This window comes from Jaculus jaculus, chromosome 7 (assembly GCF_020740685.1).
Source record: "Jaculus jaculus isolate mJacJac1 chromosome 7, mJacJac1.mat.Y.cur, whole genome shotgun sequence".
Classification (NCBI taxonomy): Eukaryota; Metazoa; Chordata; class Mammalia; order Rodentia; family Dipodidae; genus Jaculus; species Jaculus jaculus.
The window spans coordinates 156742570-156878761 of record NC_059108.1 but is presented as its reverse complement, the minus strand read 5'-3'; the positions used below and the strand labels follow the sequence as shown (position 1 = coordinate 156878761).

The window sequence follows — 136192 nt, the reverse complement described above, 5'->3', positions numbered from 1 at the left end:
TATTCTCTATTTGCCTCTTCCTCTTTCTTTCTCTCTCTCATTCTCTCTAAGATAAATGGATAAACTATTTAATAAAATAATCTAGGCGTGGTGGTGTATGCCTTTAATCCCAGCACTGAAGAGGAAGAGGTAGGAGGATTGCTGTGAGTTTGAGGCCAGCCTGTAGCAACAGAGTGAGTTGCAGGTCAGCCTGAGCTAAAGTGAAACCCTGCCTCAACAGACCAGAAATCTTAACCTCTTTGTTGATAGAGGATCTGGTCATTATAATAACTACTCTTGCATACATACTTGGGGCTGTTTCTGATTGAATGTGTACAGTGTTTATTTAAATTTTAGAATCTACCTGTATTTTATTCCACTCAGCCTACTTGAATAATCCCATAGCAGGGAAACTCAACCCCTAGGAACACCTTTGTAGATACTCTGAGAATCTTAAGAGCCACACCTAACACCTTAAGCTCCTACCCTGAAAATATATAACATCAAATCAATTGATACAGCTAAGAATACTCAGCTAGCTAGAAAATCCAAGCATAAACTTAATCCAAGATGCAAAAATTTATACATTATAACACAAGAAACACTAAAAAGCAAGATGATATAAATCCATCTAAAAGTATTAATGCATCAGAAATGACCTCCAGTAAGAATGAGTTAGAGGAAATGCCTGAGAAAGATTTCAAAAGAATATAAATATGTTCAAAGAGGTCAAAGAACAAATCAAAAGAATCAAAGAAGAAATCAAAAAGGAAATCAAAGGAATCAAAGAGGAAATCAAAGAAGATGCAGGACACCAATTTAATGAAATAAAGAAGGCAATACAAGACATAAATAAGGAAATAGAAATAATAAAGAAAAGCCAGTCAGAATTACTAGCAATGAAGAACACAGTTAAGGAAATAAAAAACTCTATACAAAATCTCACCAGTAGGATGGATGAAGGAGAGGACATAATATCTAAGCTAGAAGACCAGGTGACAGATGTAATACAGTCCAACAAAGAGAAAGACAAACTTATAGAAAAGTATGAGTGGGAATTTCAAGATATTCAGGACACTATGAAAAGACCAAATATAAGAATTCAGGGCATAGTAGAAGGAGAAGAATTCCACTCCAAAGGCATAGTAGGCGTTTTCAACAAAATCAAAGAAGAAAATTTCCCCCAAATTGGGAAAGAGGTGCCAATGCAGATACAGGAAGCCTTTAGAACCCCAGCCAGACAAAACCTGGAAAGAAACTCTCCTCGCCATATTATAATCAAACTTCCAAACACACACACCAAAGAAAAAATATTGAAAGCAGTTAGAGAGAAAAATCAAGTTACCTACAAAGGCAAACCCATCAGGATTACAACAGATTATTCAACACAAACTTTAAAAGCCAGAAGGGCCTGGAGTGATATATTGCAAGTTCTGAAAGATAACAACTGTCAACCAAGGTTACTTTATCCTGCAAAGTTATCCATTCAAATAGATGGAGAAATAAGGACATGCCATGACAAAAGCAGGTTAAAGGAGTATTTGAAGACAAAACCAGCTCTACAGAAAATACTTGATAGAATCCTCCATGCTGAAGAAAAGGAAAAGCATGCATATAAGGAACCTAGAAAAAACAAGCAATACTCAAATACTAGTTAACACAAGAGAGCAAAGGTAGAACCGGAACCACAAAAGAAAATGGCAAACATAAATACACACCTTTCAATAATATCTCTTAATATCAATGACCTCAATGCCCCAACAAGAAGACATAGGTTTGCAGACTGAGTTAAAAAGTAGGATCCTACAATTTGTTGTCTCCAAGAAACTCACCTTTCTACAAAGACATTATCTCAGGGTGAAAGGTTGGAAGACAGTGTTTCAAGCAAATGGGCCTAGAAAACAAGCAGGGGTTGTTATCCTAATATCTGATAAGGTAGACTTTAGTCCAACGTTGGTCAAGAAAGATAAGGAAGGTCACTTTATATTGATTAAGGGCACACTCCAACAGGAGGACATTACAATCTTAAACATATATGCACCTAACATGGGGCTCCCAAATTCATCAAACAAACACTATTAGAATGAAGGTCACAGATAACACCAAACACAGTGGTGATGGGTGACTTCAACATCCCACTCTCATCAATTGACAGGTCATCCCAGGAAAAAATAAACAGAGAGGCATCTGGACTAAATGAGGTCACAGAAGGAATGGACCTAACAGATATATACAGGACATTTCATCCAAAGGCTGCAGAATATACATTCTTTTCAGCAGCACATGGAACATTCTCTAAAATAAACATAGATGATGGAGATGAGCAAAAACAATTATCAAAATAGAAAAGGGACTAGTCAGAAGGAGTTCAATGAGAAGATGGGGAGGGAGACCAAGGAAGGTATTGGGAAGGGTCTATGATCAAATTGCATTATGCTCAAGCATGTAATTTGCAAAATAAATCTTAAAAAATGGGTCATATAAGCTTGATATAAGGTTTATTGTCTTGGTGGAGGAAACCAAGCAATACATTAGTTGGAGTGGAGATTAAATAAGGGAGATTAAAATTATTCAACTGTGCCCACTGATTCATTGCTAGAAAAATCTTCATAATTCCCTAGGTAAGTAAAGATCCAAAGCCTTGGTGAATTACTCATGTAATTTAACCTCATCACTTAATAGATGAGAACCTGAGTGTCCAAAGTACATCATGTGTCTGAAATTGGTATATTATTAATCAAAACTCATTCATTAGGACCTAGTTACTTGTAGCACAATCTTGGGTTTATTCTCTGGAAGTACATGAAGGAAAAAAAAGACTAATTCTCTTTATATACATCAGTTCTTTAAATATTTGATGACAGAGCTCCTGGGGGGGCTGAGAGTCCTTTAAGCTAAGCATCATTTCATCGTCTCAACCTTCCCACTGTGGCAGTTTCTAGACACTTTATCATGTTGTATGTTTTGAATAAATGCATCACATTGCCTGTTTCTCTCAACTTTGGTGCCTTGAAATAAATGCATCCCTCAAGTAAAAAAAAAAACATAAATAATAAATTTAAAAATTAAAAAATAAGGCAGTCAGTTCCACCCCACACACACCTAATGAGACTGACCACTGAACACATCTTGCCAACAGCAAAGATATCTGCACCCTAGTGAGGCCCTGTTCCCTGCTGGGGAGAAGATAGCTTTCAGAGCAAGTAGAAGGAAGACACTGGACTCTGTTTATGCCAACCCACAGGAGTCAAGGTCACAGACATGGCCTGCTGACTGCTGCACCCGCCAGCACCACTGCCAGTCTTACCATCTCAGGGTTGCATTGACCACGTCTGCACCAGGGGTCACTTTAGAGGGAAAGAGGTGGCAATAGTTTTGGCCAGAGTCTCACCCTGCACACAGAAGCAAGTGGGTTGGGAGAAGGGCCTTCAGAGGCTCATCAGGGCCCTGCTGGGAAGTCACACTATTACACTGACACATGTCCTGCCAGAGGGACCAACAGAAGACTCTGTCCTCTCAGCAGAACAAAAGGAGGAGGGGCAGCCTCCATCTCACGGAGGGAGGGGGGCATTGGAGCATCACCAAGGGGCTGCACCTTCTTCCAGCCTGATCATGAAGTATCCCAGGAGGGCAGTCCTGGTTCTCAGGCTTCCTGGGACTGTTTCCTTGTGTTGGAGCAGAAACAACCCTCAGCTGCCCCGGGCCTCCTCCTCTTTGCAAAGTGACAGTTGGAGAAGGAGCTTCTGTGCCAACTAGGGAAATGACTGCAGTGTCACAGATGGAAAAGCACTACTTGAGTGGGGAGGGAACACTACATCAAGACTCAGGAAGTCTGAGGTGCAGCTTGATGTCCCCAAGTAGGAACTTCCATGCCAAGAAAACTCCTCCCATTTTCCTTCTTCTGGCCTAGACACAGTGGTCTGGGCTACTTGCTGATCTTGGTGTCCTCAGGCTTCTACAACCAAAGCTTGAGGGCTGAGTGTATTTGAGCAACAGGAAGACACCCTACAGTTCTGGAAACTGGAAGGATCAAGTCAAGGTGACCACACCTCTCTTCAGAGGGCCCAGGGAGAAACCCTTCTTCTGCCTCTCTCAGCCAACCCTGTTGTCTTTGGCTATCCATAGCACCAGCTCTCTGCTTCATTTGTCACATGTCCACCTGGCAGGGTTGGTGATGCCTGGTGGCTGGTAGAATATGAAGTCACAGTGTAACTGTGAGAAGTCAGCACTGAATTAGGAGACAGGAGAGAGACTGCCCTGACCAGTATGGGCTGACATCATTCATTTCAGAAGGACAGGAACACAGCAAGCAGTAAAGGAAGACCCACTGGCTTCTGTGTGAGATGGGACATCTATTGTGTCTGCCTTAGGACATAACACCCCTGCTCCCTACACCAAGGCTTTCAGAGTGAGAAAGAGAGTTGGGTGAGGTGACACATGACTTTAATTCCAGCACTTGGGAGGCAGAGGTAGGAGAATCCCTGTGAGTTTGAGGCTGCCTGGGGCTACAGAGTGAGTTCCAGCTCAGTCTGGACTACAATGAGACCCTACCCGAAAAAAAAAACAACAGCAAAAAAAAAAAAAAAAACATAAAAAAGAAGGGCTGGAGAGATGGCTTAGTAGTTAAGGCACTTGCCTGCAAAGCCAAAGGACCCAGGTATGATTCCCCAGGACCCATGTAAAGCCAGATGTACAAGGTGGCACATGCATCTGGAGTTGATTTGCAGGTGCTAGAGTTCCTGGCATACCCATTCTCTCCCTCTCCCTCCCCCCCTCAAATAAAAATAAAATATTAAAAAGAAAAGAAAAAGACAAAATTGAAATCTATAGTAGAAAAACTTCCCCACTTTGTTGTAACAAGTCTACTTGATGTCCCCACCAATGCATCTGAGAAAGACCTTAATTTGTGACTTTTCTTTTTTAACTATAAAAGCTTCATGAAACTGCCACCATGTTGGAACATGGTATTTAGGGTAACCTGAATGGTGTTCCCAGGCCATGGTCACTCACACTTGGCTGTAAAGTTAACTTAGTCCCTTTGAGGTGAGAGCTGTGTTTCTGCATAGACAGTCTGTCCTCGACATTCACCAAGGACGGAGTTGGTCTGCAGCTCCCGCAGGTCCTCTCCGCCTCAGTTCCTGCTGTCACACTGGGTGACCTCAGGGTCAAGAGAACCTTAAAGGACAGTGTCCTTCCTTTCATTCACTCAACAATCATTCCTACAGCTCCACATAAGAGGTGTCCATGGACGCTTTGGGACGTCCCTGCGGAAACGTTGCTGGACAGCGCACAAGTTACCACGTGATCAATCCAAAGCTGAAAGACGAGGGTCGTGAAAGAACCCACTAAACGGAACCTGGGTCTCTGGAGCTCAGGATTCCGCGGGGCGCTGTTGGTGCAACTCCGCCCTGCGCTCCCACGTGATCAGAAAGCTGCGGGAGGGGCAGAGTGCGCCTGCGCAGGGGCTGCGTTTTCATGGCTTGGCCAGGCCGTGGGGAGACTGGAGGAGTCCCACCCTGTAGGTGCCACCGTGTTTTCCCAAAGTGGCACCCTGCTGTCCCTGCGCCTTTCTTGGCCTGGGAGTACCTATCAGAGCACAATGCTCCGATGCAGCCGGGGCGAGTGAGCCGGGTGGAATATCTGCCTGCTGCGAACCTTCCCAAATGGTGGGAGAGACTGTGGGGAGTGTCTGGAAGAGGAGCCGCCTCTGCTTTTCAATTGCCCTAGGTTTCCACACTCTCAAGTCTCTATCCCTCAGTTTCTGAGCCTGGCTGTGAGGATCTGGGAGAGGACCCTTTTTTCCCTCCTTAGACTAAGCAAGTGCAAAGGCCCTAGGGAGGGAAGGCTCCCTGCCCGCCCTGGATTGGTGGGAGGACCATTTAAGAGGGCCTAGCAAGATGGAGTTTGTCGCACTGGGAAAGGTTGAGTGTCCCTAAGGAAGACTAAGAACAGACCCTAAGAGAGCCAGGGGTGAGGCTCAGGGATGGTTGCAAGTATGAGGACTAGGTAGAGGCAAAAGAGCCAGGAGAAGCCAGACGAAGAGCAGCTGGCGAATGGAAAGAAACCAGGCTACTAAGAGTAGAGGAGACAGAAAGGGCCCCTGCCACGTGCCACTGAGAATCCAGTGTGAAGCCTTTGCTTCACTGGGAAACCTGGTGGGTGGTTCTGGAGCCAGCTCACCCAGAAGATAAGCACACAATAGTAGTCAAGAAAACCCAGAGCAAGCCGGGCATGGTGGTGCACGCCTTTAATCCCAGCACTCGGGAGGCAGAGGTAGGAGGATCGCCGTGAGTTCGAGGCCACCTGAGACTACATAGGTCAGCCTGAGCCAGAGTGAGACCCTACCTTGCAAAACAAAACAAACAAACAAAAAAAAAACAAACAGAGCAAAAGGAAATGAAAGCAACCAGTCCTGTGTGAGCACAAACTGGTCACAGTCACTCCCTGGCCCCAAGTGACCTGACTGCAGGAGGGTACAGACAGCAGTAGAAAGGGACCCAACACCTCCACCTGAGGATGTGCACAGAAGGAGCATAAACCAAGGTTTGCATTATAACACGATGGCGCTCATCTGAGCGCTGCCATAGATGGAACCATGCTTTGACCCTCTTTTCACACCAAGGGGTCAGGAAATGGAAAAGAAGGGAAGGAAAATCCATTAAAATGCTGAAAACAAAAGTTGGTGAGGGGCTGGAGAGATGGGTTAGAGGTTAAGGCACATGCCTGAGCAGCCTAAAGACCCAGGTTCAATTCTCTAGGTCCCACGTAAGCCAGATGCATATGGTGGTGCATACATGTGGAGTTTAGTTTGCAGTGACTAGAGGCCCTGGCATGCCCAGTCTCACTCTTTTTGTCTCTCTCTCTCTGTCTTTCTCTGTCTCTAATAACTAAATCAAAAGATCATTTTTTAAAAGTTGGCGAGGGGCTGGAGAGATGGCTTGGTGGTTAAGGTGCTTGCCTGCATAGCCTAATGACCTGGGCTTGATTCCCCAGTATCCATGAGAATCCAGATGCACAAAGTGGTGCATGCATCTGGAGTTCATTTGCAGTGGCTAAAGGCCCTGGCACACCCGTTCTCATTCTTTCCTCTCTTTCTTTCTTTCTTTCTTTCTTTCTTTCTTTCTTTCTTTCTTTCTTTCTCTCTCTCTCTCTCTCTCTCTCCCTCTCTCTCCCTCCCTGTCTCTGTCTCTCTCTCTCTCTCTCTCTCTCTCCTCCCTCTCCCCTCAGCTTGCAAATAAATCAAAAGGTCATCCCAGCAAAAAATAAGCAGGGAGACATCTTGATTAAATGATGTCATGGAACAAATGGACCTAACAGATATCTATAGATCATTCCATGCAAATACTGCAGAATATACATTTTTCTCAGCAGTGCATGGAAAGAATCCTACCAAATTCCTTCTATAAAGCCAGCATCAACCTGATAACAAAACCAGACAAAGACAGAACAAAAAAAGAAAATTACAAACTGGACATGATGGCACATGCTTTTAATCCTAGCACTCGGGAGGTAGAGGTAGGAGGATTGCAATGAGTTCAAGACCACCCTGAGTATACATAGTGAATTCCAGGTCAGCCTGGGCTAGAATGAGACAATACCTAGAAAAACAAAACAAAGAAAGGAAGGAAGGAAGGAAGGAAAGAAAATTACGGACCAATCTCCCTCATGAACATAGATTCAAAAATTCTCAACAAAATATTGGCAAACAGCATGCAAGAATATATAAGAAACATTATTTATCCCAACCAAGTAGGCTTTATCTCAGAGATGCAGGGATGGTTCAAAATACACAAATTGATAAATGTAATCCACTATGTATATTGACTGGAGGACAAAAATCTCACGATCATCCAATAGATGCAGAAAAGGCATTCAACAAAATCCAACATCCCTTCATGGTAAAAGTCTTACAGAGACTGGGAATAAAAGGAACATATCTCAACATAATAAAAGCTATTTATGACAAACCTCCAGCTAACATAATACTAAATGGGGGAAAACTTGAAGCTTTTCTACTAAATTCAGTAACAAGACAAGGGTGTTCATTATCCCCATTTTTATTTAATATAGTACTGGAAGTCTTAGCTATAGCAATAAGGCAAGAGACATTCATAAAAGGGATACAAATTGGAAAATAGATCAAATTGCCATTATTTGCAGATGATATGATTCTATACATAAAGGACCCTAAAGACTATCAGCAAACTGTTAGAGCTAATAAACACCTTTAGCAATATATCATGATACAAAATAAACACACAGAAATCAGTAGCCTTCCCATATGCTAATAACAAACATGTGGAGGATGAAATCAGGGAATCTCTCTCATTCACAATTGCTTCAAATAAATAAATAAATAAAGTACCTTGGAATAAACCTAACCAAGAAGTAAAGGATCTGTACAATAAGAACTTTAAAATACTCAAGCAAGAAATTGCAGAAGATTCTAGGAAATGAAAAGACATCCCATGTTCTTGGATTAGAAGAATCAATATTGTCAAAATGTCAATCTTAGCAAAAGCAATCTACACAATTAATGCAATCCCCATTAAAATTTCAATGGCATTCTTCATAGAAATAGAAAAAAAGTCCTAAAATTCATTTGGAAGCACAAAAAACCTTGAATAGCCAAAACAATTTTGAGCTATGAAAGGCTGAGTAACAAAAGTAAGGCTGGTGGTATCACCATACCTGATTTTAAGCTATATTACAAAGCCATAGTAACAAAACAGCATGGTACTGGCACAAAGACAGACACACAGGTCAATAGGACAGAATAGAGGACCCAGATGTTAATCCAGACACTATAGCCATCTGATTTTTGACAAAAATGCCAAATATATTCACTGGAGAAAAGACAGCCAGGTGTGGTGATGCACGCCTTTAATCCCAGCACTAGGGAGGCAGAGGTAGGAGATTCACCATGAATTTGAGGCCACCCTGAGACTACGTAGTGAATTTCAGGTCAGCCTGAGCTAGAGTAAGACCCTACCTCAAAACCACACACCCCCCCAAAAAGAAAAGACAGTCTCTTCAACAAGTGGTGCTGGGAAAACCGGATATCTATATGTAGAAGGATGAAAATAGATCCTTTTCTTTCTCCATGTGCAAGAATCAAGTCCAAATCAGGGACCTTAATATCAGACCTGAAACTCTGAAATTACTAGAGGAAAAAGTAGGGGAAACCCTTCAACATATTGACATAGGTAGTGACATGCCAAACATCGCATGTTCTCTCTCATATGTGGATCCTAGCTACAAATGTTCAGATGTGTGTGAGCTAGAACCAAAAATCAGTAACAGAAGCTGGTAAGGTAGAAAAAGGCTATAAGGGAGGGAGGAGAGGGAAGGACTTAAGGGGATGGTATTGTAAATATGTAAGTAGAGGAACAGATTACAGGGAGTGGAAAGGCCTAAGTGAGGCCAGGGCAAGAGATTGAATAAAAGAAGGGCGGGGGGGGAAAGGGTCAATCAAAATTCAATATATTCCGAATAAGACATGAAAACCTACTTTTTGGATAATGACACATCCAGAATCCATAGATTGTTACTAGAAAATTTTCAATGCCAGGGATGGGATACCTTCCAGTGACTTGTCAGCCAGGGAGGCCCTGTTGCCTCCAAAACATTACAGGGCTATTGCCAAGGCCCTTGGTTTCCCATGAGAAACAGATGGAAGTCCCTATTGCTGAAGACTTCACATGCCTGGGCAGCACAGTCACTGAGAAATCAAGCTAGTACTGAGCTGAAAACCTCCTTCCTGTAGGCCAGCTGACTGAAAGCTGGAAAAAGTTGTCTGCATGCAGCCCTGTGGGAAACAGAATTCATCAGCAGTGAAAACAGTGGACACTGAAAGCCTCAAGTTTGGCCAGCCAGGCCAAATGACCCAATGGGTGCAACAGAGGCATGTCTGTTACGGGGAAAACCAACTGCTCTCTAACTGGACCGGAGGCCACTCTGTGGGAGAGAATACATGCCTGATACTGAAAATCTAATCAAAGGCCTCTGGCAGGGGAGGTCATGCACCTTAGGGATATAAAGCCTGCTCTTGTCTGGTTAAATGCATATATTATGCTCACCAAACTGCTCGGTAAGCACTGCATTTAATGTTCATATATTAATGCTACTCTCACTTCTGGTTAAAGAAGCTTCTCTTTTTAGATGTTGGTGACCACTGGGATGACCCAAAAGACAGCATAGTGCTGAGAAGTGATGGAGGACTGCCCAACACTGAAACATTTCTATCACACCTTCCAAGACTCAGGTTCCATTGCGGAAGAGGTGGTGGAAAGAATGTAAGAGCCAAAGGAAGGGTATGACTCCTTACAATGCAACTGTCCAGACAGAAATTGGCCTCAATATCCATGACCACCTCGCAGTGCCTAGCAATACCTTCACAAGACCCTCATAATAGGAAAAAAAGATATCAAAATTAAAAAGAGACTAATGGAGAGAGGGAGGGGATATGATAGAGAGTGAAATTGTGAAGGGGAAAGTGGAGGAGGGGAGGGAATTATCATGGTATTGTCTGTAAGTATAGAAGTTGTCAATAATAAAATTATACATTAAAAAATTTTAAGGGAGGGAATTACCATGGGATATATTTTATAATCATGGAAAATGTTAATAAAAATTAAAAAAAAATTAAGTTGGTGAGTTAACATCAAGGTGCACTAGCCCAATAGGAAAATGGACCAGGGTGATGAGCAGAGTTCAGCCACATAAGAGCCAACAACCCATGAACCTAGGAAACATCCTCATGAGAGCTGCTAACTGCATGCACTGTCAGATTTGGAACATTCCCACAAAGTTTGGCAGCACAGGTAGGACTGTAGGGAACTGTTTGCCAGGGAAGCAGGGGTAGGGTACCTCTTGTGCAGGTAGTTTGGGGCAATTCTGAGGGGACCAAAAGTTCCTTCCCCATGGTCCAACAGTCCTACTTCTTAGAGCTGATGCTGGAAGGTGTGCCATTCAGTGATGTTCAAGGCTATTTGCCAAGCCTGCTCACAGTCACAAAACTGGGAGTGACTCAGGTACTCATCTCAGGTGTAAGCCCACTGAAATGCTGCATAGGAGTGGAGAAACATGAAGAAAGCAGTGTTCACACAGCCTACCTGATCTTTGTGGGGTGGCAGTGAGGGGTTTATATTTGCAAAGCGAGGATGTAGAAGAAATATAACGTGGGTTCCTGAAGGCAAGAACCACGGGGTGGGGTTGGTGGTACAAGGTACACAGTGAGCAGAGGGAGAATTACCAATATCTATTTTTCTTAACCTTTAAAAAAAATTTTTTATTAGAGAGACAGAGAGGCAGATATAGAGAAAATAGGCATGCCAGGGCCTTCAGCTGCTGCAAACAAACTACAGATGCATGTACCACCTTGTGCATCTGGCTTATGTGGGTCCTGGGAAATCGAACCTGGGTCCTTTGGCTTCACAGGCAAACACTTTAGTCACTAAACCATCTCTCCAGCCCCCAATGTCTATTTAAAAATTTGTTTTGTTTATTTTTACTTATTTATTTGAGAGCGACAGACAGAGAAAGAAAGAGGCAGATAGAGAGACAGAATGGGTGCGCCAGGGCCTACAGCCACTACAAATGAACTCTAGACGTGTGCGCCCCTTGTGCATCTGGCTAATGTGGGTCCTGGGGAAACAAGCCTCAAACTGGGGTCCTTAGGCTTCACAGGCAAATGCTTAACTGCTAAGCCATCTCTCCAGCCCTCCAATGTCTATTTTTATTTTTACTTATTTGAAAGAGAGAGAGAGAGAGAGAGAGAGAGAGAGAGAGAGAGAGAGAGAGAGGGAGGGAGAGGAAGGGAGGGAGGGAGGGAGGGAGGGAGGGAGGGAGGGAGGGAGGGAGGGAGGGAAGGAAGGAAGGAAGGAGAAAGAGGCAGATGGAGAGAGAGAATGCACGTGCCAGGACCTCTATCCATTATAAATGAACTCCAGATGCATGTGCTACCATGTCCATCTGGTTTATGTGGGTTCTGGGGAATCAAACCCAGGTCCTTAGGTTTTACAGGCAAAGGCCTTAACCATTATGTCATCTTTCCAGCCCCCTAATATCTATTTTTAAAATATTTTATCTATTAATTTGAGAGAGAGAGAGAAAGAGGGAGAGAGAGAGAATGGGTACTCCAGGGCCTCTAGCCACTGCAAACAAAGTCTAGATGTATGCCCCACTTTGTGCATCTGGCTTCTATGGGTACTGGGAAATAGAACCTGGGTCCTTAGGACTCACAAGCAAGCACCTTATCCACTAAGCCATCTGTCCAGCCCAGAGAGAGAGAGGGAGGGGGAGAGAGAGAGAGAGAGGAAGAATTGTGCACCAGGGCTTCAGCCACTGCAATCAAACTCCAGACGCTTCCACCACCTAGTGGACATGTGCAACCTTGCATGGCCTCACTTTTGTGTATCTGCCTTACATGTGATTGGAGAGTTGAACATGAGTCCTTAGGCTTCACAGGCAAGTGCCTTAACCACTAAGCCATCTCTCCAGCCCCTAATGTCTATTTTATTTTCAGTTTCTGGAAATAAAGTCATGGGCTTTGAGCATGAAAAGCACACCCTACCATTGAGCAGATCATCTCCCCAAATACCTATTGTCTAGTAACAGAAAAGAGTGTGATAGGGAAAAGGGAAACACAGAGCACATATTTGTCCAGTCATGGGAGAAATGTTGCTGCAATAGCAGAAAAATGGAGGCAGAGTTAAGAAAGTTGAATTTTTTTTCAAAGTAGGGTCTTGCTCTAGCCTAGGCTGACCTGGAATTCACTATGTAGTCTCAGGGTGGCCTTGAACTCACAGTGATCCTCCTACCTCTGCCTCCCGAGTGCTGGGATTAAATGTGTGTGCCACCATGCCCAGTGAAAGTTTAACTTTTTTTTAAAATTTTTTTAAATTTATTTATTTGAGAGCGACAGACACAGAGAGAAAGACAGATAGAGGGAGAGAGAGAGAATGGGCACGCCAGGGCTTCCAGCCTCTGCAAACGAACTCCAGACGCGTGCGCCCCCTTGTGCATCTGGCTAACGTGGGACCTGGGGAACCGAGCCTTGAACCGGGGCCCTTAGGCTTCACAGGCAAGCGCTTAACCGCTAAGCCATCTCTCCAGCCCGAAAGTTTAACTTTTTAAAAAGATTTTTATTATTATTTATTTGAGAGAGAAAGTGAGAATGGGCATGCCAGGGCCTCTAGTCATTGTAAATGAACTTCAGACTTATGTGCCACCTTGTGCATCTGGCTGATGTAGGTCCTGGGGAATTGAACCTGGGTCCTTTGGCATTGCAGACAAGTGCTTTAATCACTAAGCAATCTCTCCTGCCCAGAAAGTTTCATTTTAATCTTGACAGTCATAGCAGGTGGAGCAGCAAAAGGCTACTTCTCTGTCTTGTCTTCCAACTGCCAAGCTCCCTCTTCATATACACCCCAAATTTCTTTAATACCTGTCCAGAAACATTTCATACATGTGTCCATGCATATTCATGAGCACATATTCATTCCCCTTATTTTCACATCAAGGGAGGATAGCTTTTCTTCTGCACTTTATGATTTTCACTTAGTGATAGCCAAGATCATTGTGGGGTACTTGATTTTTCTTTGTTTGTTTGTTTTGTCTTTTCTTGGCCATATTTTTATGGGAGAGAGAGGGGGGGATTGACATGCCAGGGCCTCTAGCCACTGAAATTGAACCCCATATGCATGCACCACCTTGTGTGCATGTGCGACTTATGTGCTTGCGTCATCTTGTGCATCTGGCTTACATGGGACCTGGGGATTAAACATGGGTCCTTAGGCTTTGCAGGCAAGTGCCTTAACCACTAAGCAATCTCTCTAGCCCTGTATTTGGGTTTTGATATGATGGTGTTGTATTCCATTCAGTGGACAGACAGACTTGTGTAGTAGGTTTCCTGCCAATGGATGATTGTCAGTGTTTTCCTGTAATGAGTAATGTCCTGATACCTTAGTTATTTTCTTTTATAAAACATTAATTTTCTTGGCTGGAGAGATGGCTTAGCAGTTAAAGCACTTGCCTGCAAAGCCTAAGAAAGCATGTTCAAATCTCCAGGCCCCACATAGCCAATCATACAATGACACAAGTGTGCAATGTCACACTTGCGCACAAAGGGCCACATGCATCTGGAGTTCGTTCACAGCAGCTGAAAGGCCACAGCACACTCATTCTCCTCCCCGCCCCACCTCTTCCTCTCTCTCTTTCAAAAATAAAAAAAATTAAAAAAATTTTCCTTGCAAATGTATATGTATGGACATGTTGGGACCTCTGTCCTCTCCAAATGAATGTTGATGCTTGCATTGCTTTTTACATCTGGCTTTATGGTAGTGGATGGAGAATTAAGCTAACCTGGAAGTCACTATGTAGTCTCAGGCTGGCCTTGAACTAACAGTGATCTTCTTACCTCTATGCTACTGAGTGCTGGGATTAAAGGCATGCACCACCATGTCTAGCTCTTTTATTTTTAAAAAATTTTAGCCAGGCGTGGTGGTGCATGCCTTTAATACCAGCACTTGGAAGGCAGAGGTAGGAGGAGCACTGTGAGTTCAAGGCCACCTTGAGATTACATAGTGATTTCCAGGTCAGCCTGAGCTAGAGTGAGACCCTACCTCGAAAAAAATATTTTTTTAATTTTTTAATTTTTTGTTGTTGTTGAGGCAGGGTCTCACTCTAGCCCATGCTGACCTGGAATTTACTATGTAGTCTCAGGGTGTCTTGGAACTCATGGCAATTCTCCTACCTCTGCCTCTCAAGTGCTGAGATTAAAGGCATGTGCCACCACGCCTGGCTCTAAAATATTATTTATTATCTATTTGAGAAAGACAAAATGAAAGAGGTAGACCTAGTGAGTGAGGATGATCAAGACAGGGCCTTCTAGAAAGAGATACGACCAATGAAGATACTCAACAGTGGACACTGCAAGCCTTATAATTGGCCAGCCAGCCCAAATGAGCCAACAGGTACAATAGTGGCATGTCTGTCATGGTGGAAACCAACTGCCCTCCAGTTGGACTGAAGGCCTGCTCCGTGGGGGGAAACACATCCCTGATACTGAAAACTTAAAACAGGGGTAGTCATGAGCCCTAGGGGTTTAACATCTGCTGATGTCTGGAAAAATGTATATAGTATGCTTATCAAACTACCCAGTAAGCACTTCTCTTAATATTTATGCCCTTATATTAATGCTACTCTCACTTTGGGTAGAGAATCTTTTCTTTTCAGATGGCAGTGACTTTGGGATGACTCAGAAGGTATCATAGGGCTGAAAAGAAGTGGCTGGAGTACTGAATAACATCTCGATCACACCTTCCAAGGCTCAGGGTCTAATGCAGAAGAGGTGGTGGAAAGAATGTAAGAGCCAAAGGAAGGGTAGGACTCTGTACAACGTGCTCCCTCCAGACATAAAATGGCCTGGATATCCATGACCTCATAGTGCCTGACACTACCTACACAAGACCATCATAACAGGGGAAAAAGACCATGACATCAAAACAAAAGAGAGACTGATTGAGATGGGGAGGGGATATGATGGAGAATGGAATTTCAAAGGGGAAAGTGGGGGGGAGGGTATTACCATGGGATACTTTTTATAATCATGGAAAATGTTAATAAAAATTGAGAAAAAAAAAAGACAGGGCCTTCTGCCACTGCAAACTCCAGATGCATTTGCCATTCTGCATCTGGCTTTACATGGGATTTAGGGAATTGAACTCTGGCTGTCAGACTTTGCAAGCAAGTGCCTTTAACCACTGAACCACCTCTCCAGATCTTTCTTAGTCATTTCCTACCTGTGTGCACCCACTCACAATCAAGAACCCTAGGACTATAGTGTGGAAGCATCCAGAAAGTGTTACCATGACTTGGATTATCCTCCACATGACTTTTAGGAACAAATGAGTGCTGTTGCCCCAAAACTTCACCAGTGAATCACATATCAGAGTGAGGGACAGTGTGCGTGTGTGTGTGTGTGTGTGTGTGTGTGTGTGTGTGTGTGTGTGTGTGTTCCTGCGCTTGCGCGTGCTCCAAGTTCAAATGAAATCCTCATCCACAAGGTAATGGTGTTTGGAGACAGGTTTTGGGAGGTGGGTAAACTTAGATGTGGTCATGAGGGTGAGGCCCCTGTGATGGGATTGTTCTTTTTTTAAAAAAAAATATTTCATTTATTTGCAAGCAGGGAGAGAGAGAGAGACAGAAAGAGAATGAGAATGAATGGGCATGCCTGGGCCTCCATCCACTGCAAATAAACTCCAGATGCATGGGCTACTTTGTGCATCTGGCTTTACATGGGTACAGGGGAATCAAATGCTGGTTGTTAGGTTTTATAGGCAAGGGCCTTAACCACTGAACCATCTCTCCAGCCCTGTTTGTTTGTTTGTTTATAAAATAGTTTTTAAAAATACCTTACATATATATGTTCTAAACACTGTTTCTCTCCCTTATCCTTTCCTGGTTATTTGTTTGCTTCATTTATTTATTTTTTTCATATATTTTATTTTTATTTATTTATTTGACAGACGAGGGGGGAGTGAAAAGGCATGCCAGGACCTCCAGCCACTGCAAATGAACTCCAGATGCATCCATCACCTTCTGCATTGGTTTATGTGGGTCCTGGGGAATCGAACCTGGATCCTTTGGCTTTGCAGGCAAATGCCTTAACTGCTAAGCCATCCCTCCAGCCCTGTTTATGTGTTTTTCAAATATTTCATTTATTTGCAAGAAGAAAGAAAGAGAGAGAATGAATGGGCGCACCAAGGCCTCTTGCCACTGAAAATGAACTCTAGATACATAAACCACTTTGTGCATCTGGCTTTACATGGGAATGGAATCCAGGCTGTCAGGCTTTATGAGCAAATGCCTTTAATTACTGAGCCATCTCTCCAGCCCTGGGATTGAAGATAAGCAAGCTTTCTGTGCATGTAAGATCACCAGAAGTCTGTTGACTTTCTGATCTTGGCCTTCCCAATCTGGTATTTTGTAATATCTTTGCTAATCTGTGGCAAAATGTCATCTTCGTGTGTGTGTGTGTGTGTGTTGCATGTGGTGTGGTACATGCACATGTATGTGCCCATGCAGCTTGCAAGTGATGCCCATGGGCTTACTTGCAGCAGCTGGAGGATAACATAGGGCCACCCCCTCCATCACTCACCCACATGTTTTTCTTTGAGATAGAGTCTCTTATTGATTCTAGAGTTTGTGGTTTATATGCCCCAGCATTTTTCCAGTTTCTGCTCCCCACAGGATTACTGACATGTGTGGCCATGTGCAGGTGTTTACATGGGTTGTGGAAATTTTAACTCGGTCTCAGGCCCCTTCAGGGCCTCATGCTTGACAGGAAGTGCACTTAACTGCTGAGCCATCTCTCCAGCCACTTTATGTTTTTGTTTTGTTTTGTTTTTCTGAGTAGGGTCTTGATCTAGCCCGGGCTGACCTGGAATTCACTATGAAGTCTCAGGATGGCCTCAAACTCACAGCTATCCTCCCACCTCTGCCTCCCAAGTGCTAGGATTAAATGCATGTGCCACATGCCAAGCTCACTTTATATATTTTTATCTAGGTATTTTCTTTTGAGAGCATGTGTATGCAGGCATGTGCATGCCATGCTACACGTGTGGCATTGAGAGGCCTTGCCCTCTACTATGTCTGAGGCAGGCAGGGTCTTTTGTTATTCGCACTGCTGCTTTCAAACCAGGTCAGCTGACCCCTGAGCTCTGTATCTGCCTTCCTTTGTGCCATAGTCGTGCTGGGATTATAGATGATCACACTACAGCCTCCGGCTTCCCATGGGTCTTAGGGATTCGAACTCAGGTCTTCATGCTTGCACAGCACATGCTTTATCCACTGAGCCCCTCTCCAGCCCCTAAGTCTTTCACTATAAAAAGTTTCAAAATATTCCAAATCTTAGGCACAGCGAATTCCCAACATCCACCACAGACTACAGCACCCCAGTCCTGCTATTCTCACTGCCCTTGGACCTGCCACAATCTGCCTTTTGCCAATGGTCAGTTTTGTGGTTGTGGTGGTGTGAACTAGGTGTTCCACATAAAACTCATGAGTTCTGAATGTTAGGTCCCCAGCTGGTGGCAATCGGGAATTGGAGCCTCCTGGAAAAGCGCTGTTGTTGGGGGCCAGCTTATGGTGTTGTAGCTAGGCTCCCCTTGCCAAATGTTTCACATAGGCTCCTGCTGCTGTTGTCTACCTGATGTTGGCCAGGAGGTGATGTCCACCCTCTGATCATGCCACATTTTCTCCTGCCATCATGGAGCTTCCCCTCAACTCTGTACCAAAATAAACCCTTGTCTCTCATCATCTGTGTTTAGTCCGGTGCTTTTGTACCAGCAACGTAAAGCTAGCTGCAACAGTAAGGGGTAATGGCTAGAGCTACTATGTATTTCAGTGAAAGACCCATTGAGGGTGCACATCTCTTTTCACTCCAGAGCAACAGCATGATAGGATTGTTGAGTCAATGACAAGTGTATGATTAACTTCTTCAGAAACTGCAAATCCCAGCTGGACATAGTGGCACACACCTGTAATTCCAGCACTTGGGAAGCTGAGGCAAGAGACCCAGAAATTTGAGGCCAACCTGAGCTGCATAGCTAGTGAGAGACTACCTTTTTCTTTTCTTCTTCTTCTTCTTCTTCTCCTTCTTCTTCTTCTTCTCCTTCTCCTTCTCCTTCTCCTTCTCCTTCTCCTTCTCCTTCTTCCTCCTCTTCTTCTTCTTCTCCCCTCCTCCTCCTCTTCCTCCTCCTCCTCTTCCTCCTCCTCCTTCTTCTCCTTCTCCTCCTCCTCCTCCTTCTCCTCCTCCTCCTCCTCCTCCTCCTCCTCCTCCTCCTCCTCCTCCTCCTTCTTCTTTTTTTTTAAGCCAGTCCCTTTTGCAACGTGGTGGCGCCGTATTTGAAATTTCCACCAGCAGCGATGAGCAATTTCAGTGCCTCTGCACCCTGCTGCTGTCTGTTGTCCTGCTTCATTTCTGACATTGTGTGGGTGTGTGATGGGATCTTGGTGTGCTTCTAGTTTGCATTTCCCAGTGATTGAAGATACTGAGCACTTCTCTTAACAGCCTTATTTACCATTTTGTCTGTTTGCCCCCGAAGAGCCAATGGGAAGGAAATTAGCTTCATTCAAGGGCCAGTCCTGAGATGACAGAGGGCTCTGTCTTCAAAGCCCTACCTTGGTGCCCAGTACACAAAGCGCTGGCTTTTCTAGGGCAGAGGAGGGGTGTCGATGGCAGAGAGGTGATGTGTCCAGAAGGGGCTTTCCATCCATGTCCCTTTCAGAAGTTTGTATGCTTGGTACTGCAGGGCAAAAGTCAAGTAGGGCTTCATACCCGACGCCATCAGAAGGTCACCAGATGTTCTGGCTTCTGTGACTGAACAAGGTTATTTGCAGTTAACATCTTGATCATTTAGCTGTGGCTTTTGGCTTTTCTTGAGCTGAGAATGCTGTGGGGGGGCGGGCAGAAGAAACCACACTGGGTTTGCATGTCTACCAAACCCATGGCTCTGGCACACAGCCCACTGGCTGCAGTTTCTCTCCAGTTCCCACCTATCCTCGGTCATTTTTTGGGTCTCAGAGTCACTTTTTTTTAAAAAATATTTTATTTATTTATTTGAGAGAGAGAAAGGGTGGTGGGGGGAGAGAATGGGCGTGCCAGGGCCTCTAGCCATTGCAAACAAGCTCCAGATGTGTGCACCTCCTTGTGCATCTGGCTTATGTGGGACCTGGAGAATCGAACCGGGATCCTTTGACTTTGCAGGCAAATGCCTTAACTGCTAAGCCATCTCTCCAGGCCCATGGATAACTTTCTTATGGAGCACATGTGCCGCTGCTCTCACTGCTGGATGGTGTGCACTGTACTGTGTGGTGGCAGATAGCTTTGAGTCTCAGAGTCACTTTTTAAAAAATGTGTTTGTATGGCTGGAGAGACAGCTCAGCCATTAATGGCACTTGCTTACAAAGCCTAATGGCATGGGTTCAAGTCCCCAGTACCCAAGTAAAGACAGATGTACAAAGTAGCACATGCATCTGGAATTTGTTTACAGTGACAAGAGGCCCTGGTGTGCTCATTCTCTCTCTTCCTCTGCTAGCAGATAAATGAATAAAAATATTTTAAAAATGTGTTTGTAGACTTTTTTACTGTGTGTGTGCATGTGCATGTGTGTGTGGTGCATGTACTTGTATGTACTCTTGAGGCACCTTGTAGGAGCATCATGGGGTGCTCTTCTGTAGTGGCCAGAGCGGACTGTCTGGTGAACTGTTCTATTGCTCCCCTGCCTGGTCTTGTTTTGAGCAGGAGTATCATTTTACAAATTCTGGAGCTTGTGGGGCCCCATGGATTCTTGGGTCTCTGCTCCCTTGCAGGACTCGGGTTACAGGTACATGAGGCCACACCCAGCTCTATTTTATGTGGGATCTGTAGTTTGAACATGGGGAGGCCTAGGTCCCTTCAGGTCCTCATGCTTGAACAGGACTCCCCCGCCCCCAATGGCACATAACTGCTGAGTCCTCTCTCCAGTCTTCAAGTCACTTGTTTTGTGGCTTTTCGAGGTAGGGTCTTGCTCTAGCCCAGGCTGACTGACCTGGAATTCACTAGGTAGTTTCAGGGTGGCCTTGAACTTACACCTTAAGTCACTTGCTAAAAATATTTTATTTATTTACTTATTTGAGAAAGAGAAAAAGAATGGATGTGCCAGGGCCTTTAGCCACTGCAAACAAGTTCCAGACACATGTGCCACTTTGTGCATTTGGCTTACGAGGGTACTGGGCAACTGAACTTGGGTCCTTAGGTTTTGTAGGCAAGTGCCTTAACCACTGAGCCATCTCTCCAGTCACCCCTACCCCCTTTTTGAGGTAGGGTCTCACTCTAGCCCAGGCTGACCTGGAACTCACTCTGTCATCCCACAATGTCCTTGAACTCTTCCTACCTCTGCCTCACAACAGCTGAGATTAAAGCATGCATCACCACACCTGGCTTCAAGTCACTTTTTATCATGTGTTTTTATCCAGAAGTCATCATTTAAAAAATATTTATTTTATGTATTTAGTTATGAGAGAGAGAGAGAGAAAGAGAGAGAGAGAGGAAGAAGCAGATAGAAAGAGAGAATGGGCACACCAGGGCCCCAGCCACTGCAAACGAACTCCAGATGCTCGTGCCCCCTTGTGTATCTGGCTTACGTGGATCCTGGGGCATCCATCTGGGGTCCTTAGGCTTCACAGGCAAATTTCTTAACCGCTAAGCCATTTCCCCAGCCTCCAGAAGTCATCATTTTATCTAGGGTTCCAACATTCCAACAACACACTCCAGCAATGCTAATTTTCTGGGTGGACTTATCTTACTATATTTAGTATGACTGAGGCAGAGTGCCTGCCATGTGTCCAGGAGACATTTGTCCTTCCCCTGCTTAAGCTGCACCAAGAAGAGGATGTTTGGAATTGCTCAATGCTTTGGTTTGGCCAAGATGCTTGGGGGTGAGGGAGGCCTGAAGGCAACATGGGGCAGGGGAGTGGTACCCCACGTGAGAGGAGGGATAGGTGGCAGAAGATGACAGTCAACATATTTGCACTTGTGACCAGGCCACAGAAGCTTCTAGGGCAGTAGTACTCGGGAGGAGGTGCTGTTCTAGGCCAACAGATCTATATGCACACAGGAATGGGGGCCTGAGGCAGGTTGGGAGATGGGGGAGAGAGAGGGAATGCTTGGTGCCAGGCCCTTCATCACATGAAGGGGAGACATGAGGTTGGGAGCCTGGGGGGTGGGGGGTGTAGAACAAGGTGGTCAACCCAGAAGGTGTGTACTTCAAGAAGTACAAGAGAGGGCTTGTGTTTGGGTATGGTTCTGACTTGTTTCCCAGCTCCAGCTAAGGGTCTAGTACCACTGAGTGGATCAGTTAGCCAAATCAAGAGCAATTGATTCCTCACCATGGCTGTGTACCACTATTGCACTTGTGTGGGTATCACATCCGGTTAATTGTTGCTACTTAGGTTAAACAATGTGTTGCTTGGACAGATCTTGGTCACTTCCCCCAGTCGCCTATGTAGCGCCTTCTGGCACTAGACACGTTGACTGTCTGGGGACTGACTCTCTCCTGGCTTCCAGCCATGTCATTCCATTTTACGTGTCAGCTGCGTATGGAGTCTTCAGCAATAGGGTCTTACCACTGGCCTTTGGTGGGTCATCAATTACTCTGACAGAAGTCTGTCATTGTTTTGGGAAACCTTGTAGGTTTCTCTGATCAAAAGCTCATTGTGGATGGTAGGCCCAAGCTGGAAGTGGGGGTTACAGGTCAGTGTCCACTAAGAAATTGAGGAAAAAGATAACTAATATACAAGAGAAGAGGTAAGAAACAGACTGAGAGGACTAGGGAGGTGGTTTAGTTGTTAAAAGAGCTTGGTTTCAAGCCGGGCATGGTGGTGCACGCCTTTAATCCCAGCACTTGGAAGGCAGAGGTAAGAGGATTGCTGTGAGTTCGAGGCCACCCTGAGACTCCTTAGTGAATTCCAGGTCAGCCTGGGCTAGAGTGAAACCCTACCTCGAAAAATCAAAAAAAAGAAAGAAAGAAAGAAAAATAAAAAAAGAGCTTGGTTTCAAAGCCTGCAGGGCCTGGTTCAAGTCCCTAGTACCCACGTAAAGCCAGATGCACAAATTGGTGCATGCATCTGTAGTATGTTTGCAGTGGCAGGAAGCCTTAGTGTGCCCATTCATTCTCTCTCTCAAATAAATATTTTTATAAAGCCAGGCATGGTGGCACCTGCCTTTAATCCCAGCACTTGGGAGATAGAGGTAGAAAGAGCACTGTGAGTTTGAGGCCACCCTGAGACTACATATTGAATTCCATGCCTGCTTGGAATATAGCAAGACCCTACCTCAAAAAAACAAAACACCTTGGGATGACTCAGAAGGCACCATGGTGCTGAGAAGTGACAAAGGAGTGCTCAGCACTGAAACATCTCTATTACCCCTTCCAAGGCTCAGCATCCATTGAAGAAGAGGTGGTGGAAAGAATGTAAGAGCCAAAGGAAAGGTAGGACTCCTTACAACATGCTCCTCCAGACACAAAATGGCCTGGAGATTCATGACCTCACAGTGCCTGACACTACCTACACAAGACCATTATAATAGGAGGAAATGATCATGACATCAAAATAAAAGAGAGACTGATTGAGAAGGGGAGGGGATATGATGGACAGTGGAGTTTCAAAGGGGAATGTGGGGGGAGGGAGGGAATTACCATGGTTTATTGTCTATAATTATGGAAGTTTTCAATAAAAAACAAATTTTAAAAAACACAAAAAAACCTACAGCCAGAGATGTTTCCACTCCACCTCTGCTTACTGACCTGGATGGTGGACACGGCACAGGAGGCTGAGCCTGTGAAGACAGTCAGTAAGTCCCACAGTGCAGGGTCAGTTTGGAAGGAGGAGGCCTGCAGGCCTGTCCTGAGGTGCAGAGCAGGGTGTGATGAGTGCGTGGGATGGGGAGAAAACCTGGACCTGGTCCCTTGGGAGTAGTCCCCTTGGTCAGCCAACTGCCTATGGGTGTGTCTGGTACTTTGTAGGGCAAATGGGAATATCAGCAACTACTACTGGGCTGAGCAGATGGGCAGAGCTAGAAGGGGGTCTGGGCTTCTGGCTTCTTAGCTTACCAAATCCTCCTGAACACAAGTTGTGGGCTGAGTTGTATCTCTGCCCCCCACATTCAGGCTTCAGTTCTAACCCCATGATCTCACATGCCTAAATTGGAGATACAACCATTAAAAATGTGAGTAAAGTAAAATGAGGTCACTAGAATGGGTTATGCCAATGAGACTATGTCCTTACAACAAAGCACATGCATGGAGGGCTGAGTCTGTGGGGACACTCAGAGAGCTTGTAGTTTACACGGGAAGAAAGGCTTCAGGAGTCAACCTTCTGTCCTGGCCACACCAGAACTTCATGCCCCGTGTCTGTGGAACATGCATGTCTATTGTTCAGCATCCTATCTTGCAGTGTCATGTCAACTTGAGCCTGGGAATACAGCCCGTGCAAGAACACAGAACAACCTCCCCAGCACCTGGCTAAGCAGGCAGACATGGCCAGGCTTCCCCTTCCATTGGATCCTGCTCAGGGAGATGACTTCCCGGATCCCTAGCTCTACTGGCTTCTCCACGCTGACACTACTCAGACCTGCAGGTGGATGGGTGAGTGTGTATACCTTAATGCCATAGCATCCTGGCCTGGTTTCCTTGGTGAACAGAGCCTATGCCACTGCCAGCCTAGAGAACTGCTTAGCCTTCCAGTCTTGAACAGTGTTGCAGCCCTGAACCCCCAGCTGTATCCACAGGGCACCCATCATCCTTTGAGGAGGAGGAGGGAGTCTGGCTTCTGAGGAGCTGGACATAGCCAGGTTATCAGCAGAGACCACGCTGCAGTCACCACAGGTCCTGGTACACCCTCATGCTAGAAGGCCTTGTATGTCCTGGAAAACCTTGTTGTCCATCTCCTCAGCCTGGTCCTATTCTGACCCCCAGTGACCCCAGAGGGAGGCAGGGCAGCAACCCTTGGCAGCCCCTTACTCTGCTCACTGGCATTCCACACCCACCTCACACAGGATTGCATATGTTGCATCTTATAAGCTAGACCAGTGAGGCAGAAAAGAGGAAGTGGCATGGAGCTAAGACAGAACAGGTGGGACAGAACCAGGAGGTCCCAAGTGGCACAGTAGTCACCATGAATAACAGAGGCCTCTTGGCACACTGTGCGCCAGGAGGTGCTAGTGAGCAGGAGTGCACAGGCTGCACCACAGGGGTAACATACTGATGGTTGGCGTCAGGTGGGTCAGGGTAGGAGCACAGAAGGTTAGGGAAGTAGAAGACATTGGCCAAGGAGACAGGGAGGCATTAAGACCCCATATGGAGAGGAGGATGGAGGTTACCCCTTCCTCCAGCCTTTTTAGCTTGAAGATAACAGCATTTCTTCAGCTTGGAAGCTGGCCTAGAGTCGGGGGACCCTCCATAAAGGTGATGTTGATGGTGGTGAGGGAAGTGGTTAGTGATAGTGGTGAGGGCTAGTAGTGAAACTTCAGGGATGGAGGTGATGGTAGACCTGTTAGCGGTGGTGGTAGTGATGGTGCTGGAGGTGAAGATGATGGTAGAAGTAGTGATGAAGGTCCTGGTGATGGTGATAATGGTGGTATTGGCATGGAGGTGCCAGGAGGAGGTGGAGTGGAGATGGAGGTAGAGGGAATGACAGAAGGGCAGTGGAAGTGATGGAGGTGATGGTGGGGGAGATGATGGTTGTAGAGGTTGTAGCAATGAGGTAAGAGAGATGGTGGTGCAGACAGTAATGGAGGTGACAGAGGTGACCGTAGTGGAAGTAGTGAAGGTAGACATGATGGCATTAGTGGAGGTGGTAGAGAAAGCAATGAAAACAACAGAGGTGATTGTGACAATGGAAGTGGAGGTGGAGATGGTGGTGAGGAGCTAATAGTGGAGGCAGTGGTGAAGGTAGGGGAGGTTATGGAGGTGGAAGCAGTGTTGGCATGACATGATGGAGATGATGGTAGTGGAGATGATGAAGGTTTTGGAGGCAGAGACAGCAATGCAAGTGGGGCCAGTGTGGAGGTGATGGTGGTAGTGGGTGAAGTGGGGGTGGGGTAATCATGACCATTACTGTGTAGTTAGTCTGGACTGTCTGGGGAGATGGGCTTGGCATCCACCCCTTTCTCTTGTGCGGGTCAAGTGTAGAGCCATACTCCTCTCCTATGTGTTTGCCTGAGGCTCCTGGGGGTGGGGTGTATAGACATATCCGTGCTATCTGCAAATTTTGGACAGGGGCCTCTTGGCACACTGTGCAGACACTGGAGTGGGCAGCTCAGAGCGCCCAAGACGGCAGCTGCCCCTGCTTCACACCTGTTCCTTAGGCCTCACCTGTGCCCTGTACTGTGGGCTGCTTTGGCCTGTCCCACACCCACATCTGCTCACATGACCTCTCACCCCCATGCACCTTTGCTATGTCAGCCTGGCTGGATGTCTGGATCTGTGGTCCACTGGGGTTTCAGGAATATGTCTGCTCTCCCTTTTGCTTTGTCCTGTCCTACAGAGCAGCAGTCCCCAGGAAGTCCTGGGCCTCTGGTAGCTGGGGCCTGTGCCCAGCACCACAGCACACCGCTGAGGTTCCTCATGCTTTGTGAGAGGCAGGCACATCCTGGATTTGCCACCATTGGCTGAAACTGTGGGCTGCTGTCAGGCCCTTTCCATATTCCTCAGTTTACCAGTCAGGCTGGATGGTCTTCAGAGGGTGGGCTTGTGCTGCCCATGATGGGGTTGGAAGCTTACTGAGAGCTCCAGCAAAGTTGAGTGCCAGCTCAACTTGGTATAGTTGAGCAGTTTGGAGGAGCCCCAGGAAGCCCCCTCTCCCAGGAGAGAAGATGCCTGCCTGTTGGCATGGCAATATCTCCCTCCTCCTCTTCCCAGCTAAGACTTGGGCTGAGTCATGGGCCCAACTGGGAACATGACAGGGCCTCTGGCTGGACAGTGGCTCCTGTCCAGGCTTACTGGGAGGCAGGGTGGGGTGCAGGCCAGTGAAGGGCTAGGCACCACCTCCCAGGAGAAAGACTTGTGTCTGGGTCCAGAACTGGGAAAACTATAGGAGATAGCCCAGGAAGTGGCAGGCCCTTCCGGTATCAGCTCAGCCTGACATCAGGGCCCCTGTGGCAAGTACAGCTCCCACCCTCTCTGGGCAGGACAAAGCTGATGGCATGCCAAGGCCATTCTGCTTCACCTGCCCTAGGATCTGCTAAGAAGGATGCTGGAGACCCTGAAGAGGACATAGGGTACACATACACACTTGCTTAATGCCTAGCATGGGGAGAGCTGGTAGATTCCCCAAGCCATTAGCCCCAGAACCCATCCCCCTACTTGGAAGGGCCCAGAAAGGCTCAGTCCAGTTCCACTCCAAAGGAAGTGTGAAGAGAGGAGGGGAAGAGAGCAAAGGAGAGGGTACGTCTGCAGAAGTCCTAGAGGACCAGGACCACAGAATCAGACAGCTCAGACCCTGTCTTTCCCCAAACTTCAGTGGGGGAAAACCTAGAGAGTAGGTACCATCTGTCAAACAACTCTGCCCCAGGCCATCCACCCATGGGGCATGAACACTTGGTGGTATCTGGGAGAGAACCCCAGACTATCCCCAACCCCACTCCACAGCCTGGCAATGCCCACCCTTCTGGCCTCTCCCATCATTAGCAATAACCACAGCCATTTTCCACATATGGTAACTTTATTATAACCATCATTATGACCAAGAAAGGGACAAAGGTATGTGAAATAGGAAGACAACACTCACTACTAGGAGCAGCATAGAGGTGTGCAAAGAAACATCCTAGCCAAACCTAAGTGGGAAGAACTGTCCCCTGGGGTTAACTACTGGCTGCCCCTATAGTGGCAGAGCACTGGTAAGACCACAGGCAGTGCCTGAGTTGGCCCACACAGCAGGCTGCACCTGGCCCCCATTCACCTCTCCCATGCTCTCCACACAAGTAGTGTGTCAGACATGTATGCACGCACATGTTTTATCTGAACCATGCCAATTATAACTTAAAATGGGTCACTTCCCTTCAATGTTAACTTCACAGTAACTGCACCAAAGACAATGAGTCCAGTGTTGACAAGGCAGGGCAGGCTCCCTGCCCCAGGAAAGCACTCGGGGAAAACCAGTGACACACTGCCCTCTGCCTGGGTGGTGCTGTGCTGCTCACCTGCAGCCTTCTGCATGCGTGCACAGGCAGAAACCCCAGGCCATGGAGCGCACAGCACAATCCCGAGGTCCTGCTAGCCTTTCCAGAGGTGGGGGTTGGGAGCCAGGATGCCAGAAGCAAGGGTTCCCCTGTTCTCTAGCTCCCTGGCTGCAGCTGGCCAAGGGCTCAGAGCCCTGGAGCATTACTGAGTCAATGTCCTCCCATGGACACAGCAGGAAAGCCCAGAGCTCACAGGGAGTAAATGATGGGTCTTGTCCACCTCAGGGAAGACCAACTGTCACTTTGCTCTAGACCAGGTGGACAAATAAATATATCAAGTGTTATCAAAGACACAACAACTTAAGACTCAGTTCAACTGTCCTTCAGGCCACTTGCAATCAGCAGAGACAGGCCTGGTATGTGTGTGAGTGGGCTGAGGAGATAGCCAAGTGTCCAGGCAGCTCTACCACCTGTTGACCCGAACCTGAGGCTACTCCCACTCCACTCCCTTCCTGAAATGATCCAGGTTCTGGTAGCCACAAGCCAGTGGACACAGTCCTCCACACCCTCAAGTCTGTATAGAGGTGCCTGCCTCCTCCTTGCCCATGCGACGGTGTGGGGAAACCTTGTATGCAGCTCTCCTGATAAGCAGGAAAGCCTTTGGCCTGGTGCTCAGGACTGTTGGGATGACCATAGCCTCTGGGGAGACCTCCAGCAGGCAGGAGAGTGAGCCTGAAGGGCAGGCCTGCTGGGGACCAGCAGCAGTCTCTAACAGGGGCACAGCCTTTACCCACTAGCAGATGTATGGCATCCCTGGGAGGCTACCTGGATCTGATGAGAATCCATTTCCAAATCTCCACTTCCTTTGCCTAAAGTTACAATTAGTGCAGCAGGATGGTATGCTCTGCAGGGCCCATGTTCCACTGACAGAACTCCAGAGCCAGCTAGCTTTAGCTACCCTCCTTCCTACTGCCCCAGGGTCTTCACTGGGGCTATGTTCCCTACCAGGCCAGCTGCGTCTCCATGGCCCCTGCTGGTACTTGCTGTGCTCAAGGCCTTCCCAACAGGGGTTCCTGCTGCCATTCACCAGGAGTGGCCTCTTCCCTTGGAGCACCCTGTTCAGCACTCCTGCTAAGACTTTCTTGACAAGTGAGTCATTCTATCATGGCACCAGGCTTACAAGGGCACCCTCAAGCATCCCAGCAGGGTGGTCAAGGAAGTTCTGGATCAGAGAACAGCCATGTCAGCTCACATCACTGAGCCCAAGCCCAGTGAACAGCACCATCAGACACCCCCAGAGCCTAGCTGGAGGGAACACTGAGGAAGACCCCATTCTGGCCTGGGCAGGGTGCAACCTGTGCTCAGGAGTGAAGAGTGGGGCGCAGAGGGAGGGCAAATCCCGAGGAAGGTTGTGAGTCACCATGGGCCCTATCCAGGGAGCAGCAGCATTAACTGTTCAATGGGCAGGTAGAACCTTCTAGCTTGGGGTGAGGGGAGGGTGTACACCTGCTTGAGCTTCCTCAGGCCCCAGAGTTTCATCTGAGAAGCCCTGTCCCTTCTCTGGCCCCCACCCTGGCTATGCAGAGCAGCCCATCACACCAGCAAGGACTTGACCAAGCCATAATGAAACTTGCGGACATGACGATACAGGTCCCCAGACTGTGTGAACCGGCGCTCACACCAGCGGCAGGCGTGGGGCTTCTCCCGAGTGTGGACCACAGCATGTCGGCTCAGGTTGTGGGAGTACTGGAAGCTTTTGCCGCACTGCACGCACGTGTAGGGCTTCTCCCCAGAATGTGTCCGCTCGTGCCTCTTCAGCGTGTATGTGCACGAGAAGGTCTTGCTGCAAAGTGGGCATGTGGGCACAGTGCCATCTGGGGACATCCGGGCCCTGGTGACATCCCGATCTCGGAAGTGGGCGCTCAGATGTAGCTGCAGGGCATGGGCGCTAGGGAACAGCTTGCAGCACAATGGGCAGATGCAGAGGTGCCTGCTGGCACCCAGCTCCTCGGTGCCTGCTACCAGTCCTGCATCCAGCCCCAGCTGTTGGCTGTCTGACCCTCGGATGGGCCTTGGCTCCAGGTCCGCAGCCAGGGCCCGGCCTGCAGAAGCACAGGCTGTGGGCTGGGGGCTGGAGGGGCTCTGAGGGCTGCTGGCCTCCTGTTCAGACAGTGAGTCCCGCTCACCCTTCACCAGTGGCTGGGGCCCTTGTACCCAGCTGCAAAGGGGTGTCTGGAGGATGTAGGGTGGGTGGACTGGCTCTTGTCTTGCGCTAGGCTTCAGTGACAGGTCAAGGGCTCCGCCTGACTCTGGTGGATCCTGCCAAGGAGGCCTAGATGCTGGCACAGAAAGGACAGCCTTGACCCCTAGGGGCGGGGGCTTAACCTTCTTTGTAGCTGGCCTGAAGTCAGGGGTCCAGGAAGGCAGGGGGCGTGGTGGCTGGCCACATACTGCCTCAGAGGCATGCATCTCTAGGTCCGGGTCCTTCTCCCTGAGCCTGCCCTTGCAGACTTTGACGATGTCATACATGTGCAGGTAGCTGGCCGCAGCCAGGACGTCCTCGACAGGCAGGCTGCGCAGGTCCAGGCGGCCCTCGTACATGAAGTCCAGCAGACGGCCAAAGGCGGGCGCCGTGACGATGTCGCCGTTGAGCCGCACCGTGTCGCGGCTGCCGGCGGGCCGGTCCCTGTAGAAGAGATGGAAGTAGACGCTGCACGCGGCCAGCACCGCGCGGTGCGCGGGGAAGCGCGCGTCGCCCACCAGCACGGTGCAGTCGCACAGGAAGCCCAGCTCGCGCTGCTGCCTCAGGCGGCCCAGCAGCCGCCCGCCGTGCTCAGGGAACTCCATGTCGCCACCGTCATCACCTGAGCACAAACGGGACGCCGGTCAGTCCGCCGGGAGAAGCCGCCACCAGCAGTCGTCCCCGGGGCAACTCGACGCGCCCTTCCCGGGTGCAGGCAGCGTGGAAAGAGCGGAGCGGGAGCGACGCCCGCCCGCGCGCCCGCCCGGAGCCGCTCTGGGCACCTGCCCCGAGCAGGAAAAACTCGATCGAAAGTAAACAGAAGCCCCTCCGCCGCCGGGGCGGGGCTCGGGCGCGGCGGAGGGGCCCGGCCGCGCCGACCCGTGCCGGCCTGGCGCGCGCCCCGGCTTTACTGGGGGGCGGCCGCCGGTCCGCCGCGCCCCCCGACGCCAGAGTCGCCGCGTCGCCGCCTGCCCGGGCTGCCTCCAGCTGCCGCCGTCGCCGGCCCCATTTAAGGCAGCACGGCGGCGGGGAGCGGGCGGCGCGGCGGGAGGAGCCGGGCGCCCGCCCCCTGCGCTCACCTCCGCGGCGCCAGCCGCCCGCCGGTAGCCGCCCCCCTCCCTCCCGGTGCGGCCCAGCGCGCACGGAGCTGCGGGCTGCGCGCCCCGGCGGGGAGGGCGCGGGGACCCGAAAGATGCCGGGCGCGGCGCGCTCCAACTTGGCCGGCCAGGCACCGCCCGCCTCTTGCCCCGCCCCGGAGAGCGAAACTCCGGGCGGGGGCTGGAGGGGGCGGGCCGAGGCGACTTCCCGGAGCGGCGGAACCTCTGAGGTCACTTCACCACCTCTTCCCCGTTCGCCCTACCGGGTCGGCCCCGCGCGCACCCAGACGGCGCACTGGGTCCCGACGCGGTGCGGGACGCGGCTTGCGGGGTAGCGGGGCTCTCTCGCGATACTTGCCGCCCGGGTCTCCGTGCGCTCCCCGCGGTCTGTCCGCCTTGGACCACCTCCCAGGCGCCTACCTCTCCTCGGGCCGGTGCTCGGGCAGTCATCGGGGTCGCAGGCCGGATCACGCGTGGAGCCCCTTGTTGAGGCCACGCCGAGGGGCCGGGGGCGCTGTCCTCTGGACTTTCCGTTAACTTAGTAGACCCGCGGTCAGACCTAGAGCGGAGTCTGCACTCGGGAGTTGGGCACAGGAGATTTCCGCCCTCTTGGACCCAGGGCTGGCGGCCAGGCGCACAGGACAGGGCACGTGGGGCCGATGTGAAGGGAGCAACGACAGGGGCAAGAGACCTCTAGACTTGGCAGGACTGTGTCAGAAAGGAGACATGGAGAGGGGCCAGGACAGGCACCCTGGGCTAGGTGTTTCAGGGAAGGTGAGAGAGGAGTCACATGGCTCTTCTGGGGGCTGGAAGGAAATGGCCGGGAACAATAGAGGCCTGAGTTTGGAGGGGTAGGGTCCCTCTAGCTGGGCTGCGTTGCTGGCCGGGGAGCCTTCTCGCTAGGGTACAGGTGAAGTCGCTCTGGACAGTTCTCAGATCAGCTTCACAAGCCCGCTAATTAGATGCTCTTTCTTACACCTCTTGGGCGAGGGCTAGGTCAGGCGACCGACTTGACCCGCTGGGCCCCACATTCCCATGGGGCTAGCTAGGACCATCCTGAATTCCAGCCTTGTGCTCCCCAGAGGCCTGGGATGGAGGATGTGGGGGTTCAGCAGCACAACCAAGGATGGTGGAAGGCAGGTGGGAAGGTAGACTTACATAGGTTGGAGTGGCTGTGCTGTGTGGCTGGCTGGAGTAAAGCGGCCACGCTGTTGTCACTTGTGTAGATAGATTTCCCAGAAGACATCTGTGGACAGGTGAGTGGGGGAGTTCCCATCTTTGCTTTTCACTCAGAACAGAGCACCCAGTTATGAGGAAGGGTACTCCTGGCTGCTGGAGAGAGTTCCCAGGAACACTGTTCTAAGCTGGCAGGTTGGCAGCCTAAGGTGAAGCCAGGGGCCCTGGAGCCCATAGAAATTATGATCTAGGGCTGGAGAGAGGGCTTAGCAGTTAAGGCGCTTGCCTACAAAGCCAAAGGACCAAGGTTCAATTCCTCAGGACGTACGTAAACCAGCTGCACAGGGTGGCACATGTGTCTGCAGTGCCTCTTTCACCTCTCTCTCAATAAATAAAAATCAGAAATTTAAAAAAAAAGAAATTATGATCTAGGATTCTATAGGAAGGAAAGTAACATTGCTATACTAAATTATTACAACCAGGCATGATGTAATCCCAGGAGGCTGAGATGGGAAGATTTCAAGTTCAAGGTCAGCTTGTGCTATGTGGTTAAGAACTTGTCTCACCCCACCTCCCAGTTATTCATTTAGGGGCTGCCAAAGATGGCTCAGAGTGGACAGTACCTGAGTTTGGATCCCAAGACTCTACATAGAAGCTGGGTACTGTGGCAGGCTTTAATCCCAGCGTGCCTACTGTGAGAAGGTTGACAGGAGAAAGAATCCACTGGAAGCTCATAAACCAGCCAGCCTAGTAAACACAACAGTGAAAAATGAGAGCAAGGGAGAGACCCTGCTTCAAATAAAGTTAAAGGAAAGGACTGAGGCCTAGTTATCCCCTGACCTCCACACGTACCATGGCACAAGCATGCCTATACTCACACATGTGAACATACACACCTCAAGTTTTTATTCATCTATCTGAAATTAAATTTTTTTCAAGGTAGGGTCTTGCTGTAGCCTCAGCTGGCCTGGAATGGACTATGTAGTCCCAGGCTGACCTTGAACCCATGGCAGTCCTTCTACCTCTGCCTCTTGAGTGCTGGAATTAAAGGCATGCGCCACCATGTCTGGCCTGAAATTCAAATTTGACTGGATGTCTGTGTTATTTTCTAAATCTGACAACTTCAGCAGGGAACCTGGAGTTAATACTACACTTACCTGGTCACTAGAACAGTGGAGGGGCAGCAGAGGGCTGGCATCCGGTTCCCTCCCTATTTGAACAGGAATGGCCCAGTTTGTACTTACGGGTGAACACAGATCTGACTGTACCTCTCTTGGTGTGCCTGGTTCTGAGCTTCTATAACTTTAATAATTCCAGTCTGCAAAACTGTAATCAGAGCATATCCTGGAGATACTGCAAAGTGCAGGTTCTGGAATGTTCTTTCCTAAAGACCCTGTCACTTGCTCCTCTTCATTCTTGGCTTTGCTCAAATATTATCTCCTTAGCTGCTGTGGTCTTTCTTGACCTCTTCTGCAACCCCCTCTCCACTCCTGCTTGGCCCTTTGCAGGGGTCTCTGGTAAGCAGGGTGCATATCTGCTCCTTTATGAGGGCCAAGACCACTGATTGGTCCTTGGCCTAACATAAAGTAATGGGTGGCTGTAAGATGGCACCTATTGACCCTATACCTTCATTCCCATTTCTCCATTATTATCACCCAACACTGCTTCCCTAGCTCAGCCCTGTTGAGTTGGGAATGGGCTAAAGGAGGAGGAAATAATAATAGGAGAGAGGTGCCCTGTACTGCCCAGGGCTGAAGATTGGAGTTTAAGTTCCTCTTATGGCCCACTGGGGGAGGCAGGGCTGGAACTTCTGCTGGTAGCACTGCCACCTGCCACCCCAGGATTTCTTTCCACTGGCAGTGTGCTCTGAAGAGCAGGAATGACAGGAGGCACTCATAGAACCCTGGTTGGGGTGCCACAGGCAGAGCATCTCCAGGCGCAGAGGGAGCTGCCCCATGGCCCCACCCTACAGCTGTTGTCCAGACCTGGAAGCCTGGAAGCAGAGTCCAGGCACTGCAGAAGGTGACAGGAGAAGGTCCTTGTGCCTAGGGAGGAGGGACAGCAGTTTTGGTTGAAGAAATTTGGCTTCAGAGCATGTCAGCTGTCCTTGAACTTCCTAGGGGGCTCAAGAGGGGCAATGCTGAAGAGGAGTTCCAGAAGGGGGAGTGGCTCTGCCCAAGGAAGAGCAGACCCACACAGAGGGAAGGCAGAACTGGGCACTGCATGGGAGCAGGGTTCATGGCATGTCTGCTGCAACAGTGGGTTCCATTAGGAGCATGAAGGGAAGCCTGCAGAGTAGTCAGTAATTGATATCTCTTCCACGAGAGGGCGTCCCGCTGATTCCCAGTGGCCACTCCTTGCTGCTTTGCTTGGCTCAGCCCTGGGTGGTGGTGGTAGGGGTGGAGGGTGGGGGTGGGTGGGTGGAGGAGGAGTGTCCTGCAGTGAAGGTTTGCAGGGTGAGTTATGGAAAGATGTGTGAAGTGCAGGCTCTGAGGACAAACCCAAGTCAGAGGCACTCAGAGCTGGGAGAGCTGTTGTTGACCAAGGAGTGGGTGTTGCTCCTGTAGGAGGAGAGGGTCTCACTTTAGCTCAGGCTGACCTGGAATTCACTCTCAGGCTGGCCTCGAACTCACACAGAGATCCTTCTACCTCTGTCTTTTGAGTGCTGGGATTAAAGGCATGTGCTACCACGCCCAGCCAGAGTTGAGTCCTCTTCAGCCAAGCCTTCTCACTCAGCCCCCGGAGTCAAGGAAGGAACGCCAATTTTAGCCAGGGGCTCCCTCCAGGGAGCTAGGCTGGGCTGAACCTGCCTGCTTACTGTCCACTTAAGTGAACTCTGACCCTGAGTTGAAAAACAAAAATGACCCCCCTCCCAAAAATTCTAGTCCTTAGACAGTATCAAGAGTCCTCCTTTCACAAAAGGGTCTATATCAACTTGGGCCTCTGGAATGGGGGAAGGGCCGTGTGAGAACCTCTGAGGTAGACCAAGGGTGGGGGAGGAACAGGGATAGGTCAGGGGCGAAGCCACCTGGAATCCTGTGACTGTGTCCTCACTAACCAGGTCTGCATCCAGGGGCCTCGCCCATCTGAGTACAAAGTGAGGGTCCTGGCTCACTGGGCTCCACCCTTGAGTCGGCCTCCAATTCACTGGAACTCGTCTGAACCTAGGCCAGTTAATCCCTCCTTGTCTGGTCACCTACGAAGTCCTCCTCCAGTCCTCCAAGAGCTTTGAGTTGTGCCCTTTCAGGACACTGGTGACCGCTCCTGCCGTGCGCCCCGGATGACCTGCATTTGTGGGGTGCCTCGTGAAAGTCAGACGAACCCATTCCTCACCCCACCCCCAAGTGGGGTCTTGGGTTGGGTCCCTCCCAACACCATCGAGGCGAAGCTAGGCCTAGGCACGCCCAATCACTTTACAAAAGGAGAAACTGAGGCCGGAGAGGACGTGGCCCTGGGGCAGGCTGGCCGGCTGGTCCTACGGCGGGGCTCCGCTAGCGGCGAGGCCCTGGCTCGGGGCCACCGAAGGGCGGCGCCTTCCCGCCGCCGCGCTCGCGCTCGCGGGGCGCCTCGCCCTGGCCGCGGGCCGCGCTGGGGGCGCCCGGGGCGGCGGAGGCGGATGTGGGCGGGCGGCGCGGGGCGGGCGCGGGGCGGGGAGAGGGCGGGCCGGCGGCGGCGGCGGCAGCGGCAGCGGCAGGACCGAGCGGCGGGCGGCCGGCCCAGCGCAGCGGCGCACGCGAGCCCCGGACAGGCGGCGCGACCGAGCAGCGCGGCGGCCGGCACTCGGGCGGCCCCAGGCCCGGCCAGCAGCGCCCGTCCGCGCCGCCGCGGCCTCCAGCCGGCCCCGCCCCGCGCCGCCCGCGGGATGCGAAGCGGCGGGCGCCGGAGGCCGCGGCCCGGCTAGGCCCCGTCGCCCGCACGCGGCGGCCCGGTGAGTGCCCGCGCCGCGCCCTGTTCCGGCCCACGGCGCGTCGCTTTGTTCCCGGCCGGCCCGCGGCGCCGCCGCCGAGCAGAGCAGGAAGTGGCCGAGCGGCGGCCTGGGCGGGGAGCGCGGGGCCCGGCCGCACGGGAGGCCCACGCCGGCCGGGCTGCGGGCCGCCCGCCGCGTGACCTTGGGTGGCCGCCGCGCCGGGCGAGGCGGGGGAGAGGGGCGCGGCGAGCGAGCGCGGGCCGGGGGCTGGGGCGCCCTGGGGACCCGGGCGGCGGCGGCGGCGGGCGCTCCGAGCAGTGCGAGGCTCGCCTCGCGGCCTCCGCGCCGAGCGGGGCCCTGGGAAGGAGACTGCATTTCCCACGGACAGAAAGTTGTGCGCGGTGGCAGGGCGCCCAGGCTGGTCCGTAGAGGACTGCTAGCCGTCCTGGCCCCGGAAACTGCTTCCTGGACTGGGTGTACTCTGGAGGTGCTGCCCACCTAGTCCAGAGCTGGGGCCTGGAGGGCAGCTGGGGCTTAGTCCTCAGATCCGGGATCCTGGCCCAGCTGGTGGAATTGTCCATGAAGTCCATGGTGGAACCCCAGGGTCTACAGGGTGTTGGGCCTGCCCTCTGTGGCCAGAGGGCTCCCTCACTCCTGGGCCCCTGGCCTGCTCTGGGCTTGATGTTTAGAGACCCTCATCCAGTGAAGGGCGAGATGCCTTGGAGGGTTTGAGGGGGCAGCTAAGCGTTGCTGCTCATAAGACCGGTGTCCCTCAGGGCCGGAACTCTTTAGAGCTCAGATTTTTTTTTTTTTTTTTAAGCCTTGTGTCATAAACAACAATAGCAGCCATAGGTCTTGATGGCAAGGCGGTCCAGGTGCAGACAGTGGAAGGAGATCCCATACCCAGGGCTGCTTGATGTGGAGGTTTCTGTGTCTTGACAATCACAAGTGTCAAGGGTATATTTTACATGGCCCTGGACAGCTGACTGTCAATAGCAGGCTTCAGGCCTGGGTGGGGGTGGGGGATATCCAGAGGTCTTGCAGCCCAGCTCTAGGCCACGCCCACTCTGCCACAGAGCCCCTGGTGGTCACTATTCGTTCTGGGCTCCCTGGCTGGCTTTCAGTCTGGCTTCTTGATGCCCCTGGCCTGCCGAGCCAAGGGTGATTTCTGTTTCGTGTGTGTGGTCTTCCTTGTGCTGGCATTTGACATAAGGCAGTGGGACCTTCCTGTTCTTCCATATTTAGCATAACTGTGACTCTGGGTGCCTACTCTGTGCTTTCTGGAGCAAAGAGGTGGCTGTAGAAGACCTGTTGGGATCCATTCCATAGTGTTGGCTTGGCTTTCTCCCAGGGCTACCAGCAGGAGGAACATCCAGAAGTTGGTTTTCTGGGTTTTGAGGCATGCCTAGGAGTTCTTGTAGCAGGGAACCAATAGGGAGGACCCTGCAGAATCAACTGGCAAGTGTCCTTCGTAGAAGCTGCCTGGTGGGCCATTGCAGGGTGCTTGGCTTCTGTGGCGCCTTTTCCACTTGTGGACTCCTGAATGCTGGGACTGTGGGTCTGTAAACCACTCTTGCTCTGGGTGCTCCTCACCAACACACCATCTGAACGTGTCTTTGTTCCTGGTGGCCAGCACAGGGCCTGGCAAAACCAGAGATGCCTGGTACATGCTGGCTGAATGAATGAGCCAGATTCACAAGAACAGGGTATGTGGTTTTGGAGGACTCTGGATTTTTCTGGCAGCTTTTAGGAGAGCTCTGAGCTCTCCTTTGCGCTGCTGCCACCACCACCTTCGTGTTAGGGTTTGTTTCCCAATTGGGGAGAAGGGAGGAGAAGCCCTGTGTGCTGCCCTAGGGGTCCCCAGCCTATGAGGGAAAATGTACTGACTAGGACATTGGTCACCAGGATGGGCCTGAGAAGTTACCATCAGGGCTGCCTGGAGGAGATGGCCTGTAGGCTGGGGTAGCAGGTTGGGCAGTCCATTGCCCTGCAAGGCCATCTGGGTACGGAATGTTCACAATGGGGCCAAGAAGCGGGTAAAGACTGGCAGCCCAGGCCCACAAGCCTGGGTCTGGGAGCAGCATCCAGCTGTGATGGGGTTTCATGCAGTGTTGTTCTGGGAGAAGTCAAGCAGGCAGAAGGGGGTGAGGAGGAGTTGGGGGCAGGTCAGAGAGGAGGGCTGAAGTGGTTGTGGAGCTCTGGGCTTCCTACAGCTGACTCCAGGCAGAACACTTTCTTACATACTTCCTTGACTTCCAGAGGCTGCTGCCAGGTCGGCTGGGCTAGGCCTGCTACGAGACACCAAGCATCTTGGGGCCACCCCAGCCTGTGAGGGTCACAGACACCATGAACGACGTGGCCATCGTGAAGGAGGGCTGGCTGCACAAACGAGGTCAGTGCTCATTCTGCACGGGTCAGCAGAGGGGTGAGGGCGGCAGGGTTGGGCCTGGGTCTGCTCAGCTCCTGGGTTTGGACCTGGGGGCTGCCCTGCTCCAACAAGTGGCAGGGGGCTTGGTGGCCCTGTCCAGAGTTCTTGTGTCTGCTGGACAGGGGGACTGCTCTCCATGAGGCCTCATGCATGTTTCAGGGGGTGTGTGCCGACCCAGCTCTCCCCGCAGGGTGGAGGTCACAGCCTCCTGGGGCCTCCTGGCTGGAGGATGAGGCCCTGTGCAGGGCCTGCAGTGGGTGGCTGCCCAGCGGCTCTGAGGGTGGGGCAAACGCTGAATCCTCCCTCCTGGCTTTCCTGGAAGGCAGTGAGGACGCTGCTACCGTTCCAGGGCTGGCAGGCTGGCAGCCGGGGCACTGCCCAAGGGCTTCTGAGGGCAAGCAGGGCTGGTTTGTTCTGCTTGGCCCTGTGCCTGCTTCATGCCTGGACTCCTGGGGCCAGGGGGCCTCTGAGCCTGTGGGGTCTCAGCTGGGGCATGTTTGCATTGGCGCTGAAGAGTTAGCTGAGCCCGGTCCCTGCTGTGACTGTGGCCCCTCACTTGGTAGCCTGCACATGGGCTGGTTTCCTTCCCACCTGCCCAGAGTGAGCTTCAAGGCCATGTGAGTAGTCACTTGCTCCTGCCCCAGGGCGGCATCTTGGCCCCTCCTGACTTCCTCTTCCTGCAGACCTGCTCCCTCCGGAAGCTCTGGTAATCCTTGCCAACGTTCACCACTCCTTGCTGGCACTCTGGCAGAGAAATAACCACAACTTGAGGGTGAAAGGAAGACCCCAGACACAGTAGATTGGGGGGTGGGGGTGCAAAAGTAGGTGTCACAAAATGAGGTTTTGTGGGATGTATAGGAACTCATAGCAGAGTAGGCCTGGAAGCCACAGGAGCTGAGGGAGAAGGCAGAAGATGCCGAGAGGAGATTCAGTGGGCCCCAGGAGGGCCCAGGCAGGGATGGAGGATGTGGTCAGCTATGTGGAGGGCTGCATCTGGCAGCTGTAGGAGGACAATATGCTGGGGCTTGACAGGACAAATGGCAAGGAGGCTATGGCCTTTGGTCCATGGGGAGCTCCTCACTTGCTCTACCCCCACTGCTTCTTACTTGCTTCCCTGTGCCTCCCTGTCTCACCAGGAGTCCCACTGCCTGTGCCCAGGTCCCAAGGTCATGGTCTTCTTTATGCCTTGCCTCTCTGTTCTCTCTGGTGATGGGGAACCCTTCCCTTCTTTTTTTGTTTTGTTGTTTTTTTCGAGGTAGGGTTTCACTCCAGCTCAAGCTGACCTGGAATTCACTATGTAGTCTCAGGGTGGCCTCGAACACATGGCGATCTTTCTCCCTCTGCCTCCTGAGTGCTGGGGTTAAAGGCATGCGCCACCACATCTGGCCCCTTCCCTTCTTTCCTCACCCCTGGCTCTTCTCCTTGCTGGACCCAGTCTGCTTCATTGGCAGATGTGTGTTGTCTAACCCTCAGAGTTGGAACTGGTGCAAGAGTTGCCTGAGCCTCAGTTTACTGGGTCATTTCCCAGGCAGGAGGCCCTCTGAGGCTTGGGAGTGACAGATTGCCTCCCCCCATGGCTGGGCCTTGTAAAGGGACTAGATGGGACATGACATAAGGCCCAGAGAGGGAAATCCAGTGACTAGATTTGAACCTGACTTGGCCACTATGTCACTATCCCTCTGCAAGAGGTCATTGAATTATTTGGGTCTCAGTTTCCCCATTTATGTAATGGATGTGGTGATGGGTAGAGACTTTGTGGAGAGGAGGGTGATGTGTACAGGGTCCTTCCTCATGCAGTGGAGAGGGATCCTCTGTGGGTTGGGGTACAGGCAGCTTTATCAGCCTCTACACACTGCCGTTTGGCACTTAGCCTCAGACCAGAAGAGAGGGCCCTATTCTCAAGCCCTCCCCCATGTCTTCCAGCCCCAGGTGGTGCCGTCTGGGTGTGTGTGGGTTGATGGCACCTGCTTGTCACATTCTTAGACTGGCCCCTACTACTGGGCCCTGCTGTAGCCCTTCGAGCCATATCCCATCTGGTTGGCTTGCTTCTGCTTGCTGAGGAAGGCCTGCTCTGGGAGCTCTCATTTTCCTGTTAGTGTCCCCAACATATGTGTCCCCCATACAGTCTTCAGCAGGCCCTGTTGGGCTGACCCTCCGCAGCCTGAAGACACTGATCCAACTGGGGTGGAGAAGGAGGGAGAGGTGCCGCAGCTGTCCCTTGAGGGCCATGCCCATGGCCCCTCAGGCGCTTGGGTCCTCCCTGCTTTTGTTACCATTGTCACAGGCTTGGGCACTGCTGGCTGGGGTGGACTGGACAGGGCTGGACTTGGCTCTGCAGGGTCTCCACTGCGCAGCCAGGGCTTTGAGCATGTTGCTTCCCGGCTGAACTTTCAAGTCCCACCTTGGCTGCTTGTGCTAGCTCCCTTGGGCTGCCCTTACCTTGTGGGCTGTGGGCATGGAAAGGGATGGTGTTCTGCATGCTGTGTCTGCACTCAGGCTCAGGCTTCTTGCTTCCTAGGCATGATGGTCACTTGTGTTCTGGGCAGTGTGGCAGAGGGCATAGGGTGCCCATCCTGAGTGGCTGGCAAAAGTTGGGGCAGTCCGTGGATCTGTAGCTGGACCTTGCAAGCCTGCTGGGCCATGTGCCCAGTTGGAACTTGGTGTCTGGGGCAGTGAACTTGAGCTGCTAAAGGCTGGAGCTAGCAGCAAGGTGGCTGGCTCAATAGACCATCAGGGATAATGAGGGTTATGTCATTGCTTTGGCGAGTGGCTGACTGGTGCTATCATACATCCCCATCGCCTCAGATCTGTAGTCAGTGAACTCCTACAGGGTCTAAAAGCCAACCTGAGGTCAGGTTGCAGGTCCAGCAGAACTTGGCCTGTGGCCTCTGGTTTCAGCCCTCAGATGACAAACCTACTCTGCGGGGGCTACAGGTGTGTCTGTGTCACTCTTTTGGGGTATTCCCTCAAAGCCTCATGTGTACAGAGCCCTGTGCCATTCAGCTGAGTCTAGTCCCATGAGAGTTGCCCTGGCAGAGCTTCCAGCTGGGAGTCCCATTTTTGTTTGCTTGGCCAGGCTTGTCATTGTTTAGTGTCCCCTGACCACAGCTAATGGCTAGATCTGGTGGGTTAGGAGAAGCCAGAAGACACTGGCATGGAGGAAGAAGGGACCTTGAGCTTGGAGTAGGCAGTGTGTGCTAGCTGGACAACTCTCTGCTGACTGACAGGGACCGAGCAGGGGAAGAATGGCCTGGCCCTTGGGGGTGTTGCTATGGCTCCCGGGACCTTGCCTAGAGGAGACCACTTAGGTAGATGTAGGATGCTCTTGTCAGAGCCTGACTTAGCTTCCAGAGGCGGAGGGTAGTGTCCCTGGTTGCACAGGCTGCAGCCCCACTTAGGTGTTTGCATGGACCCTTCTGACCCCATCCCCGAGGCATTCTGGTGAGGAGCTCTGAGGCTGGGCCAACCGTAAGGGGCTCTTGAGTGCTGCTTACAGGCTGGTTCCCTGGTGCTTGGAGGTAGAGTGTCCCAGCTGCTATGTCCTGGCCATTACCCAGTCCCTCTGCTGGCCCCAAGTTTCCTGTGTGGAGCTGGGGTTGGGTGGACTTGAAGCAAGGGCTGCAGGGATACCCTCCCTGCATTAAGGCCTATGGGCAGAGCTGCTGGAGCCTCTTAGGTTCTAGATTTTTCTGCTTGTCAGGTAAGTGTTAGCTCCAGGCAGCATCCAGGTGGCACTGGTGTGACCATGGCTTTGAACCCATGTCCTCTGTGTGGGTCCTAAACTCCCAATGGGCAGGTCAATGTCTGAGGGCAGGGGTGGTACTATGGGTAGGGCCTGGGCCTGGAGGAGACTGTGCAAGTAGTACTGGTGGTGAGGGGAAAAGGACCCCCCTGCGCATCCATGGAGGGGACAGGGATGTGGGCTCAGTGGTTGTAGGCTTAGCCCATGCTGGGGCTGAGTTTCCTGTTTTGTTAGCGTGTTGAGTTCTTCCTTCAAAAACAAACAAAAGAGGAAGCTGGGCGGTCTTCCACTGGGGTATGAGGGGTCACCGCTGGTCCATCCTGGCCCGCCAGTGCCTAGGAGACTGGTGGCTCCCCAGCAGGCAGTGCTCCTCTGCTTCCTGGTCTCTGTCTTCTGGGTTGGACTGTCCTACTGGAGCTGGGCTGCATGAGAGTCTGGGGGCAGGGGCGGGGTGGGGGGGTAGTATGGATTGAGGACTCACTGAGCTCCAGGGCTGGAACCTCTAAGCCCCAGCCCCAGCCCTACAGGGCACATGGTATAGGAGGGACACAGGCCTGGACAGAGATAGACTGTCATGTGGGCAGCCAGCTCCCTGCTGTGGCCTGCCTTCCACTTTCAGAACCCTGTGGGATTGCATCAGGCTGGTTCCTAGAAATGCCATGGAGGGGGGCAAGTGGGGGGAACTGGGCCAGCAGCCTCTGGCATCCCCTCTGCCTGGACACACCCGGGCCAGGCTTAGGGCCAGCACCAGCCGTTGAGCTCTCCTGTACTAGTTCCTGTGGGCTGCTAGGCACCACCCCACTGTGGCTGGCTGTTCCTTTGTCCGGCTCATCACTTCCCCAGAGGAGGATCCCAGCCCAGACCTGGCCCCTGGCCTGGCAGGGGGCTGGGCAGGTGGGCAGACGTGTCCCTGAGAATGCAGCAGGATAGCCTGTTTGCTGGGAGCTGCATGTTCTACTCTCTGATGCCCACAGCTTACCTCTCCTTTCCCTTCCCTTTCCTCTTCCTTTTTCCTTCCTTTCCCTTTTCTTCTTCTCCCTTCCCTTCCCCTCTCCCTTCCCCTTCTCTCTCTTCCCCACCCTCCCCCTTTCCCTTTTCTTCTTCTCTGTCCCCTCCCCTTCTCTCTTCCCTTCCTTTCCCTTTTCTTCTCCCTTTCCTTCCGACTCCTCTCCCCCCCTCCCCTCCCCTTTTCTCTCCTTCCCTCCTCTCCCCTCCCTTCCCCTTCCTTTCCCTTTTCTTCTCTCTCCCCTCCCCTTTCTTCCCCTCCCTTCCTCTCCCCTCCCCTTCTCCCTTTTCCCCTCCTCCTTCCCTCCCCTCCCCTCTTCCTTTCCCTTTTCTTCTCCCTCCCCTCCCCTTTCTTCTCCTCCTCCTGTCCCTGTTTCGTCCTCTCCCTACCCACCCCTTCCTTTCCCTTTTCTTCTTCTCCCTCCCCTCCCCTCCCCTCCCCTTCCATTCCTCCCTCCCCTCCCCTCCCCTCCCCTCCCCTCCCCTCCCCTCCCTTCCCCTCCTCTCCTCTCTCCTCTCCTCTCTTCTCCCTTCCCCTATGTTCCATACCCTTCATTTTTGTTTATTTTTCAAGGTGGGGTTTCACTCTAGCCCAGGCTGAGGAGAAAGATTCCTACTTACATGGCTCAGGCTACCCTATAACTCATTGTGATTGTCCTGCCTCAGCTCCTGAGTGTTGGGGTTACAAGTATGTGACACTAAGCCCAGCTTAATTCCATCTAGGTTCTTGGCACAGGTCTTAGGGAGATGGTGGCCCTCCCCCACTCGGGCCAGCTTGGGAGCAGGTCTAGCTGCCTGTGGCGGGGTCTGGCAGACCTTCAGAGGTTCTAGCTGGAGGCTGGGTCTGTTCCTGGGCCCCAGATTCTTATCCCCAAATACCCTTCCACTCTTTATTTATTCATTTTTTTTCTTTTTAAATTTTTATTAACATTTTCCATGATTATAAAATATATCCCATGGTAATTCCCTCCCTCCCCACCCCCATACTTTCTCATTTGAAATTCCATTCTCCATCATATTACCTCCCCATTACAATCATTGTAATTACATATATACAATATCAACCTATTAAGTATCCTCCTCCCTTCCTTTCTCTACCCTTTATGTCTCCTTTTTACCTTACTGGCCTATGCTACTAAGTATTTTCATTCTCACGCAGAAGCCCAATCATCTGTAGCTAGGATCCACATATGAGAGAGAACATGTGGTGCTTGGCTTTCTGGGCCTGGGTTACCTCACTTAGTATAATACTTTCCAGGTCCATCCATTTTTCTGCAAATTTCATAACTTCATTTTTCTTTACCGCTGAGTAGAACTCCATTGTATAAATGTGCCACATCTTCATTATCCATTCATCTGTTGAGGGACATCTAGGCTGGTTCCATTTCCCAGCTATTATAAATTGAGCAGCAATAAACATGGTTGAGCTCTAAGGAAATGAGATGAGTCCTTTGGATATATGCCTAGGAGTGCTATAGCTGGGTCATATGGTAGATCAATATTTAGCTGTTTTAGGAACCTCCACACTGTTTTCCACAATGGCTGGACCAGATTGCATTCCCACCAGCAGTGTAGAAGGGTTCCTTTTTTTCCACATCCCCGCCAACATTTATGATCATTTGTTTTCATCATGGTGGCCAATCTGACAGGAGTGAAATGGAATGTCAATGTAGTTTTAATCTGCATTTCCCTGATGACTAGTGATGTAGAACATTTTTTTAGATACTTATATGCCATTCGTATTTCTACCTTTGAGAACTCTCTGTTTAGCTCCATAGCCCATTTTTTGATTGGCTTGTTTGATTCCTTATTATTTAACTTTTTGAGTTCTTTGTATATCCTAGATATTAATCCTCTATCAGATATATAGCTGGAGAAGATTTTTTCCCATTCTGTGGGTTGTTATTCATTTTTTTTTTTCATTTATTTGAGAGAGAGAAAGAAGGAAGCAGATAGAGAGAATGGGTGTGCCAGGGCTTCCAGCTACTGCAAATGAACTCCAGATGCATGTGCCACCTTGTGCATCTGGCTTATGTGGGTCCTGGGGAATCAAACCTAGGTCCTTTGGCTTTGCAGGCAAGTGCCCTAACTGCTTAGCCATCTCTCCAGCCCTTTATTTATTTATTTATTGCCAATTAAAAAAAAAACCTTTTTTTGTTCACTTTTTATTTATTTGAGAGCGACAGAGAGAGAGAAAGAGGGAGGGAGGGAGGGAGAGAGAGAGAGGGGGGGGGGAAAGAGAAAGGGAGAGAGGGAGGGAGGGAGAATGGGTGCACCAGGGCCTCCAGCCACTGCAAACAAACTCCCGATGTGTGCGCCCCCTTCTGCCATCTGGCTAATGTGGGTCCTGGGGAATCGAGCCTTGAACTGGGGTCTAGGCTACACAGGCAAGTGCTTAACCGTTAAGCCATTTCTCCAGCCCCAAATCTGCCAATTTAAAGAAACACATTGTTTGCACACAAATTGGCCAAGTAGCTTAGTAGAAACCCAGACTTGGTGGAGAACCTTGACACTGGAAATATATCTACTTTATTTCTGCTTTAAAAAAATACTTTTTGTCGGGCGTGATGGCGCATGCCTTTAATCCCAGCACTCGGGAGGCAGAGGTGGGAGGATTGTGAGTTCGAGGCCACCCTGAGACTCCATAGTGAATTCCAGGTCAGCCTGGGCTACAGTGAAACCCTACCTCGAAAAGCCAAAAAAAAAAAAAAAAAAACTTTTTATGTTATTTTATTTGTTTGAGAGGGGGGTGCAGATAGAGAATGGGTGCACCAGGGCCTCCAGCCACGTGTGCGCCCCCTTGTGCATCTGGCCTACGTGGGTCCTGGGGAAATCAAACCTGCAGCCCTTTATTTTTATTAAAAATAAATTACATTTGTTAGAGAGAGGGGCAGATAAAGAGAGAATGGTGCGCCAGGGCCTCTAGCCACTGCAAACGAACTCTAGATGAATGTGCCACCTTGTGCATCTGGCTTAAGTGGGTACTGGGAAACTGAACCTAGGTTGTTATGGTTCACAGGTAAGTGTCTTAACTAGTAAGTCATCTCTCCACCCCCTTGTTCTTATCTGGACCCCTCATAAGGGGCAGAATGAAAGACTTGGACTATGCCACATGCCAGGTAGTGAATGGGATAGGTGGATCGCAGGAGGCCACAGCTTTTGGGACCTAGCACAGGAGCAATGGGTGGGGTCAGTGGGCTGAGTCTGAAGGGGTCCCTGGAGGAAGTGGGGTAGTCTGGGAAATGGAGGAGTATTGGGTTGGCATAGGATAGACCTGAAGCCCGGGGCAGGCACAGGCCTGGGCAGCACTGTGGTTGTGGGGCTGAGTTGAGTGGGATGATCTGAGGATACAGGATGTGGCACTGCTGGGGTGATCCTGAGGATCCTTTTATTTGATAGAACCTCAGTTTCCCCAGGAAGCTGGTGAGCACATCGAACCTTGATTTCCTTGACTGCCAAGAGGGGCTTTCTGGAAGGGAGCACAGGGCTGTGAGCTGTGGCAAAAGCCCCACCCAGGCTTGGTGGAGCAGGGCACCTTTACTCATCCAGGCTGTTCCTATTCCACCCTCTGAGGACCCAGATGAGCTATGCTCTCAGAAGGGCTGTCCTGAGCTGCACCCAGTGACTTCCAGACCTGGGGCTCCATCTGCACAGTGACACGTGCCTTTCTGCCCCCTGCCTTTGCTTGTCTCTTGGTCACAGAGCTCACTGGGAAAGGGACATGGGAACCCCGGGCCTGGGGAGATGTGGAGATGAGCCTTGGATGACCTGCGCGACTTGCCTGCATGCTGCCTGGGAGGTGGCGAGAGCTGGGCGCGCAGACCTGATGGGCTGCCGTCAGCAGGCCGCTTGTTCAATGTGCTGGAGAAGGTAAATGGGCACCCGGCAGCTGTCGGGGCGATGGATGTGTTGGCGGCGGGGGACGTGTGGTCGCTGCTGTCAGCTGGCACCCGCTCCCTGGGCCTGCTGGGGCTCACTTTGCTGTGGAGAAACAGCTCGGTGCCGCCTGGCACCATGCCAGCTGCCGCCTGCCGCTGCGGCAAAATGTTTATCCAGCAGTTTCCCTGAGAACTGAAGATGTGAAGTGGGTGTTCGTGGTACTTGGATCGGCACAGCTTGTAGCGCTGATTTGCCAGGCAGCCAGTTGGGCCTGGGGTGTAGGAACCTTCCAGGACAAGTGCTTTCCAGAATGAGTCTGAGAGGCCACTGGCCTTACCTGTTGGGTTCTGGCTTTAGGAAGCCAGGCTTCTGTCTTCCTTATCTGGCCCCTGAGTCCTGACTTTGTGACCCTGGTAGTGCTCTGCTGTGGGGGGGCCCACTGTTAGAACCCCAGCATTCAGTAAATAGGAATCCCTTTCTCTACTGTGATGAGTTGGTGGCAGGATGCCCTGGTGGAGGACCCTGGGGATGCAGGTCCTGAGGGAGCTGGATGAGTAGGGGACCCTGGGTAGTGATGGGCCTAGGTTCCTTTCCTTTGGGGCTGAATCAAGTCTAGTCTTGGAGGGGCACATGCCATATCAATTCTTTCTTCCTTGGCTCTTTTGCCTCTAGCATAGGTCCAGGGGAGCCCTGAAGGTGGGGCTTCAGCTCTTCACAGGTGCTGGCATTGAGGCATTAGGGTGGGGTAGGCATGGCTGGACCTATGAACATCTTGGAGGAGCTGGGCCCACTGTGGTATCAAGATAGGCCTGGCCCTGGGGTAGCTTGTGCCCTGTGTGGCTTCCAGCTTCTGGCTCTGAAGCAAGGGCTGGGGGTGGAGACCCCCTGGGCCTAGGTGTCTGCTGATTTTTGTGCTCACTGACAGGCTGCTATCAGATAATTCTGGCTGTGTGGTGGGTGTCTGGCCTGGGGAGTTCATGTGCAGGAACCACATTCCTGTTCATGGAGGCAAATTTGGTCTTGCTATTTGTCATCTGTGTGGACAGAGGTTTGGTGCGAGCACTCCAGTGGGCCCATGTCCCCATGGACTGCAGGAAGGTGGGGGGCTCCCATCAGTGCTACGTCTTCTCAGCTGGACTCCACTGTTCCCAAGTACAGGGCATTAGGAACGTGAATGGGGTGAGGAGGCCGAGAAGAACCTGAGCCAGCTGTGGCAGCACCCTCATAGCCACAGATGGAGACCGCTGGCAGCCTGGGATCAGGCTCTCCCTGTAGGAGTGTGAGAAGTTAGAGGGAGCCCTGGCACTGGCCACTGTCTTTCTTTCTCTGCCAGAGACCCCAGGGGCCAGGCAGCTGCCTCCTCCTGCACTTGTCTACCCTGTGTGTCCCAGTCTTGTAGCAGGCCGGGGCTTGCTGGGCTGTGTGTGTGTGGTGGCGGGGGCCTAGATGTCTGTTGTCTGGGCTGGCAGCTTGCTAGTGTCCTGTCTGGGCTGAACTCATTGCCATTCAGGCCATGGCCAAAGCCACATCTGGCTCAGTCAGCACCCCAGTGACTACTTGGTGGACCTAGAGGCGAGAGCTGAAGAAAGAGTTGTGTGTGCGTTGGAGCTGTGTCCCAGGCCTCAGGCCCACAGCCCTCTTTCCTCTTCTGGAAAGGAGACTGCCACAGGCAGTGCTGGTGGGGTAGCTCCACTCACATGTCTCCTGTGTCTTGTGGCCCTCAGTGTGGCCCAATGAGGGGAAGGGCTCACCTCAGCTTCTCCCCATTGAGTGCTGCCTCTTGCTTGCCATGCTATATCTCAGGTCCACTTCTTAGAACCTGCCTAGTCTAGGGCTTGGGCATGTAGGCTAAGCACTAGAAGTAGGCGGTTTGGAGTCAGGGGGATAGCCTGATGGTGAGGTCCAGGGCTGGGGCCCACACTGGGCACGGTGGGGGTGGGCAGCAGTTGGTAGATCAAGATGGATTTCTGGGGCACGGTTGCGTTGCTCATCAGCTCTGTGCTCAGTTAGCATCCTGGGGAGCAGCAGCTGGCGAAATGGGAGGCACTCCATCAGGGGCCGACAGCTCCAGACTGGTGCTGGCGGGTGGGCACACACAGCGGGCGGCCCAGGGTGGGACGTGATGGAGATGGGTTGTGCCACCCCCCGTGCCTTTGCTCTCTTACCCAGAGCTCCCACCCACCCACTGTATCTTCCAGGCCCTGTGGCCAGGGAAGGGGCTGCTGTGGAGTTGTTGGACATGTGTATACGTACAGGTATATGACACCCAGGCCAGGGGCAGGAGTGGATGGCCACTGGCGGTCTGTGCAGCTCCTGCTTCTGGTTTGGAGGACTCTGCAGGGTTGGGTGGCGGCCCTGTTCAGCATTCTTGGGCTATAGGGCCACATTTCTGGGGCTTGAGACCCCCTCTCCTGAGAGTTGGCATTGGCCCCTGCCCCGACGTCCTCAGTGGCTATGGGAAGTGGACAAGCTGGAGAGCTGGGCCCACCCTGGTGGGGTGGAGGTGGGTTTTCAAGTACCCTGGTGACCAAGTGTGGACTGTAGGCTGGGGAGACCTGGGCAAGCCCTGTTTGTCCCTGTGGAAGAATCTGGCACATTTGGGCACCTGTCTGCACCTTGACCAGGACTTAGATATGGGCTGGAGGTTCATGGCAGTGTTGATGTCTGAGCCTAGCAGATCTGCAGTGAGGATGAAAAAGGCAGCGAGTGAGCGAGTGAGGGGGGGGGGGTTAGGTAGATAAGGTGCTGTTTGGTGCTTGACCTAGTGCCCTGGGGCATCTGTATCTCAGCCAGCAAGACCTGGGAGTAAGTGGCCTATCCCAAGAAGTTGTTAGATCCCCACGTACCTCCACATGCCTTTATCCAGGGCCCAGTGTGGTGGGTGGACCCAGTCCCAGAGACCCAAGCCCTATGAGTTGTCCCTCCTGCCCTCTGTCCAGTGTCCCCTCAGATGAAGAAGTTGACTAATTAGTTAGTTCCCTGTTGTTCAGACTCCTTGCTCGGCAAAATGTAAATGAAACATTTTTTTCCAAGTGTCAGTATGAAAAATGACAGTCTCTGGGAGATCACAGAGGACATCTGCTCAGATTCCTAAGTGTGGGCGCCTGTTTATGGCTGATGTTGCAGATCTTAAGAGAAAATGTTTCTTTTACCTGTGTGACCCAGGGCAGGACTCTGCTAGGACAGGCCAGGTCTCAGCTGGGGACCAAGAGGTACTTCCTGGGTCTACTAGGCAGCCAGAGTCCTAGAGGACACTCTGGTCCCTGCATGGGCAGGGCTGTCCTCATATCATAGTGTGCTCTTCTTCAGTGCTTGTGCCTGCTGGAAAGGCTGCTCAGTGGCCTAGCACCCTTCCCTGCCTCCTGCCATTGCTTCTCCATACATGTAGGTGTCTAGGTCCTTTCAGGCACCCCAGATGTCTTCTCATGGGCACAGGGCCAACTTTATCTGGCCTGAAAAACATACTTCCCCCATCCCCTGGACCTCAGCATGGCTGTCCTAGCCACTGGAGCTGGGTCTCTGGGAACGGGTTCACATGCAGCTCCTTAATCTTCTGCCCCACCGCTTGCAGGGGAGTACATCAAAACCTGGCGGCCACGCTACTTCCTCCTCAAGAATGATGGCACCTTCATTGGCTACAAGGAGCGGCCTCAGGATGTAGAGCAACGCGAGTCCCCCCTCAACAACTTCTCAGTGGCACGTAAGGTGTTCCCATAGTCACCTGGTTGATGGGGTGGTTAGGCAGGCTGGCAGGGAGGTTTGAGCCCTCTGTGTCCACTGGGCTTTGTAAGGGTGGCCCCTATTATGTCTGTGTCCTAGAGAGCAGGCTGGGCAGTGTTGGCTCTGAGCCTCCTCTAGAGCTGGTGAGTTGTCAGCTCTGGCTGGGCTGGGCCATCCTTGTTAGAAATGCTGGAAGGCCAGCACATGGTGATTGAGCCTGACAGTGGTGGGCAGGCTGGCCAGAGCCAGTCCAGAGCTCTCACTGGGAATTTCTGGTGGGAACAGTGGAGGGGCTCGTGGCCCTGGCCGCCTGTACCACTCCAGTAACCACCCCTGTGGTTTCCCTGGGAAGGTGATCAAGAGGTTCCAGACCCTGTGGGTTGGTGCTATGGTCCTCTCAGCTAAGGTGCCAGAGTAGTCAGCCTTGTCACAGCATAGGGGAGTGTGATGAGACGGGACATGCTGCAAAGCTCCATCCTCAAGAGCCTGGGGGCTTGGGCCCTGGGTTCTTGTTCCCTGTACCACCTTACTGACCAGGGCTCAGCTAGGCACATGGGTGTGATGGAGTGCTGGGAGTGCAAGCTATGGGGATTGCTAACTAAGTCTCCATGGTCAGCCTCAGGCTGCAGAATGTGGTGCTCATCTGTGTTCTGCTCCCAGGCACCTCCTTCATGTATCCTCTGCCCTGCAGGTACCTCTGTGTACCCTGCCTGGGATGCACTCAGTCCTGTACCAAGGAGGTAGGGCCAACAGGCCCCGTCCTTAGCTGCTGGTTGGGGAACAGAGGCCCTCCTCTTTAAGCGAGGCCCCGGGCTGAGGGGCTTTCTCGCGGTCTTCACCCAGCTCAGGTCCCGTAAACCCCCTTTCATCTTCAGGCACGGCGAGGCAGTAGGGGATTTGTGGGCCCATGTGGGAGTGAAGGAGGCAGACACTTGCCCAGGTTCTTCTCAGGACCTCAGTCAGGGCTGGGGAGGGGCCCCTGTGTGGCCATCAGCATTCTCGGCTGTGGAGCCACCCTGGGAGTGATCCCTAGGTTAGTGTGATGGGAATGATAGGAGTTTCTGGAAGATGCACATGGGTGTGAGTACTGGAGCTGCTGCGCAGTGGGCAGGGCTAAACCTTCAGATAATGTCTTTGGCTTATACCAGTACAGAGCAGAGTGTGGGTTGTGGCTGTGTCCTTCCTTTGGGACAAGACCCGGGCCTTGGTTATGTTCTTGTCCCAGAGTGGGGGGAGGCTGTCTGCTGGGGTTAAGGCCCAGGGCAGTTTCCCACTTCCCTGTCCTGTGTTGACATAGGCCTTCCCTCAAGGCTGGGCCCCAGACCTCCTCTTAGTCTCTGGCCGGGAAGACTGCTCACTCAGTGGAGCCTAGCAGGCCCCTCGAATTGCCAGAGCCTAGATGCTGGAATGTAGGAGGCCCCTCTGCTCCTCCTGCTTACAGAGTCCTGCCGGGAAGTTCTCTTGCTGCACTCACACCCTCAGGGCCTGCCCTCCCCACATGACCTACCATTGCAGGTGTGGGTGCATGCACAGTTGTGGCTCAGGTGTAGTGTACTTCAGATATGGTGTACTGCAGGTGTGCATGTGATGCAGATGTGCTGTGCTCTGAGGTGTGTGCTCAGCTGTGTGTATGTGTGTGTGTGCATGCGCGTGTGTGCTGCAGGTATATGTGCTCCAGGTGCTCCATATGCAGTTGGGGAAACAGATTTCCTGTATCCCATGGGATGAGTGGACTTGTGCCCAGGCCCCCTCGTCCTCTGAGGCCTGGCATGAGGTGAGGGCTCAGAAACTGAAGGAAGGAGGGAATTACCTTGGGAAGGGTGATGGTATGGGATTGGCTGACCCAGCCTAATTCACTCTTGTGGTGCCTCCTCCCTAGAGTGGCACATCCTGGTAAGAACAGAGGACATAGAGCCAGGTTTGGTGGTTCTCACCTATAATCCCAGCACTCAGGAGGCTGTGTGAATTTTAGATCACTCAGGGCTACACAGCAAGACTCTATCAAAAAATAAAAATTTTAAATTTAAGAAAATGTAAAGGAATGGGACAGGGCTTCTTAAGACAGAGTGAGTGGGGGTCTGAGGGGATATGGCTTGTTCTGCCAGGAATGTGGAGAAGGTTGAGGGAAGAGCAGGTGGGTGTGTACAGGTGCTCCTCTGGCCCCTCCCCCAGAATGCCAGCTGATGAAGACGGAGCGGCCCAAGCCCAACACCTTCATCATCCGCTGCCTGCAGTGGACCACGGTCATCGAGCGCACCTTCCATGTAGAGACGCCTGAGGAGCGGTGCGTGGGGCCTGCATGGGGCTGGGCTGCAGGAGACAGCATCAGGATTGCCAGCTGCATCCACTCAGGGCCAAGCTCACTTTAGAGCTGCAGATAGCTGTCTGCTGAGCCCATTTTGGAAAACTAGTCTGGTTCTGTTTGTCAGGCGTGGAGGGGGAAACACAGGGGGTCTGATCCTGCTGTGGCTAGGTATTGGTGTTCCCAGCACTGCATGAATGAAGAGGCCCAGGCTCGGCACAGCTGCCTATGGCTTCAGGGCCAGGCCAGCTAGAGCCCTTGTTTGTACCTGAGACCTCACCTGACCCCTTGCAGGGAGGAGTGGACGACTGCCATCCAGACTGTGGCTGATGGACTTAAGAGGCAGGAGGAAGAGACGATGGATTTCCGATCTGGTTCACCCAGTGACAACTCAGGGGCTGAGGAGATGGAGGTATCCTTGGCCAAGCCCAAGCACCGAGTGGTGAGTATGGCCCTGCTTTTGCCTCTTCCTGGGCCACTGATGACTGTGGAGGGGCCTGGTATGACTTAGGGCTCCTACCTGGCTTTCTACATGGGCCTAGCTCTCTCCCTTTCCTGGGTGAAGTGGGAATATTGGGGCCAAATGGGGCTGGATTCCCAATGGACCCCAAAGGCCAGCAGACGAAAGAAGTCTGTGACTTCCTTGGGGTGATGACATGGGGCCTCACCCTGTACACGCTGGAGGCTGTGACTGCATATGTACTTCTGGTTGGAGGGGTCTTCATCCCACAGATAGGCTATGGTGAGCAAGGTGCTGATCGGGGATTCTGCCCACAGACCATGAATGAATTTGAGTACCTGAAGCTGCTGGGCAAAGGCACCTTTGGGAAGGTTATCCTGGTAAAGGAGAAGGCCACGGGCCGCTACTACGCCATGAAGATCCTCAAGAAGGAGGTTATCGTTGCCAAGGTGTGGGAGAGCAGGGCTGAAGAGAGGGCACGGGAGGGCGGGACTGGAGAGGGAGTGTGGGAGAACTCCCCGACCTGGTCTTGTCTTCCAGGATGAGGTGGCCCACACACTCACTGAGAATCGTGTACTGCAGAACTCCAGGCACCCCTTTCTCACGGTGAGCGGGCTATTAGCCTGTGTCCCTCAGTGGCTTGGCGAGTAGGGTCAGGTGAAGGCTCACAGGGTGATGTCCTATCATAGTAGGTTTCAAGAAAAACTTAAGTGGGGTTGGGAGGTGATTTGGTACTTGTTGGCTCAGGGTGGGGGGACCTCAAGCTCACTTTCCCCCAGGCCTGTGTCCTGCGGCAGGGCCTAGCCTGCAAGGCTTTACTGAGTGGAGCTGAGCTCCAGCAGCTTGCTTTGCACCAGGGTTCCTACTCTGGGCAGATGTGCTCCTTGATGGGAAGGACAGGCAGCACCATGTCTGGGAAACTAGGCATTGTGCCCTCCTCACACTCCGGCCTTAGGTAGAAGGAGCAGTCCGCTTCTCATTCTTGACCCCAGACTCCATGTTGCTGATCTTTAAAATGCACCTCACGGTGCGATATAGTTGCTGGTAATGCAGTATCTGGAGGCTGAGGCAAGAAAATTGCAGTGAATTTCTAGGCCAACCTGGGCTACAGTGAGACTGTGTCAAAAGAGTAAAAGAGCCTTGGTGCCTGTGGCCCAGCTAGATGGCAGCAGGATGCCAGAATATTCCTGCCACCCTGCAGCTCTGAGGCTCCAGCTGTGCTGATTTCATTTCAGGCCCTTAAGTATTCCTTCCAGACCCACGACCGCCTCTGCTTTGTCATGGAGTATGCCAATGGGGGAGAGGTAGGGCAGGGCATGGCACTTCTGGGGTGGGTTGGTTTCTCGGGGAGCTGTGGATATCCTGTCTGTAGTTCAGTCCCAGTGGTGTGACACCAGCTGCTTGCTCTGGGTGATCTGTCCTTGCTGATTTGGGGTCTTTAGGCTCCCTGCTGGCTGGTCCCTTCTTTGCTCTGTCCTGTGGGTCGTGGGTGGGCCCTTTTGTGACTCCTCCTCAGCCCCGCCCACGTCTACAGCTCTTCTTCCACCTGTCCCGTGAGCGTGTGTTTTCCGAGGACCGGGCCCGCTTTTATGGTGCCGAGATCGTGTCGGCCCTGGATTACCTGCACTCGGAGAAGAATGTGGTGTATCGGGACCTCAAGGTGTGTCTGCAGGCCAGGAGAGGTGGGGACCGGGGTCTGGTGTTGATGACTAAAGCCCCTGCACAGCTGGAGTAGGCTGGAGGGGGGGGGTGCAGGACAGAGCCTGGCCTTGCTGACCAAGGCTTCTGCACAGTTGGAGAACCTCATGCTGGACAAGGATGGGCACATCAAGATCACAGACTTCGGGCTGTGCAAGGAGGGCATCAAAGATGGCGCCACCATGAAGACCTTCTGTGGAACACCTGAGTACCTGGCTCCTGAGGTGCTCTGCCACTGCCTGTGTGCCCCCCCTCCCCCTGTGCCCTGGGCACGTGGTGACAGAGTCCCCCATCCAGGTGCTGGAGGACAACGACTACGGCCGTGCAGTGGACTGGTGGGGGCTGGGCGTGGTCATGTACGAGATGATGTGTGGCCGCCTGCCCTTCTACAACCAGGACCACGAGAAGTTGTTTGAGCTTATCCTCATGGAAGAGATCCGCTTCCCACGCACGCTTGGCCCTGAGGCCAAGTCCTTGCTCTCTGGGCTGCTCAAGAAGGACCCTAAGCAGAGGTGAGAGCACTAGGGACCCTGGGCTCCAGCTTTCTGACCCTGTTCTACCTTGTACAGCCTGCCACCTGTGTGTGGCCAGGACAAACCCAGGCAGTGGAGGGTACTCACCTGCTCAGGAAACTAAATCCTGCAAATGTTCCCATGGCCCTGTCATCCTGCAGGGCATGGCCCAGGTGACACCTGACCCCTGGACCTGTCTCCCATCCATAGGCTTGGTGGGGGCTCTGAGGATGCCAAGGAGATCATGCAGCACCGCTTCTTTGCCAGTGTTGTATGGCAGGATGTATATGAGAAGAAGGTACGTACCAGCTCCCGCCATCACACATCTTGGTTGTCAATGGCTCAGACCCCATCAATGGTTCACACTCCACCCTGTGCTAACCCACAGGCACCCACATGCCTTCCTTTGCCCACACACCCGCTCAGTGTGAGGGCAGCTGCCCTGCACACCTTGCCCAGAGCCTGCTAGGCCTGTTCCAGGCCCTTGCCGGTGCTGCTGCCTGCATGGGGCCCTCTCTCTTGGCTCCTCCCTCAAGTGCAGCACGTGCAGTCTCCCAGGCCTCACACTCCACCAGGCCCTCTGTGTCTGGCCTCAGTCTCCCCAGCTGCAAGAACCCCACCTCACTCTAGGCTCACTCCTGCCTTTTGGCACTGTGACAGCTGTTGGGAAGTAGCAACACCTCCTGCACTTGGTCTGTGGTGGGGTGCCCTTCGACTCCCAAGGGACCCCAGAATGTCACCTTGGCTCAGGTGCTCAGAGCACACTATACCTAGATGCTCTAGGTGCACAGCCTCAGTGTATCCACCTCGTTCCTGCCCTCTGATCGTGTGGGGGTGTGGACAGTGCTTCCCTTCTGCCTATGCCCAGCCAGAGATCCCATGAGTCTGCACACAGTAGCACTGGCCCCAGGCCAGAGTTGGGGGGATGGTGTTTGAGGGTCTTTGCTGGTGGTACTTGAGGGTCTGTCTGATGGTCCCAAATGTGCAGACCACTTTTGGGTTGGCTTCCTGTCTGAGTGGGTTTTGCTTGCTTACATCCCTGCTCCCTGAGCTCACCTTGTTGTGGCCCAGTCTCCTGTGACCCCTTTACCCAGTCATAAGAAAACCTTCAAGGATAGAGGGCATGGTAGTGCACACCTTTAATCCCGGCACTCCAGGAGGCAGGGGTAGGAGGATCCCTCTGAGTTCAAGGCCATCCTGAGGCCTCACAGTAAATTGCAAGTCCAGGCTAGAGCAAGACCCTACCTAGAAAAAACAAAAACAAACAAACAAATGAAAGAAAACCTTCAAGAACAACAACCGGAAGAGCAAGGCCTGTCCCTGCTGCCTGGGGATTGACAGGACTTAAGGAGCTGGCTATATTACCTTCTGCCCCTTTGGGGTTGTGTTCCCCAACCTACACTGCCCTGCATAGGCAGTCCCCTCCCGGGGCTGGGCTTCTGCACTGGCAGAGTGCCCCTCAGGAAGTCAGGGCTGCCTGGAGAGAACTCGCCTGAGCTGGGTGTGCGCGCAGTCTTTTGAGTCCTCTTCCCTCCCTGCCTGCAGCTCAACCCGCCCTTCAAGCCCCAGGTCACCTCTGAGACTGACACCAGGTACTTCGATGAAGAGTTCACAGCCCAGATGATCACTATCACACCGCCTGACCAAGGTGAGGGCCACTCCACCCACCTTGCCCAAGGGCTGCAGTATTGAGATTGTGCTGGCTCCACATTTAAAACCCAGATTTTGAAAGTATTTTAATAATTTATATGCAAGGAGAATGTGAGTGGGTGTGCCAGGGCTTTTAGCCCCTGCAAACCAACGCCAGATGCATGCACCACTTTGTGCATCTGGCTCTACATGGGTACTGGGGAATTGGACCCAGGTCATTAGGCGTTGCCTTAACTGCTAAGCCATCTCTCCAGCCCCAAGCCCCAGATTTTTAAAAGCTTCCCCTTCCCAAGACTAACATTTTGAGGGCTTGGTTGCAGTGTCCACTTGCCTGCCTCAGGTTCTGCTTTGTAGCAAGTGGGCTGTTTCTGGATCCTGTGTCTGAGCCTTCTTTTGTGGCCAGCAGATGACAACATGGAGTGTGTGGACAGTGAGCGGAGGCCGCACTTTCCCCAGTTCTCTTACTCAGCCAGTGGCACAGCCTGAGGTCCAGCAGCAGCAGCCGCCGCCACCACCACCGCCACCAACACCACCTGTGCTCCTCCATGTTGCTGGCTCCAGTAGCCCTGCATGGACCACCTCTGATGGTTTCATTTCATGGCTGACCTGGGGAGGAACCATGGCAGCCTCTAGGACCAGGGGAGCATGTTCCCACTGTGGGCAAGAAGAAAATTATCCTGCGGTTTTTCCTAATTTATTTCATCCAATTTGTTCTCCAGATATGGCCTCAGTGCTCAGAACAACTAGATTCAAGTAGGAAGACATTAAGGACTTATGCAGCCATGTGCAGTATGGGGCTCGTGGGTCTGTGTGGGCCCTGTCACTGCTCCCACTGGCTCATCTACCCCATGTCATTTTTTGTCTCTGGGGTCTAGGGCCAAAACTCAGTCTGGGGATACAGGGAACAAACACCCTCATTGTATGCTAGCTGGCCCTCTCTCTCAGGTAGGGCACATAGTAGTCCCCAGCACTAGGGCTGTGCCTCTGAGGATGCTCAGGAGCCACCCCGCCCTTCAACAAGACCTGGGGTGAGTGGGCCAGGGTTCACCCAGGGGAACAAGATTTAGGTTTGATGTTTATTGTGTTGTTCAAAGGCATTTCGGGGATTTTAATCTTAGTGACAGGAATGCCCCTGCTCCCTTCCCTGCCACGTCACAGCCCTCAGTGGTGTCCATCCACTGAGGTAGCAGCCTCTGATTTCTTGTCTTAGCACTTGTCCTTTTAGATGCTTTATTCTCTGGCTGTTACCCAGGCCTGCCTTCCCCTGGCTGGATGCTGCGACTGCTGCCGCACCATGCCGTTTTTTACAACACTCAACTTTAGCATTTTTACTATGATAAATTATCCCTCCAAATTCTTCAATAAAAATTGCTTTTCAAGTTTGTGGTTGACTTTGCATGGGTAGAGTGGTATCCTTCTGTTCCTGAATACTAATTTAAGCCCCACCACCGGGATAGATTTGAGGGTAAGGGGATATAGCTAAGGGTGATGGAGGAGTCCTGCAGACCTGTGCCCAGGGTTCGTCTTCTGTCCCAAGGATCTAGGGTGACTTGTGAGAAAATGTTCTACCAGCAAGATACACCTTGGGAGCCTCTTCCACTGTCCCAACGTGGCTGGGTGAACCAACCACTTGCTAGCTGGTGTATACTGGCTTCTCTGCAGTTAACAAGCCCTCTGACCTCTAGGAAGGACTGCAGCCAGCTGAGCCACAGAGCAAGAATGGCCTAGGAAACCACTTGCTCAAGGTCACAGCTCATCTGGGCATAAGTGGAGAAAGGGCTGTTCCCAATAGGAGCAGAGGTCAAGGTCACCCCTAGAATGCCAAGACCCAGCTGAGGCCAGGATGTGCTGCTTGTGCCATCTAGTGGTTTGCTGGTGGGACTGCTCCCATAGAAAGGGGCAGAGGCAAGTGAGCTGCAAACACTGGCCATTGCAGGAGGGGTGGCCCTTGCTGAGCTCTGCAGGTGTGGGCACGCACAAAGCCCAGTGACCGGAGGTCTTCACACTGTCTGGCCCTTTCCAAGGTGGGGTGGGTGACAGTCTAGGCCTCTTGGAGATACGCATAACCAATTTTTCAGCAGCCCAAATTTTCCTCTGCTCTTTGGTTCCAACAGGCTTTTTTTTTTTTTTTTTTTTTTACACGTGTATCACTGGAGACAAAACTTGCACACTGGACTTCCTTGACGTAAGGGTCTGTAGCAAACAAGCACCACAGAAAACAGGACACACAGCAGTGGTTTTCACAACCCTCAAACTTAGCACAACGCATCACTGAAAGTGACTAATGGGGTGTGGAAATGGGTCAGGACTGGGTCAGGTGGAGTGGCACAGGCCGCTCCTTTCTGTGAGGCCCCTTGGGGATGTGTCCAGTAGAGGGAGAGGCCTCAAAATGGGCACTAGCAAATGGCCTTTGTTATGTCGTTTTCTGACCCACACTCACCTTCCTAGATGGCACCATCTGAGACTACATCCCTGAGGGAGAGCAGTGGGAAGGTTGTCCAAGGAGCCAGTTATCTCATGCCAATCTCATCACACAGCACATCTGGGAGACATAGGTGCTCTTACAAGGAACAGGCCTGGCCTAGTTTTCAACATAGTAGATGGAGAGGTAAGGTCCTAAAGCCTTGCAAAGATTGGCGAGCACTGAGGATGGGCAGACAGTGGTAGTGGACTCCCTCCACCAAGTGAAAGGCAGAAGCTTTGCATTTGAGACAGAAAATTCTTTTCCTAAAAACTACTCATTTAGCCAGTTATGGTGGGACACCTTTAATCCCAGCACTCAGAAAGTAGGATCACTAAATTCAAGGCCAGCCCGAGACTACACAGTGAATTCCAGGTCAGTCTGGGCTAGATTCAGACCCTACCTTAAAAAGCTAAAAAGTTTTTTGAGATGGAGGGGGGAGAGAATGGGCACAAAAGGGCCTCTAGCCACTGCAATGAACTCCAGATGCCTGCACCACCATGTGCATCCAGCTTATGTGGGTACTGGGGAACTGAACATGGGTCCTCTGGCTTCACTGCCAAAGGCCTTAATCACTAAGCCATCTCTCCTGCCCAGGAACTAAAAAAATAATTAAAGCCAGGCATGGTCACGCATGCCTTTAATTCTAGTACTTGGGAGGCAGAGACTGGAGGATCACCATGAGTTCAAGGCCACCCTGAGACTACATAGTTAATTCCAAGTCAGCCTGGGCTAGAGACCCTACCTTGAAAAACAAAATAGATAATTTATTTGAGACAAATGAGCACGCCAGGGCCTCTAGCCACTGCAAATGAATTCCAGACACATGTGCCACCTTGTGCATCTGTCTTACATGGGTACTGGGGAATTGAAACTGGGTCGTTAGGCTTTGCAGGCAAATGCCTTAACTGCCAAGCCATCTCTCCATCCCCAGGAACTTATTGTACATTTTTGATCATCAGGGTTTTGTTTTTTTTTTTGGTTTTCCGAAGTAGACTCTTGCTCTAGCCCAGGCTGACCTGGAATTCACTATATAGTCTCAAGGTGGCCTTGAACTCAGTGCTATTGTCCTACCTCTGCCTCCAGAGTGCTGGGGTTAGAAGTATGCACCCCCACGCCTGGCATCTGTTCTTCTCTTGATGGGCATTTAGGTCACTTTCACCTCTGGGCTATGGGGAAAAGAGCTGCTACAAACACAAAAGGCAAAGACTGCTAGATTAAGGGGGGGGGGGCAGAGAGATGGCTTAGCGTTTAAAACTGCTTGCTTGCAAAGCCTGATGCTTGGGTTTGACTTCTCCAGTACCCATGTACAGCCGGATACACAAAATTGCACATGCATCTGGAGTTCACCGGAAGTGGTAAGTGGCTCTGGCACACCCGTTCTCTATCTGATATTATCTGTCTATCTATAATAAAAAGGCTGGAGAAAGCTGGGCATGGTGGTGCATGCCTTTAATTCCAGCACTCGAAAGGCTGTGAGTTCACGGTCACCCTGAGACTACATAGTGAATTCCAGCTCAGCCTGAGCTAGAATGAGACCCTACCTCGAAAAACCAAACCAAAAACAAACAAACAAAAAAACCCAAAAAAAACAGAGGCTGGAGAGATGGCTCAGCAGTTACAAATAATGCTGGGTATGGTGGTTCATGTCTGTAACCCCACCTTTGGAGGTGGAGGCACTTAAAGGCCAACCCTGGGGAACATGAGGTATTGTATTAAAAAAATAAATACATAAAAAGTAGGAGCTGGGTTTGGTGGCACACGCCTTCAATCCCAGCACTTGGGAAGCAGAGGTAGGGGAATTACTGTGAGTTTGAGGCTACGCTGAGACCACATAGTGAATTCCAGGTAAGCCTGGGCTAGCGCAACTCCCCCCCCCCCAAAAAAAAAGAAGAAATAGGAGGGCTCAGTAGCCTGCTAATGGGAGCACCCTCCTCCCCAGCATCCAAATAAAGCCAGATGTTAAGTGGTGCACCAACTGGCCTATGGCAGCATCATGGAGGCAGAGCCAGGAAAACTGCAGCTAGAGGGAAAATAATGAGACTGTGGAAGAAGGCAGGAGAAGACGGACGCCTGGAGGTTGTCTTCTAATCTCCCACATGCATCAAGGCATACATACAAATTTTAAAAAAAGACACTCTACATGCTTTCAGTTCGTGTGCACACCTGGAAGTGGTGATGCTGGCTCCATGATAATTCTGTAGGTTTTTGAGGAACGACCTGCTATATTCCACAGTGGCCACATCATTTTACATTCCTACCAGCAATGTTTCTCTACATCCTTGCTGACCCTTGGTCTGTCTGGGCAGCAGCCATCCCAGTGGATGTGAGGCTGGATCTGAGTCAATTCAAGTCCTTTGCCCATTTCCTTTTTTGTTTTTTGAGGTAGGGTCTCACTCTAGCCCAACCTGACCTGGAATTCACTATGTAGTCTCAAGGTGGCTTCGAACTCATGGTGATCCTCCTACCTTTGCCTCCCCAGTGCTGGGATTAAAGGCATGCACCACCACGCTCGGCCCATTTCCAGTTTTGAAGTTCTTTTTCATTGTTGAATTGCTTGTATATATGTATTTGTTCAGTCAATGGCCTTTAAGAAAATGCCTTTTACCTTTCCCTACATTCATTACATTCCCTACTTTAAACCTTTCTGCAGAACTGTTTCCTGTCTGGCACCATTTTCTTTCACTTGAGAAGCTCAATGTTCTTTGTAATCCTTTCAGCCTTACATGATTGAGAAATCATCCTAACCTCCCCTGTCAGATATTTCCAGACTGTCTTCACCTAGTGTCTGTAGCTAATACTGTAATACTATAGTTTGTGTAAGGTATAAAATTTCCATTGGCTCATAGTTCTGCTCCGAGGTTGAATGGTGTCAGAATGCCTTCGTGCATTCTGAGGTGGCACAGCACACTGTTGACAATACAGGGAGATAGAAGTGTGAGAAGAACTGCTTGTCAGATACCACCAACTCATGGTGGATAGTCTAATGGTAGGGGCAGAGCCAGAGCCCAGCTAGTCCTTAACACAATCTTACAATGAGGATTAAATTTCAACAAGTTTCTGAGAAACATACCATATTCAAGCCGCAGCTCTGACGACTGAATTCTTGTGCTTTTTTTTTTTTGGGGGGGGGGGGGTTTCAAGGTAGGGTTTCACTCTAGCACAGGCTGACCTGGAATTCACTATGGAGTCTCAGGTGGCCTCGAACTCACAGCGATCCTCCTACCTCTGCCTCCCAAGAGCCACCACACCCGGCTTCTTGTGCTTATCTTTTGAGACAAGGTCTCGCTACTATAACCCAGGCTGGTCTGAATTTCATGATCTTCTTGCCTCAGGCTCCCTAGTCAAGGGTCAGGTCCTAGGCGTGCCCACCAGCACCAGCCTTTCCCAATTATCCTTCAAAAGGGTGTGGTGTTTCACTGCCTACTTTCTAATTTGTCTGCTGCCTCACTTTTGTTGGGCTGAATTGTCTTTTGTTTTTACTGGTTTTGAGGACTCTGACTGTGGTTGTCCTGGTGTGTCTTCCTGTACTTTCTTTGTGCTTCCTTTGGATTTGTTAAGCTGGTATAATGGTCTAACATTCAGGTAATGTGCTGAGCAGTCAAGACTCCTGGTGTGCAGCCCTCTCAGACCAGCTTGGCCTGGCTTGCCTGTTGGTGTGGGTAATAAGCTGGGACCCCACCATGCTGAGGTGACAGGGGTACATACTGCTGCTCAGAGGGCCTGCCCCTGCAGCTGTTACTGTCACCCTCAAAATGGCTAACACACGGGAGTCTTTGTGCAAATATAAAGGGGTTTATTCACTTGTCATGGAGTACAAAAACACTGTAAAAAACCATTCCACCTCTTCAGTGGGAACACCAAGTGCCGTCCAGGGAAGGATGCCATCCACAGCTGCCTCAGGCTTCAAACATGGCGCAGCTGCTACATAGCGCCTTCTCACAGACATCACTGCAGCTGTGCCATTCCCAGGGGAGAAAGAAGAGCTGCATCAGGGGCCGGCCATGTCCCCCATTCACTCAAGTTCTAATCCCAGAACACCTCAGAATGCGACCTTGGTTGAAGACACACTTGTGACAGGCACTTCGGGGACAGGCTGGGACACTGCCTTCATTGAGAGGTGGTCCAGTGTGCTGACTGCCTGTAGACTGGATGCCTGTCTAGGCTGCAGCCCTTTCCTATTTCCAGGTTGGGTAACAGGTGTCATGAGAAAAAAGACACAACAGCCACGTGTGGTGGCACACGCCTTTAATCCCAGCACTCGGGAGGCAGAGGTAGGAAGATTACTATGAGTTTGAGGCCACCCTGAGACTACATAGTGAATTTCAGACCTTACCTCAAAACACAACCCCCTCCGCAAAAAAAAAAAAAAAAAAAAAAAGGAAAAAATAAGACTTGCCACGTGATATGTGGTTTTCTATTTCACTGTTAGAAAATGTTGAGTGTGAGCTTGTCAGGCTCTACAGAGCTAGTTCCATGTGTGTTTGGAGGGCCAGGTGTGGTGGCTCACACCTTTAATCCCAGCACTTGGGAAGCAGAGGTAGAATCACTGTGAGTTGGAGGACAGCCTGAGAGTACATAGCGAATTTTAGGTCAGCCTGGGCTAAAGAGTGACCCTACCTCCAAAACCTAAAAAAGAAAAGCCCGTATGTGTCTGGGGGGATTGTGTCTTCCTCCCAGGGTGGGGTAGGCGAGTTCTGCACTGTCTACCCATCCACCGGCCAAGCACAGCCTCTGAGGTAGAATTGTCTCTTGGGCCTGGCTAGGTGCAGTGAATGGATGAACATCCATCCCCACACTAAGCAATGTTCACTTCCTGCCTAGAGATCACTGACTGCCCAACTCCGACTACACTATGTATCTGCTGTCATGGACAGGCATCCCTCAAGCACATTCTACAGAAAATAAGGGTAGGAGGCACTGCTGCCTACTGGAGTCTTAATGGGAAGGCTCAGAAAACCAGAATCATAAAGCTGCTTAAGACAGGCACCTGTTTTCAGGAGGCCACAGGCATTTGCCCAATTACATGTAAAAATATGGGTTTCTTTCAGAAGAGTTGGGCAAAGCTCTTATCACCACTGAACCTATCCTGTTAGGCAATGGCAGACAGCACTCACAGAGCACTGGCCTGGCACCTACCTCACAGAGGAAGGGACCATGACCTTAGCAGCCCTACAGACCAAAAGACTTACTCCACAAGGCCACACAGGGTGCAGGCTACGGCACCACAGCCCCAACAGGTGCGTACACACTGCCCACACAAGGGCCGCTCACACTGGCCGCAGAATGCTTTCCCGTCCACAGCTCGCACACATGATGAGCAGGCGATGGGTGCTACCACGGGTAGGTCTGTGAGGAAGAAATGCCAGGTTGTCACCCCGGATAGAAACTGAGCAAGGGGCAATGGGGCTAACTATCTTCCCTTTCAACTGAGAGCACAGAGGGCCTGTCTCTGCCCTGTTTCATCCTTTCAACCATTTTCCAGCCAAGTACAGCACCAGGACTACTGGTCTAGAGATCCACAGAGACAGCCCAAGGGCTGGTCATGGGACTGCAGAGAACTGCCCATACCCTGGATGCAGGGCTAGCTCCTCCCTTGAATGATTTATCAGAACTGTATGGCTCTGTCTAGCTGTCCACAACCATTGCTACACTGGTTAGCTAGGAGGTTCCAAGTTCAAGGCTGAAGCATCTAGCATTATGTAGGTACTGGGAATCAAACCTGGGCCATCAAGCTTTACAAGCAAGCACCTTTAACCATGGAGCCATCTCTTCATCCCAAAGAACGGTTTTTAACCAGCCATGGAGGTGATGCTCTGGGACCGCTCTCCATACACAAGCATGCTCCTCCCATATGGGGGTGAGCTGAAAGCCACAGGCAAGAAGCAGTGTAATCTCAGGGTGGCCTCGAACTCATGGCAATCCTGCCTCTGCCTCCCTAGTGCTGGGATTAAAGGTGTGCACAACCACGTCCAGTTTATTTTCATAATTTTTAATATATTTTTTTATCTATTAGAGATGAGACAGAGAGAAAAAGAGAATGGGCACACTAGGACCTCTAGTCACTGCAAACAAACTATGGGTGCATGCACCACTATGTGCATCTGGCTTACCTGGGTAGTGGGGAATTGAACCTGGATCCCTTACGCTTTACAGGCACCTTAACCGCTAAGCCATTTCTCCAGCCCTATTTGCACAATTTTGTGTGTATCAGGGTCTCTTGTTGCTACAAACTAATACCTATTTGGCTTTATGTGGTGGCTGGAAACTTGAACCTGGGCTGTGAGGCTTTGCGAGTGAGCACCTTTAACCACTGAGCCATCTCCCCAGCCTCCCCCTATATCTTGCTCTTCTTCTGACCCAATAGTCAAAAGTTGTTATCACTTCCACGTCTGGATGTCAGTTAAGGGCAGGCATTATAATAATAGGAAGTCTCCAAACCTCCTGCCATGTGCCCCCCTTGTCAGGCTGTAGGTGATCCTGCTTGCTCCGGCAGAGAAATTCCCTGAGCAGAACTCTGTCAACCTGGTCCTCTCTAGCACCACAGAGCACCACTGGCAACCACTCACCAGCTTCAGAGGCCTGTGCTTGGCTCCTCATCAGCCGGCCATCAGGTCCAATCAGCATTTGTCTTCTCTCAACTCGAGGGGCCTCTGTGGGGCCAGGCTTTGGGGATTCTGGTAGGTGGACGATGGCACAGTCTTCGCCCCATACATGGTCTCTGCAGGCCTGGGCCCCTTGGAAAAGGAGCTGTTTAGTCTTCTCTGGGAAAGACAGATCATACAAGTTTACACCGTACAGCCATGATGCCCTTGTATAGCCTTCAGGTGACCCTACCAGGTAGGAACATAAGAGTCCTTTGTGTCTGTCACCCGTAACTCTAGCTCATGATACTTCCTGGTGAGCTAGGGCCTCCTCTGCCTCTGGGTTGAAAATAAATCTTCCCTTTCTTGGCTGCAGCCCCACCTGTGCCCAATACAAGGGCTCCTGTGGTTAGCCTGCTGTTTTCAGCAACCACAGCCGGTCACACTTCACTGGGCCCTTCTCCTCGTCCCTCCAGGACTCCTGGAAGCTGGCCTTGTCAGCTCAGGGTAAGCATTCATTCTCAAAGCAGGTGCCTCTGGAGGCAGGAAGCTGACATGGGTTCAGAACTGTATTTCCAACCCAGGCCATTGAACATCTTCACAAGAGGGGCTAGACACACATAACTTCTTCTAGCCCTAGAAAGGTCTGCCCACTCAACCTTGGGAGCTGATGTGGATGCAGCAGGTAGCGCAGTGGTTTTTCAGAAGGTTACAGACCCAAGGGGCCTCAAAGTCAACATTTATATACCAATCCTAGAAATACTCATCTCAGTGCATGGTTCCTTTCCCCTTTCCCCTCCCCTCCTCCTTTTTTTTTTTTAACTGAAGTAGGATCTTGCTTTAGCCCAGATCAACCTGGAATTCACTATGTAGTCTCAGGCTCGCTTTGAACTCAGTGATCCTCCTACCTCAGCCTCTTGAGTGCTGGGATTAAAGGCGTGTGACACCGTATCAGACTGTTTGATTTTCAAAAAATAAAAAGTAACCCCAAAATGGAAATGGAGCAACAGTTTTATGTAGATGGTAATCTAATCTTTGTCCTCAATAACTTCTGGTGCATTCAAGAGTCCAGAGTGTGGGTTACAGCTTGGGATTCATTCCATAGGTCTTCACACGATGAGTGGTTTTATGTACAGAACATCCCAAAGTTCCACACCCATCCCTGACCTGACCTGGTGCTGTCAGCCCCCACAAGCACTCCAGGACAGAGGGTAGAACCAGGATGATAGGCCCTGATCGTATTTAGGTCTTATTTTTATTTATTTATTCTCATGTGTATGTGTCCTTGTACACACGCATATAGGCAAGCCAGGGCCTCGCCCCTGCAAATCAATGCTAGACACTTGGGCTTTTTTGAGGGGGAGGCATGGGGGAGGCGGCATCTAGTTAAAGTTGGACGGACTGGAAATTGAACCCCTACAGGCAGGCTTTGCAAGCAAGCACCTTCAACCGCTGAGCCATCTTCCCGGCCTCACGTCTTAACTGCCCACTGTTGACATGTATTGAGAGCACATCCTTGCAGTTTAGTCCTCACACGTCATCATCGGCATGCCTCAGAAAAGACCGGAGTTTGCATTCCCAACTAATGAGAAAACGGGCAAAGCAGCTGCAGACACCGGGGGCTTGAAAAGGGTCTCTGCCTTTCCGAAGCCGGGGAACCCCACATTTCACGAGCACAGAAGCACCGCTTACAAACACCCCGGGTCATCGTTCTCTAACTGTGCCACAGGAATAAACTTCGTGCCTTCAGCCGCAAGGTAAGGCAGGCGGTCCTCGGCACCTGTCCCACGGTGTCAGACCTCCAGAGCAATACTCGGAGACACCCCACGACACAAACTCGGCACGAGAAGGCCTCCTGGACGCGAGCCCTCACACCCACTCGGGACGAGTCGTGCCGCCTGCCACCCTGGCGCTCCCGTCCACCGCCCTGAGGACGGGCCGCCGGCACTCACCGAACACCTCGCGGGCGTAGCGCTCACCGAACACGCCGCGGCTCAGCTCCTTCTGGCCCACGCGGACCTTGAGCTGCAGCGGGGCGACGTCCGCGAAGGGCAAGCCCCGCTTGGGCATGGCCGCGGGGCCCCACGACGCTTACCACTGCGCGCGCAAACCGGACGTCACAGCCACGCGCTAACTTCTGGCGAGGGCGGGGCGAGGAGAGAGGGCGCAGGATAGGCCAGGGCGAGGCAGGGGCGTGGCTTGTGCGAGGCGCGGCGCAGGATAGGCCGAACTCTAGGTCCGACGTGATGAGGGCGGGACTTGTGTGTCGCAGGGCTCAGGATAGGTCGAAGCGGGGTCAGGGGCGGGGCTCCTGGGCGGCTCTGCGCGGGAAAAGCTCAACGCTTCGGTTTTGTTTTGGTCCCTCAGCAACTGTGACGTTAGTGACTTTCCTGGTTATTTGTCGGAAGCATGAGGAAGTCGCGCTTTACGATGGTTCCCAATTGTGGCAGATCCGGGCACCATGGGACCGGCGTGGCGCGCATCCGGGTTCCTCCTGCTCCCAATGAGGCCTGACCTCGACCGAGAGCCTGGGTGACAGGGTGGACTGGGTGTCTGGGTCCTGTTCTCTTCTTGTAAGTACTTTGAATTAGGGCCCACCCAAAAGTTCCCAAGTCACCACGTTAAAGACTACTTCCAAATACAGTCACATTCGGTGGTGTTGGAGGGTTAGTTTCAACATGGGTAGAGGACACAATTGGGTCAAAAATAAGTGCCAAGTAAGGGTATGGGCTAAGCCCTGGTGACAACCATGCACTTGAGTCAAGCCAGTCCCTTCACACCCTGATAGAAGCTACTACTGTTCTGCTTCTTGCCCCACGGGTGGTGTCGCTTGCTGTAGAACCATCTGGGCATGTGCTTGTGTCTGGCTGCTCCTTGCAGCAAGCTCCCTCCATCTTCAACTTGTCAGTAGCTGTTTCCTTTTGAAGCTGGGTGTCCCGCCCTCTAGAAGGTCTAAACTATAGCTGGTGTGGTGGCTCACACCTATAATTCAGCAATTGGGAGGCAGAGGTAGGAAGATCATCATGAGTTTGAGGCCAGCCTTGGCTAGAACAAAACCCTACCTTAAAAAAACAAAAGCAAACAAACAAACAAAAAAAAAAACAAAAAACAGGCCAGAGAGATGGCTTAGTGGTTAAGGCACTTGCCTGCAAAGCCTAAGGACCCAAGTTCAATTCTCCAGAACCCACCTAAGCCAGATGCATCTAGTGGTTCATGTGTTGAGTTTGTTTGCAGTGGCTAGAGACCCTTAACGTGTCTGTTTTCTCTCTCATAAATTAATAAAATATTTTTTAAAATCGGAGCTGGCATTCTGCATGTAGTTCAATGGGAGAAAGAGAAATCACCAGTGAAGATACTCAACAGTGGACACGGCAAGCCTTATATTTCGCCAGCCAGGCCAAATGAGCCAATGAGTGCAATAGTGTCATGTCTGTCATGGTGGAAGCCAGCTGCCTTCTAATTGGACTGGAGGCCCGCTCCATGGGAAGGAATACATCCCTGATACTGAAAGCTTAAAACAGGGATAGTCATGAGCCCAAGGGGTATAACGTCTGCTGCTGTCTGGCTAAATGTATATACTATGCTTATCAAACTGCCCAAGTTAGGGCTGGAGAGATGGCTTAGTGGTGAAGCGCTTACCTGTGAAGCCTAAGGACCCTGGTTTGAGGCTCGACTTCCCCAGGACCCACGTTAGCCAGATGCACAAGGGGGCGCATGCGTCTGGAGTTCGTTTGCAGTGGCTGGAGGCCCTGGCGCGCCCATTCTCTCTCCTTCTCTCTATCTGCCTCTTCCTCTGTCGCTCTCAAACAAATAAATAAAAATAACAAAAAAAGGTGTGTGTCACCATGACTGCCTATTTAAAAAAAAGCTGCCCAAGTAAGCACATCTCTTAATGTTCATACCCTTATATTAATGCTACTCTCACTTTTGTTAGAGATTCTTCTCTTTTCAGATGGCAGTGACTTTGAGATGACTCGGAAGGCATCATGGTGCTAGAAAGAAGTGACTGTAGTGTTCAGTACTGCAATATCTCTATCACACCTTCTAAGGCTCAGGGTCTATTGCAGAAGAGGTGGCAGAAAGAATTTAAGAGCCAAAGGAAGGGTAGGACTCCTTACAGCATGCTCCTCCAGACACAAAATGGCCTGGATATCCATGACCTCACAGTGCCTGACATTACCTACACAAGACCATCATAATAGGAGGATCATGACATCAAAATAAAAGAGAATGATTGAGATGGGGAGGGGATATGATGGAGAATGGAGTTTCAAAGGGGAAAGTGAGGGGAGGGAAGGTATTACCATGGGATATTTTTTATAATCATGGAAGTTGTTAATAAAAATTTGAAGAAAAAAAATCAGGGCTGGTAGCTGGGTATGGTGGCACATGCCTTTAATCCTAGCACTTGGGAGGCAGAGGTAGGAGGATTGCCGTGAGTTCAAGGCCACCCTGAGATTATATAATGAATTCCAGGTCAGTCTGGGCTAGAGTGAAACCCTACCTTGAAAAACAAACAAAAAATAAATCAGGGCTGGAGAGATTGCCTAGTGGTTAAGACACTTGCCTGTGAAGCCTAAGGATTCATGTTTGACTCTCCAGGTCCCATGTAAGCCAGAAGCACAAAAGTGAAGCAAGTGCTCAAAGCCACACATGTGCACAAGGGGACACACATGTCTGGAGTTCAATTGCAGTGGCTGGAGCCCTGCTATGCTAGTTCTCTCTCTTAACTTTTACTCTCACTGTCTTGCATTAAAAAAAAAAAAAAAAGCCAGTCAACTGGGCTTGTCTCAAAAAAAAAAAAAAAAAAATCAAGCCACGTGTGGTGGTGTAGTCCTTTTATCCCAACACTCAGGAGAAAGAGGCAGGATCACTGTGAGTTTGAGGCCAGCCTAGGCTAGAGTATGACCCTACCTGGAAACAAACAAATAAAACCAGAAGGTCCAAAGTTTGTTTATCTACCCACTAGGCACTGGCCAACATCAGGCTTTGGCTATGAGGAACTCAGAGCTTTCTGATGTGCTAGGAAAAATACATTTTGTTAAGAAATGTTATCGTGAGTGGAGTGTGGTGGCATATGCCTTTAATCCCAGCACTTGGGAGGCAGAGGTAGGAGGATCGCCATGAGTTTAAGTCCACCCTGAGACTACAGAGTGAATTCCAGGTCAGCCTGGGCTAGAGTGAAACCCTACATCAAAAAATGAAAAAAAAAAATGCTATTGTGATTTTTCTCTGACTTGGTCTTAAGGACTTTCTTTGGAATATGGCCATAAACTCTAGTACTCCCTGTAGGGGTCTGGGGAATTGTAAGCCTTTTAGGGCTGTTTGGATATGAAGTGTCTCCCAAAAGACTCATGTGTTGAAGGACTTTGGAAGTTCTAGATGAAGGGTGATTGGGTCATGAGGTGTGTTCATAGCTGAATGGAGTGGTGGGAGGTGGGACTGGTTAGAGGAAGCAGCTCTCTGGCTGTGGGGTGTACCTTTGAAGGGCATCTTGTCCCTGACCTCTTGTCTCTTATCTTTGCTGCCTGGGGCCATGAGGGGATCACATTCTCCTGCTATGTCCTTCCACTAGAATACTTCTGCCTCATGATAGCCCAAAAGTAATCCAGCCAGCCAACTATGGGCTGAAACCATTGAAACTGTGAGCCAAAATAAATCCTTCCTTTGGGTTTTAGATATTTAGTCACAGGTATGAAAACTAACACAATGAGATACTTGTTTACCCAGGGGATACCCTGATGCCAGTGTCCAGCCCATGACCAATGTTCCTCTCACAGGAAACTTGTTGGCTTTTGTCTGATTCATATTGTTATAGTCAGCTTCTTGTTGCTGGGACAAACACACAACCAGAAACAACTTATGAGAGGAAAAGGTTTATGTCAGGCTTAATAAATTCCAGGGGAACACCACCAATGGGAAAGAGCTGGCTGACTTCCATAGAGCCAAGCAGAGGACATCACCAAACATTAGCACACACGAACAGCCAGAGCTCTACACTGCTCTTCCACACACTGAACTTAAGATCCACCCCCAGTGACATACTTCTTCTCAAGCAGGGCTGTGCCCATTGGAGACTCAAGTTTCAAGCCCGAGTCTACATTCAAACCAGTGCACACATCCAGTTTATAGGCTTGCTGGAAGTTCTGGTTTGGCTGTGCCTGTCAGCTGAGGCAGAGGAAGCTGCTCAGCAAAATGCCTGAAATGGAAGAAGTGGTTTGCTCCAGACCTAAGGACAGGGCAGCACACCCCGCTGCTCTAGCAGAAGGGGAGCCATCCAGGATGCAGATGCCCACGCAGCAGATGGGAAGCGAGAGAGTGGGGCATCCTGAGCCAGTGAGGTCAGCTGGAAGGCAAGCCCAGCTGGTACTTCAGCAGGATGAAAACAACTGACTTAGCATTAAAATGTCTGGAGTTATGGGTTGGGGAGATGGTTAAAAGTGCTTCTCACAAGCCTGATAACCAGAACCCATGAGTGGTGGTTTGAATAGATGGCCCCCAATATATTCAGTTTTTGTATTTGTTTGTAGTTTGCATCTGCAGTCACCTGGCTGGAGGCAATGTCACTGGGAGGATCTTAAGGTGTGGTGGTGGGTTTCAGGTTTCAATCTAAGATATGCAAAGTGTGTCTAGCAGGAGTTCCTGAAGTGTGCTGTGGCTTTTGGCTTTTTGGCTTGTACTTCTCTGTCTCTGCTTGGTACTGTGAAAGCAGGCCAGCTTCTGGCATTATGGAACTTCCCCTGGATCTGTAAGTTTCAATAAATCCCTTCCTCCATAACTGTGCCTGGTCTGAAAGTTTTATCTCAGCGAATCTGAATCTGTCTGCTACACCATGTAAAAGCCAGACACAAGTGGCACAGGTAGCCTCTGTAATTCCAATGTACTATGGTGATGGGAGGTAGAGTCAGGCAAATCCTGAAGCATGGGGTGCTCACACCAGCCAAAGGAGAAGCTCAATTGTAAAAAATGAAAAATATGATGGTCTATTTTCATGACAAAAGGGCCTTAGGCCCAATTACAGATAAGCAGGAGACACTGGACATCTGCTTTTCAGGGCATCCTAACCCACTCCTTCCCACCACCCACCCAAACTAAAGATTTAGAGTAGAGACTCATGAGAGTCCAGCAGGCTAACGTGCCATACTGGGAAAGGGATAAACTGATGAGAAGGTCTTTGTAAAGGAGTATAGACATAACATCCAGGAAAGGTTGTATCTCCCCAAGTACCCAGCCAATGGGGAAGCAGGAGAAGGGGCCTGCTGATTCAGGGGCTATGAAAGTTACTTTCTGGGCTCAGAGTGTGCTGCCCTTATTTCCTGGGCTGCCTTGACCTTACAAGATCAGAAATAAACTGCCTCACTTTGGTTGCTCAGTTAGTATCTTTATTAAGAGAGGTGGATATTTCCCACACAAATAAGGTGCAAATCAAGCACTGATACACAGGTTGTCCTCTGACTGCTACGTGGATGCTGTAGCAAGTACATGGCCATATGTACACACACACACACACACACAACCACAAATTGAGTTGCCCTGGCTGACTCTGTCTGAATCACAGAATCTGGGATTCATTCTCTGGAAGGGTACAAGAGGACAGCTATTTTTGAAAATGTCCCCCAGACTACGAAACATGATTCCAGGAGGCCTTGGTGTCCCAGGGAGCCCAGAGCACAGGCAGTGCTGCAAGACTTGGCTGGTCAAGAAGCTGATCCAATCAGACGACACTCAGAGGGGCAGTGAGCAAGTGTGCCTGGCTGGAAGGAAGAGGGTTGTTGGTGACTGCTCTAGTTCCGGGGTGGGAAGGACTTGGTTCTGGATCCCCTGGCAGGTCCTACTGGACAGCAGCGCTCAAGTATAATTTGCTCAGAGGGTTAGTTTTGGGAAACATACAATACACTTGATCTGCCCCGCATGGGCTTCTCTGTTTTGTTTTCTTAGCAAATACACAGCTTGGCTCTGTGACACCAAAATGTAGGGATTCTGCTTTGCCTGACAACAGCCACCTTCGTCATAGCTCTCACATTATTCACTAAGAAATCCCAGCACCTTCCAAAGCCCTGGAGGACACTGTCACTAAGCTAGCTGATGTGCTAAACATGGACATGTACAGACTGTTCCTTTGCTGACACTGGGCATGTTAGCAGTGTTTAAGAATGGCAGGTATATGTAGAGGGATTTTCTCCCAGTTTTCTGCACCTCATGTATCATAATAAAGTTTTAAGTTTCCCTAAATGGAAAAAAAAAAAAAAAGAATGGCAGGTATAAGCCAGGCATGGTGGCACACGCCTTTAATCTTAATCCCAGCCCCCGGGAGGCATAGGTAGGAGGATTGCCGTGAGTTCGAGGCCACCCTGAGACTCCATAGTGAATTCCAAGTCAGCCTGGGCCAGAGTGAAACCCTACCTCGAAAACCCAGAAAAGAAAAAAAGAATGGCAGGTACATTTGGACATGGCCCATCTTATCAACTTAGAGTAAGCTCCTTCCTCCTACTCCAGGATGCGTGCTCTTCCTGTCTCAGTGCCTGTTGTGGTTCCCTTCAAGTCGCCAGCACAAAGCACCTGACCAAAAGCAGCTGGTGGGAGGAAAGGGCTTATTTTTGCTTACAGACTCAAGGGGATGCTCCATGACGGCAGGGGGAAATGTGGCATGGGCAGAGGCTGGACATCACTTCCTGGCCAACATCAGGTGGACAATAGCAGGAGAGTGGGCTAAACGCTGGCAAGGGGAAGCTGCCTCTACCACCCATAAGTCCACCCCCAGCAGCACACCTCCTTCAGTAAGGTACCAGTACCCTAAAGGCCACTAGCTGGGGACCTGGCATTCAGAACACATGAACACCTAGTTCAAACCACCACAGTGGCCAAGACACACTTCAGTCTGTAAGTCCCCAGTAAATCCCATTTTGTATAATCCTGGAACTGCTCACCACTGTCTTGTGTGTCTGAAGGTAGCATCAGTTCTCACATACCTGGTGGATTATCCTCTCTGACAGTGCTATCAGCACACCCTACTCATAGGGAGAGGCTACCTTTCATGATGGCAAGGTCAGGGACTGGGGAGATGGCTCGGTGGGTAAGGCGTCTGCAATGAAAGCATTAGAACCTGAGTTTGGATCTCAGTGTCCATGTAAAACGTGCTCAGTGTGGTGATCCCAGCAGGGGTTGTGGAAGCAAGAGGAGCCCTAGGGCTTTCTGGCTAGCTACCCTAGATGAATTGATGAGCTCTAGGTTAAGCAAGTGAGCCTGTCTTTAAGAAAGAATAGAGTGCTGGAGAGAAGACTTAGCAGTTAAGGCGCTTGCCTGTGAAGGTAAGGACTCATATTCTACTCTACAGATCCACCTTAGCCAGATGCACAAAAGTGAGGCAGGTGCAAGGTCACACACGCCCATTAGGTGGTGAAAGTGTCTATAATTCAATTGTAGTGGGGGAGGCCCTCACGGGCCAATTCTCTCTCTCTCCTCTGTCTCTCCCCTCCCCCCCCCAAAAGAAAAAAAGAATAATGTAGAAAGTGACTGAGGAAGACACTTAGCATTAACCTTTGCCCCATATACATATAAGCAAGTCAAAACCAAACAAACCCGCCCCCCCCAAAAAAAATAAAAGGACAAAATCGAATCAGATGTAATGACCACTCCTGCTCTATGGCTCCTCGGTATGTTTATTATGACACAGCTCCAGCTGAACTCACCATGTGACAATCAAGTGCCAGTCAGAAAAGCATAGAAGGCCTCTGTTTTGAACATTTAAACTCATTTTAAATAGCAGATTTAAAAAAAATGTATACAGTGCTGGCTTTCAGATGTTTAAAATCATTGTAGAAGTCAATAGGTCGAGCTTATATAGAAAAATACAAGTATGGAAAATCACTCTTATGTTGGTTTGTTGATGGTGTTGATAGTAACTGCAGAGAAACATGGCTGCAGTTGCTCCCTCAAGACGGGCGTTGCTGTGGCCTGCTGGCTTCAGCTCAGTTTGCCTAAAACAGCTGGATCATGGACTCTCTGGACTTGCCAACACCAACCCATTTGACTGAAATGCAGGAGAGTGGAACAGAAAATACCATGAACAAAACACCCTTTCATGTCCTATCTTATGCATTTGCCTATCTGAAAGGGGGTTCTTTGTCTACCAAGTGGAAGCATTTTTTAAGCTGTAAAGGGGCCCATGGTGGGCAGTTCATCCACAGGCAGCAGAAAGCAGCACTCACTTGCCCTCCCACACCTCTGCTCCTTGCAGTACCCACGAGGCCTCACACCGAATTTTGTATGTGTGACAGAGTCAACTCAGTCACAGGGTGGATATGTCCTGCCTGTCCTCTGTATCATGGATTCCTATTTCTGGCAGGGTCACTTGGCTTGCCCTGCCTGAGCTGTGAAAGTGAGTGGCTCCAGATGGCACCTGGACCCAGCTCCACCTCTTGTCTGGTACATTCACATGGTCACCAACCTAGGGGTCTCTTATTGCTCCTTAGGTTGTCCTGGGTCTCGGATGGCGGGGTGGGGGGGGGGGGCGGAACTCAGGCATGTACCTGCCACACCCATGTGATTCTCTATGAAGCGCACATAGCTCTGGGCCCTTGGAGGCAGGTCCTCCCATTTCCTGGCACCAGTGGTATCAGCTTTCCAGCCAGGCAGGGTTTCATACTCCACTTCCACCTTCTGCAGTATCTCCTGGTTAGCTGGTGGGGAGAGGGTTGCACAGAGTCAGCAGGGTCTCCAGACTGTCCCACTGCAGGGGAGTACTGCCTCCTGACCTGGTAACTTGGCAGGCAAGAAGCCAGCAAGGGAAAGTGGCCCTGCTGGTTTTCTCAATGTTGGGCAGTGAGTAAGGAGCAGCTGTGGGATTCAGATACTGCTTGTGTCCAGCCAGGGGTCGCATGGCCCCTCTGGACCCTTGCTAATTGCTCTGCTGAGCATCCACAGGAGGTCAGCAGAGAAACCCCAAGGTGCTACCACTGGAGAGTCTAAGAGACTAGAATCCTGAAGTAAGGCTTTCGGCTGGGACCCCATGGCTCAAAGTGGAGGCTACCTCTGGCACTTTCCTGATGAAAGATATTGGAAAGAGCAGCGCCCTGCAAGGCTTCTTAAGCCTTGGAGTCAAGCAGTGTTTGTCCTGAGTATTCCATTCTGTCAAAAAGCACTGATCCACCAGCAGGGGCCTCTACAGGCCTCAAAGGTCAGGGTCAGAGGCAGAGGCCCTGACATGGAAAATATATAGGACTTTTCCAAGCCATGGGCACTCCTGGGCTTGCCCAGTCTGCTTGGAGGTAATGAGCAAGGGGCAGCCCAGCTGGCTGATGTGTAAGGAGCAGAAGCTGAGGGAAAGTTGTAGATGCTCAAGAAACTGTGGAATCCAGGAAAATAACATATCTGTGCTTCACAAAAGAGAGAACCCAGCCCAATCTCTAAGGTCAGTCCCCAGCACTGAGGATGTGGCTTAGTGGCACAGTACCCACTTAGCATGGGTGAGACCCTGAGTTCCATCCCCAGCACCTTAAAGTAATAAAATGTTGACTTTAACTACAGGGTGTTTACTTGGCTGAACTGTCATCATGTACACTTACACAGAGCTTGGAGTTTCCCAGAGCAGCCTGACCCTTGACTTTCCAGTGTCTGGCTCCCTGGAGGTGTTTATGCTGAAACAGGTTAGGTTTCTCAGGGTCCCAGCATGACTGGCAGGGTGGGCTCCCAGCTACCCACTCAGGTATGTCCTTAGCAATTTCTAAACCACCAAAGGCCTATAGCTTCCCTGGGATGGTTCAGGCCTCCCCAAGAAGCTGAAAGACCACAGCTAGGACGCTCTGGGTCTTTGGAGACAAACAGTGGCCCTCCTGCTACTGGGTCCAGAAGTCACAGGATGTCTCTCTGATGCCTAAGGCATGGGCCAACAGTGAGAAGAACACAAGCTCATCTCACTTACCAGGGAAGTAAGGGATTCTCTTTCCGTTGAGCTTGTAGGAGACGCCTACTTTGATCTCTCCCAGGACGTCCAGGATATCCAGCTTGGTCAGGGCCAGCCTGTCCCCAACCCAGACACAGACAGACAGTTGGCATGTACCATGTGGTTTTCACCCTTGCCTTTCTCCCATGCTTGCACAGTAGAGATTAGATCCCAGAAAAATGCAATCAAGTTTGGAAAGCAGGAGAGCCTGCCTCTGGGCCTGTGCCCCAAATCTGTCATCTAGGAGGTCCCCCAACTTGAGCATCTTGGTTTTCTGCCAGCCTTCTCTGTGGGCTCCTGCTGTGTTTGACCTGTAGCATGGAGTATGTATGCCAGGATAGCCTGGCAGTGAGTGTGGTACCCAGTACCTACTCCTCGTTCTCATTTCCCTGACTGTCTTCTCCATGCCAGCCTTGGGAGGCAGCCAGCGCAACATGGCCGTGGCCTTTCTTGAATGTCCCCCTTGATACCCCCCAGTGCTAGCGGCTCCAAGTGTTTCCTTTTCCTTTTCCTGTTTTCCTCCTTCCACAGCAGGCTTTACCGATGGAGCTCATCTGGTAGAACCTGCTGTGCGGGGTACAGAGCCACGCCTCCGAGCACCTACCTCACCAGGGGTCAGAGGCCCCATACACCATGATCAGCCTTGAGGTTTGAGGAAGCCAAGGGCCCCCTACCAAGCTAGAGAGGAAGCAGAGCACCCAGAGTCCTGCAGAACCGCACTCCCCACGAGGGCCATCCTGCCTTTCTCGACACATCCCCACAGTGAACCCACTCCAGCATTCCAGCTGCAGGCACTCTTGGGGGCCTTTCTCCTGAAGGCTTGCTGAAGTGGGGATCCTAGGGAGGACCCTCCCAACTACTATGCTACTGGGGGATGTCTTCCTCTAAGCCCTAAGCCACGCTCAACTCACAGCTTTGTCCCTTCCCCAGGGTTTGCCCAGGCAGGGCGTGTCTCAGGTGCTTCCCAGGGGGCCTTTCTCATTAGGTTACTGTACCCTCCTAGGGGCCCAGAGTCAGCTCCTGGTGGTACAGAAGGGCTGTGGTGTTGTGGACTGTCACCCTGCTTTGCTAAAAGCACCCAGAACTGTGTCTGCCTGTTGGTCACCCCCGCCCCAGCCTGTTCCTTTTCCCAGCTCCTTCTCAGGGTCCTGCCTGTGGGATGAAGCTTCTTGAAATGCCTGGTTTCCTGGCTCACAAACCACTGATGGATCTAGGCACCATCTGCTGCCTACTTATCCCTCTAGCAGGATGTCCCCAAGTCCTGCAGACAGGGCTAGTGGCTTTGCTCGGGGTGGGGAAGGAATGTAGGAGCAGCCCCCAGCCCCGTCCTCCCAGCAGTGGCCCCCTCTGGAGCCAGCTGTGCCCAGGCTCTGGTGTCCTGGGCTCAGGACACCCGTGGTGGCACTTGGTCCCTCACTGTGCCATCATCCACCTGGCATGATCAACTCAGCACTAATTCTCCCATCACCTTGTCAGGGATTCTGGATGGGTCAAGATGGATGGGTGACCCTTGTTCTGGGCTAGCTTCACATCTGTAATCTTCGTGCCACTATCTAGGGTTGGCCTTGCTTTGAGGGGGCAAGGTGGAATGGGAGGACCTTGCACAGAATGCTGTGGCCCCAGCCCCTGAGATGAATTTCACCTGCCCTGTGGGTGTTGGGGTCAGGGGAGGTCACTGCATGAATGGGCATCGGCCTCTAAATGAGAGAATGAGGAGGCTGCTTACGCAGTGAAGCCATTGACCATGTGAGCGTATCTTAGGATCATCAGGTCCAGCCAACCGCAGCGCCTCTTTCTGCCTGTGGTCACCCCCCATTCGTGGCCACGGTTCTGTAGCAGGTCTCCGATTTCCTATGTAAGGACAGAGGGCCGTTTCCACTTGCCACCGCGGGAGCCATGCACACCTGCCTGCCTGTGTACCTGGTTTCGTCTCCTATCTGTGTGAGGCACACACCAGGGCCTTCTCCCCAGGTGTTTCGGAGTGGGCAGTCCCTCTTCCAGAGCACTCTAGAGGTGCAGCCTGTCTGTAGAGGCCCAGGCAGCAGCACCCCTTTCCTCCCCGTGAGAGTGAGGCCTGGCCTCCTAACCTCAGCTTTGGAAGCATAGAAGGTGTTTATCTCTTCACCCTGGACGTGGCCCCACTCCTGGCTATCTGGCACACCTGCCTTTTCTCTCAGCACTGGGACCATAAGGGTGACCCACCGTACTCAAGTGTCAAGGCAGTGGCCTCCAGAAGATTTTGAAGCAGCAGCAGCCTCCAGACATGCTCCTGGAGCTGGAGAGCTGGGGAGGGGCTCTACTTTCAGCCCGATTCTAACTTGGTTGTGAAGAACCCCTCTTGCCGTGGGCCTCATACAGTTTCTGGGGCAAATGGAGTTGTAGACACGCATGTGCACATGTGCGCACACACCCACACCCACACAGAAAGAGAGAGAGAGAGAGAGAGAGAGAGCGCAAGCATGCTGTGTTGCTGATGCTGTTGGAACATGCTGACCTTCAGAACCTCTGACTAACACCTCAGCCCCCAGCCTGTGCAGTAGGAAGAGACCCCTGGGGCACAGAAGAGTATTCATCAGGGTCCCATCAGTGTCCCTGTAGCCTTCCAGCCCTTCTCAACCCCACATGTCCCCTCTACCCCCATGCTGGCACTCACATTGATCTGCTCAGTGGGGAAGGCTCCGATGCCCACACGGGTGGTATAGGCCTTTACCACGCCATATACATCGCCTATGTTCTGGGGTGGAATGCCCAGGCCTGTACACACTCCGCCCACCGTGCAGTTGGAAGAAGTCACAAAGGGGTAGGTCCCTGTAGGGCAGAATAGTTGGAGCTGTCCATTGCCCTTGCAGGATTCCAAGAGGCCTTCTCAGCAAAGGGCAGTGTAGCTGAGCCTCCAGGTGGGGACACCAGGACCAATAGTCTGAAGCACTATTCTGGGGCAGTAGCCTTTTTGGGTGCTGTGTGGAGTTTGCACTGAGGTGGTCTGGCCTACTTGAGAATGGGATATGAGGTGCCTGGCTTCTCTGGGCTTTCCTCTTCTATTCCAGGGCTTCTGTCAACCCTAATTCCCTTATTCCAACCTCAGCCAATTTTGCTTCTTCGCTTTCCGGCTGCTCCATGCTTCACCCCACCTTGTCCCATAGCTCCCCACAGCCAGCCTGTCTGCCACCAGCAGACACAAAAGGCTATGAAAGCTCCCTCCAGGACTAAGTTGCTCAGTGGAGGACTCACCAAAGTCAATGTCAAGGAGGGCTGCATTGGCGCCTTCCACCAGGATCTTCTTTGGGGGGCCATGGAGTGCCTCATACATGAAGTAGACACCATCCCGGACCATAGGTCTGATCCGCTCGGCAAAGCCCTGAGAGGACCACACACATGCGTGCAGGCTCAAGGGCAGGACCCACACACAGGAAAGGGCCAACAGCCCACAGTGATGCTGGGGCCAGGCATCCCTCACGTGCTCTTCCAATCACAGATCTGCCTTTCCCCCACCAGCCCTTGTTTACCTTGAGCTTTTTGAGTTGGCCTTCCACATCTATTTCCAGGGTGGGGAACATAGACTGGTGCTGGTGGGCCAGGTTCTTGAATCTGCACAGGCAACCCTCACTGTGACCCTGATGGTTCATGCTGGACCTGAGTGCCCCTTCTCCAGTATGCCTCTCACCACCCCCTGTGGGTTAGGAGTGGGAGGCATACCTGGCAGAAAATTCATCAAAATCTGACAAGAGGTCGCAGATGCGGAGGCCAGTCCGGGCAGCTTTGGAGGAATAAGTTGGTCCGATTCCCTTCTTGGTGGTTCCGATACTGGAAGATGGAGAGTAAGTGCTGTTAAGAAGCCCAGCTGACCCCACTCCAGCTTGTTGGGGTCCCAGACCAGCCCCCATGAATGAGGTGATAAGGTGAGAGCTAGGCCAGCTGTCCAGCAGCAGCAAGGCTGGAGGCTGGCCACTGGAGGACTCCTGAACTGCTCCAGCATGCAGACCTGGGGCACAGGGTTCTGATTCCCAGAGCTGGCTTTCCCCACATCTGCTTGGGAGCTGTCCTGTCTGTATTTATGCCAGTTTTATTCTTGGTTTGCAGCAAGGACCCTGCAGGAATGCTGGTGCTGCCTACCAGTCCCCAGGTATACATACGTGGCCTAAAACTTCATAAATTCGGCATTCACCATTGCTACCCATGTCTGGCATGTGTGTGTATGTGCATGGGTCTGCATGCGCATGCATGCATGTGCACATGTGAGTGCTCATGTCACATATACACAGGCATACATGTCTGTGATGTGTGAACACATGTATGCCTATGTACAGTGAATGTGTAAGTGTGAGTTTGTTGATTGCTTCACAGCTGTGTCTCTGGCACTGCTGAGCTTCTAATAAATGTCTGGGCGTTGCGTGTGGCGGGGCAGGATTTGGGTGTCAGGGTTGGTAGTGGCTGGGCAGGGCAGCCAGTTTCAGTGTGTCTCACATTTCCCTGTGTTCCATGTAGGTGGTTAGCGTAGACTGTGCCAATGCAGGTGACAGCAACGGCAGCCAGTGAGGTTAGTATGTGACTTCTGAGACCAGAGTAGCCTGTTCCTGTGGGGTTATTCTTAAGGACTCTGGGTGGTAGATGACACTCCCCACTGTGCCAACGACAAGACATGCACTGAGGCTGCCAGCACACAGGACTGGGATGCCCAGAGGAAGAGGGCAGCTTTGGTTTCATGAACTTACTTCTTGCCCTCTTGGGCTTGCCGCTGTACTTCCTGCAGCCCGTCCACCGCCTGGTGGAAGTCACACACTGTCGGCCAGCAAGCCCAGGGGCAGGAGAGGAGCAGAGAGGACAGAGGTTTGCATGGGACCTCATGCCCGCCACAGGGGGTGCGGGAAGGGCTGAGGCTTGGGGTATGGTCATCAGGGCCCTGGTGGAGAGCAGAGCCTGGGATTCTAGAGTCCCAGGTTCCATTTGGGAATGGCTAAGAATTCTCTGGCTTCAGTTTCCCTATCTGCCAATAGGGTTAGAGATCCCTGACCCATCTCCCACCCCAAAGCTCTTTGAAGAGAGTAAAGAAGAAGGCACAGCAGCGAGTGGGACAAGGAAGGCCTGGCAGGGTCCCCTAACTCTTTGCTATAGACTGTGGACAAGAGGGCTGTGGTCACTGAGGGGTGAGAATGGGTTGTCCCCATGGCCCCTTGGGAACCTCACCAAGGTGGGCTCGGTCTGAGATAATAAGCCGCTTCTCCCAGTCCTTGAGACCTGCAGGGACATGGTATACAGACATCACAGGTGAGGTGGGCCCAGCTAGCCAGGCCAACTTGCTCAGCTCCACTGGCAGAAGCATGTTGTTGAGGCCTAGAGTCATGTGCCCTGAGCAGCTGCGGCCCAGCCCTGGCAGCTCCTGGACACTCACCCCACAGGATACCACTCCTGTGCCAGGGCTCCCCTGCTGCAGCCCCTCCTTGGACTTCCTGCACCCAAGACTGGGTCATCTGGCCATGGGCCAAAGCAGAGGTCTACAGCTATTGTAGTGGAAAAGAAGCAGCAAGCTGGACTGATGCACTAAGTCACTGTGAGAGTTAACTGCTGAGGAGCTGAACTCATCTCTGTCAGCAGCTGAAGGAATCCCAAAGGGAGAACTGTCTAGGGGGGACAATGAGGGACGATAAAGAGGGGAGGAAAGTTTAGACTAAAATAGAGTAAAGCAGAGCTCATGGTTAGGATGACCTGACTAGATGATTCATATGCTTATTGATTCATATGTATGTTTTGAAAAATTATTTTGAGTCATATACTGTACAAGCAAACTGTCACTGGCATGTCTGGCTTCTGTAAACCGTTGCCCACTTGCTCGCTCACCCCTCCCCTGGCTATGAACACTATAAAATGAAAGTAAAATCTCAGCTCAACACCAAAGTTACTGTGGGGAGCGCTCCCAACTTCAGTCCCCAGGAAGTAAACTCCTCTCCTTTCACCCATGCTGGCATTGGAGTGATCTTTTCAGAAAGGTTCCACAACACTATGGTCTGAGCCTCTGAGCTGCTTGGCCACTGCCCTGAGTGAGGACCCTGCTTTTGGCTCTGCAAGACAGTGAGCAGTGATTGGCCTGCCTTCCGGGGAAGTCACTGCTCTCAGCCAGCAACTCCCAGAGGCCTCAGAAGGGGGCTGGGGAGGAGGTGGGGCAAGGCACCACCTACCTTTCTTCTCATTCTTCTCTGCCTCTTCAAACAAGCCAGGTAAGTGGATGACCACGCCGTTGCCTGCAACACAAGGGAGGGAACTGTCTCGGTGCTTGAAAACTTAGGTTTATAACAGCTTGGAACCAGCAGGGGAAGCAGCTCAGGCATTCACCTACAGATGACAGATGAGCAACAGGGCCCATCAATACAATGAGATGTTAGCTAGCCTTACAGTGGAAGGAGGTCTGGAGAGACGGCTCAGTGCTACACATGCATGAGGCCTTGAGCTCACTCTCTGGAACCCATCTAAAAGCCTGGTACCGTGGTGCATGTCCGTAATCCCAGCACTGGGGAGGTGGAGACAGGATCCCTAGAGCTTGCTGGTTAGGTAGTCTACTGGTGTCAGTAAGCTCTAGGATCAAGAACAAATCCTGTCTCAAAATAAGGTGAGGGACAATAAAGGAAGACACCTGATAGTCCCCTCTGGCCTCCACATGTACACACATGTGCCCGCTCACATACAAACATGCATACCCATACACATGTATTAAAGAGAGAGAGGGGGTGATACAATCATATGTGGCAGCATGAGTGAACCTTGGGGACACTGAAGCCCTGCCAGACACTCATAGAGGTAGAAGGTAGAAAGGTGGCTTTCAGAAGCTGGGGGCAGGTGAGCAGGTGTTCAGGCTTCATGGCAGCAGTGTGGGGCATGGAAAGTTCTGCGGAAGATGGTGCAGTGGCTGCGCCATGCCCATGGTGGGACTGACGGGCACTCACGAGAGTGGGACACTAGCACACACGGAACCTGCCCACGGCGGAGGTGGCAGCTTTCCTGCTACAGACAAGCACGCCATTTCTTGGTGGGAAAGTGCATTGCTGACTATGCGCATCCGACAGTGGGGGTTCCTTAGGACTAAAAAGAGATGGCCTGCTGGCACAATGGTGCAGGCCTTTAAGCCCAGCACTTGGGAAGCAGAGGTAGGAGGATCGCCTTGAGTTGGAGGCCACTCTGAGACTACATAGTGAATAGTGCTGGGATTAAAGGCATGAGCTACCACGCCCGGCTTAACATGAGTTAAGCCAGTGTTTCAAACCTGGGAGATTCCAGTACCCCAGAGACAGCCAGTCATGAGCCTGTCTACCTACCACAGTGTGGGAACTGTAACATCACTAGTTGCCTTCTATGTTCGGTATGGACCACGTTGATTGATTCTAGAACACCATGTTAATGCTAACTGGAAGCACGGGGCACAAGCTTGTAATTCCAGCACTCATGAGGCTGAGGCAGGAGGATCACAACTTGGAAGCAGCCGGGGTATGTAAGGCCCTGTCTAAAAAACCAAACACATGGGCTGGAGAGATTGCTTAGCAGTTAAGGCACTTACTTGCAAAGCCAAAGGACCCAGGTTTGATTCCCCAGGACCCACGTAAGCCAGATGCCCAAAGGGGCCCATGTGTCTGGAGTTCACTTGCAGTGTCTGAAGGCTCTGGCATGCCAATTCTCTCTCTCTCTCAAATAAATTTAAAAAATTTGAAAAAAACCAAACCAGCCCAGCACTCAAGAGGGTGGATGAAGGAGGATCAGAAGTTCAAGACCAGCCTTGGTTACATAGCAAGTCTGAAGATAGCCTGAGCTACAAAACACAAAGCAAAATAACAACAAAAAGTAAAACAATGCTCAGCACTGAAATATCTCTATCATACCTTCCAAGGCTCAGGGTCCATTGCGGAAGAGGTGGTGAAAAAATTGTAAGAGCCAAAGGAAGGGTAGAACTCCTTACAACATGGTCCTCCAGATACAAAATGGCCCGGATATCCATGACCTCACAGTGCCTGGCACTACCTACACAATGCCCTCATAATAGGAAGAAAAGATAGTGGCATCAAAATAAAAAAGAGAGACTGATTGAGAGGGGGAGAGGATATGATGGAGAGTGGAGTTGCAAAGGGGAAAGTGGGGGGAGGGAGGGAATTATCATGGTTTATTGTCTATAATTATGGAAGTTGTCAATAAAAAAAAAAAAAGAAAAACTAAAGCAGCCAAGGGCTCACACATACAACACATACAAGGTCAATAACTCCCTTCACTGTGGGAGTGGAAGGGGTGCAGTGACCATCAGACACACAAGGGACTTCTGGGTGACCAAAACACTGAAGTTGACTGTGGTAACTGCAGAACTGCACCTCGTCAGCAGGTGAATTTTATGATGTGTAAGTTGTGCCTCAGTGAAGCTGTTATACTTCTGAATGGCACATGGGAAAGGGTAGGGACCTTGGGGAAACCAGCCCCCAACAGTTCCCAGGACCTCAGCTACACTCTGGGAGCTGAGCTTTACCATGTGAATAAGCCAAGCATGCGTCCTCAGAAATATCCTACACAGGAAGAGATGGAGACCCAGAAAGGGAATGTGGCCAGCTCAAGGTCATATAGCATGTTAGTGTGGGGTCTAGGCTAAGAGGCCAATATTGTACCCAGCCTCATGGGACTGGCCATGGTGCAGGCTTGGCAGAGGTTGCCAGGATATCAGTCCAGATGGGAGTGGTCCAGAGATTACACAAACCATAGTGAGCACAAAAGGTCACCTAAATGCCACAGCATCTTGAAATAACCCTATGGCAGAGGTGATGAATGTCACAAGCCAAAGGCTGAAGCAGGCTAGTGTGCCTGTCACTTGCTGAGTGGGCTTCACTAAGTTCTGGTGGCTATGCTGATGAGTTCCCCAGCAACTGACCAGCCAGTCTCCTGCTGCTGGCCCCAACCCATGCTTGGGGCCAGGCAGAGCACCCTTTAGGTCACGCAGGCCTGTTTTGTCAAGCAGGAGCTCAGGGAACAGCAGAACCAGGCAGACAGTCTATGGCCATACGACATTGAATGTACCTGATCTGGACCAGATCTGGTCTGACCTTGGAAGCTAAGCAGGGTTGGGTCTGCTTAATATTTGGTAGGTAGAACCAAATTGGTAGCCTGCTGTGTGAAACACTGCCAAAGTGCCATGTCCCTGTGCCCAACTCAGAACATGGATGGGCAGGCCACTTTAGTTGCTGAAGCCCCTAGCTGTGAGATGCCACCACGCTGCTGTCCACGTTCTGTGCTGGGAGACACTCTAGAGATTCTGAGCTCTGGCTCCGCCCCTGCCTTACTAATTTCCTTCCTCCGCTCATACACAATGGGCCAGAGCTCTGCCATCCACTGGTCATGACCAGGCAGCACCGCCCCTGGGTTTCCAGACAGAGATGGGAGTGGCAGATAAGTTACAAGTGTGTTAATGAGAGCCAGGACAGAGACAAGAGGGGGCCTGGGTTGTCCTGGAGGGCCAGGCAAAACTTATCTGAGCACGGGCTGGGGTGGAGGTGGAGGTGGTGGTGGGGTGACAGCGGTACAGCCCCTTAGAATCTCAGAGTGGGAGAGGGGAAGGAGGAGGGAGGAGCCACAGAGTCCCGAGACTAAGGGTTCTGTCCTAAGGGTACTGAAAATACATTGGTATCAATTTGGAGGGGCTGTGAACACAGCCTGGAGGGGCTAGGACACTGCTAGTATAGAGCAGGCTCCTTTCACACAGACCAGAGGGGCCAGAGCAGCCGCCTAAGAGATGAAAGGTATTCAGCCTAGGCAGGGTAAGAAAATCATAGCCATTTCCTTGACAGGGCTGCTCACAGCAGGAAGCCAGTCTGGTACAGATACATGCAGGCATGTATAGCCCGTGGGCATATTTTCACGCTCACTCCTGCATGCACCCGCTCATACTCTCCCTTTAAGCCTGTGCAACACCCATGCATGTGGACTTGTACTCCCAGACTCAGAGCTCTGCATGGTAGTTTTGTGCACCCTATGACCCCTGGTGAGACTAGCCTCTAAGGACAGGCCCTAGGGCGGGTGTTAACTGCAGTTCCCAGGAAAAAGCTGCATGTAAATGAAACTATTTACAAGACTGAGTAAAACCTCAACATTTGTGGAGAGTTGAAATGTTGTAGGCCCAGAGCCAAATTACCTTGGGCTATCTTAGCCCATAAATAGCCATTATTATTGCCCACTTTTATGTATGAACTAACATCCTTGAGACTATGAGGTAAAGCCTTTTATTTATTTAATTTGTTTTTCAAGGTAGGGTCTCACTCTAGCCCAGGCTGACCTGGAATCCACTATGTAGTCTCAGGGTGGCCTCGAACTCTCAGCAATCCTCCTACTTCTGCCTGCCAGGTTCTGGAATTACCATGCCCAATGGTAAATCCTTTTAGAATGTACAAATGGACCCTTAGCCTCTACAAGCCCAAAAGCTAAGAATGTCATGAGATAACATTTGAGGCATCTAGCAGAAATTTCTCCACTCTGCTGCAACCCGCCTACCTGATGTTCCCACCAATGTATCTGAAAAGTATTTTGATTTATGACTTGATTCTGTAACTGTAAAAACTGTTATCATATTGGAACATGGAATTTAGGGTAGCCTTAATCTATGTTCCCAGACCATGATCTGTCATATTTGGCTCCAAAATAAACAGTCTCTTAATCCCTTTGAGGTGAGAACTGTGTTTGGTGCCTGTGGGGATTCCGGGTAAAAGCCTGGGATAGACAGACTGAGGCTCAGCTCTGAGTTCTGTGTGACAAGACTGCCCTCTTCCCCCGTATCTCTTTTGGGCTCATGGCCCAGTTCATCAGGCCAAGACTTACTTTAAGAGACAGGCATGTGGGGACATTCTGGACTAGCAGTGGGTATGGGGCACTCACCAATGAAGGACACAGCCTTGGTGTTGATGATGCCACTGGGCAGCAAGTGGAAGTCGTACTCCTTGCCATCCACCACCACGGTGTGGCCAGCATTGTTTCCCCCCTAGGAACAGAAACCAAACTGAACTGATGTCACCCAAGCATTGCAGACTGACCCACAGTGGGCCTGCCTCAGTTCTGGGCCAGTGCTGTCTGTCCTGGAGGGTGCAGGAGACTCCTGAGGGCCATCCAGTGCTTGGACTTGGTCAGTCTAGTCCAGCGGTCAAGGCTCTGGAAGAAACTAGGATCTGCTGCTGGGATGGTCAGGGCTGGGTGGGGGATGATCCAGCCTAGCCTGGTCACAACCTTTCCAGGAGGCCAATGGCTTGGTGCCCACTTTGACAGCTGTCTTCATTCTGAGCCTCCCTCACACTGGAGATGAGTGAGGGCCATTCCCTCCTGGAAAGCACCCAGATCCGATCCCCCACTCTGCTCTCATCCCTTCAACACAGTTCCTTCTGTCTGGGTTGGAATCTCCTGGCTAAGAATAAAATAAAAATGCAATTCGGAGGCCACTCTGTGCTGGGGAGTCCCTATGACAGGCACAGTGCTTTTTTGGAACTCAAGCTGCCTATCAGACCACAGGCTGCCTAGGGTAGGGCCCTCGGGATGGGGAGAAGACCCAGTGTCAGGATGCAGTCTCCAGCCTTCTACCACCAACCAGCCACCTGACTACACTGTCTCATGCCCTGGACACTGTGTCCTCATGCTCCTAGAGGCTCATCACATAGACTGCTGGTGCCAACATAAAAAAAAAAAAAAAATAGAGCCACCTATTGGGGTAGTCAACAAACAATGCCTTCTTGCCTTTTTTGCCACAGGAGGCCCATCAATCCACACCTGCTGCTTGCCATGACTGTGGCCAATGAGACCTTGTCATGTAGGTTGCTGGTGGGGGATGGGGCCAGGGGCTAGTTTGGATCTTAGCAGGCAGGAGGGCCATGCTGCATGTTTGCGAATAGGCACAGAAGTGGCGTAGGTGATATCTCAGCTCCTGGGATGACTGGTTGTCCTTGAAGACAGGTCCCACATAGTCTGCATGCAGTGTCTCTTGACAACCACCTGGAACTTCATGCCAACACCTTAGACTTACTAGGGGCCAGGCAGGCCTGCTTTAAAAGCCCAGAGGGTGCTAGAGGGATGCCTTAGCAGTTAAGGCGTTTGCCTGCAAAGCCAAAAGACCCAGGTTCGATTCCCCAGGACCCACATAAGCCAGATGCACAAGGTGGCGTATGCATCTGGAGTTCGCAGTGGCTAGAGTTTCTGGCATGCCCATTATCTCTCTCTCTCTCTCAAATAACTAAAATAAAATATTTCAAAAGCCCAGAGGATAGCCAGGTGGTGGCACATGCCTTTAATCCCAGCACTCAGGAGGCAGAGGTAGGAGAATCACTGTGAGTTTGAGGCCACCCTGAGACTACATAGTGAATTCCAGGTCAGCCTGGACCAGAGTGTGAGACCCTACCTCGAAAAACCAAAACAAACAAACAAACAAAAACCCCTGAGGGACTCAAGGTCCTGGCCTGCAGTTTCATGTCTCTCCACCCAGTGGCACTGTAGCACCTCAAGGTGTGAGGTAGGAGTCCCAGTACCTTGGAATTGCCTCTAGCCTTGCCCCTTACTGAGTTCGCTCCAGCCCAGAAACCTCGGAGCTCAGTTCCAGCTCACCTTCTGCCTCACTCTCCAGAAAACGCACAGTTCTCATTCTGCCCCAAAGCCATGGCCTGTTCGCTTCACCGCGGAGGCTCCTCCCAGATGTACCTTGCTTCCTCTGCTTTGCTTGCAGAAGGGATGCTGAGCTGATGAAGCTGAAGGGCCTCGGCTCCCCTACACCTCCACAGCCTGGGCACAGCATCCTCCCATACATCTTTCCCTTGCCTGCCAAAGGCAGGACTCTCAGTAAGGGCACCCCGCTTTCCATGACCACCTATTATTCACGACGCACTGGACAGTCACAAGTCTACCAGCTCCAGGGCTGAGACAGCTATGTTACAGAGAAAGCCAATGCCGAGAACTTGGACTGTGAGCTTTCCCTCCAGGGCCCTTGCTTCCCACCCTGCTAAACAGCAGGGCCTCAGCCCTACATGTGTGAGGCCCTCCTCCTCACCTGCACCCTGTGAGGCCCATTGTCTGCAGCCTACTCCAGCTGACTGAGACGGGCTGGCTAGAGGGTGAGTCCACAGCGTGGGCCTCAGACACACAAGTGGTAGGACAGGTGCATATGTGCAGGTCTGTCCCAAAGCCTCTGAGGCGTAATGCTGGATATGGAAGCCATGCAGGAGGTGGGAATCACCTGGGAGGCTCCTCAGCCCAACACAGCCTACAAGAAGTTCCCAACACAGGGATGACTCATATGAGGGTCCTACTTAGGAGACCTGGAGGTGGCGGGCAGTCTGGCCTGACTAGCTCCAGTGAGCCTCTGATTGTAACCCTGGGCTGTCCACAGGAGAAGGATGTGGAGACTGGCAAGTGGGGCACTGGAAGGTGAAGAATGACACAGGAAAGGAGCAGGGAGATGAAGGCCTGGTGGGCAGGATTGGGGGAGAGGGAGCTGAGGAGACATCTGAGTTGTGGACTTGATGCTGGTGGAACTCAGAAGATATGTATGCCCTGCTTCAGGCGTGTGGGGCCAGATTATCAGAATGGGGTAGGCCCTGAGTTTGGGGACTCCGTCCATACTCTGCCTTTGCTATGATAGGCATACTGACCCTCACTCCCACTAGTTCCCAAAATATGTGGACACTCATAACTGTGTTTCCCACTTGGGCCAGTAATTTGGACAGGGTTTCCACAGACAGGGAAATAAGGTATCAAGAGAAGGCAGGTTTGTAGTACAGCATGAGCTGGCAAGTTCTTTCTCCTATACAACCTCCTTCCCCTAGGGCGGGCAGGCCTCCAGGGACAGTGAGGTGGCTAGGGCCAGCAGGACCAGACACCCTGGGAGAGAACTCTCTGCACCACCCCTCTCCAAGTGTCTAGGGCCACGTCAGTTGGCCTGAGGACTCAGACAGACCAAGCACCTGCCTGTCTGTGTTGGGGCTAAACACAGGTGCCTAGAAACAGGCTCTGGTGTCATGGGACAGGAGTCTCAGATGACTTCAGAGTCTGTGCCCACTGCAGGGCCCAGGAATTAGGCACAGGCCATGACTGAGACACATGCCTGACCAGGACATCAGCTTTCCAGCAACCCTGTGGAGCCCAGGGTGACAGTTCCCAGGGGCTCAGTCTACCTTCTTCCTTCTCTTCCTTGGCCTGAGCCATTCACTGAGATGTGGGCATGATGGGGTCACTAGTCCCTTAAAGAGGTGGGGGACATTCAGACCTGCCTAAAGTGAGAGGCTAGGCTGACACCAGTTAGAAACTGGGATCCCTGTGAAGAGGGAGGGGTGACGGGAACACCTGCATATCAGCTCTTCCTCTGTGGCTCAGTGTCTCCCTCAGGTGGTCAGGCTTGTGTGGAGCTGTGTGCAAATGAGGGGATGCTGGGCCTTGGGGGATGGAATGCATGCCATTTCAGGCTGCAATAGGACTCAGCAATGGGCACGACCTAGGGCTAGGCTTAGAGAAGGGTCTGGTACAATGCAAGGGAACACTGGCTTAGGTAGCAACTCATGTAGAGGCCAAGAATGGCCCACAGTCCTGGCCCAACTTTGGGAGCTGTCAGACCACACTGACCATTGAGGAAGGTCTGTCACATGAGGGTTCAACCTTGTTGGGCCCTTTACTCAAAATGCCTCCCTGAAGGCCCACTGGGATGCTGAGGACTGGCCGTCTCTGGCTGCAGGTTGATTCCAGTAACCTGGGAAAGGCATTCAGGGCTACTACCCTCCAGCTACAGTGTAAACGGTGTCGCTGGATATGTGGTCACCCCAAGGCACACCATAGCACCTCCCACCATTGGTCAGGCCAGGGGCTCAGTCACACTAACAGCTCACAGCAGCTGCCTGAGTCAGCTCCTCCATGGCGGGCTGAGTTGGCTGGGGCCCAGGGGCATCGGCAGCTGAAGGAGCACTGAGGCTCCTCCAGCCTCCTCCTGGGGCTTTCTCCTTATGGCGGAGCCTGAGGCCAGGGCACAGCTCTGAGGTTCCAGACACTGGAGCCCCTCTATGCTCCCTGTTCATTTTGACTGGCTACCCAGAGCTCCTGCTCCCTGCTGGACAGGATAACAGGCCTTTCTCTGTCCTGGACAAATAAAGAGGGACCAGGACTAAAGCAGACTCAGCTCTGAGTTGACTTGGTCCTGACTCCTGCTGTGTCCCTCAAGTGCAGTCTACCTCCTTTCTTAGGACCAGGAAAGGGACTTGGGGCCGAGGCCCTGCAGGGACACTATGAGAGATGAATATGGTGGCTGTGGCCCTACAGTGTAGAACTCAACACCATCCTCCTCTGCCCTTCCTACCTGTCCTGCAGCTAGAGAGCCCGCATGCCCTTTCCTCCAGGTCTGCATCTCACTCAGCACCACAAGGCTCTAGCAGCCCTGAGATCTGACTTCAATGCCCAGGATGCTCTTCCTGTGGCCACCTGTCCTTTGGCCATCTGGACATCTATTGGCATTGGGTCTTGTCAACCCCACATCCTGAGCTAAGCGAAGAGCCCAAAGCTGGAGGCATCTCCTTTCAGGACAGACTCAGGACTCTGTGAGCAGAGACCTTCCATCACACAGCTATCTTCTGGACCCTCCCTCTGCTCACTCTAGTGACTCAGCTAGGCTTCGGCTGCCCCTCTCTTGCCTTCCTGCCTAACTGAACCTTACCCAGAACAGTTGCAGCGCAACTCTGAGCTGTTCTCACCTGGTCCCTATCTCTGTTCCTTGGGCTAGGATCTTCCCCTGTGGCCCGTGCCTTCCACCAGGGGGAGCTCTGGACCCTCCAGCGCCCCGCCCAGGGCACACTCTATTCGGTATCTGACTACAGTGAAAGGCTGGCTGAGCTTGGCTTGAAGAGAGCCTCCTGTGGCCAGGACCTCCACCTCCTCAGGGGAAGGGGGAGGGCTGAGTGTGGGTCCGCATTGTGGTGGTGTGCATGTGTGCCTTGAGGGCTATGCGGGGCCTTAGCTCCCAGGGCTTCTGCCTCCTTGCCTGTGTGTTCCTGTCCACCTCAGTTCTCTTCTAGCATTGGCAGGGCTTTCTCCACACCAACGGCTGCGCTCATGCCTACCTTACCTGGCTGGCTGGCCGGGCTTCAGGCCTGTCTGGGGCAGTGCAGGTGCACAGCTGGGTGGAGTTACCCAAATATGCCTAGCTCCAGTCCAGCCACTGTCCTGCTCCTGTCTACCCTTGAGGCTTGTGCCAGAGGGGAGAGCTCCACTGACCCGCTGGTGTATCTTCCTGTTCATGGCACTTGGGCGTCACCTTCTCTGCCCCAGCCACACCACCCTCAGGCTGCTCTGGGCACTCCTCCGAGGCTGTGAGGCATGGGCTCTTGGCACTGGGGCCATGGAGGGTGAGGGCAAGACCTCACTTTCTTTCCAGATCTGTTCTCATATTCTAGGGTCTCACTCTTCTCCCTTCTTTCCTCTCTTCTTCCCTCCCTCCCTCCTCTCTCTCTTTCTTTCTTTCTTTCCTGGGGAAGAACAGGCTGAACAGGAATCCATAGGTCCTGCCTGCCCAGGATAATGTAGAGCTGTGTGGTCCGGGGAGCCCTCTCTACTGGAGCCATAGTCCCGCTGTCCAGGCCAGTGTCGTCAGTGGTGCAGTAATAGGGAGGGAGGCGTGCTTCTGAAATCAGTGCAGGCATTACCAGCCCAAAGCGAGCAGGTCCCTGGAGCAGCCCTGGGATCTGAAGCCACACATTCTCCATGATACTCTTTAGTGAAAGATTCAGAGCACCTACAGACCATAGGGCAGGTCCCCACAGGGTGCCCCAGGGCTCAAAGCCTGGTTATTGTGGGAGGGGAGAGAGGAGTTCAGACCACAGGATATAGTATAAGACTGGCCAAGACAACCCCTGGGTGAGCAGGTGCTTAAGGCACATCTAGGGAGTGGCTGGATATGACAGGCTACTCAGGCAGGAGAGGAAGAAATATGGACACAGGAAGAGGGAGACTGGGTGGAGGAGTCTGGAACTCAGAGGAAGACACAACAGGTTCTTCAGTAGGCGAGGATGTGGCCTGGAGCAGGAGGGCAGCCCTGGCTCAGAAAGAGTTGGCCTAGAGGGGAGCAGTGGGAAAGTCAGGGAAGAGGAAGGGGCATAGTACCCACAGATCCAGTGTCACAGAAGGCGAAGAGGTCAGCATCCCCACAGATGTGTGGTGATAGAAGGTGGGGAGGCCCGGCAATGTGGGGCAGGGAGAGGGAGGAGTGCCGAATGGGCCTCAAGTTTGGGTGGTGGGGTTTAGGCTGCTCTGGCCCCTGCTGGTCCTGTCAAGTGATGGCAGTGACTGGGGCTTGACATACTGACTATGGTGGACAGCAGGGATTGCCCAGCCCAGAACTGAATCCACAGGTGGAAGTGGAGCTTGGAGCCATCAAGATATACCACAGTTCAGATGGCAGTGACCTTGGGATGACTCCGAAGGTATCATGGTGGTGGAAAGAAATGACTGCAGAGCTCAGTACTGCAATATCTGTATCACACCTTCCAAGGCTCAGGGTCTAATGTGGAAGAGGTGGCAGAAAGAATGTAAGAGCCAAAGGAAGGGTAGGACTCCATACAACATGCTCCCTCCAGACACAAAATGGTCTGGATATCCATGGCCTCACAGTGCCTGACACTACCTGCATAAGACCATCATAAGAGGAGGAACAGATCAAGACATCAAAAGTAAAAGAGAGACTGATTAAGATGGGGAGGGGGTATGATGGAGAGTGGAATTTCAAAGGGATAAGTGGGGGGGGAGGGTATTACCATGGGGTATTGTTTATAATCATGGAAGTTGTTAATAAAAAATAAAAAAATAAAAAGATATACCACAGAAGGCTAGAGAGATGGCTCATTGGTTAAAAGTGCTTGCAAAGCCTAGCAGCCTGGGTTCTATTCCCCAATGCCCATGTAAAGCCAGATAAGCTAAGTGGTACATGCATCTGCAGTGATAGAGGTCCTGGTGTGCCTATTCATTCTCTCTCTTCCCCTCTCTCAAATAAATAAATACTAAAAGACATGTATCATGGGGACTATTCACAGGAAGGACTCAGGCTAATTGGAGTTGGCAGGTTATATAGAGGGGCGTTGGGCATCACTGGAGCAAATATGTTCTAGAGAGGGAGGGGCTGTGGCTGCCCTGGTGCTGGGGCAGTGGGGAAGGAGAAGGGCTGTAGACTACTTGGCATAAATCCCAACTGCAAGGGGGAAGGGGCCAGGCAGAACATGTGGGTGGAGGGAATGGGGTCCAAGGGCTTCCTACAGGACCTGGGGACCTCATGGGAGGGGGATGCACAGGGAGAGAGGGTAGGATATCTTACCACCCTTGGGAGAACTTTCCAGAAACCCCCTATCTCCAGTATGTTAGTTGTGGTCAAGAGAGCTGCTGAGTTAAGCCTCTGCTCTGAGCTCTGGCCTTCCTGGCAAGAGGTCAGCAAAGAGGGCACAGAATCAGGGAAGAACTCTTAACAGATGCCCACCCTGCCCTCATTTTTGGCAGCAGCCACAGGCATGGGCTCAAGCTCCTGCAGTGCCACAGTGTGCACCCAAAGCCGTTCCCTTTGTCTGGGACTGGAAGCTCAGACACAACATAGCAAGCAGCTCCAACATGGTCCCAAGGAGACCAGGGCACTTTCCCCAAGACCACGCTCACTGTCTGGTTTGGTCAGGACAGCTGTGTGAGATAGCAGCTTGCAGCTGGTTGACAGCACAAAGCCTGCTCCTGGCCTGTTCTGGGCACCACCAGCCATTGGATCACCCTGACCAGAAGTCTTGGCTCCTCCTTCCCATGTCAGCCAGGATCTTTCAGAACTCTATCTGCGGCCCTGCACCAACTGATCCACCCTGTGGTGGCCCAGTCCTTCCACTGGTAGGCTGACTCACCAAGGCCACCTTTGGCCCAGCAAGCAGCTCTCAGCCCTTCTGCCATGCTCTGGCCCCTGCTTGGAGACCCCAAGGGTCCCAGGTGACCACTGTAGCATCTTAAGGGCCCTCCAGCCATTCCAGGGGAGCTTCCCCCCACCTCCCCCAGATTCACTTCCATGGCACGCCCTACCCCCTGAGGATCCGGTGTCCCCACCTCAGCAACTTATATTTATAGCTCTGGCCACTGCCCTTAGTGAGTGGGGAGAGGGAGGGAGGGAGTGGCTGGGTAGGGGCTTTGTGGGAGGGTGTGAGGGAGGGTGTGTGTGTGTGTGTGTGTAAGGGGAGGGGGGTGTCAGCCCATGGGGAAGGTGTTCCCAGAGGGAAAGATCCAAGAGGCTGTGACCTAGTCAGTTCACCCAGGACAAGGTTCGTCTGGGTTCCCGGGAGGGGGAGGGACCCGGCGCCCGGCCCGCACCTGGCAGCGGCTGACGATGTCGGCGTCCGTGGCCAGCAGGTCCACCACCTTGCCTTTGCCCTCGTCCCCCCACTGCGCTCCCAGCACCACGGTCACGCGGGAGCCGGTCGCCGCCGCCTCCTGCTGCAGCCGCCCCCGCTTGACTCCGCCCGCGCCGGGGGGCCGGTCATTGGAAGCTCGGGTCCCGGACATGCTGGCTCCGCTCGTCCACTGCGCCAGGCCAGCCGGGAGCTCGCCGAGGCCCGCGCTTCCGCGCCATTAAATGCCGCTGCCCGAGGCGGGGGGCGGGCCGGGGGCGTGTCCTGGAGGGAGCGGCGACACTCCCCGGGGACGGGCGCCGGCAGCTCCCCACCCTTGAGCCGCGTCAGGTGGCGCACTCTTGGGGCGGGGGCTCGGGGAGGGGGGGGTCGGCGGCAAGCCCTGGAGGCCCGGGGCACCAGGCACGTCGGCGGGGCTGGTGCGTGCTCGCTAGGGGTGCTGCTCTGTGACTCCGGTCCGCTGGACTCGGGCAATTTTGGGACCTGCAGTGGTGGTTGTCCTTTACAGGGCTGCGTGTTTGCCGCCCGGCAGGGGGATCTGCGCTCCGAAAAGCCCCTCCTGGGCCCCGGCTTGGCGTGCGCCCGGTGGCCTGCAGAGAGAGGCAGTCTCGCCGAAGGCAGCGTCTCCACACTGGCCCACACTCCCTGGCTACCCAGGCCTAGCTGTGGCCGTAGCTATCTGGTGGGGTCCCGCATGAACCCTGCAACCCTCAGTACCAAGTGTAGGATAAAGAGCTGAGGGTTACTACTTAGGCAGGGCTCTGTTTTCCAAGAGGCTCACACAGGGCCTCCTTCCTGTCCCAGGCCAAGGATGGACAGGACGCTCTGCGAGGGCGCATTGGTCTTTTCTGCCCCTGGACTCGGCTGGGTGCATTGCTTTGTCCACCCATCACCTACTTCCAGGTAGACACAGGCTGGAAGGAGGCCAGGGCAGACAGCAGGACATAGGAGGGACCCTGGGAGGGTGGCCAGGCCTGCCTTTCTTTCTCTCCCTGCGGGCTGCCAGAACATGCTCACTGACCTCTGGACCAGTTCACAGTGCTTTCAAACTCCTTGGGGTCCTGGAGTCACTAGCCAGGCTAGTGACAAGACCAGGGAGGGAAACTAGGTTAGGGTTAGGGCTAGTCTGGGGAAGACAGTTGGTTCCCAGCCAGTCAGCCACACTGCTGCTGCCTCCCCAGAGGTGCGGATCATTGTCCCGTTTCACATGGGGACACACAGTCCCTGTCCCTCAGCTGTTGTCCCTTGGGCTGCAGCATTTAGAGGTTTTGCATTTTAAGATTACCTCCCAGAGACTGATTGTCATTGCCTCAGTGTCATGCTGGGGGGCGTAGTGTTGGGGCAGAATGTCCCTGGAGCAGCCCAGGCCAGCAGCCCTCCAGGAGTGAGTGGTACAAGGCAGGAGTGCCTGGCTCAAGGTCTGAGATTCAGAAGGTAGAGCAAGCTGAGATGGCAACTGCTGCACTGGCAATGGGGTGCAGCAGGCGAGGGTGGGACCCTCAGGAGTGGGGTGAAGGGCACGGCAGCTGCTGTGTAAGAGAGGACATGGGGGTTAACAGGAGAACCCAAGAGTTGCTGAGCATTATGAATGTCCAGTTAGATAGATGAATGTCATATTGGACAAAGGCATGCTTACCCTGTCCCTCTGAGGGCATTGCCAAAGGCCTGAGAGGGTACTAGCCCTCCTTTTTGGGAGAACTAGTGGAACCAGGGATACCTTGATAGTCTTACCATGGGGGTTTAGATTGGCCCTGGGGCATGGACTCCCCCAGGCCTCTAAATAGCCAAGGACCCAGATGTCAAGTGGGGGGGCAGGGTTAGGGCTTTTCTAAAAACAGCCACAGCCAGGCCCCTGCTAGTCACGAGGCTCAGCCGGAATTAGAACTCCTCTGTCCTGCAGTGGCCCTTCCCCAAGGCGGTGGGCAGTGCAAGTCACCAAACTTGGGGGGGTTGGCTTTGCTGCTCTGTGACTCCAAGGAGGCATCAACAAAACTTTACCTGGGCTTGGGGGGGTGGCACATGGGCTCAGCCACCTGTGGTCCCTCAGGTCATGTCACAGACACAGACACAGACAATGCATGGAGTCTGGCCTCCATGAACTTGTAGGTGCCAGGCTCTATAGCCTTGGAAGGGTCGGCTTCTTTGGTGTTTATGAGCCACCCAAATGACTTCTAGTAAGCAGTATGGCAAGAAGGGTCAGAAGGCAGTTCTGTCTATAGGAGAGTGGGGTGCTGGCCTTGCCTGTGGCTTTGTCAGTGTGACTGATGGGGTGGGCATTCTGCCCAGGAACACACTGTTAGGTCAGGACAAAATGGAGTCACCGAGGACAGCAAGAGGGCGACAGAGACATAAGGAAGTGGGTCATCCACAATCCTCAAGAAACCGTTATCCCTTCCTTGCCTAACAATGCCCCAGGCCTAGGTTTCCTGTCCCCTTATCTCCCACCTGGTCACTGTTCTGGTCTCACAACCTAGCTATGTGAAATGGCTAATGTAAAGAACAAAGGAGTTCCTTCCCTTCCCCCAATTGAAGAGCTCTATGTAGCTCACTATGTGTAATCTCAAAGTTGACTGCACCGCTCTTGAGAGTCAGTCCTGGCAGCTCATGTTTTCCCCAAATAAAAACTTCCATCTTTGCCTCAGAGTGGTCTCCGTCACTCCTGAACCTTACACACACAGGCCAAAATCTCTTAGCAGTTTTACTTGAAGATCTGTGATGGGCAAGATGGGAGGGAGAGCTAAGGTACTTAAAAACAATAGTCCCAGCAGGAATAGAAAGCAAGAGGCCACTTTGGGAAACACTGCCCATTAAAACAACCTCAGCCCGCACCAGGCGTTCTGCTGAGGATGTGCAGCAAAGCAATGAAGAATCCACGCAAGGCCCAGCATGCACATGATCTTTGCACAGCTCCAAACCAACAGGAGCCACATCCAGTGGGGAGATGGAGAAGGGGAACGTGGCCAGCCCCAGCCCCACTGCAAAAGCACTGCTCCATGCTGACAAACGAACCTCAAGGGTGAACAGAAGCAGCCAGCCACAGAAGGAATACTTCCATGTATGTGACGCACCCAGAACAGCCATTCAGAGACCAGCCAGGTGGTGGCACAGGAGCAGGGGAGGGTGTGCTTGTGGGCATGAAGGAATTCGGGACAGTGATGGGAGATTTTGATCGGATTTTGCTTGCTCAATCTTGTAAACCTTAACATTGTAAAGGGCCAAAACAGTGCTTATCAGCTGAGGTTTGCAGTATGGAAATTAGCTGCCCCATCTCAGGGCTAGCAGCTGTGTACCACCAACCCTGCCTTATCTTGTGTCCCACAGTGCCTCCCTGTGGAGTGGCTGTTTACACGAAGCAGACAGGGCTTTGGTTGACCACTGTGCACCCCACCAAAGCAGAACTCCAATGCTAATCTCAAGCCAGGAGAGGTCGGCTCATGTGACCTCCCACCAGACTTGGGTACAGGCTCCCTGGGCGACACTCAAAGAAATTTTGCAAAGCTGGCTTAAACCAGCTGCTGCCAAGGGGCAGAGGCTGGCAGCTTCCAGAAAAGATGGAGCCCAGGCTGGCCGGCCCAGCAAGTAGCTGAATGCGGGTAGTGGTGTTAGTGTCCATCTGTCTGAGGCAAGGCCTCCCTGCCCAGCTCCTGGCTCCTTCTTGGGGCCCACAGTGCAGGGCGCTCCCCACTTCTTTTCACCAGGGTTCCTGAGGAGCGTGACCTGCACTGGCCCACCACCCACTGCTGAAGGCCTGGCTGCATGCTTGGGCCAAGGCCTACCACAAATGCTCACTTAGTTGGCTTTCATTTGTTGATGTGTTGTGAATTCCTCTGCCCTACCCAGCCCACCAGTGCTCCCCTTCCTCTGCCAATGCCAGGGGACAGCCTACACACCCAGCTGCCCAGTGATAGCAATGACAGAAGGTCTGGAGATGCAGGAGCACCCAGATTGGTGGCAGCAGGCTCAGGGCCTAGGCACTGCCCTCCAGGCTGACGTTCCCTCACCTGCTCTTCCTCCTTCCCCACATTCACAAGGGCAGTGGACCTCACTGGCCATTCAAAAGTACCAGCCCACTTGCCAACCCATCCACCCATCACCCACTTTACCATGTGCTCCCCATCTACCCCGCCTTCCACTCACCTCACTACCCCTGACACCCCAGTGCTGCAAGTTCAGAAGGCAAGGAGTCAGACTGCCAGTCCCATCCCACCTCTCCAGACCCTGCCCACTCACAGGCCTCTGAGCACAACCTGCCATGGCTTTCAGGGCTACACTGTTCTTTATTGGGCAAAGTTCTCCTGGCTGCTGGTCTCAGCAGAGCACACCTCAGGGCGGGAGTGGAGGGACCGGGCAAGGGCAGTCTGTTTCCCACTAGGTAGTCCATGAAGAGGGAGATGGCAGTTTCTGGGGGCCACTCTGTATTGCTCCTTTTTGTTACCTGGGACTCACCAGCCAGGACAACTAGCCCCAGTGGGGGCCCTCTGATGACAAGATGGCTGGTCCAGGTACAGAGTCACAATGCAGATTCTCTCCACCCTCAGGTCATACTAAGTTCGGGCCAGCCTCCATGGGTAAAGGGCCTTAGCCTCCCCACAGCACTGCTAGCCAGCCTGCTCTTCTTGGGTCCCTCTCACCACCCCTCAGCTACTGCAGAACAATAAAGATGCAGAAAAACTGCTCCAACTATATACCAGGTGAGCCAGCAGAGGCAGGGCCATGGCAAGTGGCTGTATCTCCCTAGGGCCACAGTCAGGAGGGTGCCCTGCTCCCACCTCTGAGGTACATGCAGTAGAGGGTGGGTCCTTGTCTCAAAGCAGATCATGAAGCTGGGGGTGTGCAGATGGTCCATGGGGTTGCCAGGCCAGGTCCTGGCACTGATGCTCGAGAGGGCTCCTGAGGGCCCTGGCTGGGTAAGGCACGGGGTTTTGCTTCTCAGGGACCCAGTCCCAGCCTGGTCCTGAAGAGCCTCTCAAAGCAGCATGTCTAGTGCTCACTGCTGTGTGGAGCTGGAGAGGGAGCTCACTTGGCTCTGGACCTGGGTCTGAGGCCTGTGGGGACAGGAAATGGACATCATTAGGTACATCCTTGCTAGACCCCAGCGTGGCCACTGCCAAGGCTATGATGTGTGCCCAGGTCCACTTTATGACCCTCGTTCTTCTTTGGGGAAGCAGAACTCATCTGAGTGGATAGAAGCAGGGTGACACCAGAGGGCTGCTCCCATAGAGGCTGCCATAGCCTGGCTTGATGCCCAAGTCTGCTTCTCTGCTCTGCAGTGGGGTCTGTGTGGCTTTATATCCCCACCTCCAACCCATACCCACTGTCTACATCCACCACCCCCACCTGGAGGCCCTGCTGGTGCCACCCCACTGGGCCCCTCCAGCCACACTAGCTCCTGCCTACTCACTCTCTGGTTAGGTGCTGACCAGGGTCCTAAGCTAGCAGCCTCATACTTGGGCTGCTGCCCACCTGGCCCTTTAGAAACCCTGCTTTCAGCACCCTCTGTGCTGCCTGAAGTTTGTCCCTCCACCAGCTTGGGGACAAAGGCTCTTGCTCAAAAGAGAGACAATGAACTGAGCAGAAACAAGCAGGTAAAACATCCCCAGGGGGATGTGTATCCCTCCCACCAGGAAGTGAGGGAAGGACATGGAGCAGGGGTGCACCAAGGGACAGGGGTGCTCAGAATGGAGGGGCCGCCAATCCAGATACACAGGAGGCCTGCGTGACAGCTCCACTAGTCCCATTCAAGTGTGGTACCTAATGGAGCAAGTCTGCACTGAAGGCCTAAAACCACTGAAAAATGATGGAGGGGAAATTCCAGAAGGGATGCTGGACAGGAAATCTTGGCACAAATTGTGCTGCCACAGGGGTGGGAAGAGGGGTCCAGAGCTCCTGGAAGTGGTACGGGCTATGGATTTTTCGAGAAGGAAGGTCATGAATGCCCTCACCATGAAGCTATTGTGCACACCAGGAACTGTGAGGCATGGCAGCATGAGGACCAGTGACAATCATGAGGACAGACTGAAGTTCTCATCTTACTACAAGTCTTGCCTCCAGTGCCCCATCAGATCTCATGTCTGTGCCTTGATCCTGAGCCACCAGTTCAGTGATCAAAAAGTACAAGTGCCAACCAGATGCCAGGCCCTTGGGCGGGGGAGCTGGGACCCTTCAGAATCACATTCACAGTGCTCACAATGGGGCCTGCTCTCTGGCCCTGACTTTTCTAGATCCATACAGGCTGGGAGAAGGGCAGAGTCACAGGTTGTTCTAGCTGCATCTCCAGTCTCCCACGTCATGCCACTGGCCCTGGATGTCCTGCTACGAGCAGGTTCCTCACATGAAGGTGAATCTGCACCCTCTGTGGCTGCTGGCCCCAGGGTGCAGGAGAGGAGGAGACCCGCGTGTACATCTGCCCCAGTAGCATCTGCCCTTGAGACTTCCTGCATTTGTAGTCTTCCAGGCACATATGCTAGGCAAGAACTTGGACCAGAGGAGAGCTGGAGTGGTCCTAGGAGGCCTGGCCCTGTGCAGACGCACAGACCCTGGGGAGCCAGGGTCAGTGTAGCTACAGAGTTAGCAGGACTGAGACAGGGACAAGAGCAACCTCAGCCTGTCCTGTAGAACCAGGATCCGGAGTCATCCTTAAAAACCTTGTACTGTGCTTGCAGAGGCCCTGGGGTCCCAACCGACAGACAGCCCAGTGGCCCATTTGCCCAGAGGTGAGCTCGGAAGTTGTCTGGTCGGAGCAGAAGAAATGCTGGGCAAGCGAGGCGTAGGGATCAACTTTTTCCAGCAAGGACAGGGACAGCAAAGGAGCCACTGCAGAGGGCCAAGGGAGAGGTTCTGTTGACACACCCAGCAGGCTGGAGAGAAGCCAGGGTTAGTGCCAGGAGGTCTGCACAGCAGGCTATGGCCCCAGCACCAGCTTCCACCGTTAGTCTACATGGAGTGCCAGGCTGCGTACATACCTCACTGGATCACACACAGCCTTTTTGTTTTATTGTCATCAGAATCAGGGGCAACCTCTGCTTTCAAATAGAAGAAACACACTCAGCAATTTATTGCAAGTAGGAAGCCCTGACCTCAGGGTGGCACTAGCCAGGCCAACATCCTCAGACAGGCTAGAGATGAACCACTGGACCAATGCCTCGGTTCTCGAGCCATAAAGCCAAAGGTGGCTGCACCCAGGAATCTGGCGCTAGATCTGCCCCTGCAGCAGCTAAGGGCCAAGTGCCACCCCACCCTAATCCCTGTGGAGGGGGCGTAAAGGAGGAGTTAGCAGATTGGGTGCAGTGATGCAGGCTGTGGCTCCCAAAGCTGCCCTCCCTCCTGTGTGAAGTGCTGTGACCCCGCCTGTGGGTATGCCCAGAATCACCCTCTCTCCTGGACGTGGGTCAAGCCGGGAGCACCCCCAAGGGGAGGAACGGGACTGGCTGATTGGCAGGAAGAGGTCCCAGACCCTGGCATGGGACAATGAGGTCTGGACACATGCCTAGCTGGAACCCCTCCTTTGCTCATGAGCCCTCTTCCCAAGTTACCTTCCTGGTTCCTCGATGGACGCTTCTTCCTTCGCTTGCTTGTCCCCTTTGAGGCCCAGCCTCGGGTCCTGGGGAGCGTTCCAGACCCTGAGGAATCTGTCACTGTGTCCTCAGAGAAGGACTGGTCCAGGGATGTGTCCAGCACAGACTCTGGGGCTGTATCCTCCTTGTCTTCCTCTCCTCCAGGGCCGGTGGTAGGGAGGTGGGTGCCGTGGCTTTGCACAGCTGTGTCATCTGGTCCCTTGCATGTGCTGTCTGCCTTGGCTTGGTGGATGTCCCACAAGGCTTCAGGGTCCCCAACATCCTGTCGTAAGCTCTCAGCCCCATGGGCCTTATTGCTGGAGATCTGGAGGGGTTTCAAGGCCCTAGCATCTCCCAGAGTTACAGGCCACGTGCCTTCTGAGGGCTGGGTGTTCAAAGTGTCCTCAGGGTCCAGGAAGTCACTGGCATCAACATACCAGGAGGAACGCCTCTCCAGGGCTGGGGGATGGCCCTCCTCTTCAGCCTCAGAGGTCTGGGGGCTAGGGATTACGGCATCTACAAGGTCCCAGCCTTGCGGCTCACTGGCTGCTGTGGCATTCATGCCTGGCTCTGAGGCAGAGTGGTTGGTGCCACCCGCTAGGTTTTGTGCAGGGCCACTGGCAGCTGCTGTGGATGTAAGGGCACATCAGTGAAGGCAGCCAAGGTCCCCCGACATTGTGGCCCCACCCTTGGAAGTGTTCCTGGCTCTAATGTTGTCTGATTCCTTTAAACCCTATTGTTTCAGGGAGTTCCAGCAGGAGTTCGCCCAGGCTAGGCTAGGCCTTAGCATTCTTACTCTGGTTACATGTTGAAAAGTTAGGGATTCCCAAGGGGCCATATAAACCACGAATTACCAGAGACCTAACAGCCTCTCTTGAGGTCTCATGTCCTAACACCTCAGGTGCCCTGAGCTTAGTTAGGGGGTCTGTCAGTGGACCACAAGTGCTCACCTCTTCTGGTCACCCAAGGGCTTCAAGAATGGCACCCCTTGATAGGGCTTCTTAGAGCTATCCTGCCTAGATGGGCCCCTCTCTGTCCCCTCCCCTGGTTGTTCTGAGGGTGGGGACAGTTTTCCTGAGGTCCCCAGGTCCCACAGGGCTGCCTGAAAGAAACAGGTGGGGTGGTGGGGCGACAGGCAAGGGCATGACAGGCCTGGGTCTTACCAGGCTCAGGGGCCTTAGGGGGATCTGCCATGGCTGCTTTGCTGGCCACTTCGGAGTCTCCTCGGCCACGGGCAGTCTTGCGCAGCTGGAAGCCCTTCCTGATGTCAGCTAGCAAGGCATCGATGACACATACCTCCTCCTGCCTCCCGGGCCCCTTCCTGACTGCAGAATCACAGACCTCAGGATGCTGCTTTGGGTTCTAGAGCCCACCCAGAGGCTTCCCAGAAGGGGGGGGGGACAGTACTGTAAGGCTTGAAGAGAGGGAGAGTGGTCCCACTTGGGCCCCGTGGCACTGTCTTACCAGGCTTCCCGTCCTCGCCCCTAGGCCTCTGTGCCTCCTCCTCAGCCAGCTGCTGCTTCCTTCTCTCCGCCTTTGCTACCTGCTCCTTCCGGTCTTTGTTCTCCTGCTCAGGCAGAGAGGAGCCTTGTCACCCCAGCCCAGTGGCCCACAGGTAGGTGTGTCCCCTCTCCATGCTGCAGCAGGGTGTGGCGGAGGGACAGGCAGAGCCAGGCTCATACAGCTGGGGACAGAGAGGCAACTGCTATCTGGCCTGCCTGGGGTCACCATTCTGGCAGCAGGCAGTGTCTAGCCCACCACTCTGGTGTCAGGCAGCCTCTAGCCCTGCCTGGGCCCAGCACACCTTCAGGGCACGGGTGAAGAGGTCCCGGAAGGTCTTCATGGTGCTGAACGTGTCCTCCAGGGACAGCTGCTGAGGGTCTTCACACAGGTAGTCAGCCAGCTCCAGCTTCTTCTGCTCGATGGCTTTGAACACATTGCCCAGTGCCCGAGAGGCCTCAATGTTGGCCTGGGGACATGGACAGCTACAAGTGAGACCACAGGCACAGGGCCCTTGGGCAGAGGTGCAGAGTGGAGCCTGAACTGCGTTGGGAATATCCAGGAGCTGCACGAAGCCCCAAGACCAAGAAGAAATGCTCTGCTGCCTCAGCTTGCCTTTCCTTGCGTGGCTCAGCTCTCTCCTTACCGCCACACCTGCCTGCCCAGCTAACCACCCCACCTACTCTTTTCTACCTGGCCTGGGGAATCTGAGGCTCCATGCCACCTCTCTAGAATGTCCTGGGCAGTCTCTTCTGCCAACCCCAGGGCTTCCTCTCCCCAGCTTGCCTGGAGACGCTTGGTGTACTGCTCCTGCACTTCAGAGACCGAGGCAGACACCTTCTGCTCTGTTTCTAGAAGCTTCTTCAGGTTGGCAGTAACCTCAGAATGGATGATTTCCAAGTTGATCCTGAAAGGCACCACGCTTTGTTAAAGCAGTCTTGGCATTGAGCAATGATGAGTCCTTGCCCACCTGTACACTCCCAGGGGCAATGTGCCCTGAGCACACTGCCACTGGGGCTCCTGGTGCCTCACAATTTGCACAGTGTAGATGCCAGAGCCATTAAGTTCCAGGGATCCCATGCAGTGGGATAGGGGTCAGCTTGAGTGATGCTCATGTGATCTGGTCCTTGGTAGGACACTAAGCCCTCATGGTCAGCCTGTTCTCCTTGCTTGATCATCTGTAAGGCCCAGCAGCTCCTGCAAGCTTCCAGGGTAGGGGGTCCCCAGTAGTACTGTACTAAGATCATGAACTCTGGGCTTGGTGGCCAGCTAGCCTCTCTGCTGGGGATGGAAAATGGGACATCACTTCTCTAAGCCTCAGCTTCCCCATCTGTACCATGGGGGTAGCATGACCTAGCTCATGGCTGTCCTGCTTAGCCTTGTAAAAGATGTGCCCAGCTGTCACTCCTGCCCTTCTATGGCGGATACACTGTCCCGAAGTGAAAGTCAGTGTTCTTTGATGTAGCAAGTCTGAGCTCACAGGGTGGTGCTTCAGCTGTGACCGGGTGGGTGACAAGGGCACTGGGATCAGAGGTTGGGCCTAGACTGCTGATGAGGGGCAGGGAAAGAGGCTGGTGGGAGCACCTACCCTGCAGCTTGGGAGGGTGGCTCCAAGTCACAGGGCAGCTGGAGCAGGTCTGGATGGCTCTTCTCCACTTCCTACAACAGGATGTACCTGATAAGACTCATATTGGCCCCAGTGGACATGTGGATGCTACCTCCCTTAGCCCTGAGCAACTCAAGCCAGAACCCTCAAGCCTGTAGGCCTTCTTGGGCCTTCCCTTGGCCTGTGATTTGGTGGCAATTTTGCTCTCCAGAGGGGGGGCAGGCATCATGGGGAGGTGGATACCCCTCCCAGTGTGTGTGTGGAGGGCTACCCGAGGAAGCGTGCTGGTGAGGAGCAGTGGTATGGGTCAAGCTGAGGCTAACGGGCCTGAGGTCAGTCATGGGATGGGTGGCCAAGCAGGGGCCACCCCAACCTGCAGGTCCCCTGTGACTACCTCCAGCACATGGTGTAGCAGTGTCACACGGCTCTGCTGGGACTTGGTCTCTGTGAGCTTCAGCAATGTGCTGATCTTGAAGCCGTCAGCGTTTCCTGTGTGGCTGCCCTGCAGGGAGCAGAGTGTCGGTCTCCTGCCTCTTGAGGCAGGCAGTGGGCTGGGGCATGGGTCAGGCTGACTTACGTAGTTGAGAAAATTCCCAATTTTCAGGATCAGCTGGCAGAAGACAGGTAGCCGCTGGCTGGTGAGCAGGCCTGTGGCAGACCGGTGGGGGGTTGAGGAGGCCTGGGGCCTCTGGCAGGTGCTTGGAGGCATGGCAGCATCCTGTGCTCCCTATCGCTCAGGCCCGGCCCAGCACCAGAAAGGAAAGGTCATAGGGCAGGAACAGAGGCTCCATGGGGGGCCTGGACCCCTCACCATCAGTGGATTTGGAGCTTTGAAAGCTGTTTCCCCAATGCCAGTGCTTGCTGAACTCTCCACTCCAGAAGGAGAAGAGCCATGACCTCATTCTTCAGGCGAGGACCTTGGGATGCCTAGAGGAGCCAACCCTCGGGCGGCAGGAGGACCTGACTTGGTGGTTGAGAAGGGACCATATGCACCTGTGCCTAAAAGGAGTGAGCTGCCCTTGACTGCTGGGGACTGTATGCACCTCTGCCCCGTGGCCAGGCAGGTACTTGCCAGTGTGTGCACACGTGTCTCTGAGCCTGTAGGTGTGTGCACAGCTGTATGTTAAGTATGCATGTATGTGGTGCCTGTGGACATGATGATGTGTACGTGTGTGTTATGTCTCACATGGAAGCAGCAGAAATGACCATGATCTCTGGTTAGCCATCATGACACTGGCTGACCAGTCCCCTTCCATAACGCAAACCTGTCCCACCCAGTCCCACAGGATCCTGGGCCCCACTCACTCTCACAGGCGGTGAGTGCCAGCTGGGCCTTGGGCCGCACCATGTCCAGCAGGATGGCCGTGCCCTCGCACAGCAGCATGCACTCCACCCGCAGCTGGTAGCTGGCATGGCAGAGCAGAGGATCAGGGTGGGGAGATGCCCTAGCCCCTGACACTGAGTACCTGCTCAGGCCTTAATTGCTTGGGCTGAGGGAGTGGCCCAATTGCCTGGCTCCTCCTGTGTTCATTCCCAGGCCTGTCCCAGGACACAAGTGGGGCCCAGGTAATTTTATGGCAGCCTGGGGGGCCTGGGACATTTTAGGAAGACTCCAGCCTTGGACAGAGAGGCCTCATGGCTCTGCTCTTTGAGGAGGGGATAAGGAGCAGGAAAGACACTTGGATACCAGCCTAGATGACTCCCTGCTCCTGTCCTTGGCTCCTGTCCTGCTCTCACCACCCATTCCTTTTCCACAGGCCATGTGGGGTCCCAGAGCAGCTGTACTCACCAGGGAATGTCCAACAGGAGGACATAGAACTGGTCGGCGTTAGCCAGCTTGGCTCGCTCCTCTGTGAATGCCCGCAGGTTCTCGATCTGCCAGGAGGCCCGTGTAAGACAAGCCACCTGCCCAGGGCTTGTTTCCACCTCCTCAGGCAGTCCCCAGACTCTTTGGGGCTCTCCACAGGGTGGGGTGCATTCAGGATGGCTCCTCTCTCACCTCATGCTTCTCTGGAAGGAGCTTCAGGAGCTGCTTGAGAACCTCCACGTCAAACCTGGTAGTGTCCCCAGCTCGGACCATGGTGGTGACCTCCTCATTGGAGCTGGAGGGACAAGGGCCATGGAACATGAGTCACCCAGCTCTTCCCATGCTCTGAAGCTCTCAGACATGGGAGTGGCTTGGGGGTACACAGGTGGCTTCCTGGAAGGGCAGCCCGGGAGGCCTTGGGGACTGGAAGGCAGGGCATAACTCTCACTTGTCTTGGCCATGCTTGGCTTTGGAGTTGGCTCCAGCCATTTTCTGGGCCTCATCTTGTTCCAAGAGCTGGGACTGGCAGCCTGTAGGAAGTGTGGCCACCCCCACCCCCTTGGGATAAAGCGTGCACTGTCCTGGGTAGCCTGCAGAGGGCACTGCCAGACCAAGCTAGGAGGCTCAGGAGGCATCTTGGCCAGGGCTGAGCTTGGCAGAGGTGGCTGTCCTTTACTTACCATTTAAACTGCTTCAGGAAGATGTTAAGGTTCAGACTCTTCTTGGAGTCTAGGAAAGTGACCTGGAAAACACCCCATCCCCAGGCTGGTACTCTGTCACAACAGGCAGGCCATGCCACCCTGGGGGTCTAATTCTGCCCGTCTCCACCTCTTTGGGCTCCTTCCTGGTTGGTGCAGTGAAGGGCTCCTTGGGCTTGGTCACAGGGAAGGAGAACAGCTGCTCGATGCTGGAGAAGTCGGGCTCCACCGCCTCTGTGCAGGAGCTGCTCAGTGCCGCCCACATGGAGTTCTGTTCTACAGGTAAGAGGTGTGTGTATGTGTGTGGGGGCACTGCCAAAGCAAGCTCACCTTCACTCTGGACCTGAACAACAGGCCTGGCTGGGCCCAGCCTGGGTTGAGCAGACATCAGGTACTTAACAGGCACCTGACAAAGGATGCCCCCAGACAGCTGTCCTGTCACAGGTGCACTTGTATACATGTTGGCAGGTGACCTGGCTTCTAACTGACCTGACATGTGGCACTGAATCAAGGGACTGAGAGGGCTTGATGGTAGACACCGTGATTCATCGGGCTGTATGCACAATGAGACAGTGTTCAGGGGGAGCCTTGACCCTGATCTTTTCCAGCCCTTTACCAGATAGGCGGAGGCCAAGCTGGAAGCAGAAACACAGCTGCCCTGGCCATGCACAGGACACAAGCATGGTGGACACACATAGAAAGATTGGACAGAACGAAGCATCTGCCCTCCCTGGCGGCTGCCCTGGGACAGGGTCTCACCTCGGGCCACGTTGGATGGCAGTTTCTGCCAGTTCAGCTTCTTCATGCGTAGTGTGGGAGGGTTCACTCGGCGGTGGCTGGGGACCCAGGCACAGCCTAGGCCGTGGTCCACCTGGGCCATGATGACCTCTTCTACGCCACCCCCCACAGTGGGAGCGGAGCTGCCAGGGAGGGGAGGGGGTGGAGGAGGGCCCCAGCCCATTCCAGGCAGTGGGGGAGGAGGAGGAGGGCACCCCATGCCTGGGAGTGGAGGTGGTGGTGGGGGCATGGTCCTACAGGAGTCAGGCAGGGGTGGTGGTGGAGGAGGTGCTGGGTGGGATATGGCCCTCAGGCCTGGCAGAGGAGGTGGCAAGGGTGGTGGTGGTGGGGGTGCTGGAGGAGATGTGGTCTCTAGGCCTGGCAGGGGAGGTGGGGGTGGAGGGATCCCAACATTGGAGCTGGGGAGGGGAGAGATGGGCACAGGTGGTACCAATGCCCGCTGCTCAAAGGCTACTGGCTGTGGAGTTAAGTCATCACCAGAGCTCTGGATACCACCTGCACGCTGGCAGGAAGGAGCTATTGCTGGCTGCTGCTGGCCCTCCACTTCAACCATGGGGGCAGTAGAGTTTTGGGGGGATTTGTCCCTCAAACTCTGGTCTAGGTTGGCCTGGATGCTCTTGTGAGCCTTATCCAGGGGTCGTGGTCTGGGCCGTCCTTTGATCGATAGTAGTCGTTCCACCACCTCCTCCAGAGTGCATGCTTGAGCTGCAGGGAGGGATGTGCAGCATCAAGGGAGAGGGCCTGAGAGGAGAGTGAGGGCAGAGGAAGGCCCCTTGTCCCCATGATCAAAGATCCCCAAAGGGTCTCCTCACAACCCATTTTCCCCTACCCCACCCTCTCACCATCACTGGCCAGGAGCACAGCCCGGTTCACTAAACTCTCCAAGGCCTCCCAGAGCAGCTGGCCTGAGCGGCTGGTGGGCTCCAGGTGCAGGAGGCCCTGCAGCACGGACAGTAGTTGGGCCGACGCTGGAGAGCAGCTCACCTGAGGACCAACGGGATGGGTCACTAGCTGACCCAAGAGCTGTCCCCTAGGCAGACTGATGCCCATTGGCCCATGTGCCAGGGGCCAGAACCTCTCTGCCTCATTTGAGTGCAGGGTAACTCAGACGCAGAGCTCTTTGACTGTTACTGGAGACAGTGGGGATTGTACTACATTATAGGATGCTAACTGGTACCCCGAGTCCCTAATCACTCCTTCAATCGCCCACTGAGAGCTGTTGCATTTAGTGACTGAGAGGTCCTGGGTAAGTTCAGTCTGCTGGCCCTGAAGCTCTCCAAAGTCCCTCAGTGGTGACTGGCTAGCTGAGGCCCAGGACATCATGGCCAGCCCTGGCTTTTGGAATCCTGTCCTGGGATCTGCACCACAGCACTGCCTGACCCCAGGAAAACTCAACCCATCTTTCTGCTCCTCCTCCGGTATGGGCTCAGCTCCCTGTGCCATGCCTGAGCCATAGTGGGCTCAATCTGAGCATAGAAAGGGCCACCAGAGCCCTGGCCCACCTCACCTTGTGGAACAGGGAGGCAAAGACCTGCTCGTGGCTATTCATGTTGATGCCATTGCAGACACGTTGCAGCTCCTCCTCATCCTCAGCCTTGGCCTCATCAAAGGCCTCCAGCTGTATCAGCAGGTCAGCATCCTCCAGGTCTCTGGGGAGGGGCAGCCAACTGAGATATTGCCCCCACTAGGCCTCTTCCCCACAGAACTGAGACAGGGCAGCCAAGGACCTGAGCACAGCTTCCCCTGCTTGGCCCATTTGAGGACACGGGACAGTGTTCCTGGCTAGGCCAGGGTTAGTTCAATGGCTGGCTTGGGCACTGCAACCAGAGTGGTATTCTGAGTGATGGCTCACAGGTGTAAACCTTGTGCCCTACAGCAGGCTGCCCAGGGGTCACCTGGACATCTGTGAGGAGGACGAAGGACAAAATGAAAACCACATCTGGGGTAGGCAGGCCACCATGGCCCAGGGGCCCTGGAAGGGCAGGGCTTGGCTTTAAGTAGAAGGGCACAGGTGCACTGGCCCAGGCCTTGCCAGGCAAGGCAGCCCCTCAGTGCCCACTTGGGTGCAGGTTCCATTAGCAGGGCTTTGCCCTGGGTGGGTTTTTTACCAGCGGAGCCAGCTGGGGCTCACAGGCTGACTTCCTGGAGGTGAAGAGCACTTAGTGGGTCCTGACTGCAGCTGGGCTGGGGATTCCCAGCCAGGCGGGTTCCCTGAGGACTTGTCAGGATCAGCAGGCCAGGCTCTAGGACCCCATTTCACCTGAGCTTCAGAGGAAGGGTGAACAACTTTCATCACAGTACGACCACCAACAGCTAGGGCATGCTGTCTGTCTGAAACGTGTTGTAATTGGATGCCGTCTATTAACCTGGCAGCCAGGCTCCTATGGTTAGCACCTAGAAAGTGGGCTAGCCTGAGTCCTGGCTCAGGGTGGGCCTGGTGGGCCACTGCTGGAGGGAGGCCTTCTTCCAGCTCATCTGGAAGTACTGTTTGAGCCAGGTGGCTGGGACCTGGAAAGGTGGACCTGGTTTTGGGAGGGGGCAGCTGGCAGGACTAGCCACACAGGCACTCACCGCAGTCGGGTCAGAATGTCCAGTAGCTGCAGCCCTGGGAAGGACAGGTGGTGTCAGAAATTCCAAGGCGCTGCTGGCCTCCTTGCTGCCTCCTGCTTTGGTTACCCTAGAGTCTGTTCTCTTCACCTCCCCCTTTTTGGTACATCCCCACCAAGCATAGCGTCTGTTCACAGAACACTGGGGCCCTGAAGCTCCAGAGGGGACAAGTTGTGAACACATGGCAGTGCTCGTTCAGTGGCCACTGCCCAAAGGGGCAGAGCCAGAACTGCTGGGAATCAGGCCACCCGACTCTGCCACCCACCCAGCCTTGAGATGGAACCTCCAACAATGACACCCTGCCTACCATAGGAGCAGGTGGCAGAAGGCTCCCAGACCCCAGAACAAGGGTCTCTAGGAGGTGTGGGGAGGAGGGGCAGGCTTTGCTGTGGTCCTGGCTCTGCAGGCTGACCCAGCATGCATTTGGGAGTTGTGTTAGGTGCCTGGCCAGCAGGTGAAGGTACTCAGGCACCCATGGGAGCAGAGGGAGGCTGGTGGTATTACCGATGAACTCGCTCCGCAGCTGGGCACGGGTGCGGAGGTCCTCGGGGCCCAAGATGATGGCATTGATAACACTCAGCAGGGTGACCACGTAGGGCACGTTGTCACTGTCAGAGAGCTCACTCATGATGATGCTGAAGCGGTACTGCTGGCTGCACACGGTCTGTGGGGATGGGGCGGGCTCAGTGTGTGCTCAAGCAGGCAGTCCCATACTGCTGGCTCAGGTCTCTGCCACTCACCTTGTAATGGTCTAGGGCATCCAGAGTCAGTGTGTGACCCTCAGGTGAGTAGATGCATAGGGCGGCCAGCAGCTCAAACACCTGCTTTTTGACCATCGCGTTTGACGTGTCCAGGGCTATGGAGAGTTGTGGGAGTCTTAGCAAGCTCACTGTCCACCCTCTCCCACCAGCCCTCCACATGCCCGTGAACTGAACTCAGGGCTAGAGCCCAGGCTCCACCATGCTGCCTTTTCCTGAAACTCTGCCCCCTCCTCCTGGGTCACAGAGCCACATACTGCAGAGAAGGGTTTGGAGGCGGATGTAGGCCCTAGGTTGGACAAAGGGGGTAAACCTCTAGTTCTCACAGGCACCTGTTATTACCCACCCCCGGAAGGTGCTGGAGCCTCAGTGGGATCTGGGTACTGTCCTGGAGGGACACACAGGGACCACTGTTCACCATGCACCTCTTGTAAATGGTCAGGACTAACTGGCCATGCCAGGGGAGACTTCTTAAAGAAGCTGCAGTCGAGTTGAAGGCAATGAAGGCCTTAGGGCATTCAAAGGCAGGAAGCCAGGGGTGGGATCATAGGTGGCTTGCGGGGGACAGAGAGCCTCTCCCAGAGTGGAGGCAGAAGGCTGGTGGGGTGTGGGGATCAGGGGAAGAGCAGAGAAGTAGATGGCAATGTCATCAGCGGGTGTGGGCCAACTGGAGGGCTGTGACTGGCCTGAAATCATGGAGCTTGTAACCAGGTAGAGCATATGCAGGGGCCACTTGGGTGGTCTTGTACAACCAGTATGGGGTGGTGGAGGGAACCCAGGTGACAGCTTGGTGGCCTCAGGGCAGGGTGAATGGTGATGGTCTATGTCCTCCCCCTCCTCATCCTGAGACCCGGCCTCTCCCACCCCCACTACAGCCTGGGGCTCACCCTGGGAGAGCTGGCGCACATAGCCTTGGTTGCTGAGGATGTACTCAATGCCCTGCTGCGAGTTCATGACAGCCCGCACACAGCTGATGCAAGTGAGCTGCAACAGGGCATCTGCAATGCGGGCCACACCACGGCCTGACAGCCGTGCCAGCGCCTCAAGCAGCAGGTCCAGGCCACTCTGCTCCAGGAACTGCACCATCCAGCTGCCATCACTGCTCTCCAGGCGCTTGCGCAGACCAGAGTAGTTGACCACAGAGGGCATCTGCAGCAGCCGGATGCACAGCTCGGGCTCAGCGCTCTCCAGGTTGGCCTCGGTGGGGTCTGAGTCTTGCGGCCCCAGTTTCTCCTTCAGTGCCGCCCACTTGCGCTGCGCACCCTCCTTCACCGACATCTTGCCAAGCTATGGGGTCAGAGGAAGACCAGGTGGTCAGCTCAGCCACCACATGAGAGGGAAAGGCCCAGTTTGGCCACCAGTGGTATGCAGAAACACTGGCTGCTGCCTCAGTTTTTCTACTGAGCTTTCTGCTTGCGGCCTGGAAGCCATTCTGTGCTGACATGCTTGGATAGGTACTTTGTTCCTGACCCTGAAAAAGTGCCCTCTGCCCCATTCCAACTGAATGGCAGGTGGGAAGGTCCCAGTGTATGCACAAGCACCCGAGCCTCAGGGCCTGGTAAGGAGCAGCTGGGTCAGACATCTGCACCATGATATGGAGGTGGGATATGTGTTGACACTGCAAGTCTTGGCTTAGAGAGGCACAGAGTGGGCAGTGGGCAGCTATATGAGCTGGGATGACACAGAAATGATGGTGCAATAGAAACGGCATCTCTGAGGCTCCCTTATCTGGCTCCAGACACTTCCTCACTACCCACAGCCTCAGGAACATTGTGGGAGCAGGAATGGGTCATAGGAGCGGGCTGAGAACAATGTGTGAAGAGACACCCAGAGCTCAGGGGAGTGGGCAGTAGCCTCCCCTGGTCCCAGCCTGTTTGTCTAGGATCTGCCGAGAGAGAGAAGCTGAAGGGCTGAATGGCTCAGCAGTTAAGGCGCTTACCTTCAGAGCCTAACAACTTAGGTTTGATTCCCCAATACCCACATAAAGCCAGTTGTACAAAGAGAAGCTGAGGCCTTTTGCACACGAAACTTCACTTGGGATTTGAAAGCAACAAGCTTGACTCCAGCCTAGGAAACCTACCACAGGGAGGCAAGGGGAGCAGGCCTGACCTAGAAAGCCCCCCAAACATGCCTTTCCCCAAAGCACAACTGCGAGACAAATAGACATATAGCCCTGCTCTAACCCTCACTTACCCAGTTCTCCTTGCCTGGCCCCAGTGGCTACAACACTGTCCCTACCATAACCCCTGAGAACAGTCTCAAAGGTCAGGGGCATCCCAGCTTCTCTTGAGACCATGTATGGCTGGGATCTTTCTTATATTTAGCCTCTGAGAAAGGCAGCATGAAGCGTGGGAAGGAAGTGCTGAGGGACAGGGCTTGGCAGGACGTGCCCCGAGCATTGCAGGAAATCTACGGCACCAACACGGGATGTGCCCACGGACACACTGCTGGAGCAGCAGATGGCAACTGGACCCCAGTGAAATGCTAAATGTTGGGTAGCCAGTGAGCTGTGCTTCAGCTTGGTCAGGTGAAGGGCGAGCCTAAGTTGGAGGGGCCACCTGAGGCTTCCCAGGAGACGGTGGCCAAGTGGGGTGAAAGCCCAGGTACCTTGCAGGTGCCTGCTGCCTTCACCTGAGCCCTCATTGTCCCTGAGCTGAGCACCCCCACCTGCCCATGGGTCACTGGGCCTTCCAGAAGCAGCCTGGCAGGTGTAAGCGGGCCATGCTCAGTCTGAGAAGCCGGCTTGGGTCCCTCGGCAGGACGACCCGGTGAGTCCTATCTGAATCTCACTTTCTTCCTCTGCGTCAGGTTGCTGGGAGCACCAAACACTCACTGGACAGGAAGCCCAGGGTCCTCCCATCTACCCGTGTTTTCACCCACCCTGAAGCCTGCCCTTCTCCACCTCCCAGCCACCGTCCACTCACCCAGATGCATAAGACCTTGCGGCCACCTCTGCCTATCCACTCGGGGTGCCTCAGGCTTCTCATCCTTTCCCAGGGGGCTGTCAGCTTAGCGCCTGTCAAAGTCCTCTTGGTAATGGGGTATGGCCACTCCACCACAGTGCAGAGCCAACTGGCTGACACCCCTCAGTCTGTGTGCTGCCCAGAGGTGCCTGGAGCTAGCCTCTCCTCCCCACCCACCACTCCCTCCACTGGCCCAAAGCCCTGTTCCCTTGGCACAGGCTGAGTGGCCACAGTGTGAACTCTCCCAGGCCAGGCATCTGGCTTCCAGGATGTTCTCTGGCCAGGAGCCCCAGACCCTCTATGCAGAACCCATTAGACCTTTCTGGGACAAAGGGTCACTAGAGCTGCTGTGCCCAGGCCTGGGGCTAGGTCAGGGTGTCTGCTGGCCTCAAGACTGCCCCTCTGATACTGCCCAGTCCTCTCTGCTTTATGCACCCCACTTCAGGGCTGCAGGTTCTCTTTCCCTGACAAGAGACCCCAGGCCTGTGGGGTGGGTCCTGGACCCATGTTCTCCATCTTGGCAAGTTGCACAGTAGGCTATGCTCTATAGGCCACAGTAAGTGCAGTACTCTGCTGGGCATGGCCCAGTGAGGACTATGTTTACGGTCAGGCTGGGGACCAGGAGGCTGAGGTGAGATCCACTCTCCTCCCTCTGTGAGGCCTGCCAAGCTATACACCTTATTCAGTGCCCCTGGATCAGGTCTGTAGTATGACACTGAATACAAACTGACAATGGTGGCTAAGCCCTGAGCTGGCACTCTGACCCTCTACAGTCCAGCAGCAACTGGCCAGGAAGCTCAAGAGCTGGAACCTGATTAATGATTGACAGCTTCCATAATCTGTGCCCTTGTTTCCAACTCAGGACCAACCAGAGGAAGCAAAAACTCCTGAGCAACAGGACGCCCATGTCTAGCTGGCCCAGGATGCCTCCCTTTTCCACTATAAAAACTATAACACCCTGCCACTCCTCTGCTTGCTTTCAAGTTTCAGACAAACACATGACTGGTGGTTAACCTGTTTGCTTCTGCAAGCTTTCAACACACAGCCCCTGCCTGGGTGATCCCGTTTACTGATCTTAGGCAACGTACAGCGAAGGTATAGTGCCAAACAAGGCTGGTGGTAGAGCTTATTTCCAGGGTACTAACTGTGTGTCCTGGGGGAAGTAAGTTACTCTGCCTCTCTCTTCTCATCTGCCAAATGGGTTTAGTGGGTCCACACACAGCAACCCAAGGTAGTGGGCATGAGTGAATACTTGAGAATACTTGTAGCTGCTTGTTTTGCTTTGTGGCAGGGTCTTGTATACCCTAGGCTGGTCTCAAACTCATTATGTAGCTGAGGCTGTCTTAAATTCCTGTCTTTGCCTTCCACGTGTAGGATTACAGGCAGTACACAACTGCTTTCATACTATCCCTGGATGCCTGGCCCTTCCCCTATGGCTCTGCCCAGCCCTGGGACTGAGTGTCCAGCTCCCAGCCAAAGCTGGTGGAGACCCAGAGGGGTGGATGTCCTGGCTCTGCCCAAGGCATAGGGTGTGGCCTCCAGGAGTGGAGCCCAGTACAAGAAGTTAGAGCTTTCCCACAGCAGCCCAACCTTGGGACAGCTGGCACTCTGAATGCAGAGGTCCGTCCCATCAGACCACAGTCCCCAGCACCGGCAGGACGGCTGCTGGCAGGGTCTTTGCAGATGAAGACCCGGAGCTTGGGTAGGTTGTGCGCCCCCCACCCCGAACACGACTCTTATGGGTTACTTTTTCTACTGCCAACCTGGATTTCCACGGGTATAGACCAGGTCTCGGGCTCAGACTAACCCTAAAGACAGGGTCCCCTTCAGCTAGCTCAGATCTTAGTGCCCACTGGGTTCCCAGGAGTGGAGAAGACCAGGGTGAGTAGGCCTCTGAGCCACCGCCTAGAAGGGTGGTTCAGTGAGAGCTGGCTACCTCCTTAGCAGGCTCTGGGCCAGCCTAGAACAACGCTGCCTGCACCTCCAGCCCACAAGCCTGGGCAGTTTCACTGACTCACCGAACTCCAGAGGCCGCCGCCCCTGCCTGGTAGTCAGCAGTCAGCAGAGTGGGGTTGGGGGCAAAACTGCTCCCCATGCCACCTACCCAGCCCTGCTGTTCAAGTGGAGAAATCAAGGCAGAAAGGATAGCTAGGACCCTACTAGGGTTCCCTGACTCCTAGCAGGGTGAAAGTGGGAACATAGCACATTGGGGGACCCGAGTAAGCCCTCAGGCATGAGCCTGGGGCATGTGGGGGTCTAGGTGCCCTATGGAGAGCAGGCCAGGTTTTATGCATGGGCCCCACAGAGGTAGGTGCTGACTTCTGCAGCCAATCCCTGATGGACTGTCAGCATGGGGGGATTGGTGGGGAGTGAGGCAGGACTGGGGGCCTGGGACAGGCCAGGTCAGACAGGGAGCCTCTGGGTAGGGCTGATGCCTGGAGTGGGGAGGCAGTTTTGAGAGGGCCTCCTGCCAGCACCAGTATAGGGGCTGGGGCGCTTCTGGGCCCGGAGCCAGCGGGGGAGGGGGCAGACACAAAGGAGGGAGCTTGTCTTCCACGGGTGGGCGGGAGAAATGGCAGGAGCGGGATTCCGGAACTAGGAGGTAGGGGCTGCCTCACTGTATTTTTAGTTCTTCCAAGAGCCCAAATTTTTCCACTGCTTGGCAACCCTTGGCTTTCCAGAACTGCACATGTTCCTGGCAGCTCCCAGGGGCTCGGGGACAGCTCCTGTTCTACCCTGACCTTTATTACCTTCTCTCCCAGCCACAGTCTCAGCTCCAGCAAGTATGTCATCTTTTCTTCAAGCTGCAGTCCCTCAGGGGGCCTCAGCTGCTCTGTGTGGTCAAAGCCTGCTTGCTCCATTCTTGCAGGAGGCCATGTGCACAAGCAGGCCTGGGAGCTGGCAAAGACGCACCACTCACTGTGTATGGGGCCAGGGAGCAGGAACCCGCAAGCAGCCCTCCAGCGCCCCACAGATCTCGGGTTAGGGGTTTGCCTGGCCCAGCTGGTGGTGGGGCAGGGATATGACCCAAAGCTGCATGCCACAGGCCTGGGTGCTTGGCCACAGCTTCCTTCTACCTCCACAGCTGCACTTAGGATGGGGATGTGTGGCCATGGGGACCTCAGGTTCACCCCAGGATGTCTTCTGTATTCTATAGACCAGACCCACTTGGAGACACTTCCTCCCACAGGCCCCTGTGCCCTCTCCATCCCTATGCTGTCCTCAGCAGGGCCTCTTCTAACCCAGCAGGGACTGGCTGGTTTCAGGATTCAGGTGCTTCATGCCATGTGCTGGTCTGGGAATCAGGCTCCTGCTCTGCCCATGCTCAGAGTGGAAAACTATCCTCTGTGTACCCACATGTCAGACTGCAGTCCCTGCTTCCTGCCAGTGTTCCAGCTCCAGGCTGCCCTACCTGGGGCAGGGAGAACAAGGACAAATTGAGAATGGGGGAAGGATATGCTTATACCCTTCAGCATGACCAGGGGCAGCTGCTGGAGCCCAGGAAGGGACCTGTGGGTTCCTTTGACAACCCACGGTATCTCCTACTCCTCTTCATGTGCTGACAAGTGTCAATGCCAGCACCGTGGATGGTGGTCAGAACAAGAAGCCACCTGTAAGACTAGACCCCATAGCTGCAGAGTGCCAGCTGTGCCCTGACCACCCCATCCACTTGGCCTGCCCGTGGCTGGGATCAGAACACAAGATTCTCTGGCCCCACTTGCATTCCTCAGCCACCTGACCACAAGGAGCCGGTCAGGCCCAACAGGTGAGGAAAATCCTCAGCTGCCTTGTGCTACTGAGTGGCAGTCCTGGCTGGGAAGGGGGTGCAGGGGGCCCAGCACCCGAGAGCCAGTCCACTCCGGATCCAGGCTTTCTCAGCTGTAAGTGGCCATGTTTACTAGATGCCCTGGGCTCTGAGACTAGGTTGGCTGACCCAGCATTATTTGCTCACTACCAGGCCTGTGAGGACTCTACTTACACTACTCACCCTTACCCCACCTCAGAAATAAAGTATTTCCTGTCTCCCACAACTTTGCTGCAGGATCCTGTAACATGCCAGGACCCAACTTCTACTCCCCTGTCCTCACCTCCATAGCCTGGGCCCTCTGCGTCCCAAGGGCCTTTTGTTCTCAGGCCATACACGTCTGTGCCTGCAGTCGGGCAGAGAGGCTGGGGACAGGCAGCAGCCTCCTCTCAGCCTGGGCTGGGTGGGAGCAGATGTCTGCCCCTGCTGCGGGCGCAGGCGGCAGTGCCGAGCTGTGCCTGGAGCAGAGCACAGGGACACGATGATGGGGAGGCAGGCTGCACACGGGGGCCTGGGAGGACCTGGGCCAGGTGCAGACACAGACACAGACTGAGCCGTGGAAAGGCCAGCTCACCTTACGCAGCTGGCGAGGTCCAGGCTGGTTTCCAGGCCATATCCTCCACTTTCAAGGGCCCATATCCATCTCAGCAGAGAAAGACCTCTGAACCAGGTGCCCACAGAAGCTCTGTTAGGGCCCCTGGCTGGACACAGTGAGGTCCTATGCAGACCTTTGTCTGCAGCACTGAGCAGCTCTGAGAGGAGCCATGGGAAAGCTACTACCCACTTGCCCCCACCAGCTGGTATGCTCAGTGGGACGTGTGCCCCTCCTGAACCATCATGCTCTGGGCTGATCTCAGCACCTGGCTTTGCAGTCAGGATTCCACTTCTGCAGGTACATTTCCCACTTGTCGCCTGTCCTCGAGCCCTCATCAGCCCAGACGCTGGCAGTGCGGTCCACACACCGCTGGGAAGTCTTCCCTCCACCGTGAGGCCAGTCAAGGCAAAGCCCCCAGCAGCAGGGCATACTCCAGTCTACCAGCCCTCTTCCCACTGTGGACCTGGAGTGTTCACACCATGTCCACTTCTGGAAAGGGGTCAGGAAGTACTGTGGCAGTGTGGGTGAGCAAGGGCATTCTGACCTTGCCAAGTAGACCAGCTTGCCTTCCTCATGCCCACCTGTCCCTCCTAGCATCCCCCTGCCACAGGAGTGAACTGAGGGCGAGAGGCTGGCAGGGCCAGCATGGTTTCCTCTCTGGATTCTCCCACTCGCTCTGCTTCCTGTGGGAGGGAAAAGCCACAGTGGGGGTGAGACAGGAAAGAGGTGTTGGTCACTTGTCCTCAGATAGTGCTGGAGGGATCTGGGCCTCAGCCTCTCCCTGTAAGGCTGTCTGTCCCCTCTGTCCCCACATTGTCAGCAGGCCACTGTGCTTGATGAGCACTGCACCCTGGTCCTTAGGTATCTGTCTGCCTGGCTGGGCTGTGCCAGAAGAAAAGGCTGCCCTGTATCCACACAGTTTAGAGACCTAGCTGTTTGACCAGGACTAAGCTCTCTGATTCCCAGAGCCTGTGCAGTGTGGGCGGGGGTGGGGGGGTGGGGGGTGGTGGTGCCTGGTGCAGTGCCGGGTGCCACTCTGTAGGGGCTGATGTGGGCACAAAGGTCAATGCCCATAGCACAGGCTTCACAGCTACTCCTGCCAGAATGGACGGCAGAATCCACACTGACCAGCGGGGAGGAAGTGAGGGTTGAAGGGCCGGCAGGTTTGGTCAGTTCCTGGATCATCTACTCTCCAAGCACAGGCCTGCTCTGAGGCTGTGAGGACGGGAGGCACCAAGAACTGCCCGGGGGCAGCCAGTGCTTGGACTGACATGTGGAAGAGGGGAGACCCTCAGCATCCTCCACCCTGCTCCTTATGTAATAACACCTGAGGAAGGGGGTGCTGACGAGAACAGGCCTAGACTGCTGGCTTCCCCTTCCCAGTTAATGCATGGCTGGAGGTGGCAGATGCTGGGTGCTGGGGAGGCGGAGCTGTGAACAGACCCCACATTAGCCCAGGATCCTGGCTATCTGGGTGTTCCTGGCAGGACATTCCTTTCTAGGTCAGGCTGGTGGGGTTTAGGCCCCACCTTCATACCACCAGTAACAGAGTTACCTCCTTTCATACCTCCTTGTCCTCAACATTGGATGCCCCTAGGCCTGGCTCTGCTGTGGCTGAGGGAAAGCTCAGAGAATGGCTCCAAGACTAACTGTAGAAAGAGGTGGGCATGACTTCCCCCAAGTCACTAAGCCTATGGGACCGTGAACTATGCACCTATTGGACACCTGCTATGTGCAAAAGGGAAGTGGGGAAGGGTCAGGCAGTCTATAGTCAGGACCCATCCTCAGTCTATGAGGACCAAGACAGTGGCAACCTCACAGAGCCCAGGGCTTCAGCACACTTCCAAGAATGCCCAGTGTTCCTGCCCAGGGTGGGCCAGCAGAGTCCTACGGGCACCTGCTGGAGGCACTCACACATACCACCCAGCTATCCCCATCCCCCGCAGCCTCCATGAGCCCGAAAACTTTTCCACGCAGAACAAGTGCACTTTGATGGAAGGTGAACAAGTCTATTTAAGGTAGTCACTTCCAGGTCCCAGAAGGGGAGGTGTAAGCAATTAGTGCTGACAGCCATCAACACCCCCACAAACTGGGGGGCCTCACCTGAGGGTTAACTCCTTGCTGTTCAGGAGCAGCAGCCTGGAGGCCAGGAGAGTGTGGTCCCACCTGTGGGGACAGGAGCTTAGAGTACTTAGGGAAGGGATGGCAGGGCAGGCTCAGCTCCTGCCTGGTTCCAGACCGTCCTCAACTTTTAAACAGCGGCTGTTGACCCACTAGTTGCAGGGAGAGGACACAGACCCAGACCAAAGGCAAACACCCATATTTGCTACAAGGGGCTACAGTGTTCACTACAAGCTTCTCCTGCCCTCAAGTGACATCATGAGGGAATCTGGACATTTATTTGCTCCGTCTTCTGGCCTTCCCTAATGCCTAGCCACTGTTCCCACCCTTCAACTACAGGTGGGGAAACTGAGGCCCAAAGAAGGCAAGTGCCAAGGAGGGGCAGGCCTGGTGGAAAGGGAACTCTAGCTTCCACATGGGTGTGCCGATCTCTGGCCCAGGCAGAGTCAGGGTCATCTTTGCCACTGACTCCTGTTGTGTTCTGTTGTGCCCTGCCACTCTGTGACATGCAGCTTGAATGGTGGGAGGCCTCCACAGACAAAATAGCACCAGTCTCTCCCAGAGTGGCTGGAGGCAGGGCAGTTCCACTAGACTTCCTTCCTAAGGCCACTGTCATTCCATTCCTGGCGGCCCTCCCCAGGAATGGGGTGGACAGGTGCTGTTGCCACAGCAGCACACAAGCTATCCCCACAAGGAATAGGGTTGTGCAGGAAGGAGCCTCCTCACTCCCTCAGGTCTGCCAGCGGGGTGCAAGGGCCTGCGACCGCCCACCTGTGCGTGGGCCTCTGGAGGCAGAGCCATCAGGGCGGGGCCGCAGGGTGCGCGGTGCCACCGGGGCAACAGACCTGAAGTTGAAGTTTTATTTTCTCAACTGTGGCTGATTCATGGTCAGGATGTGGTAGCCGCAAGGCAGGTAACTCCCGTCCTGCGGAGGCCCTGGCCGACCCTTGGCCACCACCCCGCGGGCAGGGCAGTCCAGGGCGGGGCGCCAGAGTCCCCCCGACCCCGGACCCTGCGTGGGACCTGGGTGCCAGCCATCATGCGCCGTGGGGTCCCTCATCGACCCCCTGGCGGACTGGCTGGCGGCGGCCGGAGCCCGATCCCTAGCCCCAAACGCTCCCCTCTTTCCCAGACTCAGTTTCCCGCAGAGTTCTAGGCTAGCCCCCGGCTGCGCACCTACCGGGCCGGAGCGGTAGCCGAGGATGACGCGTCGGGGCTCTGTGCCGGTGCCGGCGGCGGCGCGCGGAAGGCTGCGGGCGGTGGGCCCCGCGGCAGCTCCGCCAAGTCCCGAGGACCGCGCGCCTGGGTGGGGCGGGCGGGAGGAAGGGGCGGTGCCAGCAGGGGTGGGGTCTCCAGGGAGGCCCCGCCCGCTCCAGGGCCGGGCTAAGGAGCTGCTGGAAGCCATCTCAACCTCCGACCTCACGTCTGTCAAACTCCAGCTTCCAACGCCCTCGCTGGCTCCCACGGACAGGGCATCTGAGGGACTCACCCCATTGAGATGGTGGGGTGAGCTCCCCCTGTCCTTGACCCGCCACCGTCCCTCACAACGAAGCCAGCAGGCTGCCCATCCCATGGTCCTGTCCGCGGTCCTTCACCGGGGATTTCACTTTGTGGTCTCCACCCTGCTCCTGTGCTCGCCGTGATCGGAGGCTGGGCTGTGCCCTGCAGAGCCTCGACTTCTCCAGGTTGAAGTAGGACCTCTACAAGGTTCGCGAGAGTGGACAGTCTCCACGCACTTGGGCCCAAGTTGTGTGACAGGCTGGGTAGCTGGTATGCAGAGTAAAGGACTCTGGACACGGACCCTTCAGACCCTGGGTCCAGCACCCTGCTTCGCAGCCATTTCTACCCTGGACAGGACCACACGCTTGTGGGGTTCAATGTACTCTTCTTTGTGTGGCCTGTTTGTGTTCTTTCCCCGTGTGGTGCACCACGAACTGTTCCAGCACCCTCAGTCCTGGACACTGGCTGGGCACCGGACAGGAGTCGTCCGTCGTTGGTAGCCAGCCAGGGCTGGGATGGTCCCTGAGCGCTGGGAGTGCCCAAGACAGCCCACTGAGGCCGGCACTGACTGGCTTTTGGCTACATTACAGCCTGGGACATGGTGACTACTCTGTACTACATTGGGCTGTTCTTGAGACAGTCTTTGCAGAGGTGTGTCTATGCCTGGAAGGCCAGTTAGCCCTTCCAACCCTCAGCACAGGAGGCCTTCCTGTCTCCTCTGAGGAAGGAGTCATGGTACCACCTGGGTGGGGGGCAGCACGGCTACCTCATCTGTGCCCTGGGCTGGCTCTGGTCAGTGGGTGTGTTTGTTGACCTAGAAGAATGAATGTGACCTTTAGCCCTGGGCTGGAGGATGGGTCCAAGGACCAGGTGTCAATTATGGGGACTGATGGGGAGGGCCATTGGAGCTGCACTTCAGGGTAGGGCCAGGTCACCACAGGACAGAGCAAGGGAAGAGGGTCAGGCTGAGTAGGTTAGTAGGAGGAGGACAGGAAAGTTCCTAGGGTTAGTAGGAAGGAGGGGTGGTTGTGTGTGTTTGTGTGTGTGTGTGTGTGTGTGTGTGTGTGTATTGAATAGCTGGGATTAGACATCTGGCAGAGTGTGGCTGTGAATGGAATCTCAGCCTTGGGTTCCACCTGCCATGGTTATTCCTGTTCTTAGACATATATGGCACTTTTCTATCTTCTGCTTTTTAAAATTTCATTAAAAATATTTTTTAGAGAGAGAGACAGACAGACAAAGGGAGAAAGAGAATTGGCATTTCAGGGCCTCAGCCACTGTAATCAAACTCCAAATACTGTGCCACTTAGTGGGCATGTGAAACCTTGCACTGGTTTCACCTTTGTGCATCTGGCTTATGTGGGATCTGGAGAGTCGATCATGGGTCCTTGGGCTTCGCAGACAAGTGCCTTAACCACTAATCCATCTCTCCAGCCCTCTTTTTTTGAGTCATAGTTGCACTGTATAGCCCAAGCTAGGGTACTAGTGGGGGGGACTGTGCCTCAGGCTGACCTATACCTCTCTATCCTCCTGCCTCAGCCTCCCAAGTGCTAAGATTATAGGCCTGCACCACCATGGCCAGCTCTCTTACTACCGTGGCTCTCCTTCCACCCTCTTCACCACCAGGACCCTTGCCTCATCTTGTGCTTTCTTCTTGCCTCACCCAGGTTGAGAGGAAGACCAATTTGACCTCAGAAATTTGCCACTTGTGGCATCACCCAGCACACTGGACCTTTGTTTCACTTTAGAAAATTCTTTCTGGTAGCCATAGTCTTGAGGACTCTCTGGGGACTGGGTCTGTCATCAGAGCTGGAAGTGCACATATGCCTACCCACAGCTCCACACCAGATGCCCAAAGACATGCAAGTACACACTGGCAGGGCCTAGATGAACCTGAGGGCTGGGAGTGGCCACCTCAGGGCCAGAGAACCCTCTTCCCAAGGACCCCGTGCAGCAGCCAGTCTTACGGTGCATTTCCTTTGTCAGCCCAGCACCTAGAATGTTTTTCTTCCTCCATTTTTATTAACATTTTCCATGATTATAAAAAGTATAGAATGCTTTTTATCTTTTTCCATTGGAAATAGTTTCTTTCCTCATGTTGGTTTCCTTTTCCTACTGGGGTGCCCTGAGATGCCCTCTGATGCTGTTACAGAACAAAGTTAGTGAAGTCATGCCCACCCATCTGTTACCCATGCCTTGGGTGGGCATTCTGACAAGGACAGGACCAGCCCAGTCACCTCCAATTATAGTGAGAAGGCAGGCATAGGTCCTGGCCCAGGGCTCCTCCCTTTGGCATCCGCTCTCTGCTGTGGAGCTCATCAGGCCTCAATGTCTCCCATAGCAGCTCTTGCCATCCCCTCTGTCCAGCATTTCTCTGTGCAGGCACTGGAAGCATGGAAGGGCTGCCTGGCCTGATTGGCTGGAAGAGGCTGACATCAGTGAGGGCCCAGCCCTGGTTGGGGGTGGGGGAGAGCAGGAGGCAAGACCTGGGATCTGGCAGCTGCTCTGAGAAGGAATACTGGGCAGATCAGTGTGTGTGGGGGGGGCTTGGGTCGGACAGGGCCTCTACCTCCTTCATTTGGATATAATGCACACACATTAGAGAATCTCATATCTGCACTTTTGTGTTTGTAAATTTGCCGACTCATATAAATTTATCTATAGGCCTAAGATCAATATTTGAGGTACTTTTGCAGTCCTTCATGAATAGCCCAGAACAAGCAAAGTCTGACTCTCCCATTGGTCGGTGCCAGAGGAGGTGGAGCAAGGGTCCCTCCCATTCTGTTTCTGCTCTTATGTCAGATAGGAGGGTCCTTCCTCCATCTACTCAGGCCATGATCTCGTATTTGTGTGCTGTTACTATTGTTATTTTATTTATTTATTTAATGACTTCTTTTTTTTTTTTTTTTTTTTGAGGTAGGGTCTCACTCTAGCCCAGGCTTACCTGGAATTCACTATGTAGTCTTATGGTGGCCTTGAACTCACGGAGATCCTTCTACTTCTGCCTCCTGAGTGCTGGGATTAAAGGCTTGCACCACCATGCCCGGCCAGGCCTGTTTTTTATTTTTATCTTTATTTATTCTGTGTGTATGGGCATGCATGTGGAGGTCAGAGAACAACGTTGGGCTGTTGATCCTCTCTTTCTACTTTGTATGAGACTGGGTCTCTCTTGTTATTTGCCATTTGGACAGCCAGACTACCTGGTCTTCCAGCTTTGGTGTTCTCCTAACTCCACTCCCATTGCTGGAGGCGCACTGGACAGGCCCACCATTTGGCAGCATGCAGTTTTACATGAGTGCTGGAGGTCTGAACTCTAGTTCTAGCAGAGCAAGAACCTTTAATCACTGAGCCATCCCCCAGCCTTTTTGTGCTTCTTACTGGCCATTCTATGGTTAAAGTGGCCATTGGACACAGTGTTGAAATGCTGTCTGGTGTTCTCAAGGGCAAGAAGGCCATGTTGTGACTTACTGAGAAAAACCTTGCAGGGCCCAAGTGTGAGTTATAGTGTTGTGGGCCTGAATCGGTATTAACAGGTAATGACATACTAAACAAGGCATCTTTAAACAGAAACACACATGAAACAAGGTTATTGTAGCAACTGGCTATTAGAAATATGACCAGATGCTTGCCTGCGCCAGAGCCTGTATTTCCCTGGGAGCGCCACTCAGTCTTTACTAAGTCAGCGATTTTATGGAATGTAACTACTGTGAATAACAGGGCACTGTGTGTGTATTTAGCTGATGTGTAACCAACTCTGGGCTTACAGCATGGTGAGTTTTTATTTTCATATATCCACGGAACCACCAAACATATCCAGCCATGTAACATTCCAGTGCACTGAAAGTTCCACTGTGCACCCCTCAGCTGCCACCCTCAGAGATGAGGTCATTGTCAAGTTTTTGCTGGGCCTAAAGTTTTATGACATGCTCATTCTTGTATCTGGTTTCTTGTGCTCTGCAGAGGGTTGCCATGTTGTTTCATGTGTCCATAGTTCATTCATTCCCATTGTTGTGAAATACGTTTTTACCTAAACACATCACAGCCCATGCAGCCGCTAGACTGCTGGTGGGGGGTGGGTTGGTGTGTCAGCCACTAGCACTATGCAATTTTCACATCAGGATGTGTTTCCTGGTGGATGTTGGTCTCTTCTCTTAGGTAGGCATCTGGCATGAGGGTGAGGGTACAGGTGTTCACCCTCTGCACTAATGGTGTCATCTCACAGCTGGGCTCTGGGCAGAAAGGGACATACATAGATTGCTTCCCCACCCCTGGCCCATAGCTAGCCATGGGAGCACCTGGGACCATATCCACAACTATAATCTGGGCCTTTCTCTCGACTGTCAGTGATCCCTGCCATACTTCTATTCCCTCCCCAGACCTTTTTTTGTTCTTTCCTGCCAGAAATCTTGCACAAGGCTCCTCACAGGTTGCTTGGTGGAGTGAGGATGGAGAACTCTCAGCTTTGAACTATTTTATGATGGGCCCATGTCACTTTTTGCTCAAGAAAGGGGTTCTGCAGTTAATGGTGTGGGAAGCCACTGGGTCTATAGTTAAGGTACTGGGGCTTGCGGGGGGGGGGGAAGGGTGGAGCATATCATGCAATCCTTTGAGGTCCCCTTTTGAGGCTTTGAATAAAGATGAGGAGGTTCCTGAATTCCACACACACCCCAAACCCTGGCCTCTAAAGGAGTGTATCCCTGGTCTTACTCTTCCCTAGCCTCAAACTTGTAGATTTTTGGGGTCAGCGCTGGGAGGAGGACAGAGTGCTCTGGCAGAGAAATCATGGGGCATTTAGGGAGAGGCGGAGACAATGCCTGTCTCCTCTGAGTGACCCAAGTGGAGCCTGGGCATCCTTGCTGGCAGCTTTGTCCCTGGACTTTTGTGGATGTAGCTGAGTCTCCTGGGTCTTGAAAGGCATTTGGAGTGAGGAAGTGACCCAGTATTGAATGCAGTTGCTGAATTGAATGGACATTGTCGTAGGCTGATTCCTAATGGCCCTGCTGGCCTCAGTCCTTCCCAAGGTGGCAGGTCACTCAACTTGGTTATACTACACCACGTCTCCCTGACCCCTCCTGGATGCCCCTCCCCACATACCATACTGATCCTCAGTTCTGCTGGTCATTGTGGACAGTCCTCTCTGCCCTGCCCCACCTGTCCAATGGCCACATACTCTGAGAAGTCAGGTCCTTCGGGGGCAGTGGGAACAGGGTATGTACCTTAGGCGTCAGGGCAGGAAGAAGTGTGCCCCATGCCGCCAGGGGTTCATTAAGACTCCATCCAAAGGTCATGGAGCACTCCAACTATGCTGTCTCTAACCCTGCCCCTGCTTCTTTCAGCCTTCCTTTCTCCCCCAGTGTTACTGTATCTTTAAGGACTTGCTGCCTCTTGACTTTTCAGTACTAACACTTAGCACACTCAGAGGTGCACATTAGTGCTTAATGTCTGGGTTTATGTGACCAGTCTTGGTACTTTGCTTATTAACCCAGTAATGTTGATAACCACTTTCAAGAGCCTCACTTCCATTTCCAGATGTGTTATGAGGGAAGCACATGTGATCTGCTTAGCCAGCTCACCAAGCAGCTGATTCAACAAATTGGCTCTTCAAACAAAGTGATTTGCAAATCCTTTTAAGAATCCCAGTATTGTGCTCGCTTCAGCAGCACATAAACTACAAATGGAAGGATGCACAGGAGATTGGCCCCACATAAGGGTGACCCAAAAACTTGTGGCTCATTCTGTTTTTATTTTATTTTATATATTTTAATTTGTTTATCAGAGAAAGAAGGAGAGAAAGAGAGAGAGATAAAGAGAGAGAGAAAGAGAGAGAGGCAGAATGGGCATGCCAGGGCTTCCAGAAACTGTAAACAAACTCCAGATGCTTGAGCTCCCTTGTGCATCTGGCTAACGTGGGTCCTGGGGAATCAAACCTGGGTCCTTTGGCTTTGCAGGCAATGCCTTAACCACTAAGCCATCCCTTCAGCCCTATTTTTATTTTATTTTATTTATTTATTTACTTTTTGATTTTTCAAGGTAGAGCTAGGCCAGGCTGACCTGGAATTTACTCTCTGTAGTCCCAGGCTGGCTTAAAACTCATAAGCAATCCTCCTTCTGGGATCAAAGATATGCGCCACCATGCCCGGCCCGGCCAGGATTCTTTTTTTTTTTTTTTCGAGGTAGGGTCTTACTCTATCCCAGGCTGACCTGGAACTCACTCTGTAGTCTCAGGGTGGCCTCAAATTCTTGGTAATCCTCCTACCTCTGCCTCCCAAGTGCTGTGAGTAAAGATGTGTGCCACCACGCCCGGCAACATTTTATTTTTAAATATGATTGGGAGGCTGAGGTAAGGTGGAATGATGGGAGTTCAAAGCCAGCCTGAGCTACAGAGTAATTTCCAGATCAGCCTGGGCTAGACTGAAACCCTGCTTCTAAAAATCAACAAATCAAGAAACCAACAAAAGAATTCTAATACTATCAATGAAAGTAACTAGATATCTTACTTCTTCTTCTTTAAAATTATAAATCTGGGACTGGAGAGATGGCTTAGTAGTTAAGGCAATTGCCTGCAAAGCCAAAGGACCCAGGTTTGATTCCTTAGGGCCCACATAAGCCAGATGCACAAGGGGGCACATACATCTGGAGTTCATTTGCAGCAGCTGAAGGCTCTGGAATGCCCATTCTCTTTATCTCTCTGTCTCTTTCAAATAAAATAAAATGAACAAAGGTTAAAAAATCATAAATGTAAGTCAATTAAATTTATATTAGTAATCTGTGAGGAAACACCAACACCCATGAAGACAGCTGGTCTTCCTAAGCACCCAGACACCTCTGCTCCTTTGACCCTCTCAGTCCCTGTGGGGGTGAAGTGGGCTCTGAGACCCTTGCTTTACAGAGAACACTGGGGCCTTGGGGAGACATGGGCATCTCTCAGCCTGGCCCTGAGTGCTGTACCAGTCATGTCCCTCTGGGACGCTGAGCTACCCACAGACACACCCACCTCTCCACACAGCCTCTAGTGAGTCCCCTCGGCTTTGCTTATTTCCCCTGCAACTTGCTGATCCTTAGCTCACTTCTCTGCTCTGGCTGTGGCTTGTGACATCTCTTCCCTCCAGGTCCGGACTCAGGTTGCTGGGATGTTTGCTGAGTGAGTCAGTGACACCAGCAGCAGGCAACACAAGTCAGCGTTGCCACAGGGCAGTCTGAGTCTCTCTCAGAGCCTGGGAGCTCTACTTAGGGTATCCCCCAGTTCTTGATCTCTGGCACGGAAGAGTTTCAGGATGAGCCAGAATGTAGCAAAGCTAATCCTATTGATGAAGCAAAAAGACAAGGCACACTGGAAGTGTCACTGTGACTGCCAGGGGCTCCACGGACCCAGCTAACAGAGCTGAGGGCCTCGCTGAGCCCTTCCTGTGTTGATGGGAGGATGGTTGCCTCCTTTTCTTTCTTTTTTTTTCTTTTGGTTTTTCGAGGTAGGGTTTTACTCTAGCCCAGGCTGACCTGGAACTCACTATATAGTCTCAAGGTGGTCTCAAACTCATGGTGATCCTCCTGCCTCTGCCTCTCAAGTGCTGGGATTAAATTATGTGCCACCTCGCCCAGCTAGGCCTCCTTTTCTTAAAGCTGCTGATTCAGAGCTGAGTCATTGTCTGACTTCCAGCTGCAGCCAGAGCTGGTATTTAGAGTGGGTGGGGGCAGGCTGCACACTGACCACTGAGGATGGCCTTGTGCTGTGCTGCAGGAGCTCCCTCACTTGCCTGGGGGAAGTCTCAGAAGCTGGAAGTGTCCTGTGGGCAGTGTGCCCAGTGGTCCTGGTCTTAGCTCTGCTCTTAATAAGCTGCCTGGTCTCTGGCAGATACCTGGGATGCTAAGGCCTCTTAGCAATGTGACAACAATCTGGCTTCCAGCCTCCAAGGCTGCCATGGGTTCACCTGAGAGTATGTTTGAAGCCCTCTAGGCAGTGCCCAGTTGTGGTCAGGGAAAATGACCAGAATGGCAAAGCCCAGGCCGAGATGGACAAGAGCCCGGCCGAGGGCTTGGCTGAAGTCCAGTGGTAGGGAAGCTGGGCCACTTCAGATAGGGATCCCCCACACAGGCAAAGAAGTGAAACCATGTGAAGGAAGTTTTATTCTGAGGACAGGACCAGGGGTGGAGGAAGCCCTGCTTTCTGTCATTGAATTGTGCTTGGAGAGGGGCTCAGGACACAGCGAGAGCATGGAGGCTTATGTGCCTGCTTCCAAGCATTCCACACTGGCCACACCTCCTACTTTTGGAAACTTCACATTTTCAAGCTGAGTTTCCTCCTTAGTCTCCCCTCCTACTGCCAGTTCCTTTCTTATATCCGTCTCTTCTGAGTCAGGTTGCCTCCCACCACCAAGCTCTATGGTCACATCTATGTCCCCGTGAAAGAGCTACAGAGCATCTGCTCCCAAGACACCTATCTGGAGGAAGGGCTGGGAACAGGTCCCCAGGTGCCTGCAGGCCAGTTCAGACCCCTTTCCTGCCCAGACCAAGGTCCTGGCAAGGACTTGCAGGGCAGCTTGCACTCCCCATGTGGAGCTGCTGGGAACGGGGGCAGCTCTGGGGAGGCGCTGGCGGAGCTTCCAGACCCTGGCGCACAGGGGCTGAGGAGAGCTGCTGGGCTGAGTCATGCTCCGGAATAGGAAGAGGAGTTTACACCACCAGCTGTCTCCCCGGGAAGAACAGGAAGAAGGCTGGCCGGGGAGGGAAAGGGAGAGGAGGGGAGAGGAAGAACCGAGAAGGCCTCTCAGTTCCTAGGACTGCCGCCTTCTCCAAAGCAGCACTCCATCTAGCGCCCAGGGCACAAGCCCAGCCTATGGTGCCAGGGCCACCTCAGACTCAGCGACCTAGCGCTCAGAGATTGCCCCTAGGGGCTCCCTTTCTGCCCCACTTCAGGGTACTTGGAACTTCCAGGACTTTCCAGATCTCAGGGCTGCTCAGAGTCACTGCTGTCCACCTGTGTTGAAAGTGCTGCAGATCAAGATGTTTACAGCACTGCTGTTTTAGAAATCTGAAAGTACAACCTTACAAAGATAGATAGCCAGGCTTGGTGGCACACATCTTTAATCCCAGCACTTGGGAGGCAGAGGTAGGAGGATCGCAGTGAGTTTGACGCCACCCTGAGACTACATAGTTTATTAGAGGTTAGTCTGGACCAGAGGGAGACCATACCTCGAAAAACCAAAATAATAATAATAATAAATAAACAAATACGTAAATTAAAAAAAAAAAACAAAGAAAGGAAGGGAATTTTCAAAAGGAGTAAGGATGGCGCTGTGTCACTGATGGAGTGAGGAGCTCTGGCGGATCCCCAGCAGGGAGCTTCCTTTGACTGCATAGGAGAGCCCAGGTGCCTCAAGATTGGCCTCATTTCCAGTGTTGGGTACTGGGATGAGGCTGAAGATTACTCAGTGTTTGGTTTGTCTACCTCTTATGAATTTTCTTCTTCTTCTTTCTTTAGTTTTTGTATGTATTGTACGTGGTGTGTATAAGCAGATGCACATGCGGGGCCAGAGAAGAGCATCAGGTGTCCATCCTCTGTCACTCGTCTGTGTACTTCCTTGAGACAGTCTCTCTCTGAAGGTGGAACTGCAGTTTTTATGAGTCCTAGCAATTCTCCAGTTTCTGCCCTGACAGGAATGGGGTTACAGACGTGTGACGATGCTCAGCTGGGCTATTCCCGGTGGTCCTGGGGAGTTGAGCTCAGGCAGTCTCGGGCTCTCTCAGGTTCTCATGATTGCATCAAGCACTATTACCCATGCAGCCAATCCCAGCTCAATGTTAGGAACTTTTTTTTCTTTTATTTATATATTTTTCTGTTTTATTTATTTATTATTTTTTATTAACATTCCATGATTATAAACAATATTCCATGTTAATGCTCTCCCACCCCCAATTTCCCCTTTGGAACTCCATTCTCTATCATCTCTCCAACCCTCTCAATCAGTCTCTCTTTTATTTTGATGTCATGATCTTTTCCT

General features: G+C 52.8%; 5 protein-coding genes across 9 annotated transcripts; 1 reads left to right on the top strand and 4 right to left on the bottom strand.

The window, feature by feature from the left end:
- Positions 1–27227: 27227 nt before the first annotated feature.
- Zbtb42 (zinc finger and BTB domain containing 42) lies at positions 27228–30671 on the bottom strand. The gene has a single exon (XM_004665649.2). The coding sequence runs from the start codon at positions 30548–30550 to the stop codon at positions 29297–29299; it is 1254 nt and encodes a 417-aa protein (XP_004665706.1). The 5' UTR covers positions 30551–30671; the 3' UTR covers positions 27228–29296.
- A 5454-nt stretch (positions 30672–36125) lies between these two features.
- Akt1 (AKT serine/threonine kinase 1) lies at positions 36126–58900 on the top strand. Its single transcript, XM_045154311.1, has 14 exons — positions 36126–36146; positions 38385–38517; positions 50751–50879; positions 53072–53183; positions 53496–53643; positions 53979–54110; positions 54202–54267; positions 54897–54965; positions 55196–55321; positions 55455–55583; positions 55657–55871; positions 56082–56169; positions 57417–57519; positions 57928–58900. Exons 2-14 carry the CDS (start codon positions 38472–38474, stop codon positions 58005–58007), a joined length of 1443 nt encoding a protein of 480 aa, XP_045010246.1. The 5' UTR covers positions 36126–36146; positions 38385–38471; the 3' UTR covers positions 58008–58900.
- Positions 58901–63755: 4855 nt separating this feature from the next.
- Positions 63756–68673, bottom strand: Siva1 (SIVA1 apoptosis inducing factor). Its single transcript, XM_004665646.2, has 4 exons — positions 68519–68673; positions 66552–66746; positions 65175–65331; positions 63756–63939 (listed from the first exon to the last, which is right to left on the bottom strand). The coding sequence occupies exons 1-4, from the start codon at positions 68634–68636 to the stop codon at positions 63882–63884; spliced, it is 528 nt and encodes a 175-aa protein (XP_004665703.1). The 5' UTR covers positions 68637–68673; the 3' UTR covers positions 63756–63881.
- Positions 68674–76207: 7534 nt separating this feature from the next.
- Positions 76208–98052, bottom strand: Adss1 (adenylosuccinate synthase 1). The gene is made up of 13 exons (XM_004665645.2): positions 97849–98052; positions 89392–89494; positions 84681–84743; positions 83692–83742; positions 83220–83286; positions 82204–82311; positions 82014–82095; positions 81739–81865; positions 81161–81315; positions 80234–80358; positions 78487–78584; positions 77096–77245; positions 76208–76596 (listed from the first exon to the last, which is right to left on the bottom strand). The coding sequence occupies exons 1-13, from the start codon at positions 98038–98040 to the stop codon at positions 76544–76546; spliced, it is 1374 nt and encodes a 457-aa protein (XP_004665702.1). The 5' UTR covers positions 98041–98052; the 3' UTR covers positions 76208–76543.
- A 4087-nt stretch (positions 98053–102139) lies between these two features.
- On the bottom strand, positions 102140–125953 carry Inf2 (inverted formin 2). Of its 5 annotated transcripts, none has more exons than XM_004665643.2 (23): positions 125878–125953; positions 116101–116500; positions 115196–115311; positions 114960–115119; positions 114420–114453; positions 113356–113497; positions 112691–112832; positions 111810–112553; positions 111181–111326; positions 111033–111094; positions 110545–110647; positions 110335–110420; positions 109851–109951; positions 109123–109193; positions 108940–109047; positions 108528–108598; positions 107726–107846; positions 107244–107408; positions 106904–107006; positions 106603–106764; positions 105419–106066; positions 104849–104905; positions 102140–102931 (listed from the first exon to the last, which is right to left on the bottom strand). In XM_004665643.2, the coding sequence occupies exons 2-22, from the start codon at positions 116489–116491 to the stop codon at positions 104850–104852; spliced, it is 3732 nt and encodes a 1243-aa protein (XP_004665700.2). In that variant the 5' UTR covers positions 116492–116500; positions 125878–125953; the 3' UTR covers positions 102140–102931; position 104849. The 5 variants fall into 5 exon arrangements, with proteins under 5 accessions (XP_004665700.2, XP_045010409.1, XP_045010408.1 ...); XM_045154474.1 differs by lacking the exon at positions 125878–125953 and adding an exon at positions 124680–124716; XM_045154473.1 differs by lacking the exon at positions 125878–125953 and having other exon boundaries at positions 105419–106063.
- Positions 125954–136192: the final 10239 nt, after the last annotated feature.

Excerpts from the sequence above, each read along its gene's own strand:
- Inf2 (XM_004665643.2), bottom strand. The coding sequence starts at position 116,491 with ATGTCGGTGAAGGAGGGTGCGCAGCGCAAGTGGGCGGCACTGAAGGAG. Across the intron at positions 107,409-107,725 it reads AGTACACCAAGCGTCTCCAG|GCCAACATTGAGGCCTCTCG; the intron begins GCAAGCTGGGGA and ends CCATGTCCCCAG. Across the intron at positions 106,765-106,903 it reads GGGCGAGGACGGGAAGCCTG|TCAGGAAGGGGCCCGGGAGG; the intron begins GTAAGACAGTGC and ends GTGATTCTGCAG.
- Zbtb42 (XM_004665649.2), bottom strand. The coding sequence starts at position 30,550 with ATGGAGTTCCCTGAGCACGGCGGGCGGCTGCTGGGCCGCCTGAGGCAG.
- Akt1 (XM_045154311.1), top strand. The coding sequence starts at position 38,472 with ATGAACGACGTGGCCATCGTGAAGGAGGGCTGGCTGCACAAACGAG. Across the intron at positions 50,880-53,071 it reads CAACAACTTCTCAGTGGCAC|AATGCCAGCTGATGAAGACG; the intron begins GTAAGGTGTTCC and ends CCCCTCCCCCAG. Across the intron at positions 54,966-55,195 it reads AGTATGCCAATGGGGGAGAG|CTCTTCTTCCACCTGTCCCG; the intron begins GTAGGGCAGGGC and ends CCACGTCTACAG.
- Siva1 (XM_004665646.2), bottom strand. The coding sequence starts at position 68,636 with ATGCCCAAGCGGGGCTTGCCCTTCGCGGACGTCGCCCCGCTGCAGCTC. Across the intron at positions 66,747-68,518 it reads CTACGCCCGCGAGGTGTTCG|AGAAGACTAAACAGCTCCTT; the intron begins GTGAGTGCCGGC and ends TGTCTTTCCCAG. Across the intron at positions 63,940-65,174 it reads ACCCTGTGTGGCCTTGTGGA|CTGCAGTGATGTCTGTGAGA; the intron begins GTAAGTCTTTTG and ends GGAATGGCACAG.
- Adss1 (XM_004665645.2), bottom strand. The coding sequence starts at position 98,040 with ATGTCCGGGACCCGAGCTTCCAATGACCGGCCCCCCGGCGCGGGCGGA. Across the intron at positions 89,495-97,848 it reads ACATCGTCAGCCGCTGCCAG|GGGGGAAACAATGCTGGCCA; the intron begins GTGCGGGCCGGG and ends TTCTGTTCCTAG. Across the intron at positions 78,585-80,233 it reads ATGGTCAATGGCTTCACTGC|GCTGGCCCTGACCAAGCTGG; the intron begins GTAAGCAGCCTC and ends GGTTGGGGACAG.